This window comes from Crocodylus siamensis, chromosome 2 (assembly GCF_052110815.1).
Source record: "Crocodylus siamensis isolate JL-2025a chromosome 2, ASM5211081v1, whole genome shotgun sequence".
Classification (NCBI taxonomy): domain Eukaryota; kingdom Metazoa; phylum Chordata; order Crocodylia; family Crocodylidae; genus Crocodylus; species Crocodylus siamensis.
The window spans coordinates 290,951,085-291,058,666 of record NC_143396.1 but is presented as its reverse complement, the minus strand read 5'-3'; the positions used below and the strand labels follow the sequence as shown (position 1 = coordinate 291,058,666).

At 53.8% G+C, this 107,582-nt stretch overlaps 2 protein-coding genes and 1 pseudogene across 2 annotated transcripts; 1 reads left to right on the top strand and 2 right to left on the bottom strand.

Moving 5' to 3' along the window:
• The first annotated feature begins 2,233 nt into the window (after positions 1-2,233).
• Positions 2,234-21,872, top strand: RTRAF (RNA transcription, translation and transport factor). Its single transcript, XM_090034413.1, has 8 exons — positions 2,234-2,379; positions 8,186-8,310; positions 9,319-9,418; positions 11,069-11,155; positions 13,938-14,026; positions 17,475-17,543; positions 20,775-20,823; positions 21,539-21,872. The coding sequence occupies exons 1-8, from the start codon at positions 2,319-2,321 to the stop codon at positions 21,691-21,693; spliced, it is 735 nt and encodes a 244-aa protein (XP_089890539.1). The 5' UTR covers positions 2,234-2,318; the 3' UTR covers positions 21,694-21,872.
• Positions 12,032-12,152, bottom strand: LOC149872409 (U2 spliceosomal RNA; annotated as a pseudogene).
• A 202-nt stretch (positions 21,873-22,074) lies between the features above and the next one.
• On the bottom strand, positions 22,075-52,313 carry NID2 (nidogen 2). The gene is made up of 21 exons (XM_090034410.1): positions 52,077-52,313; positions 51,703-52,005; positions 46,278-46,507; positions 44,280-44,944; positions 43,132-43,281; positions 42,803-43,048; positions 41,664-41,864; positions 40,527-40,757; positions 36,898-37,041; positions 36,340-36,468; positions 35,654-35,797; positions 32,538-32,657; positions 31,554-31,769; positions 28,605-28,826; positions 28,191-28,360; positions 27,099-27,228; positions 26,351-26,522; positions 25,224-25,381; positions 23,768-23,891; positions 22,958-23,070; positions 22,075-22,869 (listed from the first exon to the last, which is right to left on the bottom strand). Exons 1-21 carry the CDS (start codon positions 52,257-52,259, stop codon positions 22,859-22,861), a joined length of 4,062 nt encoding a protein of 1,353 aa, XP_089890536.1. The 5' UTR covers positions 52,260-52,313; the 3' UTR covers positions 22,075-22,858.
• Positions 52,314-107,582: the final 55,269 nt, after the last annotated feature.

Below are 107,582 nucleotides of genomic sequence, written 5' to 3'. Positions count from 1 at the left end.
CAAAGGCAGGTGCAAATGCACCAGTGCAATCTCCTTGGATCCACCCTGTTTATACTCTATCCCTGCTCCCCTTTCCCTAGCCATCTGGAGCAATATAACGTGATAACTTCAACTACTAGCTCATTCATTCAAATTAGGTTATTTTGCTCAATGTATTCATATTAGGTTATGTTACTTGTCAGTTGTTGTATCCTAGGCCAGACAGTAATAAAGCTGTTCTTAAGGAAATACATTCCACAATACTGCTTTGCACGTAGACGACATTCCAAACTGGTATACTGGGAGCATCTAGAAGCCCATGGGTTTCAATACTTTGGTTGACCAAGAAAGGTGTGGGTTCACTGCTAAAATATGCAGGGTAAGCTACTAACAGCAGACCTAGGGAAAGCTCAACAACTTTGTCTCAGCCTCCATGAAAAAAAAAAGTATTCCAGCCAGACAATTAACAAAAACTATATAGACAAAGAAATGGAAGGGCTCTTGAAGCCCTCGTCAATGATCTTTACAAGGCTGTGGGAGATCGGCATGGTTGCAGACAGGACAACTTGAAAAGGGTCGATATAGTGCACACCTTTGAGAAGGGCAAAAAGTGGGACCTGGAAAATTATAGGCTGGTCAGCCTGACTTCAGTACACGGGAAGTTACTGGAAAACATCTGTAAAAATGGAAAAAATCTGGAGGAAGAAAGACTAATAATCACTAACAGCCAGCATGGATAGCATGGATAAGTTAAGAACAAATCATGCCATGTCAAGTTGACTCCCTTCTTTGACGCAGTCACTAGCTGCGTGGATGAAGGGAATGAAGCAAACATAGTGTATGTGGACTTCAGTAAGGCTTTTGATAAAGGTCTCACATGACTTTCTCATAAGCAAGCTGGAGAAACGTTGACTGGATAATATTAATACAATGTTGGCAGATAATTGGTTCCATAACCACAAGCAAAGTGTCATTATAAATGGATCAAGGCTGGAACAACAGGAGGTTTTGAGTTGGGTTCTACAGACGTCCTTGATCTGTTGCTGTTTCACATTTATATTAATGATTCGGATGCCTGATAAGGGATCTTGCTGATCATGTTTGCAGGTGACATGAAGTTGGGAAGGACTGCAAACATCAAAGATACGAGTAGAATTCAGAAGGATCTTGATGGATTGTAAGGCTGGACTAGAGACTACAGGATAAATTCAAGGGTGTTGGTTGTAGTTGTGTTAGTCTAAGGACATAGGCAGACACGGTTCTTTGGGTGAATGTGCTATCCAATTTTTCCAACTATTTAGTTGGTCTAATAAGAGATATCACATCTACCCAAAGAAGGATAAGTTCGATGCAGACTAAAGCCTTCAGCTCAGCAGGTCTGTCTGGTACAAGGAAGCTGGATACCCCGTTGCTCCGGGGGTCATCTCCCTGGGGCAGAAATATCCCTGCAGTACATGAAGAGGAGTATTAGGGTCTGACGTGGGAGGTGATAGTGCCACCCTACCGCCCAGGCTGGGCAAGCCTCACCTAGAGTCCTGCCTGCAGTTCTGGGCTCCACATCTGAAGGATGCGGAGACAATAGAGAGGGCCCAGAAGCGAGCAATAAACATGTAAAGGACTTGGAAGGCAAGCCATATGAGGAGAGGTTTTAAATGCCAGGAAGGCAGATTCAGATGAGAGCTCAGGAGAAACTCCCTTCGTGTCAGAGCAGTCTTCTCTTCTCACATATTTAATTTCCCCCTCTGCACAACGTTAATGCGCCAGAGCCACGCAACGGCTTTATCACGGACGCTGGCCAGGTCCCCACCCCGGGGACGCAGGTGTCCGCGCACGTGAGGAGGTGCTCAGCAGTCCATGGCGCACCACTACACTCACACGTTGGACTGTCCTTTCAGCTGGCATTAAAGTGTCTAGCTGCAGAGTGAATCTGGTTTAGTTTAATCCATTAATTGCAGGGGAGCTCCTGGACCGAGTGGATAGGCTGCCGGTTTGCTGGACTTGGAGGTGCTTGGCCCGTCCGCGCCCAGGCGGTGCAGGGGACAGCCAAGGGGGAGACCCCCCCGCCACCTGACTGAGCGCTCTACCCCAACCCCCCCGTCCGTGTCCGCTCCCGGCCTTGTCAATAAAGTTTTTCGAGCCGCTCCCCGGAAGTCCCGCCCTCCCCCGCCCGCTGCATGCGCCCATTGGCGGCGACCGCTGCCGCTCTCCAGCGGCGTCCAATGGGCGGGAGGATCGCTCCTCGCCCCTCCCCTCCCCTCCTCGCACCGCCTCTTCCTCCCTCGCTGCTTGGCGTCGCCCGCGGCCCAGAGGCGGGTGAGGTGCGGTCGTTGCCCGGGGTCATGTTCCGCCGCAAGCTCACGGCGCTCGACTACCACAACCCGGCTGGCTTCAACTGCAGGGGTAAGCGCCAGGCCCGGCGGGGCTCGGCCGAAAACGGGCTGGGCCCCGCTGGCCGCAAACGTCACGTGTATCACGCGGTTGGCTGGTGGGGCGCGCAATAAATGTAGAGCAGGTGATTGATTGGTGGGTTGCGCACTAAAAGGAGGCTGGGCAAAGGTAGGATTGCATGATGGACTGGTGGGGCGCGCAATAAATGTAGACTGGGCAAAGGTGCAGTTGGGCAGGTGACTGATGGGTTGCTCAGTAAACGTAGGCTGGGCAAAGGTAGGATTGGGTGATTAAAAAGGATTCTTTAGCTATTTAAAAAAAACAACCAACCCTCTCTCCCCCTGACCAGCTACAACGCTAGTGCTTGGAGATGTGTGAGAGCCTTTGTTGCTGGTTTCTGCCCAGCTTCTGTTTGAACGTGTGGCAGAGCTGCAGTCCCGCTGGCTGCAGTCCCCTCCCTGGTCATTGCGCATGTCCTGGCTTTACTGAAAGGAAGGAGACGGGTGGGTTTTGCATTTGATCCCGGTTCCTTGCCAGAGCCAGGGCCACCCTGTGCATTGGTGGAGGCAGGGCGGATCTGTAATTAAAGAGTATATCATAACACACACATACATGATGGGTAACTCTCATAGACTTCATAGACCTTTGGGCTGGAAGGGACCTCGGGAGATCATCGAGTCCAGCCCCCCGCCCGAAGGGCAGGAAGTCAGCTGGGGTCATACGATCCCAGCAAGATAAGCATCCAAATTTCTCTTGAAGGCATTCAGTGTGGGTGCTTGAACCACTTCTGGCAGCAGGTTATTCCAGACCTTGGGGGCTCGGACAGTAAAGAAATTCTTCCTTATGTCCAGCCTGAAACGGTCTTGCAGGAGTTTGTGACCGTTCGACCTCGTCATCCCTTGGGGCGCTCTGGTGAACATACGTTCCCCCAGATCCTGGTGGTCACCCCTGATAAACTTATAGGTGGCCATCAGATCACCCCTGAGCCTGTGCTTTTCCAGGCTAAAGAGCCCCATGGCTCTCAGCCTGTCGGTGTAAGGTCTGTTTTCCTGACCTCTGATCATGCACGTGGCTCTCCTCTGGACTCTCTCAAGCTTGTCCACATCATTTTTGAATTGTGGGGCCTAAAACTGGACGCAGTACCCCAGATGCAGCCTCACCGAGGCCGAGTACAAGAGAGAATGATGTCCAGGGATTTGCTTGAGAAGCATCTATGGATGCACACCAGCGTTTGATTGTTTTAGTAGGCGCAGCATCGCATTGCAGGCCCATGTTCATCTTGTGGTCAGTGATGACCTCCAAGTCTCTTTCTTCCCTAGTGCTAGCCAGCGTAGCACTGCTGAGTCTATAAGGATGCTGCAGGTTTTTCCTCCCATGGTGTTTAACAATGCATTTTTCAGTGTTAAATACCATCAGGTTCTCATCACCCATCTGCTGAGCCTGTCCAGGTCAGCCTGGGTTGCCCTCCTGTCCTCAGGTGTGGATGCTTTGCCCCAGAGTTTGGTGTCATCGGTGAACTTGTCCAGTCCGCTCCTGACTCCAGTGTCCATATCATTAATGAAGATGTTGAACAATGTGGGTCCAAGGACAGAGCCTTGGTGGACCCCACTGGTCATGGGGCACCATGATGATCGACTTCCACCACCCTCTGGGTCCGACCACGGAGCCAATTTTCCAGCCAGCAGATCATGGTGGACCCAAGGCCAGTTTTGCCAAGAAGTGATCATGGGATACCAGATTTGAAGGCTTTTTTGAAGTCAAGATATATGACATCAATCACTTCTCCCTTGTCCAGGTGATAGGTCACCTGGTCATAAAAGGAAATGAGATTGGTCAAGCAAGACCTACCGGCAACAAACCCGTGCTGGCTGTCCCTCAGGATGTTGGCGTTGGCCAGTCCCTTAAGGATGGCCTTTTTAATAAACTTCTCTAAGATCTTCCCCAGGATAGAAGTCAGGCTGATGGGCCTGTAGTTAGCCGGATCCACTCTCCTCCCTTTCTTGAAGGTAGGCACCACATTGGCCTTCTTCCAGTCTTTGGGCACTACACCAGAGCACCAGGAGTCCTCGAAGATCCGTGCCAGGGACAGACGCTCGCCAGCTCCTTAAGTACCCTGGGGTGCAGATTGTCAGGGCCGGCTGACTTGAAGGTATCCAGCCTCTCAAGGTGTTCCTTCACGAGGTCAACTTTGATGGAGGGCAGGGGATCTCCCCTGCCTGGACCTCCCTGTCCCGTAGCGGGCATGGGTGTCCCATGGGACTGATGAAAGACCGATGCAAAGTACCCATTTAATAGGTTGGCTTTATCCTGGGGGTCAGTTGCCCCATCTGGTTTAGCAGGGGTCCACTGTTGCCCTTGCTTTTCCTCCGGCTCCCCACATATCTGAAAAAGGATTTTTTATTGTCCTTGATACTTGAAAATGGTTGGAGTTCAGTTGCAGCCTTGGCTTTCCTGGTTTGCTCCCTGCAGGACCGGACCAGTGCAGAATAATCCTCTTTGGAGGTGAATCCTGTCCTCCATCCTTTGTAGGCTTTTCTTTTTAGCCTCAGGAGGTCTGCTAGATCCCTGGAGAGCCAGGGGGGCTGCTGTGCCTTCTTGCTGCCTTTCCTCTGAGATGGAATAGACTTAGCTTGTGCCTTGAGGATCGCTTCCTTGAAGAGCAACCACTCTTCCTGGACTCCCCTCCCCCTGGGGTCATCGTCCCTTAGGGCCTGACTGATCAGCCTTCTGAGCTTGTCAGAGTTGGCTTTCCTGAAGTCAAGGACTTCCGTGTTGCTGACTGACTTGCCAGCTTTACGGCGGATGGTGAAGGTGATTAGCTTGTGGTCACTGTCATCCAGCTTCCCATCGATCACTAGGTCATCGATTAGGTCATCCCCAGTAGCCAGTACCAGGTTGAGCAGCGCTTTACGTCTCATTGGCCCGTAGACTTCTTGAGTCAGGTAGAGGCCATCCATGCACGATAGGAAGCTTTGCAACTGCTCAGATTTTGCTGATTGATCCTCCCACAAGATGTCCGGGTAATTGAAATCACCCATGACAACCAAGGTCCTAGAGCATGCGGCCTCAGCCAGCTCCCGGGCGAACTCCTGGTCAAGCTCTTGACTTTGGGTGGGAGGTCTGTAGTAGACTCCCACCGTTGTATCCCCTGTGCCATGTTCCCCACGGATTTTAACCCAGAGGGTCTCCAGTCGTCCACCCTGGTCACCAATCAGCTTGCAGGGACGCATAGCTTTCTGTGGTATACTCTGTGGTATTTGATTTTGTTGCCACTGTATTTTTTTGGGGGTGGCCTTTATGTTCAGCTTTAAACTCAAGCATGGGGTCTTGTCATGTTGTTATTGCCTCCTGTCTCACCATCCTCTATTATCTAATATTCTCATTTTTTCTGTTGTTGGAGTAAGATTTTGCATGTTGATTCCACTGCTTATAAAACTACAGGCAGTCCTCAGACTTACCACACAATTGGTTCCTGAAAACCAGGTCTTAAGTCAAAACATTGTAACTCGGAACGGATTGCCTCATAAGAAACGACGTTATAAATTGGGGATTGGTTCCTGAACCAAGGCCCGATACCCTATTTTCACTGAAAATACCCCAGAATTTTGTATTCGATTAATTATAGATGAGTAATATAGCTACGTTAATGAATTTATATGGTAAATAGCAAACATATTGATTTGGAAGGACTTCTTTGAGGTGACTTGGTTGGACTTTTTTGAAGGGTTCTAGGTTCTTGACTCTCAGGAGTCTTGGCTGCAGGTTTTTCTGGAGTATTGTCCACTTTCTTAAAGTGTCCAAGGAAGTTTGGACAGACGTTCTCCAGGGAGACGAGCGACACAGCGAACTTGTTCGCTGGCATGGCGTTGCATTGGATCAAGGATTGTAAAGTCGAAACTGATGTCATAAAGGTGAAACAGGGTGTCCATTTATAAACGTTGTAAGTGCAAAACGTTGTAACTCGAAACGTAAGTTGAGGACTGCCTGTATCTCTGCACACAGTTTTCCTGTAATAGGTGTTGATGATGCACTTTTGTTTTTCCTGGTGCTTTCATTATAACTAAGATGTGTAATGCTGCCCAAACACTTTTGAGCGTTGCAAGCATCGCTCTCCATCCTTTTGGAAAAGAATGTCTTTCAAGAATTGGAAATGTCCATGGTCTGACACGTAGGAGGAACTTGCTACACAATATAAGACCTGACCCAATGCCAAAATAACTCAGCTACTTGGAGGACGGAGTGATATTTTACCTGGTCTACTGCATCTAGAAATGAATGATGTACACTGCTGTTGAACAGGTGGAAAACAACTATTCCCAGTCCTTGTGGTCCATGAGATGAAATGCTACATTTGTGGGGCTTCTTGTCCATCTTGTTTACCCATTGCCTCAATGCCTTTATTTATTGATTTCACTGGGGGACCTTTTCACTCTGCTTCACATTAAATGAGAGACTGGAATCCTTGCTTTCTACATTAGTCCTCTAAGTGATCCCCAGAGTGTTTTGTTAATGATACAGGTATGGGAAGCATGGTGACTATGAGAAGAGCTTAGCCTAAAATCTGTGTCAGTTAATTTTCTAATATGTTTTCCAAACTTCTTGCTAACTTTTAATACTGAACACTGTAATATTTCTTAAAGATTGGTTAACATTTACACTGTTGTTCTGGCTTGGTTTCCCATCAGAATTTAATAAGTCCTCTGCTTCTAGCAGTGCCAAAGGACTTACTATCTTTACAACCACACTTCCCCCTGAATAGTGAAAGTATCAGGCTCTTGAGCTATTTTGTAAAAATATTTTATTTTTTCTACCTAAGTTGCACTGTAATTCTCATTGACACATTTATGTTGTACTGCGTAGCACTAGTGCGGGACTTGAGCAGCTCCCAGACTGAAAGACTGTTATGAAAAGTGAGGCGACACCAGCGTCAAGCCCTGCATTCTGCTGCAAACGCTGCTTTGGCAGATAGTCCAGTAATGGCCCCAGACATAAACTCTGTTATCCAAGACATGAAGTTTTGACTCATCTTATCCTGAGATACTAAATGGCTGGTTTGGACTTCAGCGTGTTAGGCCTGTTCATATGGGGTCCCGAACCTGTGATAAGGGAACAAAGGCTGCGTCCACAAGTGCATGGATGCTTGGTTCCCTGGGGACAACTAGCCGTGGTGCACCTTTAGCTTGTACTCGTCCCTGGGGAGCGCCTGCATCATGTACCCTCTGGCATGCAGCACAGTACTCCAAGTTGGTTAGGGGAGGCTGGGGCCAGCAATGGCTGGCCCCAGCAGCCTTACCCGGGGCCTCAGGGCCTCCCAGGGCTGCAGCAATGGCGATCCAGGCATGCAGCAGCCAGTGTGGCTCTGGCTGGCCAGGCTCCAGTTCTGAGCGGCGCACACTCCCCCCAAATGCTCTGCCCAGCCTTTTTTTTCCCCCATGGGTTTTCTTGCCCCTAGATATCCAGGAGTTCTCCCCCGCCCCCCATTCATGCAGCTCCTTTACGGCACGGAGAACAGCAGAGTGTGCAGTATGTGTGCTGCACAGCTGCTCTTACTTGGACACACAGCCGATAGGTCCTGTCACTTTGTTGCCTCGTACATGTAGATCGGAGGTGTTAAACCCATGTGGCTCCGTGGGCTGGATGAGTCATTTGGGGGCAGTCTGCTGGCCAGATGAGTGTGTTAACTGGCCCCTGTATGCAGCGGGGCAGAATTTTATTGACTAGCTCATGCCTTCATTGACTTTTGCCTCTCTATGCGAAAACGTAAGTTTGGTCCGCTTCTGGTTAGTATTCATTTTGCTATGTTCATTTTGGGCTATAGATGAAACGGAATTCAGAAACTTTATTGTCTGGCTTGAAGACCAGAAAATCAGGCACTACAAGATTGAAGACCGAGGAAATTTAAGAAACATACACAGTGATGAATGGCCCAAGTCCTTTGAAAAGGTAATTTCATACGGGGTAACAATAACGTAAGTTATAAAACCATGTGCTGTATCTGTAATTAGTGATAAACGATTGCTGTTTTAACTGAAAGTTAAAGCAAATACATGCAAGGAAAAAATTGTGAACCCTTGAATTGCTTGAAATTGAACTATTTTCTAGAAGCCAAAATGCAGAGATAATAGGATGGTGTGATTTAGTGTACTTCATTTTCTCTGTAATTGGCATATGGTCAGTTACTGAAAACCTTGATACTCCTCGCCCATTCCCTTCCTTGGTAAGGGGTTTCTGCCTTTCCAGAAGAAAACTGACCACCAGTCAGTTTCTGTGTGCATTAAATTCTTTGCATGTCAAGTATGGAAAAGAGCCCTTTGTTTTAACGCATGTACTGCGTATGAGCATTCTGACAGAAACGTTACGCCGTGCTTGTGCCACATCCATGTTTCTTTGTTTTGACGGTTCAGTCCTTTACTCTGGCTCTTTGATTGCAAACCTTTTAGCATGTGTTAATCTTACTTGCCACAGTGAAACTGTTTGCAGCCTTCATAGTCCTGGGGATCTGGGCAATGGCAATTAGTACGCTGTATGCATGAGTCAGTAATACTGGAGGTGGAGTTCTCTCTTTCATTTGCTCTTACTCATGCCATGCTAGGGATGGAGGCACTTTGGATGCTCTTAATTTTCTTCCATTATGTAATATCACTAAGAAAATATCTGTTTCTCACTGAGAGAGGAGCAGGTGTGCTTACTAAGATGATAGATATGAATGAGTTGTGCAGTGTAAAATACCTCACATGCATCACAGTAGAAATATGACCTGCTTTGCAGTGACAACTCTTATTGCTGACCTCGCGATACTAGGCTCTGTGGAGAAAGATATAGTTTGTCTGTCTGGAAAACTTATTTTGTCCAGGCTGTTGTACAATGTGAACTAGGTAGGTTTACTTCCAGCCAGTGATGGCGATAGATACACCATCCTTTGTTGTTGTTGTTGTTTTTACTCTTCTACAGTATTTGAAAGATGTGAACTGTCCTTTCAAGCTGGAAGAGCGGCAAGAAACTGTTGACTGGCTGCTTGGGTTAGCTGTCAGGCTTGAATATGGAGATAATGGTATGGTCAGCTTTGAAAAATCCTTTATAATAATAACAACAAAACTATTCAAAATGCCTTGCCTATGATCTTTGAAATATTTTTAAAATTAAGCGAGGATAAGAAGCATAGTTACTTGAACATGCAGTTTAATATTTTTGTTTTGCAGCTGTTTTCCTTTCCAGCCCAGTTTTTCTGCAGAAGAGGACCTGGGGGTTACAGTGGGAAATAAGCTGAAGTGTGCCTTTGTTGTCAAGCGGGCTAATGGCATCCTGGGCTGCATTGGTAGGAGTGCTGCCAGCGGGTGAAGGGCAGTGATTTTTCCCCTCTGTTCAGCACTGGGGAGGCCACATCTGGAGTCCTGTGTCCAGCTTTGGGCCCCCCACTACAGAAGGACAAATTGGAGAGTCCGGTGCCAGGCAACGAAAATGGTTGCGGGGGTTGGGGGACATGACTTGTGAGAAGAGTCTGAGGGAACTGGGCTTATTTAGTCTAGAGAAGAGAAGGTCGAGGAGGATTAAATAGCAGCCTTCAACTCCCTGAAAGGGGGTTCAAGGGAGGATGGAGCTGGACTGTTTTCAGTGGGGGCAGATGACAGAACAAGGAGCAGTCGGCTCAAGTTGCAGCAAGGTGAGTTGAGGTTAGATATTAGGAAAAACTGTCTCACTAGGAGGATAGTAAAACACTGGAACAGTTTACCCAGAAAGGTGGTAGAATCCCATCCTTGGGGGTTAAGACCCAGCTAGACAAAGCCTTGTTTGGGATGAGGTGGCTGGGGACAGTCCTGCTTTGAGCAGGGGGTTGGACTCCTGAGGTCCCCTCCATCCCTCATTTTCTGTGATTTTCTGGGTGATGCAGTAATGAACTGAGATTTGTTACTTAGCCTGTTTGCAGAGGAAGAACTAAAATAATAACCTCTTCTAGTGTTATTGTAGATAACCCCTTTTTAGATGCATATTTCCTCAACAACTAGCATGTCTCACACTTCTAACAAATGCGCTCATTTTTATAACCACAGGAAAATTAAGCTGCAGTATTTTAATTATGTTTTCTTAGATGAAGAGTGTCACATGAATGGGATCCATTTCACAGACACAGCACATTCTTGCATTTTTTACTGTCTGACATCCAGAACTTGTTTTTGGCTGAAATCTTTAACTTATGGTCTCACCTAATGTGATCGCTGAAAGGCTAGAGGGCCTTCAGTATCAATCCAGGATAGAAATCAAGTTGACAGCTTTATAAGCAGTTGTATATTGGTCATTCAAAAATCAGATGAATTGTTCCTTATTCTTAGAGCCTTCAGCATAGTTAAGTCTTCTCAGTCTTGAGTGTCCCAAGCAATGTGACTAAAGTTGGCATGTGTCTTAAATTCTGCCTCGGCTACCTGACAGTACATAGGTGATAATAAGAGGCCTCCTACCTGAGCAAGTTCTAGTAGACTGTAATTTATCTAGAGTTTCAGTAGTGCACAACAGTAACAGAGATCTTTAAACTTCTTAGCCAGGTACAGAAAATGTACTTTCCTTAGTTGCAGCTAGCAGTGTTCAGCAGTCCTTTTTTATGCTCTAGCACTCTTATTGTAAACCAGTTAGTCAACTCACTGTTTTAACTAATCCATTTACTGACTTCCTTACATTCATGAAACAAAGCTGGTTTTTATTTTAACAGCTGAGAAGTACAAGGACTCCACACCTGATGGTGCCAAAAATACTGATAATACGGGGAAAAGTGCAGAGCCACTGATAAACTTGGATGGTAAGTGTACAGTGTTTTTTTAAATTGTGTTGACCTAAATATGTTGTGCTGTATCTTGCATGTTGTGCTTCTCCTTACCTTTTTAAAGGGATTATTTTCTCATTATTTAATGTTTTAGGGTTTCTAGCAGCTTTAAATCATGTTAGAACCACATTTTGGAAGCTGTGATACTCTATTGCAATGTCAGCAATAATATCCTGGGGGATTTTATACTTACACTTGATGTGCATCTTTGAGGTAGTGTTTTGAGAACTTCTTATTTTCCAGCCTCTGCTTTCCTCTTTGATCTTTCTCTTTTATACCGGATGACATAGGAATGGTAGTATATTGTTCCAGAATAACTGCTCCTTACTCCAATCCTTTTGACTTTCATTGACAAATAACTTGGGGAGGGTGGGAGAATTCTTCCTACTGTAGGGCAGGGAACTTAAAGACTTGAACTGTATGGAGACAAACAGAAGGGGTTGAGGAAGGGTTATAGCTCTTTTTTTTTTTTTTAATAGCTTTTTATGGAGGACATGGTGAGGTCAGAGATCACATGAGGTGGGGTGGGAAGGAGCATTACTACATATACTGCAGGTGATTTTAACTGTGACATTGGGGCCAGCAGCTAGTGCTCGTTTTGTTCCTGTAGTAGTAAAGCAGCTTATCTTTTAGGGCAGTGGGAGCCAACCTTTGTTGCAGATTTGCCAAAAAACTTGCAGGCCCCTGGCTCTGCATTGCTCAGGACACACACCCACCCCAGGATGTATGGCACGCCCCTCCCACCCAGTATGGGCAGCACCCCTCTTCGCTGTGCTGTGCCACACCACATCCTTTGGGCCACTTCCTGCATGCTGTTCTCTGGCTGTACCATTTTTTGTTTTGTTTTGTTTTGTTTTTTGCACCGCTCCTGGAAGCACTGCAATACCAGGCCGACGCATGGAGGGGACGGAGCAAGCTCCAGTTCCAGCTCCCAACACCAAAAATCTGCTCAATCTCTGGCTGTACCAGCACTGTTGCACCATACAGGGGCCTTGGAGTACTCTGCCTGTGAAGTTTCTTAGCTCTGGGCCATACCTCTCTATCTGCCCCTGCCCCTGGGCAGAAGCAGGCAGAGAGAGCAGGACTCCTGTGACAGCAGCTGGAGAGTGACAGGATACAGGGAGTGGAGCCCAGACCAGGAGCTACAGTTTAACCCTTCATGGGTCAGGTGTTGCCTGCGGGGGATTGCCAATTAGACAGCCCTGCTCTAGAGTTTCCACAGCTATCAAAAAAGCAGCATCTCCCATCATCAGTCTTCTTTCTTCTTAATCTAGATCTGCAGCCATTGCTACTCCTCCCATCCACCTGATCCAGTGCAATAAATCCTTTCAGTCCATTAAAGAAGAGGGTGCTGGGCCCTTTTTCGTTACTGTCTTTATTGCATTTTTTACTACTGAAATGCAACTATTGCATGCTAGATGTTTTTGATAAATAGCAGCAGCAATGGACACCAACTAAAATCGGCATTTATTTTAGCAAAGTGACCGCTATGTAACTCCCTAGTTCCACTCCCATAAAAAAAAAAAAACTCCAGAAAAAAATAAGATTTGATTTAGATATCAATCAAGTACAGTTAGGAAGTGCTGGGGAGACCTGTCTACAAAGCACAACGCTCTAAAGGTGTTTACAGAAGTGCTGTAAACATCTGGGCACGTTTTACAGTGCTGTAATTTAGAGCACTTTTTATATCACTATAGGGTGCATCCCCACAAGCGTGCATGTGCGGTTTGTGGCATTGCAAACTGCATGCGTTTGCTGTGCTGCTGATTTGCAGCACTGTGGTTTGTCTCTCTTAACACTGGGAGATCCCAGTGTAAAAAAACAAACAAAAAAAAAAGCGGTGTGGTGCACGTGACAGCAGTGTGCACAGCCAGAAAGGGAGCCTTGCTGGCCAGAGCCATGCTCTGGCTGCTGGCCAGGCTCCAAGCTCCTGGATTGCCACTGCTGCTGCCCCAGAAGGCCATTAGGATCCCAGATAAGGCTGCTTCTGCTGTTTGTCCTGGGGGCAATGTATGTGCGCACTCGTGGGGATGTGCCCATAAAGTTACAGCGCTATTAAACATGACAGAAGTGCTGTGGTTGGTTGGGGGTGGGGTGGAACTAAGGTTCCCTGCACTTCCCAGGCTAGGAGGCGGGAGGCGCTCTGCAGCCTCCTGGGGCTTCTCCACTGGTCAGAAAAAAGACTAGTGTACAGAAGTTATTTATAGTGCTGTAGGTTGCTAAAGTGATGTAAAATACAGTGTTTCAAATTTAATACCTGGTTTAACAAGGTTTAATTTAAAGTGCTATACCCATTTTTAAAGTGATCTAAAGCTGTGCACTTCTGTTAAGTAAGGGCAGTGAAGTACTTTAAATAGCAAAAAAGCAACTTCTTTACACGCTGTAATGCACTGCATTTCTAAAGACTCATTCTGGCTTCATTTTTTAGGACTTCCTCAGATTTAGCATGCAGTTTGGGTTGAAAGCAGTGTGTGTGTGCATGTGTGTTAATGTCCTTGTTACATAATCATTTTTCAGACTATGAATGCATTAAAACTTCTTGGACGTTCTTAAAATGCAGAGCTAAGCCATAAACCATCACTGACAGTGATCAGTTAACTGCCCAAGGTAGTTCTTTTGGCTTTAATGGTACTACTTGCACAGCCAACTCTGAACCAACCCCTTAATCAAATTTGTCATTAATCTGACCCATGCATAGAATGGAACACAACCAGTATTTTGAAACCAAGTGCAATGACCGTGTGGTTCGCTCTTGCAGTGAATAATCCTGACTTCAAGGCTGGTGTGATGGCTTTGGCTAATCTTCTTCAGATCCAGCGGCATGATGACTATTTGGTGATGCTTAAGGTGAGCTTCGTGACTTTAACTCTGTGTATTTTGGAAATCTGGGAAGTATCTGCAGAATAATTTGGTATGGGAAATCAGTAGTTTGTTCTTGGGTACAAATGAAATGAATTAGGTTTAAACTTTTGGTGCTCCTGTTTGGCTTAAAAAGAAAATGTTGATCTTTGAAATTGTGTGTGTGGACATTTATGTTTAAAGAATTATCCTACTATTTACCTTTTTTTTAATTTGGTCCCTGAGAATTAATACATGAAGTGTGTCTTCCTACTGAGAATTCTGCTTATTTGTATTTCATGCCTTTTATCCCAGGGTTTCTAAATGCTTTAAAAACACTAATGAATTTAAGCCTCACCACAGTTGTGAAATAGATATTTGGTTTTAGAAGTTGAGAGAAACTTAGGGCAAACAACTTCTGGTTTTAGTTAAAGGTGCAGGGCTTTATTGCAAGTCAGTGGCTCCGCGGCAGCTGCTTGTTTGTGCTGCAGTAAGTAGAAGCTGAACCATGGTAACTTGCCTCTCTTTCATTGAGAGCTAAGATGTTGATTTAACTTAATTCCAGAGCAGGAGCGTGCATGCAGGCAGCTGTGGCTGCTGTGATGGAGCAGCTGATGTGTGATAAACCTCCTGTACCTGTTTCCCTCCTACCCAACACACACTTCATCTATATGGAAGATAGATATGATATGAACAATGTGATGGGCCTGGGAACCTATGACACAAGCAAGAGTAGACTCTAGTCCTTCTGATTTCCAGCCCTGTGCATGTCCATGTACACACACAGCTGTCCTTTCTCTTTGCCAAAAGCCACATATGACCCAACTCACTTTTGAAATTGTGTTCCTTCTCCAGGTGCTTCATTGGAGAGGACATAAACTGATAGAAGTCTGTAGTCAGTTCTGTGATCAAAGCTATAATCAATCACTGTAATGGATTGCAGGTAGCTAACCAAGACCTTAGTCTTGATCAAAAAAAAAAATCTTATGTAATAGTAAAATATACTAGGTATTCAGAAACAAAAGGATGAGGACCCCACCCTGCAGAGGTTACAGTCTACTCTGAAATATTTGGGGCAGTATTGTGGGTAGCAAAGTTAATGGTGTTTCCATATAAATGCATGGAAACTTGTGATAGTCATATTAAAATAGAATTTTTACACTTCTCTTACCTGGATTGCTAAAAGCTAATGAAGCTATGTTGTTTGCATTTTCTGTGTAAATGCATTTTAATTTTTACTGTAAGGGAAAAAGGACCAAGTAGAGCCAGAAACATGGGGGAGGAAGGCAAAATGGGCAAAAAGGAACATAGTGTACAGGCTGGGAAAGGTCTCTTGCTTTTCACTGTGCTGCAACTAAATTACCATGTTGCAAGCCTAGTTGCATAAACAGTAGCTTTTTCCCATGGCTCATGTTGGTAAAATATGTCAATGAAACTACTTTTTTTATACGCAGTAGGGCAGTATCTACTGCAAATGAAAAATGTAATAATCCATATTCATTCTTGCATCTGTAGCAGAGTTACCTATAGAAAAGGCTAATGAAATACAAATATGCTAGTTAAAATTTACCTTTCCTAAGTAGCTTGAACTTCTCTTTGCCCAAACAAAATCTTGAAGTTGATCAAAGAGAACACTCTTCTCAGGGCACAGTGCTGAATGAAAATCTTAAATCTGTTTGTAACTTTGACTTTCATGCCAGATTTAAGATGCGTTAGCCAGATTCATATTTTTAATCAGAATCTTCCTCAAAACTAATTCCTTTTGGTTGAGAGAGTCAATTCACAGAATTCTGTGTTGCACATCAACCTTAAATCATGCACCAAACAGGAGAAATAAACAATGAGGTGGTGCATGTAGTAGTGCTTTTGTCCTACTTGGATAACTGAGGAGAGAAACAGTGCGAGAAGCAGCTGTAATAAGCTCAAAGCCTGCCCCATGGTCTAATTCTGGTGCTCTGATATGCCTTATGTATAGCTGTACATTCAGCCTGAAATGGTCATGGAATATTGAATCGTACCATGTGTGGGAGCTACTAAACTAGCCAGAAGGGCAGCAGGATTATGGGTAATTAGGGGTGCACCAATATAGATTTTTTGGGCTGATATCAATGGCTGATTGATAACAAGCCTTATTAGCTGATACTAATTTGATTGCCAATACGCAGCCTGGCAGCTTGGAGAGCAGCTTCCAGCTAGTACGTCTGGAGGCAGGGGGCGCAGGGCAGATAGTGCTGAGAGCAAGGGTAGGTGCTGCCCAGCTGCAGCGGGGCACAGGATGGAGCCACAAGCAGTAGTGCTGGGAGCAGGAGCAGCACTGGGAGGGGTTGTTGGGGGGCTACAGCACATTATTTTGGGGTGGACGTAGCCTACCCTGTAGCCCCCTTCCAAGCGCTGCTGCCATCTGCCCCTCCCCCCCCAGCCCCCTGCCGGGAAGAGCCTGGTGCCAGCCCCAGCCTGCAGCAGGCAGACCATCTTTGCCACACGCACAGATCTGGGGAACAAATGCCCCCCCAGGCCTCCCCTGGGGGTGCATGCAATGGCAGAAGCCACACCCCTCTTCCCCCCCAAACCCCGGTCCTGGCTGGGCAGCGTCTGCCCCAGCCCCACTCCCTCACTGCAAGGGCTGTGATCTCCCCCCACTTCCTCCCCAACAGACTTACCAGCTGGACACTCTCCAAGCTGTTGGGCTGGCCGTGTGCATGCTGTGGCCACATACATGCACGCGGCATTTATTGGCGACATCATTGGCCACATCAGCCAAAAAAAGCCAATCACCAGTAATGTCAATTTTCCTTTTATCGGTACTGATACAATATGGACTGATGTATTGGTTCACCTCTATGGATAATCCCTTATCAAGACTCATTTGGGGGGCACATTCATGTTTTTAAGGTAAATCCCTTGGGTTTTCCTGAACAACTATACTTACTCTAGATTCTGTGCTGATGGAAATTGTTTAGCCTCTGGCACAGGACTCCCAGCAGCAGAAATTCTGTTTGTGGAGAGGCTGCAGAATATTATCACTGCCAGTGCAGCTTTAAAAATTGACCCCACTAATTTGGGATTGTGAGTGAGCAAATTTGCTGAATCTGCTATATTGTGTGCTGGCAGAGCTTCTGTAGGGTGCCTGGTGGATGATAAATCTGCCCGTGACTGTCACAGTGCAAACAAATGTGTGCAGCTGATAACTTGGCTACCTAGGCATAGGATCCTTTCCCAGCACTATAGGACAAGAGTCTGGCTCATAATTTTAAAAAATCCATTTCCATGACAATGGCAAAGTTTTAAATAGGGCAGTTACACTGGGGCCTTTAATGACATTCCCAGAAATATGGACAAAAGACAGAGACTTGAGGGTGTAATCTCAGTTTCCTTGAGTACAAGTGCTGGGCAAAGATGCATCAACACAGAATTGAGTTACTTTGTTCTTTGGAACTAATTTTTTTTTTTTTAAAAGGCAATTCGTATTTTGGTTCAGGAGCGCCTGACTCAGGATGCTGTAGCAAAGGCCAATCAGTCTAAGGAGGTATGTATATACAGTGCATGGGTTCATCATGTAACGAGGCTAGTCTCAAAATGGGAATCTCAGAACGGATGCTTGTAGTTGGAATCCAGGTGCACAACATTAAAACAACAGGTGAAAAAGGACTTACCCATGTGATAGAGCCTTTGTGATTCTGAAAGATCCAAAGAAAAGTCACAGGTGCTAAGTAAGTGCAAGACTTCCTTTATGACACACATCTAAGTATATTTGTACATGATAATTGTTCAATTGTTTCTTAATGCAGTATCATCATAAGTCCCTAACATCATAGTAATATGTCATAGATCAGGGTATCAAACATGCAGTCTGCCTGCCCATGCTGCCCCATTGATCCACAGGCTACCCCACGCTGCCTGGACTGTGGTGCTTGCTGGGGCCACGTGCAGGATCAGGCACGGGGTGGGGGTTCGTGGGCCTGATCTGGCCCATGGACTAGCCCTGTGCCAGTCATTGGGGCCACAGGGCCAGGTGAGTTTGACACTCCTGGAATAGATTTTCAATAATATTTTCCTGAATACAAAAGTCCTAGGTTAATTTTTCTTCTAGGTAGCATTGTTTGCTGAATAAGCAAAGAGAGATCCAAGTTCTAGGTACTAAAATATTTCCAACTTCTCAGCTGGCTTTTATGGGGAAAGGAGGATTGGAATCTAGGTGTGGGTTCCCGTCATCTGAAAAAGTACCAAAATAACTTTATAATTTCACAGTTAAGCCTCAGAAGTAAATGAGAAATATCTAAGATAAGAAATATGGCTAGAAAGCCATTCTATGAGAGTTAGTGATGAATCCGTAGGACCATTTAGCACATTTTTGAGGGGAGTATTCACAGGGAACAACTGAGGGATATCAAATAATCATTTACTAAACATCCCAGCTCTTGAAACTTTTGCTCCATCACTGATGAGGGCAACTTGTACGTCTTTAGGATGAAACACTTTCTGGAACTGTCCCTCTAGAACAGAGACCTTTAGCCAGGCCCCTTCATCTCTTTTGACACCTACATCACAGCAGCATCTTCTGTATGTGATAATGTGGTATAAGAAAGCATCTCTTTTGATGGTCTGTAATCGGCAGTTACAAATGCAATGCCTCTTGGGGTACAACTTGTACTGATTTACAAAGCAGTGGTACAATAAACTAGGGCATTCTATTTTTATATGGGCCTTTTGAATAGCATTTGAAAACTGTTCAAAGAACAGGAAAACGTGGAAACAGCTGAGGCTGCTCCATCAGTGTTGGGTATAGAAGCTTAAATGGGTAAAAATTAACCCCCAGGGAAGCATGTTGATATTCCGTATCTGGGTGCAGCACTGGAGTTGCAAAGTTAAAAGTTGGAGGGTTTTTTGTGGGGGATAGGTTTCCCTGCCCCCTTTCTCTGTAAAAGGATACAGGCAGTTCTTTGTTTGGGAGAGGCAGGGCTTTTTTTTTTTTTCTTTCTTTTTAGTGAGCTGGGGTTATTTGTTAATATTTTATGGCTCCCAAAAGTATGTCTGGCTCTTGGCAGGAGCTGTGGAACAAGATTGTCGGTACAGCCTAAATTGTAGAAGTGATGAAGATAAAGGGAGACAGCGTGTGAATGTTTCATAACATCATTTTACATGCCTTAACTGAGTGTCTGCACCTTGGTGGCTCTGCAAACAAATTAGGAAAACTAGGTCAGCAGAATAAATGGATTATGTACCGAACTGCTGGATCTCCTGTGGCACAGATACTAGGGGGAAAAGAGCAAAGATGGTAATCAACATGATGCATCATATAAATCAAGAGTGGCCAGCCTATGGCATGCGTGCCACAAGTGGCACTGGCAACCAGTGTGGTACATGGCAGGTTGGGAAAAGGACAGGCAGCACAGTGGTAGATAGGAGTAGAAAGCAGAGCAGCAGATATGGCAGGGACCCTAGGGAACTAAGCAGAGTAGCAGATTGGGCAGCGAGTTGGTGAGTGTGGGGCTGATCTATGACATGCCTGCCCAAAACAGTTGGTCCCACTGATAGAAATGATCACATCATCTGTGGGGCTGAATAACTGAACTGAGAGGCTAGCGAAGATGAAGTTTTCCTATCAAAGTCAGATTCAGATTTCGCCTACATTGGTAAAGACCAGAGTCTGCTATCTGAAGGGTCAGGTAGCCCCACTAAAAGCAGTGGATGGTCTTTGATCTGTACCTTGTGGACAAGACGACATGCGGGTAGTCACAACGGACGTGCTCAGCAGCTTAGACATAACGATGAAAGGCAGATTGAGCAAAGAAGCTAAGAAATGAAACTCTTAGCAAGGGGGCCTCCAACTGAAGGCTGGGCACGTGTGGGGTCGTGCAGGGAGACTTGGCTGCTCTGCCTGTGTCTGATCAAGTCTGAGGAGGGGGAAAGAAAAACAGAGAGAACTTCATTTTCTCGGGAAGCCGCATTTTTTTTTTTTATGGTTTTTTGTTTGTTTTCACTGCTATTAAATTCGCTTGAAATTACATATTCAAATAAACTGACACTAACTAGGTCAGTATGTATTCAGAGTCTAGACTAGGATTCTGATTGTATCAACTGGAAAAACTTTCAGCAATGACTTTTTAGAATATATGAGTGTTTCCTGTGGTATGTTTATGGGAAAGCAAACTCCTCTACAAATATACCACGTTGTGCTGAGAGTTCTCAATCCGTATACAACACTTACGGGATTTGATCATCAGACTCATTCTTAAAGTCTTTACAGGAAGTGTTTATATTCATCCATTGAGTTTGCAGTATTGTGGTGTTTGGTCATTGGGTTAAGTTTTCATCCCTTTACAAGTCCTCTTGGTGCTGCCCCAGTGACACACAGAGAATTTAAAGTTGCCCAACAATGGCATTCAATTCTGCCAGCACAGGACTGTCAGCTGGTGTAGCCATCCCTTCAAGGCTTTCGTGGTGTAGTGGAAGTAGCAGGGGTGGGACAAAATACCGCACGTTTCCCTGGTCACGTGCACTGGAGTGGCTCATGAGACCCTTTATTTGCAGGTATGGGTTGGAGTAGCTTTGAGGCCATCTGATTGCTACCAGAGACCATTTCAGAAACACATAAGTAGAACTAGAAATGCCATGCATATTTTTACTATCATATTTTTTAGACTTTGCTGCGCTCCATATTGGGTGGGATTTTGAGTTCTTCAGCCCTGGCATCCTTTCCTCCAAAGTTACTTCAAAAAGCATAGAAGTAATATGAGTTTGTTTGTCTTTTCCCAAGGGTTTGCCTGTTGCTTTGGAAAAACACATTCTTGGTTTTGACACAGGAGGTAAGAGCTGCTTTTAACTCTTATTTTAAACAATGGAGCCACCTTGGACTAAAATAGTCATTTCATCTGACCCAATGTGGACAGTTTTTAGAAGAAAAAATGTTGCTTCCAGAAGCTGGCAGGGGAAGGAAATGATTACATTTGGCTTTTTGCTTACAAGAGCTTGTTTACAAAAATTCTGCTGAGCGTGAGAGGGAAAAGTCTGGCAATGGAGGAAATTATCATCCTGGGATACAATTGACAAAGATGTGCAGAGAATATCTCATGCTTTAACGGTGGGACCAATGTTTAGCTGCTGTTCGTTTTGGTTTTCTGTTAAATCAGGATTAGTTAGTATGCACCACAGACTGGTGCGAGCTGATGGGTTGCTCTGAGTGACAGATGTCTGGAATCTAGTCCAGCCTGAGTGCTGGCATAGATGCATCTTCTTTTTATAGCTAAACCACCACTTGAAATGAATGGAGTCCATGCTTGTGTCTGCTCAGCCTTGGCCAGATTCAGAAGCAGAATATCACAAAAGTGCTATAAAGCCACATTAGGTCTTGCACAGAACATGCCTTGACCAGGCCAGATAATCAGGCCCACTGTTCCTAAAGAATTTAGGGCAAGCATAGAAAACTGTGGCTTGCTAATTGACTGAATCGCATCCAAAGGTTTTGAAGTAGAAAATAGTTGTTCTGTGTTAATACCATTTCTCTTTGTGCAAATCGATCAGATGCTGTCATTAATGAAGCTGCCCAGATTCTTCGATTGCTGCATATAGAAGAACTCCGAGAGCTGCAGACAAAAATTAATGAAGCCATAGTAGCAGTTCAGGCAATTATTGCTGATCCGAAGACAGACCACAGACTGGGGAAAGTTGGAAGATGAACAAAATTAAGACTTTTAAGTCTCTTGCATACCTAGTACAATTAGGAGTTATGTACACCTCTGGCATGCATTTTGAAATGGATATTGTTTTGAAAGAAACCCAGGAAGAAAGTGAAGTCTTACTATTCTAGTGAATTACCTTTTTCTTTAAATAAATGAAGTGGGGGAAACAGCTAAAAGTTGTTCTGTTTAGCTATAAGTTAAGAAGTATAATAGTTAGTTTTCCTCTTTGTCCTTGGCCTTGTGTCTTAAAAGGAAGTTTGTTATAAGGATTTTTAGATTCTTTTGTGGATGTATTCCTGCATTGTGAAATACTAATCCTGGTACCATAACTACTTGTCATACAAGAGAAACTTGTGAAAAACTAGAGCCAAAACAAAATTTAAAACAACCATTTTATTATTTGAGTAATCTAGAAAAAGTGAGAGTTACATCTGAACAGGTATTTATGTACACATCTCGCTCTATAACAGGTAGCACAGTGAAGGCACTTCTTAAAAGACCATCAAACATGAATGATTAAATCTAGCACATTCTTCTAATATAAATACTAAAAGACATGCATTGAGGCAGAGGCAAAAGGAGTCTAGAATTGTGCTTTGGAAAAAATGTAGTGTACTTTCCATGTCCCATGATGGTTCTGCACACTTTCTGCAGTCATGCAATCTTTGCCTCTTCTGGGTTATTGACAGTGACCCAGTAAGACACTGCATTGAAAGCTTTCCATACACACTTAATTTTTTGGCTATAAAGGACCTATAGGTCAGATTGTCAAACTGTGCTTAAAAATTATTTGAGTTTTGTTTCATACAAATGAGAGAACACTGGAATAAGATACATTAAGACTTTTTCTTTTTTTTAAAGTTGCTTCCATAAGCAAAATTAAAGTAATGGCCTAATATTCACAGGGCCATTATTTTTTGTAGTATAGCAACGTTTTCATTTAAAAATACAGTAGTAAAGATTGAGGTATAACTTCAGAAAAATACTTGATGATGATGATGATCTTTTGCACTAAAGTAGATCACATCAGTGCCTATGGTAAGCATCTGTGGCCTTTGTGGAAGGTTTCTTCCTCTTTGCTCCATGTGGTGTTAAGTCTTTGGGTCTGGCATTCTTCCTCCCAGTTTAAAGCCCAAACTTCCTTTTGTTGAAGTATCAGTAACTATTTCCTCACTGCAATGAGAGGAAACCAGATATGTATGCTTAGTGCACAAAAACAACAGCATATCCATTAGTATGACATAAGCAGGGCAGACTTTACCTCCTGGGCAATAGGGATACACTGCAGTTATTCCATAGAGATGGGACCGTTGTTCTGGAAGGTATTCCTCAGTAAGGGAGCCGGTATCCTTATTCACAGCTATAACACCATCCCTGGGGAGAAAAAAAACCCAAACCTTTCCTTGCTCCTCAATCCTTTTCTAGAAAGAAGGATTGTTGTTAAAGAAGGAATCGCTGTGCTTCAGTCAGACCATCTCCGTACAACACGCCCAGATAGCTCACTTAGTAAACTTTGAATTGAGTCCATTCTTTGTGCTAGAGCTATCATCTTCATTTGGTGCTGAATCACTTGAGTGTGAGTGTTTGCACAGTGCAATGAAACACCATTCTGTGCTACCGCCTCATCCAGCAACAGTGTAGACATGTTAGCAAGACCTGAAAGTATGCGACCTTGGCATCCTAGTGCAGTGCTGCAGACAGCACTTTTTCCACCCCATCAGGAAATGAGTCTCATACTCTGCTCCTCCCTCAAATGCCCTTGTACCATTCCAAACCTGGCAGCTGGAAGAGCATGGGTAGTTTACGTGGCACGCAGCAAATTGGGGCAGGGACAGGCAGCAGAACAGCAGCTAAGGCGGAGAGCACAAGTCACAAAGCAGAGCAGCAGATCCGGTAAGGGAAGGGAGCGAGTGTCCGTTGGGGAGTGCGCTGGGCTGGTTTGTGGCATGTCTGCCAAAAATATTGGCCCTGACAATCCGAGGATGCATTATGGCTAAAATAGGACTAGCAGGTATTTTGTCACTAAATATTTGGCCTCTGGGACTGTGCTCTTTACCAGCATGTTGCCTACCTTCTCCAGTCGGTGTGGTAGAAGTGGTTGGCATAGCTAACGACACTGAAGGGGTAGTTGAGGTTATTCTGTATGACATGCCTTCCTGTTCCATCTGGGAACGTGCACTCCAGCTTCTTGGTTCCTTTTCAAATAAAACATTACATCAGGCAAAACACAAGGCAGGCTAGTTTCCATGCACTCTGCTGGAGGTGAGGTGGCCCACAGTACTCTATGCAAACAGACCTTAGTCAGAAAAGCCCTGAGCAGTAGCTTACTCTCCCAGCTTGTACTGCGGGAAGGCAGGAATTCAGCTGAGCAAAGCTGACAAAACTACCTGCACAAATCACTTCTGCACCAGATGTGCCAGACGTTGAAGTCCCAGTTTGACTGGGTATGTGTGCATGCTCCTCGCTCCTCTGCGGAGGTCAAGTGAAGCAATTCCTCCTTGAGCCTGCTCTGAGTTTTGTTCGTATCCCTCTAGCTGCGTTCCTGATTATAAATGTCGATTAAATGAAAGCTTCAGGCAGACTTTAATCTTAGACCTAAACAGTTCAGCTCAATGCAAAATCATAGAAATCAGAGAAGTGGGGCTAGAAAGGACCTCAAGAGGTCATTTAATCCAATCCCCTGCCTGAGACAAGAAGGGTCTTGTGTACCAAATGAGGATTGAACCTGTGACCATGGCATCATTAGCACCAAAAGGCATCTCTGCCAGGCATTTTCCATAAATGCTGGCACCTGTACAGAAAAATGCCTATCTTCAGACAGTAATATGGAGACTGGCTTGGTAAGAATTTCCCTAGTGCAGCAACTACCTCTAAGTATCTGTGGCAGAGCAGCCATAGCAGCTGTCACATACTGTAATACTAAGATGTTATTCCAGCAAAGCAGCGTGTAGCACTTAAGCACCGCAAGCAAGAAAAGTTTGTGTAGAATCTACACATTGACACATTCCTGCAGTTCTGATTTTAGGAGTTTATATTATTTCACTTGTCCTTGGAAAAAAAAATACTGACTCTCCGTGTCAGACCAGCAGTCACATCCCCATTGCAGGGTGCAGAGCAAGGGGCCTTTTGCTTTATATCATTATTCTCATCATTGCTCTAATTCTGTCACATCTGACGTGCTTAATCGGAGAAGCTGTCGCATAGCTAAAGCTGCACTTGTGGCGAAGGAGAGTTGGCCAGAGGCAGTGTTAGTAGATGCAGGCCAGCTAACAGACATGACTGAGCGCAGCACTGTACAGCCCTACCCTAAGAGGCTGGAGAAATTGCTGAAGGCATGCGTTTAGGGGCGGGGGAGGAGACTGCCTGAGAAAGCTGAAAATCCTCTTTTTTAGCAAAGTAAGGGTTGAAGAGATTTCCCTTTTTAAGAGGTGGGATACAGCAAGAAGTAGGGAGTGGTATTTTTTTTCGATCTGAATTCCCTTCCCTGCCTAGTGTATTTGTGTGCATTTCAATGGGCGTTAAGTCACCTGCATCTGCCCAACAAAGCAGTTTGGAGAAAGGGTCGAAAGTCAGGCCGTTGGGTAACCCGATGTCTTCATTCACCAGAATCCTTCTGTTGGCACCCTCAACCGTTGAGGTTTCAATTTTTGGTGCTTCGCGGTTCCAGTCTGTCCAGTAGAGGTTGCTATAGGGTAACCATTTAACAAGCAAGAGAACAAGACACAGTAATAATGAGTCACTTGGAAAACACGGGGATTACTAATTGAGAGATGAGTCCTGGACCTCCCATTATGCTTTACAGAACAGATTATTTTCTGATTTGAAACTAAAAAGGAAAGCCTGAGGGATCTCAAGAACATTTTACAAGGTGAGATAAGGACTCATCCATTACTCTCCTGGTGATGTTTTCTACATTGCAGTGGTACACTCAGGGGATATATCAGAGGCAACAGAGGGTTCAAAAGCTGAACATTTTAACATTTTACCTTTGTTTTTGAAGGGTTTCCTGTTGAATAATCAGAGGGAAAAAATATAGGGCAAAGGTATGCCTCTGTCTCTGACCACGGAGACATTGAGACTAACTTTCCAGGCAAGCTACTCCAGCCGATGCCAGTTGAAGTTCAAAGATACTTGGCTTCAGATGTAATTCAGCAGTGTCTGCTGTTTTTACTTCCCTTGCAGCTGAGCTGGTGTTTATTGTTTAAAGCAAAAGCACCTTGCTGGCTAACTCCTGATGAGTAGAACCGTGCACAAAACCCTTCCATTTTCCCATGCACGAAGTGTCGATCGTTTTTCCAGCTCTACTGTAATAAATGACTACAGGCTGCACTTCACACTAGGAGGATTCAGATCACTAATTCAACAGTGCCCTTCCAGCTGTGAAAACATTCAAGCAAACAGGACACAGTCCTTACTACTGGCTTCATCCCACTGAGCGCTCAGTGTGGTAAAAATGACAGTACGCTATCTACCTGACAGCTTCCAACATGACACCTGCAGTGGTGGCGAAAACAGGTGCGTCTTGCCTCTGAAGTTTCAGCTCCGATTACAGATTTACCAGTCACCTGCCACAGAGGCGAGTCTCTGGGTAACCTCTCCCCTGGTGCCATAATTACAGGCTTTGAAAAAGCTGAGAGGAAGCCCTGTTGCTCACCCTCTAATGGGATCCACGGTGATGGCACGAGGATTGACGAGATCGGTGCTGAAGAGAGCCCTGCGCTGCGACCCATCCAGGTTGGCACGTTCAATTTTATCCAGGCCGCTGTCTGTCCAAAACATGACCCTGCGCAGGTGATCCACCACCAGCCCTTCTGGACTCATCAGTCCTGCAGGAACATGACAAGCAGAGCCCTGTCACCGCACAGGCTACAGGCCACAGCTGAAATCCTCCCCTGTGCCTGTTCAGCCATTATGTAGTAAGAGTTTTTGGTTGTAGCCACATTGGTCTAAGGACACAGGCAGATGGATAGATGTGATATCTTTTATTAGACGGATGCACTGAAAAAACACAATTTGCAAGCTCTCAGGCACAAGTGCCTATGCCTGAAGAATGGTGCTTGTGCCCAAAAGCTTGCAAAGAACTTTTTTGCAATGACTCAGTTGGTCTAATGAAAGAGGTCACATCTACCCGAAGAAGCTTGCCTACTGTTATGTAGTAGCATCTCTATTTTCCACCCCTCTAGTTGATTATATGGCCTGCCCTGTCAGTGCCTCTGAGACCCTCGCAGGCAGTGGTGATGGGTAATGGCCAAGAGAGAGCTGGGACCAGCGCTTAGAAAGGCCATGTTCCCACTCCCACGCTGCTTAGACCTCAGTTCGGAGAGGCCACGAGCAAGCTCAACCCCCAGTCACGGCCTGCCTGGCAACAAGCCTGATTAAAACCAGCGGAGATGGTCACTCACCTGAATTAATTACGGTTTCCGGCTCAGCCCCTGGTTCCAAGCTTGCTCTGTTAACGGTTCGACCGGCAACATCCGTCCAATAGACCATTTTCCCTCTGCAGTCATAGTCAATTCCCACCACTATGGAGCCCTGTCAGGATTCAGAAAAAAGAGGAGATGACATGTTTTACTTTACAGCGAAGGTATTTTCTCGTCTAGAGCCTGTGGGAGGCAGTGTGAATTCAGCAACCCTGTGTCGTCTGCCTCTTGGCTGTATGCAAGAACCCAGAGGACCAAGCAGAGCTTTCCAGATTGAAGCTGGCGCATGTAACGGCCTTCCAGTTTTCGCTTCCTAATTGAAGGCTGTCACCCCAAAATGCACCCCAAGAGGTCACACACCAGCTCTCAGTTACTCTCAGCCCCACAGGCTCATTCTGGGAGACAGGAACGTGTAGCTTTTTTCTAAAGAGGGGAGGAAAGAGATGCGAAAGGGGGGTCAGCTGCCGATGCTGTCTCAGCCGATGCTCTCAGGAAAGCCCTCCGTGGTGCCCAGCCCCGGCAGGCTCGTTGCACTATCGAGCTGTCTCTTCTTGTCCATTAAAATGGTTTTAATTTCCTGCAGCCACAGGCAAGGTCGAGGAGCTCTGCTGAGGTGCCATGGGATGGGACTGCGGCTGTAAAAGGAAGGAGACTGCCCCGGATGAGACTTACACATCGACTTCATTAAGTGCACAGCTGTGATGTGCTAATGACTTGAAAACAAGGCCAAGGCAAAGGCAATAAGACAACCTAGGAAAACAGGAGTGAACCCTCCCTCAGCACTCAGGAGCTTTCACAGGGGAGGATCAGGGCTCTGTATAGCGAGCAGACTTGCTTTGGGTTGTTTTGCTCCCGCTGCCTTGTTAGCTGGAGTTAGAGAGGCCCAGAGAGCCTGTGTTATTGGCCACAAACCAGAGATCTGGATGACACAAGAGAGAGCAGCCATGTCTCCCTCTCCCAAATGCCCCCTCTCAGATGAAGTGGCCAGGCTCAGGCCCCACGGAGACCACCCAGAGCACACCAGGCCTCACCCTCCCAAGCCCGAGCAGCTCGGCTCCCCCCGCAATACGTTACATGCAGCGCCAGCAGGGTCTTGGCTGCCTCCTTCTGCAGCCGCGTGCCGTTGAGGGGCAGGTAGCCGATCTGGTGTCCCTGGGCATACAGCAGGAAAGTTCCCATGGCAGGCGGGGACACGTCTGGACGTGGCGAGGGCCGCACCGTGGGAGGGGCCACGCTGGGGAGACCTGTCGTTCAAACACAGGCGTCACGGCCCTGACGGATGCCATGCCAGGGGCACGCGGGCCCTGAACCTGGTCCCATGCCTGCAGGAGAACGTGCGCTCGAATGCAGCACCTGAGTCTTCGCCGGTCACAACCTGTGGTATAACCACAACACGCCACCCACACAAGGGCTCAATGGCCCAGGTAAACCCCTTCCAGCCCCGTGCCGCGCAGCCAGCCCTCCCCCAGCACGCCACAGTGCTCTTACATGGCGGGGCCGTGCCGGGCTCCGACCGCGTCCCGTGAATCTCTCTGCCGTGTTCGTCCACGCACCAGCAGAAGCCGCTGTTGCCGTGGCACTGCAGCGGGCTGAAGCTGCCGGCCGCGTCGCACTGCGGCACGTAGTGGTCCTCACGTGGCCTGCCCCCGTAGTGGTCCAGCAGGCTCTGCCTCCAGCGCTCGCACATGGTCTGCGGCCTCGCCGTGGGCTCTAGAGTCGAGGGCAAGAGATTTGTAGGGGAGTGAGGGCCAAAGCAACCAACAGCTTCAGGGGAAGGCCATGGGGGTGTTTGCAATGTGCCTGCCAGGGACACGGTCACACGAGACCACAGTAGGTCCTCGTGGAAAACGCTTCTCCCTAGAGCAGTACCACCAGGGTGGCTTCTACCCGATATATAGACATCCGCCTTGGTTAGGCTATAAGGTGCAAATCCTACCCTGCCTTCTGTCTGATCTTGGGGGAGACTGGCCCGCTCCACTGTTCCTAGAGCAAGGCCAGCCGTGGAAAGCAGTATTGATGGAAAGAGCTGGACAGCAAAGGGAGATGAATTAAGGAGAGCAGCAGGGTCAGGTGGCTTTGGTGGCAGCAGAGAGAGAGAAGCCACAGGGCCATGCTCAAGCCTACGGTGATACACGTGTGGCACAACCCTGCAAGTGTGCAAGTTGCCATGAGTGGGGTCACGTGTCTGTCCAGTGATGGCAATTAAGGGATCTTGTGCTACCTCCAGGTGGAAGTTCAAAGCCTGCTCCAGGCTTGTGCCAAAGCCCAGCCCCAGTCGACCCAGCTGTGAATGGCTGCCTGGCTGTTTAGCAAGGGGAAGCCAAAGCAGCTGCGTGGAAAGCCAGGCACATCACTCCCTTGGGCATTGCTGGCTGCAGGGACCAGCAGACCTGTTGCTCCAGGAGCAAGCAGAGCTGACATATGCTGCCCAGCACCAACTCCATCATTTTTAGGGGCCTGAAAGCACCATGGGGATAGACAAGGAGCTGAGCCTGGCCAGGGGATGAGGGCACCTATCCTCCAGACACTGAGGAGCCCTGTTCCCCATGGTATCGAATGGGGGCTGCAGCCAAATCAGCAGTGGGTGTGAGGTCCCCAGGTGCCTTCCAATGGGGTGCTGCCTCCTGGACCCTGCATACCCCTGGAGGGCTCTCGCTTCCCAGGGAAGTCCTTTCGCCTTTTATCGTGGGACAGGTGGGCAATGGAGATGGAAGCAATGAGGCACTGGGATTTCAGGCCGGGTCTGGGCAGAGGCTTTCAGGGGGTCACCAGGGACCTCAGCTCCCTCCCGCAAAGCACCCCAGCTCCAGAGGTTTTGGCAGGAGAGGAATGCTCCCAACCAAACCCTGTGCCAGCTGCACCCCCAAGACTAGCAAGATGTCCTCTCTCAAAGTGGAAGGGCACGATGGGCTTGATGCTCAGAAAGGCCAGACAGGCCCCTCCATCATTCATAGGTACAAGAGTGGCTAGAGGCTCCATGGTGCTCAGTGCTGTACATATGCGTAGTGCATGACAGTCCCTACTCAAAGGAGCCCATGCTGTAAGCAGACATGCCCAATGTCCCGGCAGAACCAGGCTCCTGACCCCCACACCAGTGCCCCTGCTAGCAGGTGACAATCTCCAAGCAGGGGAAGGAGGCAGAGGGCTCTGGGCTCGAGCTCAGCAGCCCCTTCCCCACTTCTCAGGGTCTGGCTCAGGGCACAGGGAAATCAGAGTGCACTTAGTTTCATAGTTTGTAGGGTCGGAAGGGACCTGAGCAGATCATCTAGTCCGACCCCCTGCCACGGCAGGAAAGAGTACTGGGGTCGAACGACCCCAGCAAGATGTTCATCTAACCTCCTCTTAAACACCCCCAGGGTAGGGGCCTGCACCACTTCTCTTGGAAGCTGGTTCCAGACCCTAGCCGCCCTGACCGTGAAGTCGCGCCTCCTGATATCTAACCTAAACCTGCCCTCTGCCAGCTCGTGACCGTTATTCCTGGTCACTCCTTGCGGTGCTCAGGGAGAACAGGGACTCCCCCAGTGCCTGCTGGTCCCCCCTGACTAGTTTATAACAGGCCACAAGATCCCCCCTCAGCCTTCTCTTGTGGAGGCTGAACAGGTTCAGGTCCCGCAGCCTCTCCTCATAGGGCCTGCCCTGCTGCCCCCTGACCATGCGAGTGGCCTCCTCTGGACCCTCTCCATGCTGACCACATCCCTCCTGAAGCGCGGCGCCCAGAACTGGACGCAGTACTCCAGCTGCGGCCTGACCAGTGCCGCATAGAGGGGGAGGATCACCTCCTTGGACCTGCTCGAGATGCATCTGTGGATGCACGACAAGGTGCGGTTCGCCTTCCTAACTGCCTCCCCACACTGCCGGCCCATGTTCATCTTGGAGTCAATGATGACCCCCAGATCCCTTTCTGCCTCCGTGCTGATAAGAGGGGAGTTCCCCAACCTGTAGGTATGGTGCCGGTTGTTCCTCCCAAGGTGCATCACCTTGCACTTGTCTGTGTTGAAACCCATCCTATTCTCGTCCGCCCACCCCTGTAACCTGTCGAGGTCTGATTGTAGCCTGTTGCATCCTTCCACCGTGCCCACGTCCCCCCACATCTTAGTGTCATCAGCAAATTTGAACAGATGCTTTTTACCCCCTCATCCAAATCGCTGATGAAGATGTTGACCAGTGCGGGCCCGAGGACCGAGCCCTGCGGGACCCCACTGCCCACGTCCCTCCAGGTTGAGAAGAACCCATCCACTACCACTCTCCGGGTGTGGCCCTCCAGCCAGTTGGCGACCCATTTGACTGTGTGGGTGTCTACACCACAGCCCCCCAGTTTCTTAATGAGAACGGGGTGAGAGACAGTGTCAAAAGCCTTCCGGAAGTCCAGGAAGATTATATCCACTTAGCACTACCCGTGCCAAGACAACAAGAAGCTGAGGGGTGAATGGCACTGACCTGGCTCCCCGCACTGCGGCGGGGTGCTGCCTGGAGGCGTCTGGGTGCCAGCAATCTCCTGGCCAGCTTCATCCACGCACCAGCAGAAGCCCGTGCTGCTGTGGCACTGCAGAGGCTGGTAGTTGCCCTGGTCGTCGCACACGGGTATGTGGTGCCCTGGCTCCGGCTGTGAATAGAGCCGCTCATGTTCGCATGGTGTCAGGCGCTGTAGGTTTGCTGCAGAGTAAAGGGAGGCACATGGGAGTACAGCTACCCGTGCCACGGGGCACGCAGCCCATCCAGCCTTGCAACAACCAGCGGGAAGGCTTCTGTCTGCCTCCCAGCTCCTGGGGCTTTATCGTGGGAGGAATGGGCACTGGCAGAGGATGCAATGGGGCACTGGGACTTCAGGCAGGGTCTGAGCAGGGTATTCAAGGGTTCACCAGTGACCTCATTCGTATGGAGGGGTAAACAGACACACAGAGGCCAGATGAGGTGTCCAAGGGCACATAGAAAGCCAGTGGCAGAGGCAGGAACGGGCTCAAGGAGCCAGGAGCCGTGCTTCCTTGCACAGGGCACTCGGACCCACACCTCTTCCCTGGATTTTGCGGAAATGGAGGAGGTCATATTAATAAGCTTTGGGCCCTGACCTGACAGTGCCACCTGCATCTCAACTCCTGGCTGTTGCAATGAACAGTGCTACAAATGCTGTGGTCAGGTGGACAACATCCGCATGAAGCCCTGGGCCCTGGCTGTCAGGGTGCTTTGCCTCTGTGACAGTCACAAACCACTACCCCATGAGCTGCAGGAGCAGCTCCCTCTGCAAGCAGCAATAGTAGGCTGTCACCCACTACTGTGGGAAGCTGCTGTGTGTCTTGTGCCACAGGGCCAAAAGCAGGTGGCATCAGCTGAAGTGTATGGGCCATGGGCAGCCGGGATAGGGAGGAGGAGACACAGATGCTCATTGCAGGTGCCAGCCACAATGCCCTGTGTGAGGATCCTTACCAGGGGTGCACTGGAAGCCATCCCCATCGTAGCCTGGCCGGCACTGGCAGGAGAAGGAACCAGGTGTGTTGTGGCAGGTGGCAGCTGGGTGGCACCTGCCCTGCGTGCATTCATTCACATCTGCAAGAGGGAGAGAAGCCCGCTTGTCAGCAGGCGCAGGCACGGGACCCCCACCTCCCGGAAACCGGGGGGCATGTGTGGGACGCGCTCTCCTGGCAGCCACAGGACCAGTGCTTTGGGGGTGTGAATGCACTGGAAGCTGCATACTGCATTTGTGGGTGGTGGAGATGAGGGGAGGGGGCATCTTCCTGGCCCTGCAGCAGAAGCCCTGCTGGACCTAGAGACCATGCTCCATTTCCACCCGCTTCCTGGGGAAGCCATGTGCTCGAGTCCCCGTGTCCCACCCTCAGAGGACGACTCCAAGAGCACCCTTGTCTGGTCCCACGGCCCCTCCTGCAGCCACAGCCAGCTCTGCCTTAAAGGAAGGCAGGTCCCTTGATCTCTCCCGGCCCCTTGACAGACCAGACCCAACCTTGCTCCTCGGACAGCGAGAAACCATCTGTGGGCTGGAGGAGGGGGAATGCTGGAGACATGCCGTGTGGCCAGGTCCTGTTTGCCCCAGTACAGCACACCCTGGTCTAATACCCTGATGTAAATCACAACCAGCTCCCCTGGGAGAACGGCTGCAGAAGACACTACTCCAGCGTCCCTGTGCCAGGGAAGCAAATGGCTGTGCTGGGATAACTGTGGGCACGATCCTCACCGGAGGATTTTTGCTGCCATTTCTTTCTAGGGGTTGATCTGGACCAGACTCCAGCAGGCTGCATCGCAGGACTGGAAGTCCTGTGCCTGTTCCCTGCCTACACCGTTGCAAAAAGGGTTTCTGCAGCTGCAAACGTGATGCGTGTACGGTCACTGGAGACCCACCACCCACTCGGCAGCCTGAGCTGACTTGAATGGCAGTCCTGCGGGCACACAGGGGCAGGGCAGAGCTTAACTCTTCCAGGAAAGGGGGACGCTCTGCATCCTAGGTAAGCCCCAGTCTTGCTTGACAGCTCCTGCCTCTGCCAAGGGACTGCTCACTCAGCCTACTGGGAAGGGAAAGGCTAGGAGCTGATTCAAGGAGAATTGCTAAGTGGGAAAGGAAGCCTGGGAAATGGCACTCATCTGGCAGGCAGGAGATATAGAAATACTGGGTCCAACTATTTGGCACTGGGGAGGCCACATCTGGAGTCTTGTGCCCGGTTTTGTGCCCCCACTACAGAAAGGATGTGGACAAGTTGGGAGAGTCCAGAGCAGGGCAGTGAAAATGGTCATGGGGCCGGGGGACATGACTGGAGAGGAGAGGCTGAGTGAACTGGGCTGATTTAGTCTGCAGAAGAGAAGACCGAGGGGGACTGAATAGCAGCCTTCACCTCCCTGCAGGGGGGTGCAAAGAGGATGGAGCTGGGCTGTTCTCAGTGGGGGCAGATGCAGGACAAGGAGCAATGGGCTCACGTTGCAGCAAGGGCGGTTTAGGTTGGATCTTAGGAAAAACTCTGTTACTAGGAGTGTGGCAAAGCAGTAACAGGTTACCCAGAGAGGTGGTGGCATCTCCATCCTTAGAGGTTTTTAAGACGCGGCTAGACAAAACCCTGGCTGGGATGATGTAGTTGGGGCTGGTCCTGCTTGGAGCAGGGGGTTGGACTAGATGTGACCTCCTGAGCTCCCTTCACACCCTCATGGTCTATGATTCAGGATGGGACAAAGCAGAGCATCAGGGAACAGGGCCACAGCCTCACCAGCTGTTCAGAGGTTGACCCCAGCTCCCACCCAGCTCCTCATCCACCTCCTAGCCCTTGGACAGCGAAGGGAAACAGGGCCATTTCCCCTTCCCCAAGCTGTGCCCGGGCTCACAGCACCACAGGCTCATGGCGTGGTTACCCGGAGCAGCCCTGACACTGTCTGAGGACAAGACCCCTCTGCGGGCAGCGACAGCAGGACTCGGTGTGACCCTGCCCCACAGTCCAGCCAGGCCACGCACTCCCCCATCACTCGCTCCGAGCATCTTTAATTCAGGGAGCGGGTGGAGCTAAGCGGTGGTGACCACACACCACGCGCCCACTAGGGGGTGCTGTCCCCACCGCTCCGCCCCCGCAGGCCTGTAAGGTAGACAAGGCTGCCCCGCGATGGGCCGGAGTTCAGCTGGTGCCCCACCTGCCACCCCAGGCTCTGCCTCTCGCCCCCACACCCGCTGCCTGGTTCAGGGGCGGGCACGGGCACGGGCCTGAAAAGCTGCACTGACATTTCCCCCCTCGCTAGGGGCCTGCAGCAGACGGAGCTGGGTTGGCGCCTCGCCCAGCACCAGGGTGCCTCCGAGCACAGCTACACAGCAGGGCCGGCCCCCGAGGATACTTCCCCAATGCATTTAAACTGGAATTGGGAAGCGCCTGCAGATTCCTGACAGGTCACCCTGGCAATGCGCCCCACCCCACACGCGCTCTGCAGCGAACACTTGAGCACTGTTCTTGGGCCCCCCCGACCCCGGCAAGACAGGGAGCCTGTTGGACACAGTCGATCCAGATGTGGGGGCAGTGTACTGACTCGGGGGTGGGAGGCGAGGCCGGCCCCTCCCCGCAACACAAGACTGTCCAGGCTGGCTTCCAAGGCCTGCTTTCCCCAGCCCTGCTGTCTGCACGAGGCTGGCTGCAGCCCTCGAAGCGGGGGAGCAGCAGGTTGTGCAGCCTGGGGCACTGGGCCGGGGGTTGCACGGTGCTGGGAAAGGTGCATTCGACAAGGGGGGAATTGCGGCTGCCTCTCGGGAGGCTAGAGAAGCCCTGGGACAGGCTGGCAGGCCTGTGCATCTGGGCAAGGAAATCGACTGCTCTTGTGCAGCAGCCCAGACCTCGTGTATGGGAATAAAGAGCCCCCGCTGTGCACATGCAGCTGCCACGAAGGTCCCCACGTGTCGAGCTGCCTCTCAGCTCCCAGGACCCTGATGAGGGGGTGCCCAGAGCCCACTTAGCAGGATGCAGCTTCTGTCCCCAGACAGAGCGCAGGGTCCTGGCTGGGCTGTGCAGCTGACCCCGTGTCCGACCTAGCATGATACCCTGGCAGGAAGCCGTGCCCCCACGTACCAGAGCAGGTGTGCCCATCACCGGTGTAGCCAGGCAGGCACTCGCAGCTGAAGGCGCCACCACCGCGGGGGATGCACCGCGCTTGGTGTGCGGCCGCACAGCTGTGCCTGCCTGCCGCGCAGGGGTCAGGCGGGGGCGCAGCCACTGCAAGAGGAAGGCACCAAGTCAGGCCTGTGGAAACCTCCTTCCCTCCAGGTGGGAAACACCAGCCCGGCCCCCCAGTCAGCTGTGAGCCTGACAGCCTGCTCCACCTGCAGCTGGGCAAGGCTGCACCTCTCCCCCTTCCTGCACTGAGGCAGACATGTCCCTGGCATGCACAAGGGCCCGTCAGAGCAGGAAGGAAGGCTCAGTCTGCCAGGGATGTCCCTGAGGCATGACCCACCTCAGGAGGCCACAACAAGTCAGTGCAGCCCCATGGCTGCTCTACCTTTCCCTGCTGGCCAGGGTCAGACGGGGCTGGGAAGCCATCTCTGCCCCTTCTCACGCCTCTGGCCCACGCTCTGCAGCCTGCACCCCTCGGTGAGCAGCCCCAAGGGCAAGCGGGACCCAGCCCAAGGCACCCCTGAAAGGACAGGGCCTCGTTCCCACCACAGCGAGCCAGGACAAGGGAGGATGCCCGGTGCTTGGGCCGTGGCTGGCGAGGCATGGGCACAAGGACAGCCGGCCAGGCGGGGCAGGATACTCACGCACGCAGGTGTGCCGGTCATCGGCGAGGCGGTAGCCGTGCTGGCACTCGCAGCGGTAGCTGCCCAGGGAGTTGAGGCACACAGAAAAGGGGCCGCAGCGGCTCTCGCCCTCGGCGCACTCATCGATGTCTGAAGAGGGACGGAGAGCCTGGTTACCCCAGCGTCAGCTGCCACGCTGCCGGGGCTGGCCCCTTGTGCCAAGAGGCCCCAGCTTGCTCCGACACACCTAGGCCTGGACCCAGGTTGGATCGTGAGCTAGAAACATTCAGCTAGAAACCGAGTCGCAAGGACAGGGCCTGGCAGGGAGCCCCTAACCCCACCTCAGACATGGCTGGGACCAAGGCTCACAGAGAAGGCAGCACAGTCCGTTTTCTCATCCAAGCCCGCAGGGACAAACCTTCCCTTGTGCGCCTCAGTTTCCCTGAGAGAAAAGGCTCCCCATGCTTTGCCCGTGGCTCTGGGCCCAGGCAGGAAGGCACATGCCGAGATGGCTCCTCACTGCCCACGTGGCCGGGCCAAGCCTGGGGGGACACAGCAAGCAGCGCCGTCTGCACTCACCCATGCAGTCCTGGCCATCGCCGCGGTATCCAGCTGTGCACTCGCAGCTGTACTGCAGCCCTGTGCCCGGCTGGCACCGCGCCGTCGTGTCGCACACGTGGGTGCCGTCATAGCAAGGGTTCACTACAGCTGTGTCCGAGTCCCCTGCAAAGCACAAGATGGGCTGGAAAGCCAGGCTGAGACGGGTTGGGGAGGTGGGATCTATGGATGGCGGGGGGGAATAAGCGTGGCCATGCCAGCAGCCCCTGATGAAAAGACACATGGCAATTAAGCCCCTGCTGCAGAGGACTGGAGGAGCAGGGACTCGCCAGCAAACCCAAGCTGGGCACAGGCTGGCACCCCCTTCCACGGCTCGGTGGGAATGGGAAAACATGCCCAGGCAGACCCTGGATCCCAGGAGAGCCGGTGCCTCGTGACAGAGACCCCAGCCCAAGCTGGAGACAGACCTGTATCTCTCTGCTTGCTGGGACGCCTTCAGCAAAGTGCTGCAATGATCCTGGGATGAGGAGAAGGAGGAGGAGGAGGAGGCAGCAGCTGTCATCCCCTGCCGGGTCCCCACACGGAGACAGCCGGGCCCTGTCTGTCCCCACAGGCAGGAAGCGCTGCGGGGGGTGGACTCTGGCTCCATGCCCCCAGTTCCACGGCCAATGCAGCTGTGCACCGCGCCTAGGAATGTCCCCGCAGAGCAGGGGGAGCAGGGGCAGCCTGGGGCCGCGTCGCCCTCAGCCTCCCAGTCTGCACCTGGCCTCCCAAACCACGGCAAGGATGAGGGAGTCATGGAGTCTGGAGCTGGCTTCTCGGTCACAGATAGGAATGATCCAGCTGCCACCCCATCCCATCCCTGCACTGCCAGCAGCCCTGCGCAGCTCCATGCAGCCAAGGGCACTCCAAGGGGCAGCCAGCAGAAGGCACGGCAGCACCTTAGGATGCAGAGGGGAGACTGCCAGGGCCCGGGTCCTCTTGGGACTCAACTTCATGTCTGTCCCGCCAGAGCCTCCGAGGCCCCAGAGCCCCCAGCCAGTTGGTGACCCATTTGACTGTGTGGGTGTCTACACCACAGCCCCCAGTTTCTTAATGAGAACGGGGTGAGAGACCGTGTCGAAGGCCTTCCGGAAGTCCAAGAAGACGATGTCCACTGCTCCCCCTGCATCTAATGATCTGGTGATCCGATCATAAAAGGCCACCAGGTTGGTCTGACAGGACCTGCCACTGATGAACCCGTGCTGGTTGCCCCTAAGCATGCAGTCCCCTGCTGGCCCCTCCTGGATGTGTGCCAGCATAATTTTCTCAAACAGCTTGCCTAGGATTGAGGTAAGACTAACCGGCCTATAGTTCCCCGGGTCCTCCTTCCTCCCTTTTTTGAAGATGGGAACCACATTGGCCCTCTTCCAGTCCTCCGGCACCACACCAGAGCACCATGAGTGCTCGTAACGTTGTGCCAGGGGACTTGCAATGACCTCGGCCAGTTCCTTTAGTACTCTAGGGTGGAGATCATCCGGACCGGCTGACTTGAATACGTCCAGCCCCTCCAGAAGCCCCCTAACTAAATCCTCGCTAACCCGTGGCCCAGGTGTGCCTCCCCCGGGGCCCGAGGGGGCCCAGCAGGGAGGTGGCCGTTCCGGCCCCTACTTAGGAAGACAGAGGCAAAGAAATCGTTAAACATGTTAGCTTTGCTGTCTGGTGTGACGACCAAGTTTCCCATCGCGTCCTGCAAGGGCCCCACATTACCCGGGACCTTCTTTTTACCCCCTATGTATTTAAAAAAGGACTTCTTATTGTCCTTAATCTGGGAAGCTAGCCCCAGTTCCATCTCTGCCTTGGCCTTCCTGACTGCCCCCCTACATCCCCGAGGCTCATCCGAGCACAACTTCAGCCTCTGTCTCACAGCTCTGCAAAGGCAGCCGAGATGCAGGCAGCCAGCATGGGTGGTGCTGGACGCATGACAGCCTGAAGCACATTGGGCCAGGGGCCATCTGGACAACAGGGCACTTTCAGCCCTGCAAGAGAGGGTCCTGTGAGCGACCCCCGCTTCCCACGGCTGAACCGACTTGGCTCTGTCTTCCACAGGCAGCAGCTGGCTCTCGAGCTCAGAGAGCGGCGTCCGGCTTGGCACGAGGACCCGCGGGGATCACGTTCCCTTGCTGCCGGCGCCAGGAATCTCCCTCCCGGGGGTCGTCCACCCCTTCGCTCTCAAAAGGCTCTTTCTTTCCCTCCCGTCCCGCTCGGCCGGCCAGCAGGAGAATCCTGGCTGGGAAATCGCAGCTTTCCCCTGCTTCCTGCCAGGGCCTGGAGCGCGGGATGTGCTGGGGGCGCAGGGAGGGCTTCTGTTACGGCAGCTGCCACAGGCTGCCCCACCTCCGCCACAGCTCGCCCTGCCCTCCTGTTCCCTGCCCTGCCGGAGCGAGTGCAGTGGGGAAGGGGGCTCAGCCCCGACTGAGGGGTTAGGGGAAGGCTGGAGGCCTTATCTCCTCACCCAAGGAGCAACGGGAACCCCTCGCCAGAGCAAGCAGCTGTGCTGTTTGACAGGCAGTCCCTGCGGGGAGGCTTTGCATACACATCCATGCACATCCCTACCAGAGCATGCACACACGTGTGCATCCCCACACAACAGCACGCCCACACAGCAGAATGCACAAACATGCATGCACATGCACAGCAGTATGCACATACGGTAGCATGCATGTATGTACATACATACACACAACCAGGAGCATTCACACACAAGCATGCACACACAGCAACAAGCACATGCATGCTAACCCTCTTCTGCATCCCTGCGCACACCGCTTCCAGTAACTGGTTCAGCATCCAATTTTGGCCAGGCAGCAAAAATACCAGCCCTCCTTTCTACCCGCCATGTGGCACGTGTTCCCCTTGGCGAGGAGGGAATGGAACAGCTCGACTGCCCCGAGTGGTTCTGCACCCAGGCCGTGCTCCCTCCCTGCCCAGCGTGGGGACTTCCCCAGGGCTGAGCTGCATGGCCAGTGCAAGCAGGGAGAGGGGCTGCAAGTCCAAGCACCAGACAAGCCAGACTCCTGCCCCTCAGCACTGAGGCTCAAGCCTCATTGCGATGCCCCTACGAGGCTCCGGGTCACCTGGCACCGCTCCATGGGACCAGCAGAGTTTCCAGGAGCAGAGGCCAGCCAATGCCTGCCAGTAAACCCCACCATGCACTGAGCTCAACTGGGGATCAGTCCCCTGGACTGGACCCGCTGCAGGAATCCACCCTAAAATCTCAGGCTTAGCCGGACACATGGGACCACAGGAGCAGTGCAACAGCCCTGAAAAAACTCCACCCAGCAAATGCATGCACCGCACCAGGGAGGTCCCGGGAGGGCAGCCTGTGCTCACAGCCAAAACGAGGGCTTGACACATTTTCCAAGGGAAGTGGGGAGCTGGGAGTGCCAGGAACAGTGCTCTGCAGCATGCGCCAGGACGTCCGCACAGTGCCAGGTCCCCCGCTCAGCTCGGGCACCTGCATGTTCCTGCCAGGGATATCCTTGCTCCAGCACAGAGGAGCCCACATACAAAGTAAATCCACCCCTGTGCTGCTCAATGGCTACTCTGCTCCTGCCCTGCAGCTGGCGAGTTGGGAGCTATCCCGCCCTTGGATGGACCCCGGTACTCACCTTCTGCCGAGCCGATCTGGTTGGTTACAGCATAGCGCAGCACCTGCTCATCCTCGTTGTACAGGGCGAAGACCCGCTCCACGCTCAGCTGCTGCGTGGCTGGCACGGCCTGGCGGGCACGGGCATGCGGGCAGTCCCGGAAGGTGACGTTTTGGTGCAGTCGGTAGGAGAGGGTTTGGTTGTGATGCCCAAAGAGGAGGGAATATTCCCGGTGGGACGTGGAGGTTACGGCTGCGGAAGGGCAGCGAGGAGACAGTCAGAGGATGCGTTTGAATTGTTGGAGGCCACAGCTAAAGGCTACAGGCAGAGGTCAAGGACCCGCTGGGCTGGTCGTGTTCCTAACATGGATGGCAACAGCCCCAGACAGCAGGCAGCTGTGGTCACACCACTACGAGAAGACACCAACTGCATGGGGATGGGAGGCAGGATGAAAGCATATACCCCTTGCCTTGGAGACAGCAGGCAGCCCCAAGCAGCTTTTGGAGAAGCGGGCGCTGGGGCTGGGCCAGTGGCTGTGTGGTCAACACTCCTCCCCGTTGGGCAGGAAAGTGAGGGGTGGCATTAGTAGTCCTGCATGCAGCACCGCTGAGGGAGGGAGGCTCCCAGCACCTTCAGACTGAGCCTGGGAGCCAGGACACCGGCTCCTCTCTAGCTACAAAATCCAAGCCAGGGCCCAGATCTGGATTTTGGGCACACCAGGTCTGTGGGGCTAGCACTTTCCAACAGCAAAGCCCAACAAATGTATGCCACTGACTCCACCATGCACTGTTTGTCTGCCCCTGTAGAGAAACCCAGACCACTAGCAGTGTCCAGGAGCTGCCAAGTTGTGCAAATCTGTACGTTCAACTGCAGGGCAAAGACCCTACGGCTGCAGGGGGCTGGATCAGGGACTGCTTGCACCTCAGCTTCCACTTTTCTGAGCCGGAAGGATGTCATGTGCACCCAGCTCTTTTGCTACAAGAAGTGGACAAGGGAGCAATCCTGAGCCCCGCAGGAGGCTGTTTCTCTGCAGAGAATGGCCTGAAATTCAAGCCACCCTGGATGATTCCACCAAAGCAAAGCAAGACACTGCTGAATCCACCGTGCACGGTGTAGCCTAACAACATGCAAGGCACGGCGTCGAGCCCTAGCCCGTACCTGAGCTGGAGTAGTGGTAGAGCTCCTTGTAGGGCGCGATGTGGACGGTGAAGTTCTCCGGGATATAGGGCACCCGGCCCTGGATGTGAGTCCTAAGGCTCAGGTAATTTTCTAGTCCCAGCCCCTCGGCTGTTTGAGTGATGTGGATGGTCTCCTCCCCTGGGTAGAAGGTGACTTCCAGGCTGTGGGTGAATTCAGCCCCTGCACAGGAAGGAGAGTCAGAGCCAGCCCCAGGGCACTGGCGGACAGGGTGGCACCCGGTGCTCCCTCCCCCAGACACCGGATGATGCCACCAAACACTGCTGGCATGAGCGAGCATGGGGCAGCACAATGGTCATGTTGAGCCCACGGCCACTTTCCAGCCTCACAGGCTGGTGCCACGGGCCGGTCTGTGGGTATCGCGTGCTCCCCACCGCGACATGGGGAAGGCTACACAGAGATGCCAAAGTGACCACCCCATGCGGCCAGACAGGGCCCTGCCATGCCCATCCTGGTTGCTGGATCGGGACCATCAGCTGGATCCGGCCTGTAGATGGGTTGGGCACTGCACATCCAGGTGAGCACCACAGCTCTGACCTGAGAATCGCAGCACGCAGCACAGAGAGTTGCAGCCAATGACCGCCGGGAAGGGGGATGCACCCAGCCGTGGTGTCCCGTCCTCTGTGGATTTGGAGGGACAGATTCTGCACGTCCTCTTGCTTCCCAGAGGTGCGTGGACGTGCTGAGCCTGCCCTGTGAACTCCCCCCAGCAGTGCCCTGGGGCCCTCTGTGCCTGTCCAGGCAGGAAGCAGGGTCTGCCGTGGCCTGAAGCAGGGTCGACTGCTGAGCAATGCTGATTACCAGGGATGTGGCCAGCACAGTGCAGGCACGGCCCTAGATGAGGTCTTTTCTATTCAGGAGCAGCATCCAGGGGCTCCAGGGAGACCTGGCCGGAAGGATGCTGGAGTCATGGAGATATTTAAAGGACACGGGAGAATGAGGGGAAGCAGGGGCCAGGACACACCGGGCAGGAAGGCACCTGGCGCGAGGGGAGGAAATGACTTAAGGAAACACAGCAAAGCAGCTTGCTGGACTCCGAGAGCAACCGCCAGGGCTGGCACCATGGCATGGGACTGCTGGAGTGGCAGTGCCCCACTTACCGGTGATGCTAAAGCCATTCTCGTAGCCCGGCTTCTCCAGAGCAAAGAGCCAGCCGAAAAGGCCCCCGATGGGAGTCAGCGGCATCAGGGCACGGGCTGCCGGCTGCGGGATCCGGCTGATGGCAGTGTAGGCTCGGCCATCGTTGCCCACCACGTAAGCGTGCAGGTCCACGTTGGCGAAATGCACCGGTGTCCGCCCCACCAGCAGGTTCCCGCTGACTTTGCCATTGAGCCGATGTGCCGTGCCTGCCGAGGGGCAAGCGTGGGGTCAGCCTTGGGGGGCGAGGGAGGCCAGACCCAATGCCGGAGCTGCCCCCGCAGTGACTCACCCTCTGGGAGGCACTGCCGGCCATTCCCGTAAAACTTGGTCTGGCAGTGGCAGCAAAAGCCGGTGGCGTAGTCGGTGCAGAAGGCGTGCGGGGAGCAGAGGCTGTGGTGCTGCTCACAGGTCTCCTGGCTGGCGGCGCTGTAGGTGAACACTGCACCCCCCGCCCGGGTGAGCACAGGGGCTGGCACTGCATGCACTGCCCCACAGACAGCCAAGACCCCTGGGGGCTTCATGGGAAGCCAACCCTGCTGTCTTTGCTCAGAGCAGGAAACCACTGCTCGGGGCCATGGCCCCATCCCAGACCAAGGGTGCCAACACCATGGGCACATGACCCGCGTTGGCCCATGGGCAAGGAACTGCCCCGGGGAAGAGGCAGGAGCCCTACAAAGACCATGACAGAGATCCGGGTGTGGGACATGCAAGAGTCAGTGTAATGGGCCTGCAATCCCCTCTACCCACAGGGGGTCTGCAGACAGGCCGTGCCCCCAGTCCCCAGGCGAGTCCTCTGAGCTCCAGGCCGGAGAACGGGGGCTCCAGCCCCGTACCGGCGATGCCAGCTCTTGGGTACATCGGAGAAGGGACGGTCATGCTGCACCGGTCCCAGGCACCGTGGGGAACAGCTCACAGTGCCCCCAGGCTCCAATGCTCCTGATCCCCTCCCACGTGGTGCTCAGGGTCACGGGTGGATGGAGGACTGTATGGGTGGCCATCAATCACATGGCTCCTCAACCTCCCATGTGCTTTACCTAGCAGCTGCTGCACGTCGTAGCTTGGATGGTGGCAGGGCTGACACCCCCAATCCCTCTCCCCCGCGCCTTAATGAGGGCTTAACCCTGCCACGGCTACTCCTGGCTTGGAGGCAGGCAGAGCTCCTCCAGTCTCACTGCTCCCTGAAAGGCCCCGGGATCTGGCTCAGGGTCACTCGTGCTTCACTTAGAGGCTGGTCTTTTGGGACTTTATGGGGCCAAACCTACCCTGTCCGTCCGCAGCTGGAAACCAGCCGGTCCCGACGGAAGCAGGATCCTCTGGCTCTGACGGAGCTACGCTACACCTATGCCCACAAGCTAAGGTTTGGGCTGAATCGCACACATGGTGCCTCAGCTACAAGTAGGACCCTTCTCCCAGGGCCCCGGGTGCCAGGTTGCCTACCGTCAGTGTTAAAGCTAACGTCCTCATCCACACCAACGACGTGCCGCCCCCGCGGGAAGGGCAGCGGGCTGTCCGGGTAGCTCTGAAGGACCACCTCCCCCTCCGGGTACCCCAGGTGGATGTCAGTCTCTGCAGGCACAGCACCGCTGTCCGGGTAAGCCTCGACATCCTCCCTTTGGCGGTAGGTTGGCGACTCCATAGACACTAGCTCCAGAAGGTCCTCATCCGTCTCCAGCGAGGACGGCTCTTGGGAGGGGAGAGGCCGCACTTCCGGGGAGGATGGGAGATGGCTGGATGCTGGCCCTGGCAACTTGGAAGTGAACTCCAAACCCTCCTGTACCCGGTCCTGAAGGTTAATGTCGGTGTGCAGGGGAATGCCGAGCTCATCATAGTCCTCGGCCACCACCTCTGTTGGCTCCACGAACGGGAACTCTTCGTTGTCCTCTTCATTCTCGTCGTAGGAGAAAGTGGCAAATGCCTCGTCCAGGTAGTCGCCGTCCAGGACGTTGTGCTCGGCGGTGGCATGGTGGCGTGCGCTCTCCAGAGCTGTGGGCAGGGCCCCCGCCAAAGGCAGCCTGCCGGCACCGGCTGGAACGATGTTCTCCAGGGGGGATGAGCTGCCGATGTGGAAGGCCCAGACCCCGGGAGTCAGCACGTTGCTGCTCCTAGAGCAAAAAGGAGTGAGATTACTCAGCCACTGTAAAAATCAGGCAGGTCTGCAGGGTGACGCAGACACCCCCATCCAGACAAATTTGCTGTTGTGTTCAAGGGCCCACTTGCCTGAGGAAAAGCTGTAGGGCACAAGCTATGGTGCTAAATGCTCAGAAGCTGGGGGTTACGCGGGCAGCCCGGCCTGAGACACTTGAAAGGGGCCTGAGCTTTGGAACAGGCTCCAAACCTCAACAAATGGGTCCCCTTCAGGCGCGGCAACCAGGACCCCTTCAGCAGAGCCACTGGGAATGGTAAGTCATACTGGGAGACCACGCCTAGACCTTGACTGTACATGAGAGCTGGAACCGCTCAAGGAGGAAACCGGGAGCTAGTTCCCGAAGGCCTCTTGCTCTGCAGAGGCTTTGGAGCCGCTTATTTAATTCAATTAGATCCGGCAGATTTAGCCTGCCCCTCCAGCCGCTCCAGGCCTTAAAAGGCACTAACGCCTGGCCGGGAAGGGAAAAGAAAACATTTCATGGAGAACTGGTTGTGCTCTTATGCCCATATCCTCTGCAGTCCTCATCCTCCCCCTGCTCTGCGTCCCTGTGGTCAGCAGCGTGCATGAAACAGCTGGTATGTGATTGCAGCCATAATGTACGGGACAGCTGTGATTTTACAAGCTCAACGGCTCCCATTGTTTATGTGAATGAAATCCCCCCCCGGCGCAGGCAGCCAGAATAAGGACTATGGAACATTTAAGTCCCATATAAGCCCCGTTTTGAAGGCTTAACCAGCGTGCGGCGTTGCGTTAACCTCTACTGCATGGCTGGGGGGGGTTCAGCCCAGCTGAAAGGCTTTAATCTAACTCCGTGGTCCCTTTGGCAGCAACGGTTCCTGTCTCTTAGTATTTAATGTCTATGAAACTATAATGTCTTTGCAATTCCCCGTAGCAAGAGCCGGCTTGACGGAGCCCAGTACGTTTCTCCCTCCTAAAGCAACCAGAGTTTGGCCAGCAAGTCCAGATGGGCTTGTGCCAGCACCCGAACCATCCAGCCTGCTTGTTTGCATGCTTCCAGTGCTTCATGGCACCTCGTATCAACTGGCCGATCCAGCCAGCCGGCAGGGACGCTGGCAGGTGGGGACTAGGAAGCCATCCATCAAGGAAGGGCTATTGTTAGGAGTTTCTGTGCACAGAGCTGCAGAGGAAGAGGGCTGCTTTTTTTCCACCAGGAAGCCAGCTGCTCTTGGCCCTAATGGCTTCACAAATACCCAGGTCAGTGAGCCAGAGGAAGGACCCTCGTGGACAACAAACGGACCATTAAAATCAAGCCTGCATGCATGACTTACTGGTAGAGGTTCTTGAGGCCCTGCTCACTGCTGGCCACGCTGTAGTGCAGGTTCTCTCTTCTGGCATCCGTTTCCCCCCTGCTGAAGCCCACCCTGGCTGGAAGCTCGAGCTGGATGTGGTAGGACTCCTTGGGCCGAGTGCTGAAGAACTGAATCCCATCATCAGGGTACAGGAAGAGGGCATAGGCGTCTGCATGGTCGTAGGCTAGCACTGCCTGGAACGTGTTGCGCTGCAGGAGGAAACGGGATCAACAGCGTATGGGGGATACCAGGCCCAGGGGCCCGGCTGGGTGCTACAGCACGGAGGACAGCCCCAGAGCGGGGCGTACCCCTGGCCTCATGGCATAAAAAACGAAGGGGCACCAACTGCATGTGGCAATAAGGAAGGAAAGCGGGGGGTGTCCCTACAATGACAGCCTACGAGGGAGGGGGAACAGGCAGGGCTTTTACAGGGAACCAGGGGACCTTGCTCAGGCGTGCACCAACCCCAGCACACTCCCACCCGCAGCTGGATACTCCTTTCCCTGAGCCAAAAAACACGCCGACAACCACCGTGCTCAGATTTTCTGTTAATATCTCCCCCCGATAAACTCTGCTGGCCCTTCGAACCATTGAGACCCCAGGTTTTGCCTCCAAGAGAATTATTTTCATGAGCACCAAGTCTGCCAGTCAGCAAGCATTATGGGTTTCCAACCAAACAGGGGATCCTCCCCCATCAGATACGTGTGTATCTGCACACACGCTGCAAGGGAGACATAAATGAGGGGGCCCGGGAAGTGTGCAAGCAGCAGGGCTTACCCCACAGAAAGGCTTCTTGTCCAGACCCTTTGTTATGACAAAATACCCGACGAACTCCAGGCACTCACAGAAGAGCCCACATTTCCGAGGTGCCTCCCCCTCTCCTCAGGAGCTAAGTTGAAGCAAAATTTGGCAACCCATGTTTGAAGTAACTGTCACAGGACAGCAGCTAGGGACTGACGGCAGGCCGAGGAGAGGCGGGTGCCATCTCACACGCTGCATTTGTTAGCAGCGACTCTGGGCTTAGCAGATCCACGAGGGGTGGGTTTGACTCTGGTTTGCACCCGGGATTGCTAATGAGCTCCTTGTGGACCTGGAGCAGACAGCCCACCTCAAACCAGGCCAGAAGGACCAGTTCCAACCAGAACAATCCCACTTGAGAAACGCCCGCTGTCTGGGAACCCCAGGCACAACTACCCCTCGCATGCAAGCCACGCAGGGTCAGATGCAGACCCACAGTGCGGCCACGGATTAGTGCTCAGCTTCCAGACAGGCTAGCGTTATACACGAAGCGACGCTGGTGGCTTCAGAGTCATCATCTTAGCTGAGCAACGGGCCCAGCTGGCAGCCCCGGTCAGGACATTTGTGGTTACAAGAAGGGCCGGACGATAGCGGTGAGCTATTGTTGCAAGCAAGCTATTTCAGCTCCCATGGCTTGCTCTCACGCTCTCTCAACTACTTTTCCCTCTGGCCTGGTGTCTGCCGAGTCCTCCCAAGCCTCTGAGCGTCCCATGTGAATAGCGCAGCCAGGGGGAAACCTCGCTGCATGTGAATCAGCCATGACACGCGGGCCACTGCAGACAACCTCGCAACCTCGAGCCTGCCTCCAGCCGAGGCAGGAAGCAGAGCACTGCCCTGCTGCGTTAAGAGATCCCCTGGCAAAGCCTTGCTGAGCTCCCTGTGGCTGGCACTAAATACCCTGATCCAGGCCATTTCAGTAATGGGGAAGATGCATCGTTACTGTGGGGGTTTCTGCTCCCGTTCGTACGCAGCGCATCTTACTGACCTCGGCGGAGCTGCCCCAGATACACGCCGGTGTAACACGAGGTTGGAAGTGGTCTGTAACACCCAAATGGAGATGGCCCGGTTGCTGCTGCTGCGGCCTGGCCTGTGCCCGAGTGTCGTACCTATATAACAGCAGCTAAAGGGGAGTTTTAGTGCCCCAACCCCTCATGGCAGTCCCAGCTTATTCTGTGCCTCTGCCTACCCAGGAACCAGCTGCTATCCATACAACCCACATGCACCGCATCACTGCACCATGTCGGGCTGAGCTCTGGACAAAGGGCCTCACATGGCTGCCTTTGGAGACCCTACAACTCAGTAGGCTGAAAGCCACCCCAATAGCCACAGACTTTCTCCTTTACACCCCTGCAAGCAAAGGATCAGCCCTGGAGCTCTGCCAGCACCCCGTTTCCTTGCACCGCTCGAGCTCCCAGGACCTAACGGAGCAGACTCTCACCAGGCATCAATTCTCCGTCTCTAAAACGGGATGACTGGTGCTTCTTAGCTCCCGCAATGTCGCATCTATTCAGCTGATGGGTCGTTAAGGCAGAAAGATCATCCTTCCTCAAGTGTCATTGCAGTGCGATCTGTACTACCATTCCCACTTCCCACTGATTTCAAGGGGATGCGGGCACCTACGTGCCATGAGGAGCTATGGTAGGGTCCAAGCACCCTGGAAGGGTCTTGTTTTTTTCTGGAATTCGGTTGATCAACTTTGACTGCCTTTTATTTGGCTTTGGGCTCCCTCTGATAACTACTCCCAGCTCCACGGGTTTACTGCCTTCTCCCCCTTCTCTGCATGACTATCTTCATTAACGCTGTGAGGTTAAACAGCAGCCATTGTTCTACCTTGAATTTAGATTAGGCTTCTTTCCCAGACCCAAAGAAGGGCACTTTGTGCCCAAAAGCTTGTCTCCTGACAACGCAGGGGGTCCAATAAAAGATGTCAACAAGAAATCTTTGCTTCTTGGAGGACCTGAGCCCAAGTCGAGCAAACTTTGCATCTTGATGGACCTGAGCCCAAGTCACCTCCGTTTGCTCCGCAGCTAATCAGCCAGGATTGCTGCTGAAGTTTGCCTGAAGGCTTAGGGCATGATCTGGCAGACAAAGGGATGTGGTTGTACGTGAAACACGGAGGCCAAAGAGCAGGGCAGGATGGCTCAGAGCTTGTTTCCTGACTGGTCTCAATGTGGCGGGGGTGTTTAGTCCTCGGAAAAGAGTCACCGAGGACAAATTCCTCCCGAGTGCAATGTCCCGGAGCTGCAGCTAAGTCCAACAGCAGCGTTGCTGGTTTTGATTATGGCCGAAAGCTGAACACAAACATCTGCGAGGCCCTGAAACCCAGCGGCCCCACACAACCGAAGCAGCAGCCTGGGCCGCGACTCTCCCAGCACCTCCCTTCAAACCCTGGCCCTGGGGGGAGGCTCCCGGCTGTCCCAGTCTGGCACCAGGAGTTCCCAGATCGCAGTGCTGTAGAGGGGGGATGCAAACCCCACAGGCACAAGGCCCAGATGGCAAGTAAAGAGGACCCCGATTTCAAAATAAAGCCCTCAGGACAGTCGGAGGGGGCCGGGCTGGGACCGGGGAGCCCCCGGCTCTGGCAGAACCATCTCCTCTCTCTTTTCCAAAATGCCGGGAGACCCTTCAGCCCGCGCCCAGCCACCTGGGCCAGGGCACTGTCCTCCAGCAGCAACGGCTGGCACGGCCCCAACACTGACGCAGGGCGCGGGGGCTCTGGCATCAGGGCAGCGTGCCCTGGCAGCAGGTCTGGTGCCGAGTGCCAACCTGCTCTGCCGGCCCCTTGGCATCACGTGGTGGGGGGCTGCTCAGGCAGGCTGCAGACCGCAGCAGGACGCATGGGGCTGAAGCCATGCCAAGCGGCTGTCTGTCCACAGAAACCCACCAGTGAGGGGGGGTGGTTACAACTGCCCGAGTTCACTCGTTTCCCTGCAGCGAGGAACAGCGAGCCCGTGTAGCAAAGCCCATAGAGCGGGGGGTATTAGTGCTTCAGCTGGGACTCGAGCAGCAGCAATGCAGCTGGACGACCCCCTCGCTCGTCCCAGGCCTGGAGAGCCTGCGCAGGTTTGGCTCATCCTAATGAGAGCCCACGGGAAGAGAGAAGCTGTGGACAGTCCTTGGCCAGGGGGTTCTGGAGATTCCCTCCATCCCACTATGGGGTTTCCCGCTACGGGAGGAGAGCGCTCATTTCCTTGGTTTGGACAGGGATGACCCTGCCCCAGGCAGGGGGCTGCACTGGATGACCACTGCGAGGTCCCTTCCGGCCTGATTTCTGTGCGATGTCTGGGGGGGTTGCCCGCAGCATGCATGGGGAAGGAAAGGGCAGCTTTCTAGTGCCAGAAAGGAAGCACCCGGCCATGCCAGCCCCCACCTCAGGCCCAGGCTCTTGTGCTTGCTTTGAACAAGACGGCATTGCACAAAACCAAGAGGCAGCGAACCTAAACACACGTAACAGACCCCTTTCTATGGAGCGGGTAGCCTGGGGAAGCCCTCGGATGCCAGCGTGCATTTGGCAAGGACAGGACGACGGGATAACAAGCCCATCTGGAGCGCCGCTGGAAAGGGTCTGGCAGGGTACAGCACTCACGCTTCAGGGCACAAGCTGACGGGGACGGGGAGGATTTCCTTCTGGGCCGGTCAGCACATCCCAACCCGGCTCCACAATGGGACAAGCCAGCGTCAGAGACAGGACGAGGAGCCGCGCGGGGCGAGAGCAGCTCCTGCGTTCCCACCCCCTGGCTGATGCCAACAAGGTATGTGCAAGCCACTCCACGGTCCTCGAGGGAGAGGCTTTGCTACTCAGGTTGTTCTCCTGGAAACTCTTCTTTGAGCAGGGGCGGACCAGACGACCTCCCGAGGTCCATTCGAACCCGAATTTCCGAAACGGGCCTGGAGGAGCTCCAGGCTGCTCTCCAGCAAACAGGCCCAGCTGGGGGCTCAGGGCAGGTAGAAGATGGGCAACATTTGGGGCCGCTCTACCAGGATGGCGGCAGGTGGAGGGTAAGCACCCGGACTCAGGGAGCCTGCGTTCACCACAACGACAAATCCAGCCCGAGGAAGCCACGCGCGGGAGATCAGGATACTTCTCGGTCTAGTCCTGAGCCTTATCAGCCCGATGCTGAAAAAACATACGTCAGCGCAGGCATGTCTGGAGAGCCGACGCAGCGGACGCCTGCGCGCCAGATGCAACAGCAACCCACGGTGGAAACTGCGAGGCCTGTCCCCCACTGACATTTGTGCACGGGGGACAAAACAAAGAGCCCGGGATCCCAAATCACTCGCCATGTGTTTGGAGGCCAGAAATAACAAAGCTGGGGTCAAGCCCAGTTCAGCTGACTTCCACAGGCCAGGCCCAGCTGGGTGAAACCGTGCGCTGGGCTCCGGGAGCGGCCAGCTCGAGGGAGAGCGGGGGCAGCGGGGCCACGGCCAGGCCCCTGCCCCTGCCCGCCGTCGGCGCACCTCCACCCGCCCCGGCCTGCCCCGGCGGCGCCGAGAGCCGGAGCGGTGCCGCCCCGGGCGCCCGCTCGCCCCGCCACCCAGCGGGCTGCAGCGCCCCCGCCCGCTCCCGCCCGGCCCCCACCGCTGGCCCGGGCTGCGGGGCCCTCACCTGCCGGGAGCGCGCCGCGCCCCGCGAGGCCTCCTCGTAGGCCCCCACGTCCTCCCAGGTGGCGACGACGGCGCGGGCGGGCGCGAAGGCGACGCCGGGAAAGCCGGCGCGGATGTAGGCGGCCGCCTGGCTCAGCACGTCCGGGGCGCCGTCCTCCCGGTAGTAGACGTGCCCCCGGCCCCCCGAGGTGTCGAGGTCGGCCAGGAACGGCGCGACGGCGGGGAAGGCGGTGGGCAGGTCGCGGTCCACGTACCGCGTCTCGGGGGGCAGGTCCTGGCCCGCGAGGAGGCCGTTGGTGCCCACCTGTGGGGAGAGGCGCGCTCAGGGGGCGCCCGCGGCGGGGCGGGGCGGGGCCGGGCGGCGGCGGCCCTCACCTGGAGGCGGGCGAGGCGCCGCCCGTAGAAGGGCAGCGGCGAGGCCAGCGGCAGCGCCGAGCCCGCGTCGTCGCCCGGCGGCAGCGCCCGGTCGCCCCGCGCCGGCCCGTGAGGGAAGAGCTCCGGCCGGCGCAGCGCGGCGCAGCCCAGCACGGCCGCCAGCACCAGCCCCGCCGCCCGCATGGCCCCGCGCCCCGCGCCCGCGCCCGCGCCGCCGCCGTCGCCGCCGCCGCCGCCGCGCCCCGGCCCCGCCCCCGGCCCCGCCCCGCCGCCGCCGCGCCCCGCCCCGCCCCGCCCCGCCCCGCGGGCACTCCCCCCGCCGCCCCGGGCATGCCCTGCGACCCCCCCGGGGTGTTCCCCGTGACCCCCCCGGGGTATTCCCTGTGACCCTTCGGGGTGTTCTCCGTGACTCCCCCGGGGTATTCCCTGTGACTTTTGGGGGTGTTCCCTGTGACCCCCCCGGGGTGTTCCCCGCGACCCCCCCCGGGGTATTCCCTGTGACCCTTGGGGGTGTTCCCCGCGACCCCCCCCGGGGTATTCCCCGTGACCCCCCCGGGGTGTTCCCCGTGACCCTTGGGGGTGTTCCCTGTGACCTCCCCGGGGTGTTCCCTGTGACCTTTGGGGGTGTTCCCCGCGACCCCCCCCGGGGTATTCCCCGCGACCCCCCCGGGGTATTCCCTGTGACCCTTGGGGGTGTTCCCCGCGACCCCCCCCGGGGTATTCCCTGTGACCCTTGGGGGTGTTCCCCGTGACCCCCCCGGGGTATTCCCTGTGACCCTTGGGGGTGTTCCCCGTGACTCCCCCGGGGTATTCCCTGTGACCTTTGGGGGTGTTCCCTGTGACCCCCCCGGGGTATTCCCCGCGACCCCCCGGGGGTATTCCCTGTGACTCCCCCGGGGTATTCCCTGTAACCCTTCGGGGTGTTCCCCGCGACCCCCCCCGGGGTATTCCCTGTGACCCCCCCGGGGTATTCCCTGTGACCCTTCGGGGTGTTTCCCGTGACTCCCCCGGGGTATTCCCTGTGACCCTTGGGGGTGTTCCCCGTGACCCCCCCGGGGTATTCCCTGTGACCCTTGGGGGTGTTCCCCGCGACCCCCCCGGGGTATTCCCTGTGACCCTTCGGGGTGTTCCCCGTAACTCCCCCGGGGTGTTCCCTGTGACCTTTGGGGGTGTTCCCTGTGACCCCCCCGGGGTATTCCCCGCGACCCCCCGGGGGTATTCCCTGTGACTCCCCCGGGGTATTCCCTGTAACCCTTCGGGGTGTTCCCCGCGACCCCCCCCGGGGTATTCCCTGTGACCCCCCCGGGGTATTCCCTGTGACCCTTCGGGGTGTTTCCCGTGACTCCCCCGGGGTATTCCCTGTGACCTTTGGGGGTGTTCCCTGTGACCCCCCCGTGGTATTCCCTGTGACTCCCCCGGGGGTATTCCCTGTGACTCCCCCGGGGTATTCCCTGTGACCCTTGGGGGTGTTCCCTGTGACCCTTTGGGGTGTTCCCCGCGACCCCCCCCGGGGTATTCCCTGTGACCCCCCCGGGTATTCCCTACGACCCTTGGGGGTGTTCCCTGTGACCCCCCCGGGGTGTTCCCCATGACCCCCCCGGGGTGTTCCCTGTGACCCTTCGGGGTGTTCCCCGCGACCCCCCCAGGGTATTCCCTGTGACCCTCCTGGGGTATTCCCTGTGACCCTTGGGGGTGTTCCCCGTGATGCCCCCAGGGTATTCCCTGTGACCTTTGGGGGTGTTCCCTGTGACCCCCCCGGGATATTCCCTGTGACCCCCCCGGGGTATTCCCCGTGACCCTTGGGGGTAGTCCCCGTGACGCCCCAGGTAGTCCCCGTGACCCCCCGGGGTATTCCCCGTGACCTCCCCAGGGTATTCCCTGTGATCCCCAAGGTAGTCCCTGTGACCCTTGGGGGTATTCCCTGTGACCTTCCAGGGTATTCCCCGTGACCCCCCCGGGATATTCCCTGTGACCCCCCAGGTAGTCCCTGTGACCCTCGGGGGTACTCTCTGTGACCTTCCAGGCGTATTCCCCGGATCAGTACTCTGATCGCCCGCACTTGTCTTCCCCACTGGACTCATCAGTGGCTTCGAGTCCAATCCATGAAGAGCGGGAGACAGTCCCTGCCCCCCCGGCCCCAGTAGAGGAATGGCGAAGCAGCCGCAGGACGTTTCTCAGTGTAGTGACGGTCCCTTCTCTGCCCTCCAGCCGAGCTGTCGTGAGCCAGGAAACCAGCGACCGCCTGAAGTCTCAGGACCCGTTCCCCACGCGGGTCAGTAAGCTCGTCGAGGGTGCAGGTGGCTCGTGACCCACGGCATGCCCTCCCGCCCGCGTCAGTGCGGCACGCAGCGGGCTGCGCAAGAACCGCAGCACAACGCACCCCACAAGATCCAGATCTACACCGACCCCAGAAGCGGAGGCCTGCGCACCATGTTAGGAGCAGACCATACAGAAAGGTTGGGCTGGAGATGCAACGAAGAAGATGACCACGGCGAAAGAGCTTCATCCCCAACGCCAGCCTCCAGCCCTCGGGATGGCAGCTGCCCTGCCGGGCCTCGTCTTCCCTCGCCCATCTCAGAATGAGCGTTGGATGGTTTAAGGTGAGCATGTATTCTTGGGCCCTCGCCAGCCATGCTGGCGGCAGGTGCGGTGCTCGAGCTCAGTCAGCCGACCACGTCGTCTTATGGCCCTCCTTCGCATGCCCGAGCTCTTATTGACATTGGTCATTGTGCCTATTGCTGGCTTTCTGGGCCCCCGGTGGCTTCTGCCGGGCGGTTGGTTGCACACTTCGGGCAGCGCAGGAATCAAAGCGGGGTGCAACTGCCCCACCGCACAGCCCCCACATCCACCCTGGTCACATCTAGCCCAGCCCCCTGCCCGAGGCAGGAGCATCCCTATCCAATCCATCCCAGACAAATCCGTCATCTACACGCTTGGTAAAACTACCACCAACCCTGGCACACCACAAAGCATCACCCGCGAACCTGCCAGAGGGAAAGCAGGCGGACCCCGGCAGCCGAGCTCCTGCTGCTGTAGAAGACTGGTAGTGCGCACTCAGGCATGGGTGGACGCAGGATTTTGAAAAAGTGGGGTGCAGATGGCAAGGTGCATCATCACATAGGACCCGACACACGTTTTTCTCCAATTTAAAATAAAGTAGAAGCTTTAGAAATACGGATGCTTTGGTTTAAGATTGAAGCAAAAACAAAGATCACCTCATTATAATGACTTAACAGGAGTGTGCGGGGCTGTGAAACAGGAGCCTTGTGACCAGGAGCAGTGAACAGGCAGCAGCATGGCCGAACAAAGGCTCGTGGGCAGGTGAAATATCAAGATCGTGAAAAAGACGAGCAGGTCGTGAACATCGGTGGCACGAAGGGTTCAGGTGGATGAGAACGAGCCATTAGCGCTGCATGAGTAGAAATGCTGCTGCCTCTGCCAAGCCGTTGCTTTTAACCTTTGGGTGGAGCAGGAATCACAGCGGGGTGCACGTGCACCAGTGCAGCCCCCTGGATCTGCCCGGCTTTCCGGCACCACGAACAATGCAAGAGGCCAGAAGCGAAGCAGAGGAGCTGCCGGAGCTGCCGATGCCTTGCTCCTACTAGAAGGAAAGCTTCTAGGTTATTTTAAATCAGAGAAAAATGTGTGCTGTGTTATATGGGATGATGCACCTCTCCACGGGCTCCCCCCTTTCAGCCTTCGAGGTCTACCTATGCGTGCGTACACAGGCACGGGCAACCGGGCCTGGACAGAAGGGGGGCCGCAAAATGATGATGATCGTCATCATTATCTCTGGCAAAGGGGGGCCCGGTACTAAAGGTTTGCCTGGCGCTGCCAGGAGTCTAGGTATGGTGCCGCACGCGTGTAGCTGTGTGTGTGGCTTGAGGGGTGATCTGGGGGACTCCCTGGCTCAACGGTTGCTTGCAAATGCGTGGGTGCGATGGTCGAGGAGGCTCCTGGCCGTGCTGTGCTTCTGTAGCCCGGGGCGGGCTCGGAAAGCTGCTCGTGTGTCAGGCTCCCGCGGGGCGAGCGGCTGAGCAACCTGACACAAAGGTGGCTCTGAGTGCTGGCTGCCATTGGGACTGGGCAGGAAATACCGTTCCAGCCCTGGGAGAAATTTGAAATCTCGACTCGCGTGTCCCCCTCCCGTCCCAAGCTGTAAAACCGAAATGGTGAACGCGGAACAAGCCACAATTTCAAAAAAAGGGGTCGGAATCTAAATGCCTTGTTCCAATCATTTCAGAAGGGTTTGTGTCGATTTTTTCACCATTTTTTAAAAACCCTTGTATTTGCTTGTTTAAAATGGAAACCAACGTCATTTGAGCTCATTTCAAACAAGGGAAATGGCCCTTCTGGGGTCTTTTTTCAGCTTGAAAGCAGTGAGTTGGGACATGTGACATTCAGGGTTTTTTTCCCTGAATGTTTGAACCCCAAGCGGTTGTGAGAAATCATCAGTTTACCAGGGAAGGGAGTTATCATGCAGAAAAAGTCTCCGCGAGCTCCAGGCCATGGAGATAAGCAGGAGCCCTGATGAGATATTCCTCCCTGTAATGGCCAAATGCCCACACAACTCCCGGAGAAGACTGGACTCATGAGACTTGTGAGAGGACATCATCACCCTCCCCTCTCTCCGTGCAGCTGTTGAGGGGAGCTGTCCTTCCCTGCAAGGGTGGAAAGAGGGATCTTTTAGGAGATTTATTTTTAAGGCATTTTTTGAAGCCCCGTGTTTTGGGAGTTATCCCTGGGCTCAGGCAGGCTGGGGTTTCTGCTGGATTCCTTCCCTGGGATTTTTGCTGGTCAAGGAGGCATCTGATTGCGTCTGGCCTTGTGCTCCCGGGAAAAGTAGCTTCAGTTATTATCGGTCTTCCCCTATTGTCGCTGTGCTGAGGAAGAGGCCTCCCAGCACCTCCAGCGCTAACATTTAGAGAGGTAGATGGGTCCCATCGTGACAGGAGCTGAGCACTTCCCATCAGGGCCTCTGGGCTGCACTCCTTGGGCTGTTCCCGCTGCTCTGTAGCATGCCCGTGTTGCAAAACCAGTGTAAACCTGCGTGCACAGAGCAGTCAGGGGTATGTCTGTACTACCTCCCCAGCGCCATCCAGGTCCGGCCCACTCACCCCAGCTCCGCGCCCCATGTCTGGCCCATGTCGGGGCAGGACAATGGGGCCATGGGACCCACAGCCCCCGAGCAGGCCAGCGGAGGTGGCTGTACCCTGCAGTGAGTGTCATGCATGTATGTTGGGGCGGGCATCAGTCTCTGCTGCTGCTTTGGAACGTGTTTGTGCTCTCCAGTAGCTCATACAAGAGGCTTTGTCTGGTCGCTGCTGTAATCACTCTTTCATTAAGAGGGGGAGAAAAAAAAAGAGATGTGCTTATGGTCGGCTTTGTGTGCTGGAAGGCAGAAACAGATCCAGCCACTTCCCCCACCCTGCAAGGGCCATAGTGTGGAATACATTTGCATGCTGTTAACATTTTTAACAACTATCGCCAGACACAAAAAGCATCCAGGACCGTTACCGGGTCTAACACCTTTCTGCCTCCCAAAGGTGATAATCCTGAAAGGGAATTTACAAAATACCTTTCACAGACGGGCCTATGAACTTCCCCTCATCCATCTACCAAATACAAAAAATCATGGACTAAATATAGACATTGGATTTATGACACATTATAACCCACCTAGCATCTCACTCCCCAGGTAAACCCTCCCCAGGCATAAAACCGGAGAAGTCTGAAGAGGGCCTGGTGGTGATTCGTGGCTGGCGGGCCAAACCTGCGTGCCCGGAAACTGTCCATTGCCCAGACTCCTTGAACAGCAGCCGGCACCTCCTCCCCTGCTCCGTGGCCGGGGGTAAAACCCACCGCGCTCCTTGCAAACAAAGGGCCCCGGTGCCCGCTGTTCTGAAAGACGGATTGTGTAAGTGCAGTGCAAGGCTGACAGCCTGGTGGATGCTGGGAGGGATTACGAACGGTTTATATGCTGCCCTTCAATGTGCACCACCCATAGGTCCAGGGTGGATGCAGAGGGGTGCAGCGGTGCAGTCTCACCCTGCTTTGAGTCCTGGCCCACCCGACACCTGATACCGACTGCCTGGCAGTGGCACCAGCGTTTCTGGTTAGGCAGCACTGAGGGAGTCCCTTGACTCCACAGCTTATTCTCATCTACCTGATCCCTTCCCGACTCCTCATTCTGCAGGCCTTAACGACCCTCCCACCTTTTGAACGGTGTTGATGTTCCACAAATAAACTATTATTTCAGTAAGGCACTGGATGCATTGCCAAGACGTGCAAAAAGGCTATGAATCTGAAAAGCGAGGTGCCCATTTTATTCTGATGGCTACAGGACAAAAGACACTATGTGTTTGGATTACTTCTTGCCTAGCTCCTTGTGATTTTATACTTAACCTATGATAGAGCAAAGCAATGCATGTCCCCATAAAATGATCTTTGTTTTTGCTTTGATCTTAAACTGAAAAATATAGACCTAGGTCCCTGGTGTATTAGTAAAGCTTCTAGTTTCTTTTGCACTGGAGGGAGAAAAGCCTGCATTGTGTTTGGCGGGGCGACGCACCACATCATCTACATCCCCTTTTTCAAAATCCTAGCTCTGTCCATGCCTAGGTCCATAGCCTACCGGAAGGGATCAGTCTGAGCCCTGGATGTTCCTGTTCAAGAGCAGGCTGGGACTGGGCCACACTGCATCAGCCTTCTTACAATGACAAATTTCTCTCGGAGGAGCTAGGCAGACAAGGTTCTTTGGGTAAATCTGATATCTTTTATTAAACCAACTCAAATAGTTGGAAAAATTCTTCTTAGCGAGCTTTTGGGCACAAACACCCTTCGTCAGGCTGAGGAAGCGTCTGCAGATGGTCTGTACTCTTCCTGGATGGAGAGGTAAAGCAGCCAGAGGCCAGTACACAGGCAAAAAGGGCAGTCAGTTAAAATGGAAATTGAGGTGGTCAGTAGGTGAGAGAGACAGGTGAGGGGGGCAGGAAGGGGGAATGGATGTAGCTGTTGTGGCAGAAAGCCACCTTGGTTTCTCCCCAAAATCTCTGCCCTGTGACAATGTGGTCAAGATGGGCCAGCACCGAGGAGTCACACCGCAGCCTGTCTCTTTAGGTAACCTGAGCTGGCTGCAGTCCTGAGGGAGGGGGAACCTGCTCCCTCTGCCCACAGGACTGGCATCAGCCACCCGGGTGAGGGGCATCTACCTGGGGGCTGGAGTCTGCCCGGTAACTGGTGATGGATTTCACATTGGTTGGTGGAGAACCAACCGGGGCCGGCCTCCACTGGCCCAGGTGAATGAGGTCACAGGGGCTGTATAAGTTAGGACGGGCAAGAGGCGTCATGAGGTGAGGCAGCAGCCATGCGGGAGACACAGACAAGCCTTACCATCTGAAACTGGCTCTCTCTCCCCCAAAACTCACGAGCAAGGAACGGCCTGCCTCCAGAGGGGAAACCTCACCGGCCTCTGGAAGATGCTTGTGAGTAAGCTACTCAACCTGATTAGATATTTAGCTGGCAGTTACTCAGATGCGTGACCAAAGGCTACCTCAGCCACACTGTTTGCTCGTTAGGATTTCTAGGATGTTGCTCAATCTTGTACCCTATTTTCACCCTCCCTCTGTAACCAATAAAGTCTTCCTTTGTGACTGGTGTAGGAGACTTATTGAGGGGTGGGTGTAAATTATGCCTAAGAGACCCCTTATGTCTGCGGACTAAGGGAGACTTTACTTTTTGCCCCCTTGACTTGTGGAAGTGCCCCAAGTGCCTGTACCGGGTCGAGTACCCATAGGACATTAGGCCTGTGTTTCCCCAAGGACACAGGGCCGAGAGTGAGTCCATTCTCGGGGTGGTGGCAGCTACGTTACCCCCAGGCTAGCGCGTGTGCTCCAGGAAGGGGGTCGGCCGGACATGAGGTGCCCCTGGGGAGGCATTCGGAGCCTGGCAGGGGGTCGGGCCCAGGGAGGTGGGCAGCTCAACGCAGGAACGCCCTTTACTGGCCCCCCCCACAGCTGTAGTCAAAGGATGGGAGACAGGAGGGTGGGGGGGAAGCGAATGAGAATAGCTGGTAAAAAAGTGAAGGGTTTACCTGAGGAGTGAGATGCTGGGTGGGTTATAATGGGTCATAAATCCAATGTCTATATTTAGTCCATTATTTTTTGTACTTGGTAGATGGATGAGGGGAAGTTCATAGGCCCGTCTGTGAAAGGTATTTTGTAAATTCCCTTTCAGGATTAGAACTGAGAGCTTGGAGAGAGAGTGGTTGTCTTGTGAGAAATGTGCACCCACAGGTCATTGGGTATTCTTGTCTTGGACAGATTTGCGGTGTGCACTCATTCTGGCACAAAGTTGTTGTTCAGTTTCTCCTACATATTTTCCATTGGGGCGTTTGGTGCACTGGATGAGATATACCACATTTCTGGAGGTGCAGGTGTGAGATCCAGGAATGGTGATGGCTCTGTTGTGGGATGTAGTAATTGTGAGGGTGGGAATGTGTTGGCAGGTTTTACATTTCTTGTTCTGGCATGGTCCAGATCCATTCAGTGTGTCACTCCCGTGCCCTTCGTTCCCTCGCCGGTGGTGCTCTGAGAAGCAGGGGGTATTTCCGGTCTTCCCGTAGGCTCCTGCAATAGCAAAGCGCTGATGGTGCTGTACGGAAACTGTGACAGACATGTCCCTACAGCCTTCTTCACTGAGGGGCTTTGAAGAAGGCCGAGTGGGCATCTGTCTGGGTGATTTAAGAACAGAGCATCCTTCAAGGGGTTGGACCAGGGGGTCCTTAAGGTGCCTTCCAGCCCCACAATTTTCCTGCTGCCCTTTCCTCCGCACATTCGCAGTGACAGTCGCACCTCTGTGGAGGTGTCTGTTGTCCCCGCATCTTCCCCTAGCTAGGTGAGCGGAGTGGCGTCTTCTTAGGGGCATGCCAATCCCATTCCTTGTGCTCTGGTTTCCCCGGGTACCCCGCTTTTGTCCTTGCCCACTCCTTTGCTGTCACTGTTATACTCTGGGAGGTTGCCTCCGGAGAACCAGAGCGCAGTCCTCTGCCCCTCCGCCTTGTCCCTCGGGGCTCTGTCCGCCTGGTCACCATTTGGCTGGGCCTCTGTTAGCCTAGAAATAGTCTAGACCAGCGGTTCCCAAACTTGGGACCCACTAGTCTAGACCCCTGTGTGGGGCATCTTCAGTGGCCTCCTTTTCTCCCCTCCAGGCTCTCCCCTGCCTCATGGCCTAAAGAGCAAGCAAAGCCAAACACAAATGCAGGCAATTGCAGCTGGGGTGTTTTTCTCTAAACTTTCCCCCAGGCTTCTCAGCTTTGCTGGCTTCTCCCAGTTTGGGCCCTCCTGGGCCTACTCCCAGTTCCCTCTCCAGTCTCTGGTACTGCTGCTCAGCATCCTGCACAGAGAGCTCCTCCAGTTAGCGCAGGCAGGGTCAATCTCCAGTTCCTCGCAGGATTTTGCTCCACTCCCAGCTGTCAGGTCCTTCCTCCAGCTCTGCCCAGCTCAGACTGCCTCCCTGCATCGGGTAGGATACGCCTTGTCCAGGGTTGTGCAGCAGGAGCTATATCTAGATCTACTGAGTCCCAGCCCAGTGCTAAGATATCCTTCTTCCAGGGGACCTACAAAAGCTGCAGTGTGGGAGCTGGTCCCACTGAGGCCTTCTGGAGGGGGGACCCAAAGGCTGCAGCCAGGGCTAAGCTGGCTGAACTGGGGGACATGAATAGAGATCAGCAGCCTCGTCCTCACCCCCTCCAGCCCATGGAGAGTGAGCAGGTCTGGTCCGTAGCCCGTGTGCTCCTGGGACCACAGGGTCCAGGACTGTTTGCAAACACAAGGCATCCCTGCAACATTGAGCAGAACCAGGTCTTTTTGTTGCGCCTCCTCCTCTGTGCATTGGCCTCTAAAGCCCAGTGCATAGGGATAACAGCAATATTTAACCATCGGTATGGCAAGCCAGGCACGATAGCTACCGAGAGGCTATGGGGTGGCAAGTGTGAGTTCCTAGGGTTTCGTGGCGGAGCATTCCCTTAGCCCCATGCCTCTGCTCCTTAGAGAGGAGACTAGAAACTGAATCCTGTGAAGATAAAGGGAAGAATCAGGAAACATTACTTTCCGCCAGGACATTTGGGAGACCAAAGTGGATTCCAAGCGACAGTGACGTTGCGTGTTTGATGGGGGGCTGAGTGCTGCAGCATGAGGCAGGGGCCCAGAACGGGACAGAAATGCTGGTTGGCCCTTTCACCAGAAACCCTCATTTGACTTCCACGATCATCCCTGGGTTCGTTTCCACCATATGTGGGTGCTGCTCAGTGCTTGGGGAAGCGTGCTCCTGGTTCTCTTCCCTGCTTCCTGATTTCTTGGATGGGGAGGACAGCGGGCAGCTGCTTTAAACTTCCTTCCGGCTCCGGCAGGAAAGCCTTCTCCTAGAGGAAGGGCTGGCAGCCTGTCTGGGCTCTGGTTGGTTTAATTGCTGCTGTTTCTGTCCACTTTTGGCACAAGCTTTGTGAGTGCAGAGAATTAAGCACCGGCACATCGCGCTGTGGTCTGGTCAGAGAGATCGTTAATGAGGACAGCCGGAGCCCTGTTAGAAAGGACTTTTATTTAAAAAAAAAAAACTTTTCAGAGGTGCAGACCCTCCAGCTTCACCGCATAAAGCAATGGGTGGAGGGATAGGCCTGGAGGACACTTCCCCTATGACTTGTTATCTCATAAGTGCCCCCCGCAGGGCTTTGTGAACCTGTCGGAAGTACGGAGCCGCAGCCTGGTGCTGGACTAGCCTGCCCGCTGGTCGGATCCAGGGTAGGGCAGGGCCAACTTCATGTGGATGGGGTGAGCATATGGGCAGGAGAGCAAAGGACTGCTCCGCTGCTGACTGCGAATGAGCCTGGCACTAATGCTAACCTAAGGGCTGAAATCCTGGCCCCATTTGAGTCGATGCAAGTTTAATCATAGATTTCAGAAGAGCTGGGATTTTACCCACAGGCAAGTAGGGCTGGGTGGGACCTCCCAAGCCTGCTCTGATCGCAGGTGACCATGCAATAGCTGAACAGAGTAGTCTAAAAGGCTGTTTACAGGCATGTTCCAGGAGGCTACCCCACACCGGGAAGAGGGCAAGACAGACAAGCGCCCCACCAATGCCTTGGCTACTGCAACAGCAGGGAATTTGTGCTGTAAAATAAAATATGCGTTGATAGCCCTGCACTGGCAGGGGTGGCACTAGACTGCCCTTGAATCCCTTCCAGCCCTGGGGTTCTGCAAGTCGGCGATCCCCGGAGAGGGCCAGGCACCACGCTGCGGAGGATATAAACTACTCCAACGCCCTGTGCTGAACATGTCTTTTCCTGGCCCCTCTGGGAGGCCACCAGAAGCCTGGCAGCATGGGATTCATCAAATCATGGAGAAGCGGGGCTGAAAGGAAGCTCCGGAGGTCATCTAGACCAACCCCCTACCTGAGGCAGGATCGTCCCGATCCAAACCGCCCCGTACAAATCTATCATCGAAACTCGTCGTGAAACGTCTGCCATCCCTGATGCAACACAAGGCATTGCACCCTAACTTGTCGCAGGTAAAGCAGGAGGCCCACAGCAGCCAACGTCCTGCTTCTCCAAAGGTTGTTAATTCGTGCTCAAGAGATCCCAGGCAGAGGCCGTGCCCCCGCTACAGAGGAAGGCAAAAGCTCTTCCAGTCCTGACCAGTCTGACCATGGGGTGCAGTTCCTTCCTGATCCCAAATGTGTCAGTGGTCTGACCCTGAGTGGAGAGGTAAGACCCTGTAGCCAAAAACCTCCAGCTTTGGTCCCAGCAGGGGCGTTGGCACAACCCCCCGCCTGGGCTGTGACCAGCACCCAACGCTTGTTACTGCACCATAACAGGGTGCAAGAAGCATTCATAGGGAAACAGGGCTGGAAGGGGCCTCACGAGGTCTAGTCCAGCTCTCCACATGTGTACGGACGCTAAGGGAGAAGGGTGAGCCAGGAGCACAAGCCCGATGGCAGGAAGCACTATCGGAGCTACGCAGCCCAGCCGTCCCGACAGGCAGGCTCGGGGCTGAAACATGAGCCGAGGGCATCTCTTATCGAGGGTCTGGTAGCGGGCAGGTCCCTGACACCCAGGGCTCGAGGCATCGCCCTCCCCACGGCTGATGCCTGGGGTGAGAGACGGGGGAGGAAGGCTGGCCGCTGCTGCACTTCCCGACGACGGCCAGGCAGGGACGTAACCTTTGCCCTCCGCTCCCATGCACAGCTTGACTTTGGGGGATGCAGCGGCAAGGCAGGCGGTGCTGGATTTTTAAAGGGGGAAAATTGTTGGGAGGCTTAAACAGCATAAACAAACAGCGAGAAGGGGAAGGAGGATGTGCCGGAGACAGCTGGGGGGGAATATCCTTCTTTCCATTCTTTGTGTGACTCATCTGTTGGCTTTCGAGTGAATCCCATGCAGCTGCTCGGCTTTCTGTCCTGGCCAGAGCTCCTTTGCTTGGCCTCTGGGAGCGCTGTGGCTTACCCACGAAACGTGCTCCTCACCCCCTGGCTCGATGGCGAGGGGCAGGACATTGGCCATTGACTTCCAGGAAGCCACCCTGAAATATCGAAATGGAGCCTGTGCCCCTGTGCGGGTAGGAATGGGTGCACTGGCAGGGTGACTTTCCCTCTGTGGTGCCCATCATGGGCCCCAGTTGAGAAGACGCCTCTGCTGGGGAACACACTTGGGCCCAATCATTCCCCCATCTGTGATATGCAAACGGTGAAGCCTGCTCTGAAACCCCCTTTCTGGACCGGGGCCAGAGAGGATCAGTGGGGACAAGGAAACCCACATCTGGCGGGGTCATCATGGGCTACACTGCCAACCGACTGGGCATCGTAGCAGCAGACCAGAGGGCTGGGAGTGCCACACTCAGACATCGCCAACCCTCTACACGCTCGTGCCCAGCACGCCCTTGGAAAGGAGCAGGGGAGGTAGCTGCCCCTGGAAATCATGCTGTGTGTGAATGGGGTTACGCCAGACCAAGCGAGTACTGGAGATGGAGAAAACCTTCCCAGGCATCCAAAGGGTGTGTTCCTGTGGACAGCAAATACTACCCAAAGTTTTCTCGTCCCTGAGCATCAGGTGCGGCTCAGCTGCCTACAGCCTGCCCTGTTCACGACCACGTGCTGTGGACGTGGGGAACATAATAATCAGTGGATGAAGACCAGCCACTTGTCTCATGTAGGGCTGGCCACTAAATAGTAATTGAGTGGTGAAATGTTATGGTCACTTCCAGCCGTATAGAGCTCACATGTTCGTGGATGAATGGACTAATTCATAGCCCCAAACCCTTCATGCAGAGAATTTGGCAATCCGACCACCTCCAGGAGATGATAACCTCTCAAATAAAGCAGAGCAGCTGTGGATTTGCCCTCAGTCATGGCTGGGGCTGATTGCTCCTTTTTGGAGATGAATGTGGAGCTGGAATTTTAACTGAGGTTTTTGCCCTCTTTTATTGCTGCGTGCCGCTGCACGTAGATGAACCCACACCCCAAGCCACCCATTTAGCAAGGGCGCAGGGCTGCAGGATTTATAGCTTGTGAGAGGTAACAATGACAAGAGAAACGTGCTCTTTTTTTTGCTTGAAGAAACATGAACCTGCATTCCCAAAGCTGACAGAGCCCCCAGGGCTCGTCAGCCATTTCTTGCAGCACACCCGTATGACCACAGCCCGTAACAAACACCAGACACCCCGATGCCAGGTCCAGCCCATGTGCCGGATAAGAGGTGATGGACACAGATCGGGCTTTGGCCTGGGGCAAGTCCACAAGGAGCCATCTCAACCGGCTGCTGTCTGCTGGATGCTGACACAACCCCGGGAATCCGAGTTAAAGGAGGTGGGGGAGCACTTGTAGCATCTTCAGGACACGCACTTCAGTTCTGCCCATACGGCGCCGTTACTCTCAGAGCACCTAGGAGTTTGTCCTCCTAATACCAGTGCACGGTGGGAAAGGGCTGTTGCAGGAGTCACTGAGGCACAGAGGCTAGGTGACTTGCTCAAAGCCATGCAGGAAACCTGTGGCAGAGGAGGAAGCTGAGCGCGAGTCTTCCAGTTGCCATCCATCTCCAGGCTTGTGGGGACCAAGCTCTGTCGAAAGATCAGCTCTGAAATCAGCCGGCACTTGAGGCACCCAGAGGGCTGCTCCGGCACAGCTGCGGCCTTGGAGCTTTTGCAAGCGCAGCAAGTGGCTCTTGCAAGCTGCGTGCAGGTAGCCGAAAAGCCACGCTGAGCAATGATGTGCTACCCCTGGCCAAGGGGAGCTGCCACCTGCACCATCCTCTATACAACCCCCTTCAGGTATCTGAAGACTGTTATCACCCGCCACCGCCAGCCCTCAGTCTTCTCTTCTCCAAAGAGCCTTGTTGCATTAGGGTCCTAGCTTGTACCACGGAGCAGGATTTGGGAGGCCTGAAGCACCATGTAGATTGGAAGCCTCTACATGTTCAATCCCATGCCGGTTTCTACAGCCATGGTGCCTGAGCAGGGGCACGGGTGTACTCAGTTGTGCATTTGAACACTGGCATGTCCATGTGCTCATGCTTTGGCCCTCCTTTCATTTTGCCCCCCATACGTTGGCACCCGGCGCAGGGCATATATCTCAGCACTGCCTGATGGGCCTTGAGGAGAGGCTGGGGGCCTCCATCCTGGGTCCTGTGGGCCCTGGGCAGGTTTGGGACAGGGGGTGGGACCCCCACTTTGATTCCTGCTTCACCCAAACTTTCCAACTGACTGCCAGCACGAAGACTAGATTTTGTTTAATGACTCTGAAAGCGTGCGTTTCATTCTCATTACTGCAGGACTAAAGAAACGGCATCTTCTGAACATTTTTTTTTGCCTATTTTTTGCATTTTTAATACACAGTATATGACACAGCAAATGCACACACATGCCGATACAGCCATACTTGCTTTTTCTTTCGTCATAAGGGGAATAATTCTGGCCTGAGGTCCTAGGCATATTAGTGAAGCTTCTAGTTTCTTTTTACGTGGAGAAAAATGGGTGTTGTGTTATATGGGATAATGCACTTTGCTGTCTCCTTTTCAAAATACTAGATCCACCCCTGCTGTGGGCTCATGCCTTAAGGCAACATATCAGCCATTGGTCGTGGAGGACTTTCTCGGTGGGGTTTCTCCCCCCGATTCCCTGACCTTGAACACACCACAAGAGTCACTGAAAAATTCATAGCTCGTGGCTCTTTCACAAATGGAGCTGAGGAAGTCCTTGCCGCGTGGCTCTCAGCTGTCAGAGGGGCGCAGACCCCGCTCCCGGGGCCTGTCCAGCAGCACATCACATGCCGCCCACCATCTGCCAGAGGGACGCGAGCGCCTTTCCCACCCCGCTTGTTTTCCAGGCCTCGGTGGCAGCTGCAGCCAGCGTGGCCGACACTCCTACAATCCCCGGAGATCACTGTGGGCTGCAGCTCCCCAGGGCAGGGCCACGTGGGAGCGGGGCAGCCGCGCTGGCAGAGCGTGAGATGCAGCCTGCAGCCGTGACTCATATTTCTATGTCTGCAGCAAATGTCTCAAACGATAGCGAACCGGGCGGAGTGGCTCGCACGTCCCCCGCTAATTAATGCAAGCTGTTGAACAAAAAACAGCGATCGTGAATTAACCTCATCTGGACACAGATGATGAGGTCCCGTTCACTTCGGGACACGGTTCGGTCCCAGTGGCAATGCTGCCGTGTCACGTCAAACCAGGGCCCTTCCTCGGGTCGGAGGTTTCAAGTAAAGGTCCTCGGAGGTCCACGATGGCCCACAATGCAATAACGCACACATAGGTCGGGATAGTCTAGGAATGGCAAATCCTGCATACTCGAGGGGGCTTTGAGGTCTGATCCAACCCTAGGACGCTGTGATGCTGTGGGTGACATTTCTTCCTTGTCTGCTTCCCCCGTCGGTTGGTAGCTGTTCAGTGCACGAGGTCTCAGGAAGGGCAATGTGTAGCCCTGTATCTCGGGACATTAGGACCGACTTTGTTTTGTCTCCACGTAGGCTGATTCTCTCACTGCATCCTTCATGATAAGGTGGGACCATAACTCATTTTACCACTTCCTCATTAAACCTAGCTTGTGCAAAATGGTCACTGACATAAAGGATCATCTCATCCTCTGCCATTCTGGCCAACGCAGGACCTCACGTGCTCCAAATGTGGAATCGTGCTGGGGACATTTCTCCATGCCAGCCCCCTCCTAACGCACTGGTCTCGGACCTGCCTCACTGGCTCCTGGAGATGACGTTGGAGCAGCCTGTCTGGTGTTTTTCCAGGCTTGTGAAGTTTGCAAACAAGAGCGTGGGCCGGGGAGGCTTCGGAGCATCTGTGCCAGGACGTGCTGCTGTATTAGGGCAACGGAAATGGTTTGGGGGGCTGGGGCTCATGACTTGTGAGGAGAGGCTGAGGGAACGGGGCTGACTGAGTCTGCAGAAGAGAAGACCGAGGGGGATTTGATAGCAGCCTTCACCTCCCTGCATGGGGTTGCAAAGAGGATGGAGCTGGGCTGGTCTCAGTGGGGGCAGATGACAGAAGGAGCAATGGACTCAAGCTGCAGCAAGGAAAGTTGAGGTTGGATATTAGGAAAAACTTTCTCATGAGGAGGGTGATGAAGAACTAGAATGAGATACCCAGAGGGGTGGTGGGATCTCATCCTTGGAGGCTTATAATACCCAGCTCGGCAAAGCCGTGGCTGGGATGATGTAGCTGGGGCTGGTCCTGCTTGGAGCAGGGGTTGGACTAGACGTGACTCCTGAGCTCCCTTCACACCCTCGTTTTCTATTCTATGATTCCAGCTCGTTGAGAGGCTAAAAGCCCCACCTCCGGGAACCACAGAGGATCATGGAAATAGTTCACGTTCCCACCATGCTGTCACCCGTGTCCAGCGTCGTGCAACGGCACTTTCTTCCCACAGGAATATTGACCCGTGTCTGAAGGGCTGGTGGTGACTGAGCGTTTTGGGCCGTGCTAAAACATCCACCGGTTAGCCACTGCCTGCCACTGCTCCTGGGCTCTCCTGCACCGAAATCTCTTCTGCTACAACGTGCTGCTCCAAGGTGAACAGAAAAAGTCAGCACCAGTTAGCAGGAACCAAGCGCGAAGGAGCTGCTTCTGCAAGGGGCTGGTTTCCCGTTCCTACGAGGTCTGTAATACGTATGGCCTTGCTCTGTAGGGTCCTACGGGATGCAAAGTTTCCTCCTGTCCAGCTGTCTGCTAGGGCTGGAGCGCGCGGCCTCTTCCTGCTTGTCAAAGAGAAGATCAGACATGGATGGAAAGGCAGAGCTGAGCTCAGAGAGCGCAGCACGAGCAGGAGAGGACACTGAGCAGGGCAGAGGCGCTCCGGGCGCAGCTCCCAACTCCAGCGTAGGCAACAATTAACGCTGCTGAGAGGGAGCAGCTCGGAGCCTCTTTGTGTCATTTGGCCGGTGGCCTCGTGTTTGCTCCAGCCCCCTTGGCCTGGCAGCTGCATTCTTCAGATTCTTGCGCGGATGCTGCCGCACGTGACCGGGGCTGCAGGGGGAATTGCTCAGGGCTGCTGGGTCACAGAGATCCTCTGCTGCAGAAAGCGATGGCAGCTCCCAGCCCTGGACGCTCTCCTATACACGGCTGCCCCCCAAGGAGCTACTACAGCTACAGGGGCGCTGGTCGGAGTTAGGGGTTGCATACGGCTTCACGGGCACATCGTCGCAGAATCATAGAGAAATGGGGCGAGAAGGGACCTGTGGAGGTCATGGAGTCCAACCCCAAAGCGACAGCTTGGGCCACGGGGAATAGCTTTCCATATCCTCTCTTGGCTGCATCTTTGCTGCAGCAAGGATCAAGTCCAAAGCTTGCTGGAGGCAGTGAAAAGACTCCCACTGCTTTCAGGGGCCTTCAGATCAAGCCCTGGGCCCCATGGCCGGGATCCGCTGCTTGGGCACTAATTAGGTGTAGCTCCATTGCCAGCAGTGGTTTGAGTGAAGGGAAGCCCTTTATCCCCAAATTAGGACAAAGGGAGCTTCTCTGTTGGCCTGGGCGCCGAGAGAGAGCACGTCTGTCTCTTCTCAAGAGAGTCACTCCACTGGAAGGCTAAACACAAGTTTAACTAGCATTTGGATCAATGAGCAAAATGCAGAAACGTGCTCGCACGCTTGAAGGAAAGGGTGGAGGCTGGACCGAGCCCTTGCTGGCCGTTCGGTTCCTTTGGTCCCCGTTCCCCTGACCCTCCTCAGGTTTACGACCAGACATCTACAGTCAGTAATGATATACACTTATTGATAGACACATCAATGATATGCACATATTAATGATATGCCTCTATCTCTATGTGTTGCTTGGCCAGATTCAGATACTTTTGTTTTGTTGAGACTTGCAGAGCCGGACAGGATCGGCTCTCTCGTGGACGTGGAAGGTGTCGATCAGTTGGGAAGCTGCCCTTCGGGAAGGGAGGATGCCGTATCTCCCTCCTTCACCGCGAGAGTGCACCAAGTCCCACCAGCTTGTTTTCTTGTCACCTTATTTAGGGTCTTCATTAGCAAGCCGCCTTTTATTTTTTTACCAGCCTGTCTGACACACCAAACACATCAATTAAAACTAAACGACATCCACGGACCCTGCCTACATGCGGCAGTCAGGCTGGTTTAACTTAAATTGGCTCTCAAACTGGAGCAAAGGGTGGGATCTCATAGACTCATAGAAAATGAGGGTTGAAGGGAGCTCAGGAAGTCACATCTACTCCAACCCCTGCTTCAAGCAGGACCAGCTCCATCCACGTCATCCCAGCCAAGGTTTGTCTATCTGGGTCTCAAAAACCTCCAAGGATGGAGAGTCTACAACCTCTCTGGGTAACCAGTGCCAGCTGGTGTAAAAAAGGTTTCCTAATATCAAACTTCAAATTCCCTTGCTGCAAAGACTGGGACCATTTTGCCTCCGTCTGTCATCTGCCACCTCCTCCCCTCATTCAGGTTTGAGGTCGACTGGCATGCACAGTCGGGCCAGGATGCTGTGTTGCGATAAGGCTGAGAGGGGCATTAGGAGCTGTCACATAACACCAGAGCCCTGGGAGGGGGAGTGCAAGGGCAAGGTAAAAATTGCACGGCAGGGCAGATCCTCTCCCCGGAGCGCAGAGAGATAGGTGCAGCCGCTCCTGCCCCACGGGGAGAAGAGAAGAGACAACAGGACACAGGGAAGAGGGGTGTCCAGCTATCCTAGGGGCTGCAGCAGGGTCCTGGGCCCGCCAGGATGTGGGTGGATGAGAACCAGGTAGCACAGAGCAGCATCCTTGGCTGTGCTCCCCACCGCTGCAGGTCACAGTATTGCACATCCACATGGAGACAACCCCACCGGCCTTGCCAGCTGCCTACCAGAGCCCCCAGCCCCACGGCCAGCTCCATCAGCCTCTCCCCTCGCCTCCTGGAGCAGTGGGGCACATCTCCGCTCTGCTACCGGCCTGCTTTGTTCCATTTTTTTTTGCAAATATATAGATGTATATATAACTGTACCTCTAACAACCAGTCATGCGACTGCTCTGGCTCACTTGACAGACCAAAGCACACTGACAGGTAAACTATTTCAGTCCCATGTTAGTCCTGTGGCACGGTTTGCACCACGTACCCATGTGCCCAGCGCAATTCCAGCGCATTCGCTTGTCGTCGTTGTCCTCGCTGTCCTCACCATTATCCTCCTCATTGCTGGCCTTAGAGCCTGTGCCAGTCCCCTCTCCACCATATGAGGTCCGCTATCTCTTTCCCATGGTCCTCGCCTGTCTTCCTCATTTCGCTTAGCCCCATTTTAATACAATCCTCGACTGTGGGGGCTGAGTGCCTTCGGCGAGCAGGTTCCTGGCCTGCCACAGGGCAAACCTGAGGCAGGAGATGAACTGGTCGAAGCGAGCTGTCGAGCTAGCAGCCTGCTTTAGTCCACAAAGGGAGAACTACCAAGATTTCCCTACGTGGAGCGAGCCGTGCACCATCGCTGGAACAAAATCATGTTCCCCCTGGTTTCCCACCTGGTGCATCAGGCAGATGCAGATCGTCCATGTAAATGCTAGAAAAGCAGGCTGGAAACTGCAGGAAACCCTTGGGGCCTTTCCCATGCAGGGAAGGATTTGCTGTGGCGACCGCTCCCTCTGCCGGGCAAAGCACGAAAGATGCTTCCCTTCCACCCGCTCCTGATGTCTGGCCCTGGGACCTCTGCAAGAGCCACCCTTGATCCGGGGGGGAACCTGCCTCCAACAACGTCAGGCCAACTCTTCCCGTCGCGTCCGACAGCAGCTGCAAGGAGCCCAGAGCTTCAGAAAACCAGATGCCCGAGGGGAAAACCTGGTCCAGGGGGCAGCTTGGTGCTTGACTTCCCTGGGGCTGGGCAGGGAGACAGGGCAATGCATTTGTGAAACATGCCCCCCAGGGCTGTAGTCTGTGACTTGGGGCTTCTAGGGCAGGAGACGTGCCGAATGGGGTCAGGCCCCAAGTCCACCCAGCCCAGCGTCCTGTCTCTTGCTCAAAATGCCCGTTAGAGGGAACGAGTTAATTGGCAGATGCAGTTCTCTCCTACGCCCATCACTGCCTGCAGCAGGGACCTGGGGACCTGATGCATCATGAATATCGTAGGAGAACTGGATGTCGTCCCCTGGGCTGCAGCCACCGGACAGCCAAGCCATGGGCCTGCCCCTGCGTTTGGAGCTAGAGATGGATAGGGCTGCTGCGATCTGCTTCCCCATCTCATCAGGGCATGGCAAAATGCACTTGCAGTCACTGGGGTCTGGGCAGTGAGGGTGGTGTCAGAGAGCTGCCCAGCAAGGGACAACTCATCTGTCCCCAGAAAGGCCCTTCCAGCAGCATGCTTGGCCTTCCTGTATTTGCTGCATGGCTGTGGTCATTAGCGGGGCTGCGGCTTGCTGGTGGACCTAACCCCTGTCCTTTCCAGCCTGACTCCCTCTTGTTATACCTCGTGAATGGGCTGAGATGAAATCTCCAGCAGTGCCCCTGTGAGCCAGGCTTGCTTAAAGGGATCTGCCAAGAGCAGCACTCAGGTCCCCCCCAGCACCATGCATCCCCACCAGGTACAGGCCTGGCCTGCTCAGGCAGCCGGCCAGTGAGCGGGGCGGGAGGCCTTGCAAGCAACTATCTAAAATCCTCATTAAACTAACAGGAAATACTTGGGGCTTATATTAACAAGTGGGTGAGTGTGCACACCTGCGTGCTTACAGCACCTTGTCAACCCAGTGGATGAATGTGTTGACAGTGCCAGGGCTTGTGCGTGTGCATGCATGTGTGTTCGTGTGGGTGTGTATGCATGTGTGTTCATGTGTATGCATGTGTGTGAGAACGAGAGACTGTGTTAATGCAGAAGCCTGTAAAATATTTTTGGGTGCTGTGTCCTGAACTGTTATACCTTTGGAATACCATGTTCTAGACCTACGCACATCCATAAAACATGTGCACATACATGTACGTGTACCTGTACATAAACACATACATATATATACACATGCATATATACCCATACCTAAAGGGAATGATTAAATATATCGACCCAGATTCTAGCTGTATGTCCGTGTTGTCCTAGGATTTTGGATATCCTTGAATGGAGTGACTCCAAATTGACACAGGCAGAGGACGCAGCCTCTTGTTTCTAATGACATTAGTCAAACTCTTAATCCCCCAGAACGAGCCAGAACTCATCAGGGTAGTGGAAAGGAGAGCCAGGAACTTGGTGTGTACTTACTTTTTAAATGCACCCAGGAAAACATGAACTCCCTGTTGCCTTTAGCATTGAGATCAAACCTGCAGAAACACCGGCCTTTTGTCTGCTTGGCCAGGGTTCTTAATGGCTGATGTGGATGTTGGCTGCTACTGCAAAAAAAACAGCACTTCCAGTAATGAAAGAGCCCCACAGAGAAGGTTGGAGAGGCCGGAACAAAGAGAAATGAAATATAAAGCTCTTTGCTGCAACTTGAAATCAAGACCTTGTTCAGAAAGTCTTAAATACCCCATTTGGGAACAGAGTCCTACTGCCGGCAGAGAGGGACCCTGAACGGGGGGAAGTGAAATGTGCAGCTTTCAGGGGAAGGAAAAGCAGTTAATTGTCTTCTGCTACCTTAGAAATCATCGAATCATAGAAAATGAGGGTGTGAAGGGAGCTCAGGAGGTCACACCCAGTCCAACCCCCTGCTCCAAGCAGGACCAGCCCCAACTACATCATCCCAGCCAAGGCTTTGTCAAGCTGGATTTTCAAAACCTCCGAGGATGAGAGCCCACCACCTCTCTGGGTCACCTGCTCCAGTGCTCTACTACCCTCCTCGTGAGAAAGTTTTTCCTAATATCCAACCTCAACTTCCCTTGCTATAACTTGAGCCCATTGCTCCTTCTGTCATCTGCCCCCACTGAGAGCACTTGCTGCATGGACTTCTGCTTTTGCATTCAGATAGGAGTGTGCGCTGTCTGGGAGGGTTATCAAGACAATTTTGGACCCATGAGGACAAATCTGACTTGCCCACACCAGCCATTGCATTTCAGGTCCATGACTGTTTAACGTATAGGTAAGACAGTGGCATCAGATGGCTCTCTTAAATGTGGCCTTTCAAACAGTATTCAACCTAAGGCCTATGGGCTGGATCCAATCACAGATCCAGAAATTTGGCAGTGAGGGAAAGGTGGCAGCATTCATTGTATCTTGATCCTTTCTGATGAATGCTGCCTCTGCTCTCCCAGCACCCAGATCCAGCACGTGGGGTCAGGCCGGCGCGTGGGATTGCCCTGCAGGGGTATTCGGGGCACAGAACCAGCCCAGTGCTTCGAACTGCACCCATGGATCAATCCCATGCTGGATCTGATCCCGTGTTACTTCCCCTACCCATACGGCTGAATAGGTTGAGCACTCCTGACCTACAGCCTTTGAAGAAGGCTGTGATCTCCTTAGTTTTGGGGGATCAGTGCTTTTGGAGGCACTCTTGCAGGCAGCAGCGGGCTCTGCTTTTTGCCTTCATCTCCCTAATGAGGTTCACACTGGGGGTAGAATTACTCCCTTGGAAGGGGCTATTGGCATTTGGGATGAGACCCCCTCCAAGAAGCTTGCGCCCCGTGTGCTGTTTGTGACCACTGCTGTTCCGGGACTGATACACCTGGAAACAAAGTGAGCTGCATGATGCGTATGCCAGTGCTGCCCCTGGTGACTGGCCCCTGAACCTGAGCCCCTACATGAGTTGCCCACGAGGCAAGCACCCCTACGGCTTGCATTGCTGGGTCCTCCACTGGTTCTGCCCTGACTCCTGTGTGTCTGAGGGCCTAGCCCACGGCTCTCTGTGCTGAGACGCTCTAGGGGTCTCTACGACTCCACTGCAGGGGGATTTGTCCGTCCTTTGGGGGAGCCGTGGGATGGGCATTGGGGGACTATCAGGTGGGCTGGTCACCAATACCCCCATCAGGGCTTAATGCACCTCCAAACATGGGTCTCAGGGCCCCAGTGTCTACTGACAGCATCCAGCCAGGATTTAGCCTTAGCAGCTCAGTCCTGGGAGCATCTTCACCAGCCACATTGGAGGCACGGACGGTTTCGCTCCGTGACCTGTGCTCACGGAGCTCCCCGCTGGCCGGGAGCAAGCTGCTGGGACCTCCCTTCCGCTGGGAGACGGGCAGGCGGCGTGCACCTGGCACGGTTACTGTCGACTGGTTGACCCTGGACTGGACTCCTTCGACGGCCTGTGTGGCACGGAGCAGGCACAAACTCTTCGCTGCCTGCGATGCGTGTGATGACAGCACCTTGCCGTCGGGGGGCAGATTGCACCCACCAAACAGCTACCAGGGGAAAGACCTTGAATTCCCGTGACAACCGGACTGAAAAACATCTTTTGATTATTTTGGCCTCCTATCATGTTGCGTTTTTATATATAAGATATGATATCTCAAATTCCTGCACATTCCATTAAAGTTACGTTAGTTTTTGCTTTGTTCGTGACCTGAATAATACAGCTCGAGGCCCCTAGAATATTAGTACAGCTTCCAGTTTATTTTTACCTGGGAGAACTGTGTGCTGTGCCATATATGATGATGCACACGCTGTCTGCACCCTGCTTGCAAGATCCCAGATCTGCCCATACCCACACGTACGCCTTTGTTTTGCAGAAGGTTACACGGGTCAGAGGGAACCACCTGCATTCCTGCCCATTCATCGGAGGAAAGGCTCTCCGGGAAGAAGCAGGGAAGCTCTGAAGGCCTTGTTGCATGGGCCATTTCAGACGTGTTAACCACCCTTCAAATGCCAGCATCCCTTCATTCAAGCAGTGAGACGCGTGCTCAGTATAATCCTATCTTGCCAAGTGAGCTCGGATCATAGCAAAGTTATGAGTTGTGGTGGGAGGATTATCTCCAGGCGCTGTTATGTGCCAGGTGTTCGGCTATCGTGGGACTGCTCCCTGGAGATAATCATGCCGGGGCTAGTTCAAGACTCCGGTGCGGCGTTTGGGCTGGGACCAACCATCAGTGAGCTGTCTGTTAGAGATTGTAGAAAGCATTGGTGTGAGACTGCTCGGAACATGTTCTAAATTTGAATAAGGCATGGTAAAGATGACTATGATCTGGATAAAATAAGAGCTAAGTGTTGTGTGGGACAAGGCCCCGAGTCATAGAGAAGGGACCTCAGGAGGTCACATCTCGTCCAACGGCCTGCTCAGAGCAGGACCAGCCCCAACTACATCATCCCAGCCAAGGCTTTGTCTAGCTGGGTCTTAAACACCTCCAAGGATGGAGATGCTACAACCTCTGGGTACCCCAAGTGCTTCACCACCCTCCTGGTGAGAACGGCTCTCCTTAATATCCAACCTCAGCTTCCCTTGCTGCAGCTTGAGCCCATTGCTCCTTGTCCTGTCGTCTGCCCCCACTGAGACCAGCCCAGCTCCGTCCTCTTTGCAGCCCCCCAGCAGGGAGGTGAAGGCTGCTGTTCAATCCCCCTCGGTCTTCTCTTCTGCAGACTCAATCAGCCCAGTTCCCTTGGCCTCTCCTCAGAGATCATGTCCCCCAGCCCCCCAACTGTTTTCGCTGCCCTCCGCTGGACCCTCTCCAATGTGTCCACATCCTTTCTGTAGTGGAGGACCCAAAACTGGACACAGGACTCCAGATGTTTAGTACTCAGACCAGTGCTTTTCAACATGTTCATCAATGATTCGGATTCTGGTGTTAAATGTTTACTGGCAAAGTTTGCAGGCGACACCAAATTATGGGGGCGTGCAGTCACTCTTGAGGACAGGCTGGGGATACAGGCTGACCTGGACAGGCTTGGGAGATGGGCGGATGGCCGCGGATCATGATCTGATTTGGTTTAACACAGAGAAATGTGAAGGGCTCCATCTGGGGAGGGATAATCCACAACACACTTAGAGGCTCAGCAGTGCTAGTCTTGCCAGCGCCACGGCTAAATGAGACCTGGTGTCGTGATAGACAACGAAACGAACACGAGCCACCAATGCGATGCCGTAGCTGATCAAACACTGGGATGCATCCGCCGAAGCATCTCAAGCAGACTAAAGATGTCATCCTCCCGCTCTACTCGGCCTTGGGGAGATGGCGGCTGGAGCGCTGTGTCCGGCTCTGGGCGCTGCACTTCAGGAAGGACGTGGAGAAGCTGGAGAGGGTCCAAAGGAGGGCCACGCTCATGGTGAGGGGTCTGGAGAGCAGGTCATACGAGGAGAGGCTGGAAGACTTGGGACTGATCAGCCTGGAGAAGAGAAGACTCAGAGGGGACTTGGTGGCAGCCTGTAAGTACATCGAGGCGTGCATCAGGGCCGGGGGGAGCAACTCTTCACCAAGGCGCCCCGGGGAGGACAAGAAACAGCGGGCACAAGCTGATGGAAGATTGCTTCAGGCTGGACATAAGGAAAAACTTTACAATTCGAGCGCTGAGGGTCTCCTTGGAGATCTTCAAAAAACACCCTAATGCCTATCTTGCTGGCATCATCTGACCCCAGCAGTCTTTCCTGCCCAAGTGCACGGGTCTGGATCTGATGATCTTGTGAGGTCCCTTCCAGCCCCTCACATCTCTGAATCAATGACTCTATGTGGCCTCCCCAGTGCTGAATAGAGGGGAATAATCACTTCCCTTGACCTGCTCGTAACACTCCTACCGATGCAGCCCAGGATGCCATTAGCCATCTTGCCAACAAGGGCACACTGCTGGCTTATATTCAGCTTCTTGTCCCCTGTCCCCCCAGGTCCTTTTCTGCAGAGCAGCTGCCCAGCCTGTCCCCCCCCGGCCTGCACCGGTGCAGGGGATTGCTCCATCCTCAGTGCAGGACTTTGCACTTGTCCTTGTTGAACCTCCTGAGATTTCTTTTGGGCCATTCCTCCAATTTGTCTTGGTCACTCTGAATCCTAGCCCGACCCTGCGGCGTCTCTACTACTCCCCCAAGCTTGGCGTCATCTGCAACCTTGCTAAGGATGCTCTCTGTGCTGGCTTCCAGGTCACTGATGGAGACATTGAACAAAACCAGCCCAGGACTGACCCCTGGGGCACTCCACTTGACACCGGCTGCCAACTAGACACCGAGCCATTGACTACTTCCCTCTGAGCCTGATGCTCCAACCAGTTTTCTATCCATGTGACAGTCAATTCATCCAGCCCATACTTCCTCAGCTTGCCTGCGAGAGTGCTGTGAGAGGCCGTATCAAAAGCCTGGCTGAAATCAAGGCACACCACATCCACGGGTCTCCTTGCATCTGCAGAGCCAGTCACTTTGTCACTGAAAGGCAGTCAGGTCGGTCAGGCAGGACTTGCCCCGGTGAACCCATGCTGACTGCTCCTGATCGCCTTCTTCTCCTCCAAGTGCTTTGGGATGGATTCCTTGAGGATCTGCTCCAGGATTTTTTCCAGGGAATGAGGCGAGGCTGGATCCGGAGGCGCGTTCCCCTCAGGGCTCTGGCAAACCTCGTTTAAAGCCCTTGTCACTAGGCTAGCAAGCCTGTCTGCGAAGATGCTTTTCCCTCGCTTTGCCAGGTGGATCCCATCTCTTCCCAGGTGGATCCTGTCTCTTCCCAGGTCGATCCCGTCTCTTCCCAGCCATCCTTCTTCTTAGAACAACATCCCAGGGTGGAAGAAGCCAAAGTCCTGCTGGCAACAACACCTGCGCAGCCAGGCCTGGAGCTGCAGGATGCACCTGCTCCTGCCCGGGCCCTTCCCCTTGGTGGGAAGGATTGACGAGAGCACAACCTGGGCCCCGTCCCCTTCATGTTTGCACCCGGAGCCCTGGAGGCACTTCTGATCTGCTCAGGGTCTCCCCTGGCAGTAGCATGGGTGCCCACGTGGATGAGCAGCATGGGGTAGTAGTCAGAGGCCGGATGAGCAGCCGTGATCCCTCTGTGAGGTCCGGGATCCAGGCTCCGGGCAAGCCGCAGACGTCTCGAGTCGACAGGTCGGGTTGGCGGGTGGCCCCTCCGTGCCCCGCAGAAGGGCGTCTCCGACCATCGCCACCCATCGCCGCTTCTCGGTGGCGGACTAATTGCTGTGATTCAGACCAAGTTGCTTCTGGGACCAGTTTGTCTGTGAGGAGGGACATAGCGAGGCAACGATGTCCTCTGTTGGACCAGCTCCCGAGTTGGGGCCAAGCGAGGCAAGCTTTCGAACGAAGACATTCTTCAGGTCCGATGAGAAAAGGCAGCGCAGCGACAGCAAAAAAAGGAAGAGGCGGGGAGACAAATCCCAGGGGTAGCCCAGTCTCCTCGGGGTGATGTTGCATCTCTTGCCCAGGCTCAGGAAGAAGATGTTGCTGTGTGGTCCGGCTTCCTTTTTCTTTAGGCTGCGAGTTTTCTGTGGCAGATTTTGATACGCACCCAGCACGGAGCGGGTCTGGGTGTCAGCACTCCCCAGCAAGTGCACACGTGGCCGGTCCAGCGGTGTGGCACACCCGTGTGCGGCTGCTCTTCCCTTTCCAAGAGGGCACTGTCCTCCTGCACCGCCCACAATACCAGCCCCAGTGGTTTATTTGTCACGAGCAGAGCAGAAATCATGGCAAGCCTGGGACTATGTCATTAGCAATTGGGACAAGCTCCCTGGAGCAAAGCTGGCAAGCCTCGCTCCCCCCTGGCAGAGCGGGGCCGGGGGCGAGACACCGAGGAGAGCCCGAGAGCTCGGGAGTCTGGCACCAAGAGGCCGTAAAAACATTCACGAGCAAATAAGCACTGATCCGGCAGGAGAGATCCAGCGCCTGCCCTGGCTTTTTGGAGGCGTTTAACGGGCTGTCGGAGGGAACGCTCAGTTTTACAAGGAAGCTGAGAGAGCCGAGAAATGCCCCGGCAGTGAGCAGCCAGCTCTGCAATCCAGATGGAGCGGCCCACGGGCGCTGATGGCTGGGCGTGTTAGCCTGGGTGCGGCTCCAGCGCCGGGAGACGTGCCGTAGCCCCTTCTTTCGCCCCGGAGAGCCGTCTTCTCCCGTCGAACACCCGACCCGTGTCACCTGCGCGCTGCGGTGCTGCCGTTCCCTTCCAGCCACCCACGCGGGGAAGTTCACACGGGTTAGGGGAGGGTGTGACTTCAGCGGGCAGCGAACCCTGCAAAGTGACTGCACGTGTGGCCACTCTTGTTCCGGGACAAGGGTGTTCACACGTGGAGCAAAGCCACAATCCTCTGCCTGAATAGCCCCAGCCAGCAGAAACGCAGAGGAGGGGGTGCTGCCTGTTAAATGCTGGCAAAGATAATCCAGGAGGCACTGCCCTGTCTGCCCTCAAAGCAGGACAGGACCAGGGGCTGGTAGGACTCCCCCCACACTTCATCTCCGGATGCAGCGAGATGCTGTGGTCTGGGACGTGACCTGGGCTGCTGCTCTAGAGCACCCAAGGGTGTTGGTGTGAGTCCTCACCTCGTGGATGAAGAAGAGGAGGAAACATCACTGCCCTATTTACCTTGCTGCCTGCCCAGGCCCTGCCAGGTGACCCTCAGAGGGCTGGTCACCATCTCCCCGTCTCAAGGAGATCTCTCCATTTTGTCTCGGAGAACCAGGGTTGTCTTGTGACATCTCCAGAGGTTTCAGCTCAGTCCTCGCCATGGGCGTATGCTGAAGGCTGCTTCCAGTTCAGCCAGTTCAAAATGCAGAGCAGAGACACGGAGGCAGCCACACATCCATGGGCTACAGACATCCTGCCTTACCCACGCTAGCCCCAAGGCACTACTAGGGTCAGGAGGACCTAGGCCTGACTTCGGGGACCGCAGCGTGAGCTGGATCGGGGTCTTTGCCTATCGGACCTGAGTCTAGCACTTGATCTTGCCAGAATCACAGTACCCTAGACAATGCAGGTTGGAAGGGATCTCCGGAGGTCACGTCTAGTCCAAGCCCTGCTCCAAGCAGGACCAGCCCCAACTGCATCATCCCAGCCAGGGTTTAATTGAGCCAGGCCTTAAAAACCTCCAAGGATGGAGCTTCCACAACCTCTCTAGGTAACCTGTTCCCGCGCTTTACTACCCTCCTAGCGAGAAAGTGTTTTTTCTAATATTCAACTTAAACCTCCCTTGTTGCAACATGAGCCCATTGCCCCTTGTCCTGCCATCTGCCCCCGCTGAGACCAGCCCAGCTCCATCCTCTTTGCAGCCCCCCTGCAGGGAGGTGAAGGCTGCTGTTCAGTCCCCCTCGGTCTTCTCTTCTGCAGACTAAATAAACCCATTTCCCTCAGCCTCTCCTCTTCAGTCCTGTCCCCCAGCCCCACGACCATTTGCGTTGCCCTCCGCTGGACTTTCTCCAATGTGTCCACATCCTTTCTGCAATGGCGGGGGGGGGGGGGGGTGCAAAACTGGACACAGGACTCCAGATGTGGCCTCCCCAGTGCTGAATAGAGGAGAAGAACCAGTGCCCTCGATCTGCCGGCAACGTGTAGATCACGTGAACTCCCAGAGCACCCTTCACCTAGGTGTCCTAGTCACAGCGCCAGCTCTTTAGCTCCTAAGCTTCACCCGTGCAGTTATTGCAGATAACGGATGTGCTTGCATGCACTGCACTGTCATTTGCATATGCAAATAGCCAGGTACACACACGGGAAGCTTTCCTGCCTATACCATTTGCTTTGTTTCCCTGTGAACCACGTTTTTGCCTGTGTCCATCCAGCACTGACATCACCTAGTTAAGGGGTTGCTGTGGCGCCTGATTAAATTTGTACTTCTTTTATGCCCCGGATTTCAGTAGGGTTCGCAGCTTCGTCTGTAATCATTATCCTCATCGTTACTGCTTTGCAGCAGGTGGCAATGCAGCTCCACAAGCCACCGAGAGCTCTGGGTTCTTGTAACAACACCTTGATGACTTTCACTTACTGGAAACCTCCTTGGGACTAAGCCAGGGCCTTGCTCAAAGCCACTTGGCAGGGCTTGCAGCATACGCCATGCATTCGTTAACCTGCCAGCTCTCCTATCCTTAGGGCCACCAGTGCCCCAGCCTCCCGGCCTGGATTCCCTCTCTGCCCGTGGCTGGGCTGCAGCTTCGCTCCACCGTGCGTGGGATGGACGTGCCGTGCTTGGCAGCCCCTGGACAAGCTCCAGATGGGAAGTGTGACTCAAAGCCGGGCCTGACTCACGGCTCTTCCCGCTCTGCCCCGCTGCATGCGGTGCTGGGGCAGAACCGCGGTGTCAGCCCTTTCCCAGGTGCAGCCTGCTCAGCACCCCACGAGCGCCCGGATAGCCACGGCGGTGCAGGGGGTGGACCACGGCTCCCAGCCACCCTGCCTGTGGCTCGTGCCTCCCACCAGCCTGTCCGGGGTGTCCAGTCCCTGCAGCTCCCCCTAAGCCTGGTGTCAAAAGCTGCGGCTGTGCAGCAAGGGGGTGGAGGAAACCTAGTTTGGGGTAAAGTGCTGGTTGGGGGGGGGCCGGAGAACCAAGCAGAAGCAAACCTGCCTCTGCAGATGTGGATGCAGCTGCTTGCCTAGGGCCCTGCTGTTGCTGAATGCAGGTCATGTGTTTCCCGTGCTAGCGGGCAGTAGTGCAAACTGGCAAAGTGCCTATGCACGCTTCTGCTTGGAGCCAGCAGGCCCGGGCTGGCCCAGGCAACGCCCCAGGAGTGGCCGCCCTCCTCAGGTGGTATGGGGTCCACACCCAGCCTGGCCTCCGCACCAGGGCCTAATTGCTGTAGACATTAGTGCGTGGGATTTTTAAGCTGAGTGCCTAAAAAGCCCTGAAAGACCTTGAACCACGTTGTTCCTGAAAATGGAATTTGAACTCCTAAGTCACCGAGGCAGTTTCAAAATGCCTTTAAACGCCTTTAAAACACCACCAAGGCTCTCTGCTCTCCGTGGAGGCTGGCTGGAGACTTTGGAAAAATTGGTGCTAACTTCATTTGGATTCTTTTAAATGCAAAGAAGAAGAAGAAGGGGAGTTGTTGCATGGAGTCTGCAGAACAGAATCCCAACTTCCTCACACTTACCCACAGGCAGACACTGACCCCGTTCCCTGACAGTTTTCAAGTACTCTTATCTTCTGCGTCTGCTTCCTAAGGCGGGTCGAAAACATTCCCGGCGAGGCGCCTGCCAGCGTTTACCAATATTTCGTTGTCACGTTGCAATAGTGTAAGAGCCCTGGAGTCCGACCCAGCAGACCACGCTCGCCATCTGTGGGAGAAATTTCCTGTAACTGCCCCTTGGGACCACGGCAGCCGTTAGTGCTCAACTCTTTCGTGACTCACCTCTGGAGATACTTGTCTCTCGGGCTGTTTTTCAGCCGAGTTCATGCACTTTTGGTTCTGCCCTAAGTAGCATAGGCCAGTCAGCACGGCGTAGAGAGGGCTGCAGAGCAGGGCAACACACTGCTTCCATTTTTTGCAGTGGCTGTCATTTGAAGATAACACATCGCTGGTGCTCCTGGGCCTATGATGGGCTAGCCAGGTGCAGCCCCCCCAGCACAAGGCAAATGCAAAGGAGGTGCTCCAGCACATCCGAGAGCTGCAGCTAGATTTTCAAATGAGTCCAGTAGGTTGGGAGCTGATCTCTTTTCAAAACCTGGCCACTTGCTGCATCTCCAAATGGGCCTGTGGAAGGTCTTAGTTTCACAGTTTCATAGTCAGTAGGGTCAGAAGGGACCTGAGCAGATCATCGAGTCCCCCTGCGATGGCAGGAAAGAGTACTGGGGCCAAACGACCCCGGCGAGGTGTTCATCTAACCTCCTCTTAAAGACCCCCAGGGTAGGAGCCTGCACCACTTCTCTTGGAAGTTGGTCCCAGACCCTAGCCGCCCTGACCGTGAAGTCGCGCCTCCTGATGTCTAACCTACACCTACCCTCTGCCAGCTTGTGACCGTTATTCCTGGTCACTCCCGGTGGTGCTCGGGGGAACAGGGACTCCCCCGGTGCCCGCTGGTCCCCCTGACTAGTTTGTAACAGGCCACGAGATCCCCCTCGGCCTTCTCTTGTGGAGGCTGAACAGGTTCAGGTCCCGCTGCCTCTCCTCGTAGGGCCTGCCCTGCTGCCCCCGACCATGCGAGTGGCCTCCTCTGGACCCTCTCCATGCTGTCCACATCCCTCTTGAAGTGTGGCGCCAGAACTGGACGCAGTCCTCCAGCTGCGGCCTGACCAGTGCCGCACAGAGGGGGAGGATCACCTCCTTGGACCTGCTCGAGATGCATCTGTGGATGCAGGACAAGGTGCGGTTGGCCTTCCTGACCGCGTCCCCACACTGCCGGCCCATGTTCATCGTGGCATCAATGACGACTCCAAGATCCTTTTCTGCCTCTGCACGGATGAGAAGGGAGTCCCCCAGCCTGTAGGTGTGGTGCCGGTTGTTCCTCCCCAGGTACAGCACCTTGCACTTGTCGGTGTTGAATCCCATCCTGTTCTCATCTGCCCACCCCTGTAACCTGTCCAGGTCCGATGGCAGCGTATTCCTCCCTTCTAGCATGCCCACATCCCCCACATCTTAGTGTCATCAGCACATTTGCACAGGTGCTTTTTACCCCCTTGTCCAAGTCGCTGATGAAGATGTTGAACAGCACGGGCCCGAGGACCGAGCCCTGGGGGACCCCACTGCCCACATCCCTCCAGGTCGAACATGACCCGTCCATCACCGCTCTCTGGGTGCGGCCCTCCGGCCAGTTGGCGACACATTTAACTGTGTGGGTGTCGACACCACAGCCCCCAGTTTCTTAATGAGAACGGGGTGAGAGACAGTGTCCACGAAAGTCCAGGAGGACGATGTCCACTGCTACCCCTGCGTCTAAGGATTTGGTGACCTGGTCGTAGAAGGCCACCAGGTTGGTCTGACAGGACCTGCTGCTAATGACCCCGTGTTGGTTGCCCCTAAGCATGATCTCCCCCCGGCCCCTCGTGGACATGCGCCAGGATAACTCTCTCAAACAGCTTGCCCAGGACCGAGGTAAGACTAACTGGCCAATAGTTCCCAGGTCCTCCTTCCTGCCTTTTTTGAAGATGGGGACCACACTGGCCCTCTTCCCGTCCTCTGGCCCCACACCAGAGCCCCACGAGTGCTCGTACAGCCGTGCCAGGGGTCTTGTGAAAGTCTGTCAGGGTTAGTGGACTATCAAGCTGCTTGCAACTGTCTCAGCTTGCTTTTCTCATGATCATTTATCAGGAAAACAAAATCAGTGGAGACGGATCCTGGCATGAACATGCTCTGCCTCTCCTGCATTGGCTTCTTAGGTGGAAAAGGCAGACGGCATTTTAGGGTGTAGGCGGGTGAGTCATTGACCACGGGGTAAAAGAGGGCAGGACTTTACTGCACATCAGCTACTCAGCACTAACTGCCTGCGCGTACCCTGTTACCCCACTAATACGTGGGAGCTGGCAGCGAAAGCCGGTGACCGCCGTTTAGCGTCTCCTTATCTCTGGTGAAGACCGAGCACTTGGGCAATAATGGTGGAAGAGCTGCCATGGGTACAGCCCATCCCTTCCATCCAGGGAGAAACTGTTCATATGTCCGTGCCCGGTCTCAGCTCCTGGACTGCACTGCACTTGGACGCAGCTTGTTCATCACATCTTGCACCCTGGTATATGAAGCCTGGTGGGATGAGCAGACCTACGTGCCTGGACACACTCAGCACTGAGAGCGGCGCAGGTGCTGGGGGCTGTCGCATGCATGTGAGCACTGCTGGGCCTAGGGGTTTCCAAGAAAGCAGAGTCTCTTCCTCTTCCAAGTAATGCCACTTCTGAGAACTGGAGCTTGCTGCCATCCTGTTTCCTCATGTCCACATCCACGTACAATACATGCAGAAACTGGGAGCCCAGAGCACCCGGTGCTCTGGGCGGGCTGCTAAAATGCCCCTTTGTGACTGCCAGATCGAGGGGCAGGTTGGTCTGGAACTGCCCCAGCCGGTGCGCTCAGTGCCTACCTTGGGCCAAATGGAGACGTGCCCTTCGGGCTCCTGTCCCAGCCCGGCTGTCTGATTCAGAGCATACCTAGCATGCACCAGCCAAATTAGGCTGCACGCAGCGTGCACACACTGGCTGTCTTTCAGGACAGCACCCACCTTTTGCACAGGAGTCTGGTGGTTAGCACACTCACCCAGGGAGCAGGAGACTTGGCTTCATGCCCTGCTCAGCTTGTCCAGCCCATATCTCCCCCCGCTTGGGCAACGAGCTGCTTGGGGATCCCAGACCTCTCTGGGGGTGAGGGCACTCCCCGGGGGACACCAGAGGTGAGTTTGACCCTCGGGGGAAGAGAAGGGCGCTGGGCCCAAGTCTCCCAGTCGGAGAGCCCGAATCACCGGGCTCTTAGATGAGAGGTTGCCAGGACGCTCAGTGCACAATTCAGGAGCAAATCCTGCCCAGTGCTTTGAATAAACAGGCACAGATGCCCGTGCCCTCAACACCAGCTGCATTGCCCAGGCCAACACTGCACAGCCATCCCCACAGCCCCGGCTCCGCTCTGCAAGTCTCTCCCCAGCACGAGCGGGCTTCAGGGAAAGCCAAGATGGCTTTTTTGTGGGCAGGCTCCTCTCCAGTGGTCCCAAAGTCCTGATCAGAGGCCGTGCAGGGGGAAACGCGTTTCCCGGGAGGGCCTGAAGCCCACTGCCTGCAATGGGTTTGGGTCTAGCTCAAAAGCAGGACCTGTTCATTTTTACCAGCTTGTCTAGGCCCAACGCCAGGCTGGGGAGGACTGGAACAGCCTCGCCCTCAGTTTATTTGACTGCTCGATGATTGATTCCTCGCTGTTCTGTGCTTCCTTTAAAGCAAAGAGTATAAACTCAATAAACCCACCCATCAACGCAACTCTAATTTCCTCCGGGTAGGTCTGAGTAGAGATCAGGCCAATAGGGTGCAGGAGAAAGGCTTATCTGCAGGCTGTGCACCATGAGTCAGGAGCGCAACTATGTACTTAGTGCTATCTCAGATCTGTGGGAGCTGCTTGTTGCCTTCAGCCGCAAAAAGCAGACCTCCAGCTCAGCTTTCTGGTGCTACCCACCTTGCTCGCTTCTCCTTTGCAGGTCTGAAAGCGCTCGTGCCAAGTGGCGGGGAAAGACGAGCAGCATCCCAGACCTCAAGCATCTCTTCTTTGGAAACAAGAAAGGGCAGCGTCTTCAGGGCAGTGCCAGGGCCTCATCCAACGTCCACTGAAGATGGAAAGGGGATCCCGAGCTGACTTCATGAGAAGCAGCTGGTAATTAAATACATGTGCAAGGCTCTGCCGAGGGACCGACTGTGCAGCACCCTAGGAAGAGCTCAGCCGCCCTAACCCTACCGCTGGTCCCCTGACATTTTATGTCTCCCCTGTGCTAGTGCAAGACACCAGCAGCACATTATCATTATCATTATCATTGCTAGTGCTAGTGCTGCTGTTATTATTACAATTATCCAAAAAGGTGCAGAGCAGCTTACAATAAATCACCAACAGTAGATTCCCCAAATGAGACTTAGGGAAATAGTTTTTGTTTTTTTTTCCACTCTGGGGGATAGGGACCCTCCCATCACCTTTCATTTTGCAGCTATTGAGAGCTGCATTCAAGTCTGAACACAAAACAAGTGACCTATGATACCAGGCAAGGAGAGCGATTTCCTGAGACAAGGCTCATGCAAGTGTTGTTATTCACCGGGGTTCATTTATCGCATTGGAGAGACTGTTTGCTGTCTGCTGTCTTGACACAGTTGCCTTTTTTCATTTTAACACCGCGATCAGCTTTTCGAGGAACTTAAAATTTGGCTGCACATTTTTGTCTGCTCAGTTACTAAAAGGAGGGCGAGAGATTTAAACACGGCTCCGCTACGTTCCACAATATGGGAAGGATGAGAACGACATGTTAAAAATACAGGCAAATCCCATGTTCTCCACAATGGTCATAAAAGCATGGGACAGCAGGAGGGGACGCGCTCTTTGCCAATATTTCAGCTTAACGCCACGGACAAATCCATCGGAGCAATTACAGTGTCTCCGCCTGAAGGCATTTTCTACATAGGAAGTTGTGACCTGGACTTTCAGGGATGTGAGCATGTGGGTCTCTGTGAGAAATGAGGGGTCCAAATACTCAAGTTTCAGAGCCAAATGTGACTGTCACTGATTTCTGTACCTGTGTGTACGTGTATATATATATACACACTATATATATATATATAGTGTGTATATACATATACACACACACACTATATACACACACACACTGTATACACACACACAATATATATATACACACATACTGTGTATACAGACATGTGTGTGCATATCTATATATACACATTTGCACCCCCACATACATATATAAATATGTTCACACATATAGACACAAACACATTTGTGTGTGCATTCATATACATATACGCACATTCCTTTATTCATACATATACGTGTGTGCATATATGAACTTAAATTTCATTATACATTTATCCAGTGAATGAATTTCAATGATTTACAAACACACGAAGAATATATGTATATCCACACCCACGTATATCTGTATAAAGTACATCACGCATACACATTTATGTATGTACGCGTGTGCATATATGCCTATTTATACAGCTTATATCCTGACCTGTTCTTCCTTATTATTCCTTTGGCAACCCTTTACGGTTCCAAAATTTAAAACCAAAGTGTGAAGCACATCCCACATGACTAGTATCTGTTTTCCCTGAAATCTGAAACAACCCCAAATTCCTTTGATTTGCTGCTGTGGCCATTATATCAGGGTGTCTAAAATTTGCCATGGATTTTTGACTTTTATGCAATTAGGGAAATGTGGTTTCAGTATCTCCGGTTAACCCTTGCCCAATGTTTTCCTAGTCTCAGCTCCCAAAGGATATGCAAAGTGGTTTCACCCTACTGCTTTGCTGATCTTGGTGCATGGCATTTGGGAGATTGGACCAAATGTCACTTCTTGCAAAAGGCAAATTATACAAGCTGGGCTGAAACATAGCAGCTAAGCTCATGTCTGGCAAGGGCATGCCACAAGTTTCAGTGCCAATCTGCTTGCCCAACGCCTGTGCCAAGCTGCTTGGTTTGTTGGAGGTACTGTACGTGCCCTCATGCCATCGGCTTGTTCTCCGCTGCTCAGCTGGCTTGGACCAGAACCACACCGCTGGAAATAACTACAAGGGCTTTCTTGGTTATCTGATACTTGGGAAAGACTTCAGTTTAGAGCCTTGAACCAGTTTAGCCCTAATAATACAGCCCCTCAAAGCAAAAGACCTCCCAAAGGTATTTTCTACATAGGAAGATGGTTGGACTCAGACTTGAGGGGATGTGAGCACATGGGTCTCTATCAGAAGCGAGGGGTCCAAATCCCCATGTTTCACGACCAAAATAATGTCTGCGTGAGCTGCGGGTGCTCTGCCCTGCCACGTAACATGTCACATATTTGGGTGCTTCCCTAGGGATTTGTTTGGTGGGGGGCAGTAACTTGAAGTTCCCAAATTTGGCCTAATGAGGCCTTTATTCATGAAATCCGCCTGGCTCACCTCCTGAGCTGCCAGCCCGTCTTAGACCCCAGCGTGTCTGTGGAAATCAATGCAAGGAAGGGACGAGCTACATGGCTAGTACTCTTAGGCTAGGAAGGGACGTTGCAGTTATGCTGGGACAAGTCATTCCTGTGTTTGTCCCAGAACAGAAATATCCTGGGATTGGCATATCCGTGCCTCATCACCCTTCTGATCAGGGTGTAGTGAGCAGCTGAATGCCCTGCTGCTTTTCTGCCGTTGCTTCAAGAATCAAGTCTGAGGACAACTGCTCAGATGCACTTTGTGATGGCTTGGGATGAAGTGTCAGCACTGCCTCTCCCATGAGCCTTTTTAGGGTTTGTCCCAGGACAACAGGCATAGATGTCAGAACGAGCTCACTTTGCCCCAGCCAGAAAATGTTTTTTCCCGGGACAAATGCAGTGTCTGTTTGTAGCCTTATACCCTCACTTGAGTGGAAGCAGTGCCAGTCCCCAAGGAACTGCCCTGCCGGTGAGGCTGGAAGCAGCATGAGGGCACAGGAGTTTCCCAGGCAGGGGGTGGTCCCTCCCTGTAATCATTCCTTGCCACGGGGCACTTTCCTGACTCAGGTGTCCCTTCCCTGTCCTGGGAAGCCAAACTGTGCTTGCCCCAAGGGCAGGTCCATGAAGGAGCATGGTCTGAAGTGCAGTTCATCCCAGATCTACCCCGGGGGCCAACACAACCACCCAACACCTGCTACTGAATCATAACGGGGTGACTTAGCCTCTCAACATGCGGCTCTGAACACCAAGGGAAAAAATCTCCACTGAATTAGGCAGACGGCTGGAGTAGACGACCTCCAACGAGCCCTCCCAGCCCTACTTCTCTACAACACTGTGATCCTATAGCCCGCAGGAGAGGACGTCCTTGGGAAGTCATCTGCTCCCTTCCCTGACCCCCGGCAGACCGACCGCTCCCCAAAACCATGCTGGACAGATAGCGGTCTACCCTGCCCTGAGACTCCCTCCGTGAGAGATTCACCAAGCTAGTCCCGTGTTTAACTATCTTTACAATTCAATTATTTTTCCTGATCTCCACCCTAAGTCTCCTTTGTTTTTAGTGATGCCCATTACTGCTTATAAAACTGGAAACTGTCCTTGTCTGTTCTCTCAGTCTTCTCTGATTTTGAACGGTGTAAATGGGGTTGGGGTTTTTTTCATACCTTTGGCTACTAAACACAGGGATTTTCCCACCATCTGCTACAAAAGGAAGTAATTTTCCTTAATGTGCAATCGGGCCTTTTTTCTTAGTATCCTGTCTAATTTTAGCAATCGATGCAATGTGAACAGATGAAAGCCAGGAATGACTCCAGCGTGGGCCCTGGCAATGTGATGGCCATGAGGTTTGCAGAAGGGCTAAGAGAAGCACAAGACTTGCTCTAGTTCAAAAAAGAAGTTACTTTCCTATCCCCAGACCCATGAAGTAATGTCTGCTCAGCCCCTTGACTCATGCATGGTGCAATCCTGTTCCTTTTATGCCTCGGGCTCCAAAGTTTGCAAGTTTGTTTTTCACAATCGCACAGCTACTGTAGAAGTCCTTCACCCAGACTAATGAATGGGAGACATCAGAAATGGCATGGGACTGGTAGCCAGCTGGGTCCTCTCAGGACAGCCAGCTGGGCTACCCCATGATGCCTGTGGGCAAGATTCCCCTTCTTTGCCTGTGCATTTGTGTAGGGCACAGGACAGAGCTTCTGCCCGGTAACTGCGAAGTCCACAGCAGGGGTTTTAAGGGGTATGGCCCCCCCCCGAAAAATCCCCTCTGTGTGCCTGGATTATTGGGGGGAAGAGTGCATATCTGCATTGCACTCTGTAGGGCAGAGATGCCCGCACTAACTTAATGAGGACATGTTGACCCCAGCCAGCGATGATGCCAGGGAGTACTGCAGAGACATGCCACACCTGCTCAGTGCACACCACCTCTAAGCTGGCAGCAGGGTAGCTGCCCTCATGCGCGCTGCATGTGCACCCAAAAACACTGCCTCTCAGAGAGGGACCTGCTCCCTTGCATGCCATTGTCTTCTTGTCGTAGCCTGGGGTAGTGACACCAAGTGGGGCTCAAAGCATATGGGAAAAAAACCAGCTGGTGATACAGAAGAGCAGGGCTGATCACGGGTCCCATCAGCCTTAGGATCCAACTCCCACGTCACGTGTGCAGTGCTGGTGATGTGCCACCCCTGTTCTCCGCTGCATAGGGTGCACCAATGACACGGGCCCCCCTCCTCCCTGCCATGGGGTGGTGGGAGAGATGGCTGCAGCAGCCTGCAGGCTGCTAGTCCAACAGCCCTACATAAGAAGAAAGGTGAAAGAGCTAGGATTATGGAGTCTGGGGAAGAGAAGACTGAGGAGGGATTTGATCACAGTCTTCAAATACCTGAAGGGTGATTACTAAGATGATACAGTCAGACATTTCCCTGTGGTGTCGGGGCCAGGTCTAGGAGCAACTGCCTCAAGCTGCAGCAGAGGAAATCGAGGTGGAGAAGAAGAGGAACTTTCTGACTCTGAGGGTGGGCAGGCATGGGGACCAGGGTGTGGGATCTCCATCCTTGGAGGTTTTCAAGAGCAGGTTGGATGGACATTTGGCTAGGATGTTTTAGTCAGGGATGACTCTGCTTTGAGAAGGGGACTGCATTAGATGACCCCATGAAGTCCCTTCCAGCCTTGCTTCCCTAGGATCCTGTAATCCTAAAAGCAAAGGAGAGACAGAGGTGTGTCTTTGACCTGGATTAACCATTCCAATCCTTTATGGCCCCATCAGGCAGAGATGCTGGTCTAACTTTGTGTCACGCTGTGTCCTTTGTATTGTGGCAGCTCCTACAGCAGGGGTGGGCAAAATGCGGCCCACAGGCTGGATGCGGCCAGCCAGGCCATTCTATCCAGCCCGCGGGGGTCCCTAAAAAAATTTAAAAATTAATATTTATCTGCCCCTCGCTGCCTGTCACGCAGCCCTCGATGGCTTGCCAAAACTCAGTAAGTGGCCCTCCACCTGAAATAATTGCCAACCCCTGTCCTACAGGCACCAGCAGGTATCACATCTAAAGGGCTGGTGTTGTACAAAAAGAGGACCTTGCCCAAAAGCATGATGAGAAAAAGTAAGCTGCCAATACGTGCCTCCTTGCCTGTTCTGTTCCTTTGCCTTCAATCATTTGATATTTTGTCTGCAATTCAAGTGCAACGACCCGCTTCAGCCATCTGGTCTGTGAGTGAGGCTTGGTAGTTACTAGAGGTGCACCAATACATCTGTCCCATATTGGATCAGCACCAATATAAGGAAAATTGACAGTATGGGCAATCAGCTTTTTGGCTGATGTGGCCGATAATGTGGCCGATAAATGCCCAGTGCATGCATGCAGCTGCAGTGCAGCATGCAGGCCTCCAGGAGCACAGCCTGGCAGTGTGGAGAGTAGCCGGGTCCAGCTGGTAAGTCTGTTGCGAGGGAAGGGGCATGAAGGGAGGCAGATTGAGGCCCCTGTGGTAAGGGAGGGTGTGGGGCTGGGACTGGGGCTGGGGCAGGTGCTGCACAGCTGGGGTGGGGCGTAAGATGGAGCCATGAACAGCCATCTGGGGGGGCGCGGGGTGGGGGGTAGCTCCTGCTGCTGTGTGCATCCCAAGAGGTCATGGGCAGTATGTGCCCCTGGATCTGCACACAGGGCAGGGTGGGCTGCCACTGTGGGCTGAAGTCAGGGTGGCACTGGGCTCTTCCTGGTGGGGGGGCTGGGCCAGGCTGCACTCAGGGCAAGTGGTAGAAGTGCTGGGGCTGGGGGCTATGGTGAATTTTGGGGTGGCTGCAGCCCTCCTGAAACCCCCTCCCAGTACCACAGCTGCCTGCCCTGTGCACAGCCCGGCTCAGCCCCTGCCAGGAAAAGCCTGGCACTACCCTGGTTCTAGCCTGCAGTGGCAGCCTGCCTTTGCCCCGTATGAAGATCTGGGGGCACACACCACTCATATTCTCCTGGGGTGCTCATAGCTGCCCCCCCATCCCCACACCCCCCAGACAAGCCACTCATGGCTCCGTCTTGCACCTCGCCTTGACTGTGCAATGCCTGCCCTTGCTCTTGCCCCAGCCGCACTCCCTCCCTCACCGCAGGAGCCTCATTTTGCTCCCCCCCATGCCCCTTCCCTCCCCCCTCCTGCCTTCCCCCACAACAGACTTACCAGCCGGATGCTGTTCTCCAAGCTGCCCAACTGCATATTGGCAATCGGATCAGTATCGGCCAATGTGACTTGTTAAAAATTGGCCATTGGTATCGGCCCCAAAAATCTGCATCGGTGCACCCCTTGTAGTTACTGATACAACCTTGCTGAAAGCAAACCTTCAGCTGGAAGAAAGTGATGAGTGACAAAAGAGTAGCCCTCCTCCTCTCCTTGACACAGCACAGAACAAACTGAAGCTCTAGCGTAATCACCAATGTTTTGATTCAAGAAGAAACCATGTTGTTAGCAGCAGTAATATTAAATCATGTAATGTCAGGGCACCGGGGCTCTGAGAGTTAAGCCGGCCCGGATCTCGGTGATTAATCTCTTGTTGTTTGAAATAATTTTGAGAACAAAAACCGAGTCCCTCTGAAGGCGATGAAAGCTTTCCATAATCCTTTTACAAGTGCTGAACAGTGAGAACTACTTTTCCTTAAGTAGCTGGAAATGTGGGGTCATTCCTGGCATAGGGAGAAATAAGGAAAACTGATCATAAGTGGTACCACTTTATATTTTTTTCCAGTTAGAGCTGGAGTTTCAGAGATACACTGAAATCTGCTAATCTGAACTTCAGGTTCAAATCAGGCTGCATAAATGCATTTGTATTTCTTCCTGCAAAGCTTCAGTTAATAGTACATGGGAAGAATCTTACTTTTTTAAGACTTTACATTACAGCAGTCACTACCAAGATTTCAAAGAATGAGCTCTGAGGGTGGTTTATTGCAGGAACAGATCCCCTAGAGAGGGTGTGAGATCTCCAGCACTGGCAGTCTTTAACAGTAGGCTAGACCAATGCTTGCCTGGGCTGGTTTAGACAGGGATGATCCTGCCTTGAGCAGGGGACCCAGACAGATGTTTTTTCCCTAGGATCCTAAGGAAAAAACGGCTGGGAAAAAAGGAAAAAAGGAAAAAAGGAATGCAAGTGCTAAGCACACAGTAATGAACCGTCTCTGCCCCAAAGATCCTGCAGTCTAAATCCATACGACAGACCGAAAGCAGACGGGGAAGCAGAAATGGAGGAATTCACACGAAGTCCCGCAGCAAGTCACTAGCGTAAGCCAGGTCTCCTGACTCCCCACCTTATGCCCTACCCGCTGGCTGCCACCCTTCATTTTGACGGAGACACAGCTTTGCATAGATCGTTATCTTAGTCACGTAAAGAACTGAATAGTACATGGCTTACGGGACGAGCTGATGGCAATCTCTCGTTTCTGGTTTCCAGCCAAATATTTTGATCGGGGTGGCACTGCACTGTCTATTGAGAAGAGAGCACCTCACAGCTCCCACCTTCTGCATGTTTGTTATTACTTTTAGGAGTTTTTGATCCCCCTCAATTTTTTTCTAATATGGGATCACAGGGTATTTGAGGATGCACGCTTGAAAAATTGAGTTTTTCCACTCAGAAGTGTTGATACCCATTACATTTTTTCTTTACTGTTTAGCCACAATCAGGAGGGTCCCGGTCCTGCCAGCTGTCCTGTTGGTAGGCCTCAGCAGCCACACAGTAGCTGTCGAACATAGAAGTACAACATTATACCTCACTGGGGCCCTGTGTTTTGCAACTTGTAAGGACAAGATCATTGAAAACTCAGGGCAGCTCTTCCCTCCCGTGCCCAAAGTGCCCACTGAAGACCATTCTAGTTGCAGAAGAAATACAGGAGCAGACTCCCAGCAAAGAGAAAGCTTTCCCTCTGTGCCTTGGGATTATTAGCTGTAACCTGTTTTGGAACTACTTTGCCAAACACGAGCCGTGATGCTACTCACGTCTCCAACATAGTTTGGGACATGCAGTATCGAAGCTGGCAAGTGCACTGATGAGGGCCTGTGGCCCTGGCTTAAGCAATAACTTGATACCTTAAAAATAACATCTTCAAGCTCAGTGGGGTCCAATAAAAAACAAAGCAGCTAATTAAAGCAGTCCATTTTATTTTCAAGTAAGGGGCAGGTCACCTTACAGCTGTAAAATGCTTGTCCAAGTTCTTCTTGTAGCCTCTTTTCTTTCTAAAGACGGCACAGAAGATATTGCTATTTAAAAGGGGACAATAAATGTCTCTGCTTTGGCCTCTTGTGTCTCTCCGAGCACTTAGAACAGGACTGAGATTGCTTCCAAGAACATTTTTGTGCCTCTAACTTAGTTAAGAGTCTTCATGGGGTTGGTCGGTGAAGTCAGGGCCAGAGCTCCCATTGCTTTTAGTAGTGGAGGACGGAGGGCTCTTGCCTGTCGGCCTAAATACAGCCATGCAGTGGGGTGGGACTGGGAAAGGAGGAGAGGCGCAAGGGGCCACCAGAAGGCCCAGAACGGACTTTCAGCAAGCTACAGCTCTAATTATTTGTACTGTGCTCCGGCCCTTTGGGCAGTGGTCACCAACTTTCTCAGGTCCAGGCAACAAGGCTGAGAAAATAACACATTGGCAGCAGATTTATGCTTTGATTTTCCTATCCACCTGGGTTTTAGGCTTCCTGACTTCTTGTGCCCATGAGCCACACCAGAGGCTCTTGCCGGCAACATGCTGTCCATGAGCCATGGGTAGGGTTTGCCCCCCTCAGGCGGGGTGGAGGCCAGCGTCCCCATGCAGCAGCACAGCTGCTCTGAGGCACGGAAAGTCCAGTTCCAAGCCCCAACCCGCTGCCTTGTGGGGAGATCCTGGCTGGCAGCTGTTGTGCACATCTGGCACGGGGGTCTGCGTCACTGCAGCTATGCAGGTGACGAGACACCTACGGCTGAAACCCCAGCAGCACCTGCAACATCCAAGATCTCAATTTGCCTTTTGTTGCTTGAGCCTGAACTAAGCAAACACCATGGCTTTTGTAGTGCTCTGGTCCAAGGTCCTTGAACAACAGATCAGGTGCTCCACAGCCCCGGACCGGACTCCAGCATAGATGGGAACCCCTCAGCCAGTGTAACTAAAGAGAGAGTCTGCCTCAGCTCCCATCACGGCAAAATGCACAGGCCTGCAGTGAACGCCTTGCTTCCTTCTCCTAAGGAAGTTTGTCCTCCAAAACCCAATACCCAAACCACTGGTTAAAAGTGGGGCCCGATCCTGTGTTCTTTATGCATCTCAAGTTAATGAGCTCTTGGTGGTCAAGGAATGCAAGACCAGGACCCGTGTTTGTAAAATATTTATTTTAGTTGCTCTCTGCATAAGCATAAAATAAATTATCAGGGCCAGGCATTAACAAGCAAGGGTGAACTGAAAAATCTGTTCAGCGCAATAAGCTTTTCTGTTCTTCATCTCAAAGGAGCTGCCAAATTATCTCTGTCTACTTTGCTTGGCTCTCTTCAAGAATGTAGCGTGTTTATCTTACTTGGAGGATAGCATTACATGGCTTTCACAGACGAGCTGGGGCTCTTTCGCTTTCTTAAATCCTACATACATGCCCTTTAACAACATTGCCTGGCTGCAGGTATCAGCTGGAGGTAAGGGAGGAGCGGTAGGGGATGGCTAGGAGGCTCCTGGTCCTGGGTACCACCTAAAGCTGCACCCTGCCGGGAGTGGGTGGCCTGGTGGGGCTCCCAGTGGTGCGGGAGCCCCCAGGAAATGCCAGGCCAGTTACCACCCCACTTACCACCCCGGTGAAAGGCAGGTCGGGGCACCTTAACCCTGGCCCTCACCTCCAGGTGGGTTTGCACACCATCAGAGGTAGTTGGAGCCAGGCACGGCTGAGGCCGCCTGAGCCCTGAGGGGTTCAAGAACCTGAGAGGGAAAGTTGGGGACAGGTATGGCTATGGCCACCTGAGCCCACCGGGGAGCAAATCCCTGTGGCCCCAAGTGAGGGGCGGAGATCTGGAGCCCCAAGTGAGGGGAGGGTGATGTGGAGCCCCAAGCAAGGGAAGTAGGCCCAAGTAAGTCTTTGGATGCCTGAGGCTGACATTTGGGCCAGAGGCCAAGTGAATGGGGGCTCAGCCCCAGAGTGAGAGAGGCGAGTCCTGACCCCGGTAAGTCCTCCACTGCTGGGAGGCCAAGTGTGGGTCGAATGTAAGATCTGAAGTAGCACCACGATCTGGTGCCCCAGGGGGTGGAGTGAGAGTCCCCTGTGAGACCCTGGGGCACCAGTCATGATGTGAGGTACCCCAGCTCCCACATCCAGGAAGGTAGACCCAGAGAGAATGTGGGGCTAGTGAGCCTGGATGTCGAGTGCCTCCTCAGCTGGTCCATGCTGGGGCCAGGACCAAGATGGTCAAAAGGGCCAGGCGCCCACCGTGAGGGGCACCCAGAGTCATGGTCCTTGGACCCCATCTGGCTTTGGAGGTGAGGCCAGGACCTGTGTATAGCCAAAGGTCCCGAGTGGGGACCATGCCCGAGAGGGGAGCCAGCTACAAGGAGCTTGGCAGCCCAAATGAAGGCAGCGTAGGCTGCCTGAGCAGAGGGATCAAAGGAGGGTCCTACCAGGAGGGCTCGGAACCTAGTGTGGGGCTGGTGTGACTGTTAACATCTGGATGCCATCTGCGAGGCTTGGGCTGCGGTGTAGGGGAGGAACGGAGCCACAGATAGCACCCCCTGGCATTGGGGCAAGAAATGGGCAGCCTCCCACTTAATCAATATCTACTTATTAACTTTTCAACAAGTCGTGGCAGGCAAGACAGGCGGGTGGCATGCCCCGAGGCAGGTGGGAGGCTGGCGACTGCTGGTCTGAGAGGAGCCCACCTCGCCACATTCTGAAAAGGTCTTTATCATGTGTAGAGATCAAAGGTCCAGCAGAAGCCAGCAGCCCATCAAGCTGGCATGGTTCGAGCATGGCTCACATCACATCTCGCTGCCTCCAGGTCCCCAGCCAGAATAATCATGTGCAGCAGGTCAACTAGGAGCAGCCTTGGGTGTGAGGCTGGTGCGCTGGAACCCACCTCTGGAGCCCTAGCAGGGGACCTTAACCATCCTGGTCCTATGCTAGCCCAGGCCTTGTGTTTATGATGCCTCATATATGATGCATGTGTGATGGGAAGCACATGCCATTTCTGTCCTGCCTGTTCAGTCTCAATGTTGTGCAGGCTGAAGTGGGGGACTTCAAAGCAGCACTTTTGGGACTGGAATGGGAACAAGCTAAATGGCTGCTCTCTAGGAAGGGTCCTGCCTGGCTTTGCTCTGGCGCAGAGCTGCACTTACCTTGCCTTCTCCTGGATAGTGCGAACACTGGATATTGCACAGAGAGGGTGAGATGCTGTATGTATGTACCACACAAACATACATACATACATATATATGTATACATGTATATATATGTGCGCACACCATACATATGTATGTGCCACACACATATATACACGTGTGTATGTATATATATATGCCTGTGCTAAAGCTTGCAGCAGATAAATAAAAAGGTGAAATGCATCCATTCTGCCTGAACTAAATCTATGGGTACCTGCTGTAATCTACCTATATGCAAATTTTGCTCCTCACTTCCATGTGCTCAGGAAGAGCAAGGTCTGACAGTAAAGGGAAAGCAAAGAAGTTGAAGGGGCAGAAAGCAAGGGGGCCACCTGATTCCCCAGAGTTATATTCTGTGCTGTAGCAGTGAGAGATGGACAAATTCAAGGCAAACCTCCAATAATTAGATTCTATACCTAGAAAATTATAACAAATTTATAAATTAGAATCTAATTATTGGGGGGGGGTCATCTTATCTTTCAGTAAATATGGGAGGGGAGGCAATGTGTGTGTGTACATTGAGCCCAACTAAATTTGGCGGGTCCCAAAGGGATGACATGAAAAGGCAAAGGAGATGCTGAAAGGCAAAGGAAACTGGGTCTGACCAGGGTATTTTCCCCACTGTTCCTCTCCCATTTTCAGCCTCCAGCATTTACAGTCTAGGAAGTTGTGATTCAGAGGTGGTGCCCCTCACTCCCGTGCTCCACAGCTACTGATGCCCCTTTCCTCCGAGAACCTATCCAATCCCTTGGTGAATCTGGTTACCCCCCTACACCCTAGGGTGTAAAAGGACTCCCTCTTGTTAGTTTAAACTCACTCTGGACTTGTTTCAAAGTGACCCCTTATCCCTGTCTGGTGAGAGACAGTCTATAATCAAACCCTGGTGACTTTTTTTTCACCGCTATGTCATGAACCCTCATCCTGCCCCCCTCAAACATCACTCTTCTAATCTGTGCAGGCCTAGTCTCTCCCCAGAGGGAAGCCCCTGCAAACCCCTCCTCATCCTCGGTGACCTCTGTCCTTTCTCCAGCTCTTCTGTCTCCCCTAGGAGTGTAGGGACAAGCCCCGGGCACAGCCTTCCAGATGTGGATGTCCCGTGGATTTATAAAGGGGCATCTTGACACTTCTTATTTACTTCACAATTCCCTTCATCATCACCCCTCATGTGTAAGCTTTAAACTCAGCATTGACTCATGGTTTCATGGTGAGTCTCATCCTTGTGTCTTGAGAGAGTCAAGATTGTCTCGTGAGGTCGCTTCCAGCCCCTGACATCTATGAATCCATGAATGAACCAATCCCTGGTAACTTTCTTTTAAAAACTAATCCCTCAAGAACCAATATCTGGTGACATTGTTTCAAGAATAAGTTTCCAAGAACCAATCCCTGGTGAGTTTCTCTCAAAAACCAACTCCCCAAGAACAAATCCCCGGTGACATTCCTTTAAGAACCAGCCCCACAAGAAGAAATCCCCAGTGACTTTTTCTCAAGAATCATACATACCCCTAGGAACCAGTTCCTATCGAATTTCTCCCAAAGACAGATCAATCTCTCAAGACCAAACCCATGTGGCTTTCTCTCAAGAACCAACCCACCAGGAATCAATCCCTATGGACTTTCTCTCAAGAATCAGTTCCCCAAGAACCAATCCCTGGTGACTTTCTCTCAAGAACCAATTCTCAAGGACCAGTCCCCAGTGACTTTTTCTCATGAATCATCCCCCCAAGAAACAATTCCTGGTGACCGTCTCTCAAGAACCAATCCCCAAGAACCAATCCTTGGTGACTTTCAGTCAAGAACCAATCCCTGGTGACTGTCTCTCAGGAATCCACCCCCCAGGGACCAATTCCTGTGGGCTTTCTTTCAAAGACCAATACATCAAAAACCAATCCACCCCCCAAGAAACAGTCCCTCAAGAACCAATCCCAAGTGACTTTCTCTCAAGAACCAATCCCTGGTGACTTTCTTTCAAAGACCAATATAGCAAGAGCCAATCTCATGTCCTTCTCTCAAGATCAGTCCCCCAAGAACCAACCCCCAATGGCTTTCTCTCAAGAATCAACCTTTCAAGAACAAATCCCCAGTTAGTTTCTCTGAGGTGGGTCTCCCAAAAACCAACCCCTGGTGAGTTACTCTTGGGAGCCAGCCCCCCGAGAACCAATCCCTAGTGACGTTCTTTCAAGAACAAATCCCCCTGAGCCCGGTGACTTTCTCTCAAGAACCAGCCCCCAAAGGATCAGTCCCCAGGGATGTGCAATCAAGAATCACTCCCCCAAGAACCAATCCCAAGTGACTTTCCCTCAAGAACCAACCCACCAAAAACCAATCCCTGGTGACTTTCTCTCAGGAACCAATCCCCTGAGAACCAATCCATGAGGACTTTTCCTGAGAAACCAGTCCCCCAAGAACCAATCTCTTCTGACTTCCTTTCAAGAACCGGTCCCCCAAGGACCAATCCCTGGTGACTTTCTTTCAAGAGTCAATACATCAAGAGCCAATATCCAGTGACTTTCTCTCGAGAACCAACCCACCAAAAACTGATCCCTGGTGACTATCCTGTCCTGAATTAGTTCCCCAAGAACCAACTCCCAGTGACTCTTTAAAGAATCAGTCCCCCAGGAACCAATCCCGGGTGAATTTATCTCAAAGACCAACCCACCAAGGACCAATTCCTGCTGACTTTCTCTCAAGACTCAGTGCCTAAAAACAAATCCCCAGTGATTTCTCTCAAGTACCAAGACACCAAGAACCAATCCCCAGCATTTTCTCTCAAGAATCGATCTTTCAAAAAAACCAGTCCCCAAGGACCAATCCTTGATGACTTTCTCTCAAGGATCAACCTCCCAAAGAAACAATCTGTAGTGATTTTCTCTGAAGAATTAATCCCCCAAGGACCCATGCCTAGTGACTTTCTCTCAAAAATCAATCCCCAAGGAACAATCCCAGAGAATGTCTCTCAAGGATCAATTCCCCAAGAACCAATCGCTGGTGACACTGTCTCAAGAACTGATCCCCCAAGGAGCAATCACAGAATCATAGACAATGAGGGGTGAAGGGAGGTCAGGAGGTCACGTCTAATCCAACCCCTGCTCCAAGCAGGACCAGCCCTAACTACATCATCCCAAACAGGGCTTTGTCTACTGGGTCTGAAAAACCTCCAAGGATGGAGACTTCACCACCTCTCTGGGTACCAGTGCTTTACTACCCTCCTCCTAAGAAAGTTTTTCGTAATATCCAATCTAAACCGCCCTTGCTCCAGCTTGAGCCCATTGCTCCTTGTTCTGCCATCTGCCCCCACTGAGACCAGCCCAGCTCCGTCCTCTTTGCAGCCCCCCTGCAGGGAGTTGAATCTGCTGCTATTCAATCCTCCTCGGTCTTCTCTTCTCCAGACTAAATCAGCCCATTTCCCTCAGCCTCTCCCCACCAGTCATGTCCCCCAGCCCCCAAACCATTCTTGTTGTCCTCCACTGACTCTCTCCTATTTATCCACATCCTTTCTCTGGTCGGGGCCCAAAACGGGACACAGGATGTGGCGTCCCCAGTGCTGAGTAGAGGGGAAGAATCACTTTCCTCAACCATCATTGCGGAGCCATTGGCACGGCTGTTGGAGGACACCTGGTGCTCAGGCCAAGTCCCTGAGGACTGGAAAAGGGCCAATGTGGTCCCTGTTTTCAAGAAGGGGAGGAAGGAAGAGCCTGGCCACAGGCCAGTCAGCCTCACTTCCATCCTGGGGAAGGTCTTTGAAAAAATTATCAAGGGCCACATTTGTGAGAGCCCTGCAGGGGAAGTGAGGTCGAGGGGTAACCAGCATGGGTTCATGCCAGGCCGATCCTGCCTGACTGACCTGGTCTCTTTCTATGACCAGGTAACAAAGAGCTTAGATGGGAAGGAGGAAGTCGATGTCGTCTTCTTGGATGTCCAGAAGGCCTTTGACATAGTGTCCCACCGAATTCTGGAGGGCAAGCTGAGGGGCTGCGGCATTGACAAATGCACGGTCACACGGGTGGCAAACTGGCTCCAGGGGCACACTCAAAGGGTGGTGGTGGATGGGTCGATGTTGACCTGGGGGGTGTGGGCAGCGGAGTCCCCCAGGGCTCAGTCCTTGGGCCGGTGGTGTTCAACATCTTCATTAGCGACCTGGACGAGGGGGTGGAGAGCACCCTGCTCAAGTGCACTGATGACACCAAGCTGTGGGGTAAAGTGAATACACCGGCAGGCAGGGACCGCGTCCAGGCAGACCTGGATAGGTTGGAGAAGTGGGCGGATCTGAACAGGATGCGGTTCAAGAAGGACAAGTGCAGAGTGCCGCACCTGGGGAGAGGGGACCAGCATTATGGCTATAGGTTAGGGGCTGCCCCTCTCGGCAGCACAGAGGCAGAGAGGGATCTTGGAGTCAGGATTGACTCCAGGATGAATATGAGTCGCCAGTGCGACAAAGCAATAGGCAGAGCCAACCGCACCCTGCCATGCATCACTAACAGGTCCAGAGAGGTCTGGCTCCCCCTCTATGCAGCGCTTGTCAGGCCGCAGCTGGAGTCCTGTGCCCAGTCCTGGGCACCGCACTTCAAGAGGGACGTGGGGAACCTGGAGAGGGTCCAGAGGAGGCCACGCGTATGGTTGGGGGCCTCCGTGGCCAGCCCTACGAGAAGAGGCTGAGGGACCTGAATGTCTTCAGTCTCCGCAAGAGGAGACTGAGGGGGGATCTTGTGGCTGCCTACAACCTTATCAGGGGCCACCAGCAGGGACTCGGGGAACGTCTGTTCACCAGGGCCCCCTTGGAGTCACCAGGAGCAATGGCCACAAGCTGAGGGAGGAGAGGTTTAGGTTACATATTAGGAAGAACGACTTCACGGTAAGGGTGGCCAGAGCCTGGAACAGGCTTCCCAGAGAGGTGGTGCTCTCACCTTCCCTGGAAATCTTCAAGAGGAGACTGGACAGGCACCTGGCTGGGGTCTTGTGACCCCTCCCACCCCCAGTGCTCCTTCCTGCCCATGGCAGGGGGTCAGACTTGATGATCTGTCTAGGTCCCTTCTGACTCGTTGAGTCTATGATTCTATGAACCTGCTCATAACACTCCTACCGATGCAGCCCAGGATGCCATTAGCCATCCTGCCAACAAGGGCATGCTGCTGGCTTATATTCAGCTTCTTGTCCCCTATCCCCCAGGTCCTTTTCTGCAGAGCTGCTGCCCAGCCCGTCCCCCCCAGCCTGCACTGGTGCATGGGACTGCTCCCTCCTCAGTGCAGGACTTTGCACTTGTCCTTGTTGAACCTCATGAGATTTCTTTTGTCCCCATCCTCCAGTTTGTCTAGGTCACTCTGAATCCTAGCCCTCCCCTCCAGCATATCTATTGCTCCCCCCAGCTTGGTGTCATCTGCAACCTTGCTGAGGGTGCGCTCCATGCCACCTTCCTGGTCATTGATGAAGACAGCGAACAAAACCGGCCCCAGGGCCGACCCCTGAGGCATGTACCTGATGCCAGCTGCCCACTAGACATCAAGCCATTGGTTCCTACCCTCCAAGCCCAATGATCCAGCCAGCTTTCTATCCACCTTACGGACCATTCATCCAACCTGTACCTCCCTAGCTTTCTTGTGGGAATGCTGTGGGAGACCGTAGCAAAAGCCTGCTTTCAAGCACTCTGTGGTGGAAGTGCTGGGGAAGAGGCGGAGGAGAGGATGTGCATGCATTAGGCAGAGGAGGCAGCAGCCAAGAGAGCAGGAAACACCGGGCCCCAAGGACAGCGGCTCCAGGACCACTGCGCCCGGAAAGCAGAGAAGAGTGGTGATGTTTGGTGACCCCCTTCTGCACCAATTTGCCATCCCGATTTGGGGGCCCAGGTGGTGTGCAGCTTGCCTGAGCCCAAATTCAGGATGTCACAGAGAGACAGCTGGAGCTCATGCAACCTTCAGACCACCACCCCTTCCCGCTTGTCCACGTAGGCATCAATGACACGGCCAGGCATGACACGAGCAGGTTGGCCAAACACCTGAAGGGCTGCACCGAGGGGTGCAAAGGGGAAGTGAGGAGGTCAAAATGAAGAATATATCCCATACATGTCCACAAAAGTGAGAGGCACGGGGAAGAAATGAGTTGCAGGCAAGAATTGTTCTGATTGTCGACTGGTTCCTAACTTGTGTGGAGGACCACTTTCTCTTCCATAAAGTGGAGAATACAACTAGGGGATCATCTGTCTTGGATTTTGCCCTGACCTACTGTGCAAAAATGAAGATTATTTCTGATGGAGGGGGGCTTTTTAACCATCTTAACTTTCCCTGAGCCTGTGGAAGGGCGTGTGCACCGGGGGAAAGATTGCAGAAAAAGATAACTTTTTGCGATGTCTTAGTTGGTCTAATAAAAGCCCTCATCTCTAGGGGCACCGCGCTGGGAGTGCAGGGTGGGCTGGAGGATAAAGGGGAGCTAGGAACTGACGATGGGCACGGCGGGGAGCGCCGGACGACGGGCGGGTGGGGACGCGCGGGGGACAGGCGGGGAGCGCCGGACGACGGGGGGGGGGACGCGCGGGGGACAGGCGGGAGCGCCGGACGACGGGCGGGTGGGGACGCGCGGGGGACAGGCGGGAGCGCCGGACGACGGGCGGGTGGGGACGCGCGGGGGACAGGCGGGAGCGCCGGACGACGGGCGGGTGGGGACGCGCGGGGGACAGGCGGGAGCGCCGGAGGACGGGCGGGTGGGGACGCGCGGGGGACAGGCGGGAGCGCCGGACGACGGGCGGGTGGGGACGCGCGGGGGACAGGCGGGAGCGCCGGACGACGGGCGGGTGGGGACGCGCGGGGGACAGGCTGGGAGTGCCGGACGACGGGCGGGTGGGGACGCGCGGGGGACAGGCGGGAGCGCCGGACGACGGGGGGTGGGGACGCGCGGGGGACAGGCTGGGAGCGCCGGACGACGGGGGGTGGGGACGCGCGGGGGACAGGCGGGAGCGCCGGACGACGGGGGGTGGGGACGCGCGGGGGACAGGCGGGGAGCGCCGGACGACGGGCGGGTGGGGACGCGCGGGGGACAGGCTGGGAGCGCCGGACGACGGGCGGGTGGGGACGCGCGGGGGACAGGCTGGGAGCGCCGGACGACGGGAGGGTGGGGACGCGCGGGGGACAGGCTGGGAGCGCCGGACGACGGGGGGTGGGGACGCGCGGGGGACAGGCGGGAGCGCCGGACGACAGGGGGGTGGGGACGCGCGGGGGACAGGCTGGGAGCGCCGGACGACGGGGGGTGGGGACGCGCGGGGGACAGGCTGGGAGCGCCGGACGACGGGGGGTGGGGACGCGCGGGGGACAGGCTGGGAGCGCCGGACGACGGGGGGTGGGGACGCGCGGGGGACAGGCTGGGAGCGCCGGACGACGGGAGGGTGGGGACGCGCGGGGGACAGGCGGGAGCGCCGGACGACAGGGGGGTGGGGACGCGCGGGGGACAGGCTGGGAGCGCCGGACGACGGGGGGTGGGGACGCGCGGGGGACAGGCTGGGAGCGCCGGACGACGGGCGGGTGGGGACGCGCGGGGGACAGGCGGGAGCGCCGGACGACGGGAGGGTGGGGACGCGCGGGGGACAGGCTGGGAGCGCCGGACGACGGGGAGGGTGGGGACGCGCGGGGGACAGGCTGGGAGCGCCGGACGACGGGGGGTGGGGACGCGCGGGGGACAGGCTGGGAGCGCCGGACGACGGGGGGTGGGGACGCGCGGGGGACAGGCTGGGAGCGCCGGACGACGGGCGGGTGGGGACGCGCGGGGGACAGGCTGGGAGCGCCGGACGACGGGCGGGTGGGGACGCGCGGGGGACAGGCTGGGAGCGCCGGACGACGGGGGGTGGGGACGCGCGGGGGACAGGCTGGGAGCGCCGGACGACGGGAGGGTGGGGACGCGCGGGGGACAGGCTGGGAGCGCCGGACGACGGGAGGGTGGGGACGCGCGGGGGACAGGCTGGGAGCGCCGGACGACGGGGGGGGTGGGGACGCGCGGGGGACAGGCTGGGAGCGCCGGACGACGGGCGGGTGGGGACGCGCGGGGGACAGGCGGGAGCGCCGGACGACGGGCGGGTGGGGACGCGCGGGGGACAGGCGGGAGCGCCGGAGGACGGGGGGTGGGGACGCGCGGGGGACAGGCGGGAGCGCCGGGACGGGGGGTGGGGACGCGCGGGGGACAGGCTGGGAGTGCCGGACGACGGGCGGGTGGGGACGCGCGGGGGACAGGCGGGAGCGCCGGACGACGGGAGGGTGGGGACGCGCGGGGGACAGGCGGGAGCGCCGGACGACAGGGGGTGGGGACGCGCGGGGGACAGGCTGGGAGCGCCGGAGGACGG

What these genes read in the sequence shown, in the direction of transcription:
- RTRAF (XM_090034413.1), top strand. Translation starts at nt 2,319, where the DNA reads ATGTTCCGCCGCAAGCTCACGGCGCTCGACTACCACAACCCGGCTGGC. An exon ending in GGCTGGCTTCAACTGCAGGG is followed by an intron (nt 2,380 to 8,185) that starts GTAAGCGCCAGG and finishes TTTGGGCTATAG; the next exon opens with ATGAAACGGAATTCAGAAAC. An exon ending in TCTTGGTTTTGACACAGGAG is followed by an intron (nt 20,824 to 21,538) that starts GTAAGAGCTGCT and finishes CAAATCGATCAG; the next exon opens with ATGCTGTCATTAATGAAGCT.
- NID2 (XM_090034410.1), bottom strand. Translation starts at nt 52,259, where the DNA reads ATGCGGGCGGCGGGGCTGGTGCTGGCGGCCGTGCTGGGCTGCGCCGCG. An exon ending in CGATGGCCAGGACTGCATGG is followed by an intron (nt 36,469 to 36,897) that starts GTGAGTGCAGAC and finishes GTCCCTCTTCAG; the next exon opens with ACATCGATGAGTGCGCCGAG. An exon ending in TGGCTTCCAGTGCACCCCTG is followed by an intron (nt 31,770 to 32,537) that starts GTAAGGATCCTC and finishes TTTACTCTGCAG; the next exon opens with CAAACCTACAGCGCCTGACA.